Source organism: Corythoichthys intestinalis, chromosome 13, assembly GCF_030265065.1.
Source record: "Corythoichthys intestinalis isolate RoL2023-P3 chromosome 13, ASM3026506v1, whole genome shotgun sequence".
Lineage (NCBI taxonomy): Eukaryota > Metazoa > Chordata > Actinopteri > Syngnathiformes > Syngnathidae > Corythoichthys > Corythoichthys intestinalis.
In genome coordinates, this window is record NC_080407.1 from 22823985 (window position 1) to 22968163 (window position 144179).

The 144179-nt window shown below is 40.0% G+C and overlaps 4 protein-coding genes and 2 long non-coding RNA genes across 11 annotated transcripts; 3 read left to right on the plus strand and 3 right to left on the minus strand.

The window, feature by feature from the left end:
- The first annotated feature begins 24684 nt into the window (after positions 1-24684).
- Positions 24685-70726, plus strand: LOC130928033 (oocyte zinc finger protein XlCOF6-like). 2 transcript variants are annotated; one of them, XM_057854224.1, is made up of 4 exons: positions 24685-24972; positions 27539-27946; positions 30103-30243; positions 69530-70726. In XM_057854224.1, exons 1-4 carry the CDS (start codon positions 24966-24968, stop codon positions 69559-69561), a joined length of 588 nt encoding a protein of 195 aa, XP_057710207.1. In that variant the 5' UTR covers positions 24685-24965; the 3' UTR covers positions 69562-70726. The 2 variants fall into 2 exon arrangements, with proteins under 2 accessions (XP_057710207.1, XP_057710206.1); XM_057854223.1 differs by lacking the exon at positions 69530-70726 and having other exon boundaries at positions 30103-35211.
- Positions 34330-86965, minus strand: LOC130928038 (gastrula zinc finger protein XlCGF57.1-like). Of its 4 annotated transcripts, XM_057854233.1 has the most exons (4): positions 86279-86965; positions 85416-85439; positions 74651-74761; positions 63245-69564 (listed from the first exon to the last, which is right to left on the minus strand). In XM_057854233.1, exons 1-4 carry the CDS (start codon positions 86412-86414, stop codon positions 67991-67993), a joined length of 1845 nt encoding a protein of 614 aa, XP_057710216.1. In that variant the 5' UTR covers positions 86415-86965; the 3' UTR covers positions 63245-67990. The 4 variants fall into 4 exon arrangements, with proteins under 4 accessions (XP_057710218.1, XP_057710216.1, XP_057710217.1 ...); XM_057854235.1 differs by lacking the exons at positions 63245-69564; positions 85416-85439; positions 86279-86965 and adding exons at positions 34330-35277; positions 84534-85385; XM_057854234.1 differs by lacking the exon at positions 85416-85439.
- On the minus strand, positions 45528-57748 carry LOC130928112 (uncharacterized). The gene is made up of 3 exons (XR_009066636.1): positions 57605-57748; positions 57209-57316; positions 45528-45746 (listed from the first exon to the last, which is right to left on the minus strand). It is a non-coding gene; the product is annotated as an uncharacterized LOC130928112 (long non-coding RNA).
- Positions 86966-91175: 4210 nt separating the features above from the next.
- LOC130928058 (gastrula zinc finger protein XlCGF57.1-like) lies at positions 91176-107067 on the plus strand. 2 transcript variants are annotated; one of them, XM_057854268.1, is made up of 3 exons: positions 91178-94773; positions 95273-95380; positions 104637-107067. In XM_057854268.1, the coding sequence occupies exons 1-3, from the start codon at positions 94662-94664 to the stop codon at positions 106121-106123; spliced, it is 1707 nt and encodes a 568-aa protein (XP_057710251.1). In that variant the 5' UTR covers positions 91178-94661; the 3' UTR covers positions 106124-107067. The 2 variants fall into 2 exon arrangements, with proteins under 2 accessions (XP_057710252.1, XP_057710251.1); XM_057854269.1 differs by lacking the exon at positions 95273-95380 and having other exon boundaries at positions 91176-92415.
- A 17602-nt stretch (positions 107068-124669) lies between these two features.
- Positions 124670-138845, minus strand: LOC130928084 (oocyte zinc finger protein XlCOF6.1-like). Its single transcript, XM_057854311.1, has 2 exons — positions 138685-138845; positions 124670-127429 (listed from the first exon to the last, which is right to left on the minus strand). The coding sequence occupies exons 1-2, from the start codon at positions 138794-138796 to the stop codon at positions 126348-126350; spliced, it is 1194 nt and encodes a 397-aa protein (XP_057710294.1). The 5' UTR covers positions 138797-138845; the 3' UTR covers positions 124670-126347.
- On the plus strand, positions 129278-131746 carry LOC130928106 (uncharacterized). Its single transcript, XR_009066630.1, has 3 exons — positions 129278-129429; positions 130816-130867; positions 131190-131746. It is a non-coding gene; the product is annotated as an uncharacterized LOC130928106 (long non-coding RNA).
- Positions 138846-144179: the final 5334 nt, after the last annotated feature.

Below are 144179 nucleotides of genomic sequence, written 5' to 3' on the forward strand. Positions count from 1 at the left end.
CGCATATGGATTTAGCTCTGGAGACCGACTAGGCCGGGGGTCAGCCTAGTCGTATGTCGCTGCCCTAATGGCTCCCTGGAGCATTTTCAAAAATGTTAGAAAATGGAAAAACATGGTTGAGGGAAATATATTTTTTGTTTTGATATGGTTTTTGTAGGAGGACAAAACACAAACGTTCTTAATGTTTTCCAATGCTGTAAAAATGTGCAGAATAAATATTAAATTTAAAAGTTTCTGTCAATGAAGATTTGCGTCATGCCCTGCGACATACGTTTCTATCAGCAGGGCGGGATGCCAGGCAGGTGGCTATTTTAAACAAATCGGCCGCAGAGTATCCAGTTTGGAGTGAGAGAAAAAGTGTGATTCCATTACTTCTGAAGAACTTAGAGGAGTGCAAAAATAGATTTAAGAAGTGGATTGCATCGCCAAACCCGACTACTACTGCTGCATGCTTTGTTGCAACCCGGGAGATAGTAAAGCGTTGAAAACCGTTCACAGATGGTGAGACATGAAGGAGTCATTCATCAACATATCAGAACACCTACTTGCAGACTTCAAAAACCGAACTGAGATAATACAGAAAATCAAAGACATAACCAGATAAGGGGCATGTTATGCATGTTCTATTTTGTATTTCTATAATTTTATAAAAGCAATGAAACAATTCATTAATATTGTAATTAAGTTTTTTTTTTTTTTTTTTTTTTTTTTAAACCTGTCCTGTTTAGCTGTTTGACACCGAGTATGGAAGTCTAAGTGTCCGGTTGGTCTGAACAGTTTTAATGTTTCACATTGTGAGTATGACTTAATCCCATTGTGATCATTCAACATATCTCGTTTATTATGACAAAACAGCGAACAGGAAAGGGTTATGGGGGAACAAAATATATAATAATATTGTAATTAAGTGAAACTTGAGGTAGTATCATACAACACAGTAGTCATGTGGTGCGTTGGACGCACTGCAGGGAAAATAAACATTAAATCATGAAGGCTCATTATGTATTTTTAGCCGACTTTGTCATTTTGATAGTAGCCTAATATAGCAAATACAGATACATACAGCTTGTGCTGCCTTTATTATTAGGAGGCTTATTTAAGGCTTTTTTGCGGCTCCAGACATATTTGTTTTTTTGATCCAATATGACTCAACATTTTGGGTTGCCGACCCCTGGACTATGCTCGAACCTTGTTGTGCTTCTTATGGAGCCACTCCTTGGTTTTCCTGACTGTGTGCTTCGGGTCATTGACATGTGTGAATACTCAGGTACGACCCATCTTTAAAGGGTATGAAAACGCGAAGGGGGTGTGAGACATCAATAAAACCGTTATGTGCCAAGATAACAAATATTGATAAAGTTAACAAAAAAATCAATCACATTAATGAGCAATTATCGAAAATAGATCGATAATGACGAACATTTCCGAAAGTGTTCCGGAAGCAGCCGAATGGGGCGGAGACGTCATAACAAGGAAACAAAAGGTTGAGGCAGGTGCCATCGTTGTTTATCGACGAGAGAGTTGGGTTCCTGTTCTATCAAAAAATCGCTAAAATGGTTCAAACCTGTCATGCTATGTGGTTTACAAATAGCCATTTGTCGCAATGTAGTACCCATGAGTTCCCGAACGCGAGAAAAAGAGCTGGACTACGCAGACAATGAGTAAAGTTCGTCAGTGTTAAGAGGGCTAATTTTGCAATTTTACAGGGAAACGGGAACCTGACGAGCCAGAAGATGTGCCTACAACGTCAAAGAAAACAAAATTTATGCTACTTCCCAATCACTAAAGACCCACGAACTGTGAAGGAGTGAATTCGTGACCCGTATGTGAATAAATCAAGTGATTCGAGCATGTCTGTGGAACAGGAATATCAGCTTGTACAGATCGCAAATCACGGCGACTTAAACGTACATTTGAGACAACAACTCTACCGAAGTTCTGGATTAAAGTCATTTCGGAATATCCCGACATCGCTTGGTGCGCGCTGAAAACTGTGCTACAATTTCCATCGCTAGCTTAATGTTAGCTTATCTCACTCTCCCATCTCAACGAAACAAACTCAGCCCTCCCACTGATTCAGCGGGTGAGTTGTATTTTTTTCCTGCTCTTAACACGACGGGGCTAAAAAAAAAAGCTATTTTATATTTGCTGTATTTTTCTGCTGCACATTGCCGGTGTTCTGACAAAGTTGGCATGCGCGTAACGTTAAAAAGGGCTGCGAATGCAGCGATTCTAAAGTACACACTACAAACTTTCTTTAAAGAAAGGCATATTAACTTACGTTTGCCATGTTTGGCGCACACAACAACTGCATGTAGCCCTCTCACTTAACGACTTCGCCATGTCGTTAAGCATTAATTTACGCCATTTCCGTGTTGCACATGTATGTTTGTGATGTAAATAGTTTTTTAGCACCATTGGATAACATTGAGAGTCCAACTGAATGTAAAAGAGGGACACCGGTCCGTGAAAAAAAAGACCCAAATCACATCGGTCAGTGGTGCAAAAAAGGTCCCATTCATATTTGTGTCGGTTGGCAGAGCGAAACCGATGATAGCATATTAAATGATAATTATTCATACATTACTTTATTTTGCGGTCGCGGTGTATCAGCTTCACAAAAAGAAATGCAAAACATACCAGTTGGTGTTTCCCACACGAACTGTTGTCGGGGTTTCATCAGTGTGATTGCTCCACTCAATGATCCTTTCATTAGGCTGCATTGGCTTTCGTTTGGGCTCAAATTGATAACCCAAAACACCAAAGAAAGGTTCATAACTCTCCTCTTCACCATTAGAAGAATGTTCGTTACGTCGGATTCGTCGCTGCAACTAGAAACGTAATTGTCCGCCATCATCGCCGCCATTCAGTACTAAAGCACGGAGCCGGTTGTTTCCTTGTTTTGATGTCACGCACACAATCTGCCAGATTTCCGGGATCTTGGGGGCGGGTCTTTTTAGCTTGAAATTGACCCAAATTTCTCTCATTTTCTTGGTGTTGCGATGTGTGTAATTACACGAAGTGACATGATATGAATCCAAAAGGCATTCGTTTATGGATAAATGATGGAATATTAGAATTTCCCCAGGTGTTGACATACACTTTAATGCTCTGACTGAAAGAAGGAGGTTGTTTCCCAAAGTCTCACAATACAGGGCCTCAGTCATCCCCTCTTTAATACAATGCACTCGTCCTGTCCCATCCGCAGAAAAACACCCCCAAAGGGTGATACTCCTACCCCCATGCTTCACAGTCGGGATGGTGTTCTTGAGATAGTACTCATCATTGTTCTTCCTCCAAACAGGGTTAGTCGAATTATGACAAAAAAGTTGTATTTTACTCTCATCTGGCCACAAAACTTGCTCCCATGACTCCTCTGCATCATGCAAATGGTCATAGGCAAACTTAAAAAGGGCCTTGACATGTGCTGTTTTAAGCACGGGAACCTTCCATGCCATGCATGATTTCAAGCCATGACGTCTTAGTGTATTACCAACAGTAACTTTGGAAATTGTGGTCCGAGCTCTTTTCAGGTCATTGACCAACTCCTGTTGTGTAGTCCTGGGCTTTTTTAGGATCATTGACACCCCACAAGGTGATACCTTACATGGAGCTACACTCTAATTGAGATTGACCGTCATGTTTAGCTTCTTTCATTTTCTAATGATTCTTCCAACAGTAGACCTTTTTATACCAAGCTGCTTGGCAATTGCTGCAATTTCCAGCCTTGTGGAGGTGAACAATTTTGTCTCTGGTGTCTTTGGACAGCTCTTTGGTCTTGACCATGTTACAAGTTTGAGTCTTATTGACTGTATGGGGTGGACAGGTGTCTTTATGCTGCCATCGACCACAAACGAGTGCATTTCATTCAGGATAATACATGGAGTGGAGGCTGACTTTTAATAGGCAGACTAACAAGTCTTTCAGGGTCAGAATTCTAGCAAATAGACAGGTACAAATACTTTGCAGCTGTATCACACTCATAAATTGGGGGGGGGGGGGGGGGCATTGGGATTTGTGGATTTTTCTTTTTTACATTACATCTCTCACAGTGGAAATGCACCTACGATGAACATTTCAGACTCCTCCATGATTTCTAAGTGGGAGAACTTGCAAAATAGAAGGGTGTTCAAATACTTATTTTCTTCACTGTATAATATTTATTAAATATAATAGAGTAGCGTAGTATAGGTAAATACTAGTAAATAATAAATAATATCAAAAACCATCTGTTCATATTGCCGTTAGGCCCAAACAGGTTTTTTAAATTGTGATCTTCATATCAAAAAGGAATAATAACTTGTAAAAAAAAAGGAATAATAACTTGTAAAAAAAAAAATGTATATATATATATATAAATAAATAAATATATATATATATATATATTAGGGCTGTCAAACTATTAAAATTTTTAATCGAGTTAATTACAGCTTAAAAATTAATTAATCGTAATTAATCGCAATTAATCGCAATTCAAACCATCTATAAAATATGCCATATTTTTCTGTAAATTATTGTTGGAATGGATGGATGGATATATACATTCAACATACGGTACATAAGGACTGTATTTGTTTATTATAACAATAAATCAACAAGATGGCATTAACATTATTAACGTTCTGTTAAAGTGATTCATGGATAGAAAGACTTGTAGTTCTTAAAAGATGAATATTAGTACAAGTTATATAAATGTTATATTAAAACGCCTCTTAATGTTTTCGTTTTAATAAAATTTGTAAAATTTTCAATCAAAAAATAAACTAGTAGCCCTATTCTGTCCTCAATGTGTGTGAGTACACAAATTGACAGATAGCAAACCTAAGTTCCAAAAAGAAATCAGACGGTGTGGCAAAGTTGCATGGGCTTTACTGAAGTCATCTCTTTTTGACAGGAGCACGTTTCTTGTATTTTTGTAAAACTGAAAATAACAAGGCAATGTGTCAATAACTTGCATAAATCACAAAATAACATAAAATGTACACACACGTGTCCATTTGAGCAGTAGCACTAGCCAATTAGCTCACAAGCATCTAACAATGTAACTGCATTTCACCATATATGTGAACAAATTCAAATACACATCATCAATAACTATCTAATGCTCATGAATATAAACAAAGGAGGACTATAACTCACAAGCGATGCATGTATTAGACACAAACAGTGTGATGGGGCTATGAGAACTGCCACTGAATACTGGATGCGGACGTTAGCTGGTCTGAAGAGCACTGTCTATTAGTGTGAGCTCGCGTCGACATATAATCACGTCAGAAAAGCGCGCCGAAACCCAAATAATCAGCTGCACTGAATCGCCAGCAGAGGGCAACATTACACCACATAACATACGCAAGTCACACCCAAGCGCCAGCAGAGGGCAGAAAAACTCCATAAAACACAATTAACAAGTTGGCCTTTCACTGTACTGACATTTAAATCTGTCTGAGCGGGCCTAGTGCATTAATTGCGTCAAATATTTTAACGTGATTAATTAAAAAAATTAATTAACGCCCGTTAACGCGATAATTTTGACAGCCCTAATATATATATATATATATATATATATATATATATATATATATATATATATATATATATATATATATATATATATATATATATATATATTAGTTTTACTTGTTGTTATTGAGATACGACAATAGCAACAATAGAAGAAAAAAAAACAGTAAGAAATGTATTTGACATACATTTAAAAAGTACACTAAATTTATTCACTCATTCATCTTCTGAGCCTATCCCAGCCAACTATGGGCAGTAGGCAGGGTACACCCTGAATTGGTTGCCAGCCAATTACAGGGCGCGAGGAGACAAACAACCTGTCACACACACACTCATAACTATGGACAAACTAGAGTGTCCAATCAGCCTGGTGTGCATGTTTTTGCGATGGGATGTGGGAGGAAAGCGAAGTACCTGAAGAAAACCTCCACAGGCACAGTTACAAAATGCAAACTACACACTGGAAGGCCTGGGACTGAACCCTTAAAGTCAGAACTGAAAGGCATATATGCTAATTATTCTTCCACCATGCCGGAGCCAGGGCATAAAAGCCAGCCTACGCAGGGGAAGAAGGGAAAAGAAAGAGGGGGAAGACAAGGGGGGGGGGGGGGGATTGTGCAGATGTCTACAGAGGTGGGCTGCGACTCAAGCTGGAATTGAAGCACCGCCAGACAGAACAGCAGTGACTTGCACTCATGTATTTTTTTCTTTTTTTCCCCCAATCAAATTAATCCTTGACACAACACGTCACGACTGTTTTTGTGTGTTTGTTTGGGGCCTAAATATATGTAGTAAGGAAGAATTTGAACTGCAGTTAAACTAAAAACAAAACAAAAAAAGTATAATTGTAAAAGAATTTTTTGGGAAATTGCCATTTTGCAGCTTCAAAAATGTTTACAATGTAACGTTAACATTAAAATGACATTTTTGTACCTCCAGCATTATATCACTTCAAACAAAAAGCAATTATGCATGACCACAAATAAAACAATAATAAAACCTGGAAATTATTCAACAACAAAAAATATTAACATCATGTATATCCAAAAATATTTATAATACAAGTAAAAAGTAGGAATTATTCACATCCAAAACTATTTACAATATGCAATTTCATGCAAATATTTAAAATATATAAGAAAAAAAGTGGCAATTATTCACAAGCAAAATTAACAATATTTAGTTCTGAAAAAAACAGCAAGAATGTTTCTAGATTATATTTACAATAGTAAGCACTTTAGAGCTTGTTTTTCCACTCCTGTATGGTTTGGCCAGAGTCAGGACAATACTATTTCTATTTTACTTGGCTATGAGCAGTGGAGCAGTTTTTTGCCTTTCCACATTTTTGGCACTGGTATTGATAATTTTCTTTTTACCGCCTTTTCTTTGGGGCTTCCCCTCTTGCTTCACACTCCTGGTTTTCAAGAGTGGAAGAGTCTGTGAATAGGCAAGATTGTAGTCAGTATATTGCTGTCAGATGAGACATGCACAAATAGACACAAACACTCAGACACAAACATTTCAGCTGCTTGCTGGCCAGGACAGAACCAGCAGACTAGGAAGAAGTCTCCAGGGCCCAGGCAACGTTTTCTGTTTATAATTTTTGTACTGCTCATTGATTTCAAAGGAGGCTTCAGTTCCATTCACTGATGTTTATTGCTCTTCAGACCACCAAACAACGTAGAACTAAATAAAAACAAACATATATTCAATTTGAACAACGCTAGCATAGCAGCAAAGACGCTAATGGCAAAATACAATAGGGAATGGGACGTACTACGTCACTGTTTGGACGCGCCTCCATGCTGGCAATATGATTTACTTCCGGTTCGGCAGAGTCAATGCGGATTGTAACGTGTGGTAGTGCTAAGCTAACTCCTTCGGTGTTTTAGAAAGAAAATATGGGCGTTTATTGTTGCGTTACCGGGTGCAGCAGCGTCTCCCACAGACAAAAAGGGGTTAGGAAAAATGGACTCACTTTTCACCGTTTTCCTGCATGGAGGACCAAATATCAGATCACGAAGGTACTACGGATGGCTGGATTGCAGCGGTTCGTCGGAAAAGCATTTCTTATGATCATATTTCTGCTGGAATGAGAGTATTCCCCTCATCTCTACTCTTGTAAGTTGAACGATTTATCCGTTTTGGTTTCAATACGGGTTATTTTTTTTTGTTTTTTTACTGTTGTGTAAATCTGCCTCGGTAGCAATGCTAACCTACTCCTCCTCCTCACCTACCTGTTGTGTTACTAGGAAAACCTGCATATGAAATGCTGACAACACATCCCGATTGGTCACCATATCTCTTCTTGGGTTATTCTGAGGTCAAGCGCACCACATCGGAGCGTTATGAGAGGTTGGAAAGGCGAAGAGTGCACGCTGAAACTTCAGTTTGCTCTGCTCTTACAAACACGATCCCAAGTGTTGTTGTGAAAAGTCAATAAAATATGAATACCAAAACATGACTTGAACAACTTCTTGACAAACTGTAACTGCTTGTTGTTTACTTCAGGTCTTCATAATAAACAGGTGTAATAATTACAAAGTCAGGTGACTTAATTTTGTTATTCTATTTGGAATATGCATTGACAATGTGTAGACAGTGTTGTAGACAAGAACTGGGACTGATAAGTTGCAATAGATTTATTTCAAGTAATGCAACTTCTCCAATACAGTATTTGAGCTGACAGTTTAAAATCTTTAAATTAGTGCAAACAAGGCCCACCCTCTGACGGGGTCAGCAAATATTATATAATTATAAGTAATATATACAAGTTTAACATAAATGTGTCTTTGTCAAAGCAGTTTAAAAACTATTTACTGGCCTTGGGTAAATTGCCAGACATAATAAATATGTGGTTTAAAGTTCTTGCATTTCCATTTTAAGTATTGCAAGTACTAGTCTCCAACACAGTATTTGAACTGACAGTTTAAAATCCTTTTAGTACAAAATGGCCCACACTCTGGCAGGGGGCAGCAAATATTATAATACATAATACATTATAATAAGCTATATACTATATAAATACAAGATCACAACAAAACCTGTATTTTTCAAAGCAGTTAAAAAACATCCAGTGGCCTTAGGTAAATAAACGTGTATAAATATGTACTTTACAGTTCTTGCATTTCTATTTTAGGTATTGCAACTTTTCCAACACTATTTGAATTGACAGTCTAAAGTCTACATTAGTGCAAATAAGAATATTATAAATTAAAAATAATAATAGAATATATAAATTCAACATTACAATGAAACGTGTCTTTGTCAAAGTGATTAAAAAAAACAACGTCACTGGCCATAGTTAAATAGCCAGGCAGAATAAATATGTGCATTACAGTTCTTGCATTTTCACAAGTTAAAAGCCCGCAGTTCATCGACGAGAAGGGCAGACCCAGATGGCGTCTGCAGCAGGGGCTTGTTTGAGTCCGACACAGGACAAATGGAACCACTCCATTGAACAAATTTTCTTTGTCAAATGATCCAAGAAGAGAGATGGTGACCAATCGGGATGTGTTGTCAGCAGGTTTACCTAGGAACACAACAGGTAGGCGAGTCGTAGTAGGCGAGCATTGCTACCGAGGCAGATTTACACAACGATGTAAAAAAAGAAAAACGTATTGAAACCAAAAGTGGATAAATCGTTCAACTTACAAGAGTAGAGATGACAGGAACACACTCTCATTCCAGCAGAAATATGATCATAAGAAATGCTTTTCCGACGAACCGCTGCAATCCAGCCATCCGTCGTACCTTCGTGATCTGATATTTGGTCCTCCATGCAGGAAAACGGTGAAAAGTGAGTCCATTTTTCCTAACCCCTTTTTGTCTGTGGGAGACGCTGCTGCACCCGGTAACGCAACAATAAACGCCCATATTTTCTTTCTAAAACACCGAAGGAGTTAGCTTAGCACTACCACACGTTACAATCCGCATTGACTCTGCCGAACCGGAAGTAAATCATATTGCCAGCATGGAGGCGCGTCCAAACAGTGACGTAGTACGTCCCATTCCCTATACAAAGTTGCACTGACCACTTTAGCCTGCATTCAACCAATGGCAGTCTTCTCAAACGCACTCTTCTCAGTCAAAGGTGATGCTTCAACATGAAACTTGCATGAAACTGTTACATTTACAACATTGTTAACGATGAGAAAATTATAAAGATATATACAATATGCATCACATGCGTGAGAAACCCGAACGCACCTGCTCTCTTTCGCTCCAAAAATGTAAAGCTTCCGGCTAGCGTCGTAGCGTGCGCACTTCCGGTTAGCGTGTCAAAATAAAAGCACGACGTATTCAAAAATGAATGCAGATGCCTGCAGCTACACTCCCACCATCACACAACTGTGTGATTAACTTGAACATTTACAGTGTATTATCAACAGACATTGAAAACTTTAACATAGGTGCATAGAGCCACTTTCAAAAACTGTCCAATAAACTGTGGATCTACTTAATCAGCCTCAAGTAATAGAACTGTCTTGTGGATGGGCCTTTCAATGTAAATTGGCTTTGTTTTGAGATTACATTGACTGTCATGTATTGCATCTTTAAGTAGTAGTTTGAGTTTTGTGACCTTTCCATCAGTTCCTTGGAGAACTTCAACTACTCTTGCCAACCTCCACTGATTTCTTGGGCCATCATCTTGCAACAAGACAATGTCATTTACTTTGGTATTTCTCCTGGTTTTGTTCCATTTGCTTCTTCGTTGCAGATTCAGCAAATACTCTTTCCGCCACCTGGTCCAAAATACATTAGACAGGAATTGAACTCGTCTCCATCATTTTTGAAGATAAAGATCGTCTCTTGTGAAATCTCCAGGTGGTGGAGCTATGATTGACGATTTCATTGTCAAGATATGGTTGGGCGTCAGGGGTTCTGGTCCTGACATTAAGATGTTCTGTGGATAACGGTCGACTATTCACTATAGCCATGACTTCATATAGGAAAGTCCTCAATGAAGAACTGTCTAATCTTCCAGCAGATTGGTCTAGGACGGATGTGAGAACACTTCTTACAGTGCGGATTTGTCTCTCCCAAACGCCGCCCATATGACTGGAAGCAGGTGGGTTCATGACGAAATCGCATCCTAGCTTTTTCAACTGTTCTTGTTCTAATCCTTTCATTAGTTCTTGGAATTCGTTGCGTGCTCCTACGAAGTTCGTGCCTTGGTCACTCCGCAGTTGACTTACACTGCCCCTTATGGCAATAAAGCAGCGCAGTGCGTTGAGGAATGCATCAGAGGAAAGATCATCTAATACCTCAATATGAACCGCTCTTGAGCACATGCAAGTGAATAAAAGCCCATATTTCTTCAGTTCTTTCCTTCCATCCTTGACAGAAAATGGTCCAAAGCAGTCCATTCCACTGTAGGTGAATGGAGGGGTTGCTTCCATCCTCTCTAGTGGAAGGTCTGCCATTTTTTGTCTTTGATTGCACTTTCTGAATTTTCTGCATTTGATGCACTTGAAGATGGATGATGACACTTCACGACTACACCCTATGATCCAAATACCATTGGAGCGTAGTGCATTAATTGTCATCCCACGACCCTGATGTTGAATCTTCTCATGATGGTACTTTATCAACAATCGACTTACGTGATGTCCTCTTGGGAGAATGGCTGGGTGTTTGACGTGTGGATGGAGTGTGGACTGTGTCAATCTTCCTCCCACCCTGAGGATACCTTGGTTATCCATAAATGGATTCAACTTGTGCAGCTCAAAGGACTTATTCCTTTGTAGGTCTTTAGCTCGTTTTAGAGATTTGATTTCATCCCTAAACACTTCTTCTTGAACCATCTTGATTATGAATTGTTCAGCATCTTTTCTTTCTTCTACTGTTGTAGTGTCGTTGGATCTTGTTTTAAGACCTGTCAGTTCTTTAGCCAAACGTTTAAGTCTTGCAATGGCCTGTACAGTTCTATTCCAATCTGAAAAAATTTGAAGTCGATCTAACAGAGATCTTTGTTCCTTTGTCTTTGTTGTATGTACATGTGCTCTTTTAATTTCTGGATCATCTTGGTCTAGCTCTCCCACCTTCATGTCTTCGCTTGTAGGAAGGTTCTTGTGCCACAAAAAACTAGGTCCTGTGAACCAGTTAGATTTCACAAGCTCCTTTGTGGTACGTCCGCGAGAGGCATGATCTGCAGGGTTATCTTCTGAGGCAACGTATTGCCATTGCCTTGGTGTGGTGCTTGTTTTGATCTGTTGTATTCGATTGGCTACAAATAAATGAAATAGTTTTTCGTCGTTATTAATGTATCCAAGAACAACCTTGGAATCAGTCCAAAAGTAATTGTGTAGATCTTCAATCTCCATTTCACTTTTTAGCAGATCACTTATCCCTGTGGCCAACAGTGTAGCTGAAAGTTCCAATCTTGGAATTGTCGTTATCTTTGTTGGCGCAACCCGTGCCTTTGCCATGACAAGCACACAATGAACTTTTCCAGACTCTGACACAGCTCTGAGATAAGAACACATGCCATAGCCTGAGGTGCTGGCGTCGGAAAAATGATGAAGTTCATACTTGTGAACCTCCTTGGCATTCAGTGGTATGTAATGTCGTGGTATCTCCACGAAAGACAAATCCTGGATGTTTTGCAACAATGCTTCCCACTGCAGCCTGAGTTCTTCAGAAATGGGCTCATCCCATCCTAACTTCTCTTGGCACATTCTTTGTAGAATTTGTTTGCCTTTCAAAATGACGGGCGCTACGAATCCAAGGGGATCAAAAATTGAAGCCACTGTTGACAGTACTCCTCTTCTTGTAAAGGGATGGGTTTTTATTCTCACTTTAAATTGAAATTTATCTGAACTGATGCACCATTGGACCCCAAGAGCTCGTTCCATCTTGTGTTCTCCCAAGGCCAAGTCTAGGTCAGCTACACCTTCAGCGCGTTCCTGCTTAGGGATTGTGGCAAGCACACTCTTGTTATTGGTGATGAATTTGTGTAGGTGGAGCTTACCAGCATTGCAGAGCTCTCTTGCCTCTCTAACAAGTTGTATAGCTTCTTCTTCACTGTCCAAACTTATCAATCCATCATCAACATAAAAATTGCGCTGAATGAACTTTACGGTAGCTTCGCTAAACTTGCCTGTTCCTTCTGCAGCTAGGTGCTTGAGCCCAAAGTTCGCGCATCCTGGTGACGAAGCAGCGCCAAATAAGTGAACCTTCATTCGGAACATTGAAGGTGGAATTTCCATATTTCCTTTTTCCCACCACAGAAATCGGAGATAGTCTTGGTCCTTTGGTGCAACATGGAACTGATGGAACATTCGCTCCACATCACACATGATTGCTACTTGTCCTTTGCGAAAGCGGAGCAAGACACCTACAAGGGTGTTCGTTAGGTCAGGCCCAGTAAGTAGATGCTCGTTTAAGGATGTATTCTGGAATTTAGCTGAACAGTCAAATACCACTCGAACCTTTCCTGGTTTATGAGGGTGATAAACACCATGGTGAGGGACATACCATGAGGACTGGTTGTTTATCTCAGACTCTGGAACCTTTTCAGCATCTCCTCTAGCAATTATGTCATCCATAAAGGCAACATAATCACTGCGATATTGATCATCTTTATTTAGACGTTTCTCAAGACATCTGAGTCGATGTTCAGCACACACTTTGTTGTTCGGCAGTGATGGTCTATCTTCTTTAAAAGGCAATGGCATTTCGTAATGTCCATTCCGCTTTTGCTTGATGCCATCATTCAGCTTCTTCAAGAATGTAATGTCTTCTTGTGATGTGCAAATTTCTTCACTGAACTTCTCAGTAAAATCTGACTCAACAACCTTGAGTATATCTGCCGGTGTGATCACTTCTTTGACTTGGGTTCGACAAACAAACTGGACCTCTGTCTTGATCTCTGATGAGGACTTGGTAGCCGGTAGCACCTTTCTCCTGATGATATGATGACTCACGCCGATTCCATCTTCGTGGTGGTAATCAATGTCGGTGTTGCTGTTGCCAATAATGCTCCAACCCAACACAGACCTTTGGGCGTATGGCTGGTTTTCGTTGCTCATTACAACCTTTCTGGGAAGTAAGGCTTGCGGACAGTCATAGCCAATTAACAATCCCACTTCACAGTCAAGCTCAGGAGACATTTCATCTGCTAAATGCTTTAAGTGAGGCCATGATTTTGCAGTTGAGCTTGTGGGTATATGGGACCTGTTTGCTGGTATGTAGTCTCTTGTATATGTTTTTGGAAGTTTAATTTTAGTTTCACTGTTGAGGCCTCTTACTTGTAGTCCTTGCACTCTTTGACTTTTCACAAACTTTGTTTTTGATGTTATGGTTGACACTTTAAGTTCGACTGGTGTTTTGTTGGCGCACAATGTTTCTGCTGCATCTTCAAGAATGAAAGTTGTGTCGCTTTGACTATCAAGTAAGGCATACATCAGAAGTTCTCTTTCAGGTTCTGCTAACGTGGAAACATAGACAGGAACAATAGATGAGGTTCGAGTACTGTTTATTTCTTGAATAACTCTGTTAGAAGTTACTTGCCCTGTTTCTTCGTTTCCCAACTGTTGGTAATTGTCTGCGTGGCTCTCAGTTTTGTTTTCTTGTTTGTTACTTAAACTTTGCTCTTGGTCTTTCTTTGCACGATCTCGATGCAGACATGTGGGATGTCCTTTTCCACATAATTCGCACACACTCCTGGATTTGCAAGCCTTGGAGTTATGTCCAGATTTTAGGCACCCGAAACATAATTTTTCCAGTTGAACAAACTTTACTCTTTTTTCAACAGTGTTTTCCATAATTTTGTGACACCTATGAAGACTGTGACCCTTTTTCTTGCAAAATAGACATGCAAGGCTGGTCTTTTCACTTGTATTTGTGGTAAACGTCTTGACGCTGACCTTCTGACTTCGTTGAAACTTGGACTGTTCCCGTTCTGTAGGCTTTGATCTTTCTTGTTCAGCTGGCTTCAGTGCATGTAACGATGTGATCGGGTTACACGCTATTCGGGTTTCTGTGTTGAGAAATCTTACGAAGAATTTGAAATCAGGGAACATGCTGTTCTGATCTTGATATATTGTTACTTCTCTGTTCCAACGTGAGCTCAACCAATCTGGGAGTTTGACAGTAATCTTTTGATTTTCCACACAGTCGTTCAGTATTTGTAGACCTTGAATGTATGGCATTGCAGACTCCACACTGCTCAGGAAATCGACGAAGTCACGCAGGTTGTCAAAGTCTTTATGGCCAATTTTATGCCATGCATATAGCTTGTCACGATATGATTTGGCAACTACAAATGGGTTACCGAATCTTTCTTCAAGTACATTCCGAGCAGCACAATAAGCACTTTCTGTTCCTACTATAAAATGGCCTTCTATTGCTCTTTTGGCTGTGCCACCAACATATTTCCGTAAATAGAACAGCTTTTCTTGAGTTGGAAGATTCTTGCGATCGATCAAAGTGCAAAAGGACAACTTCCAGTCATTATACTTAAGAGGATCACCTGTAAAGATCTCAGGTTCTGGAATCGGAACTCGATTTGCTGTAATTGCTTCAGCAATAGTTCTTGCGAGATCATTAGAAGCATTGAGAGGGACCGGTGCTTGAGTAGTAGGAACTTGGCTGCTTACTGGTGAAACAGAAGGAGAGGTTTGGATAAATACATTTGGAACAGCAGTTCTGATGGGTTTTACATCATGTTGATGCTGTACTTGTATAGACTTGGATTGTTCAACAGAAGCTATGGAGACCTGTGCTTGGTGAGATGGGAAAAATGGTTCACTTAAAGGGTTAAGTGTAGTTGGTTGATTGAGAGCTTCTGAATAAACTTGGAACCTTGCTTGTGCTGCAACATGTCCTTTGAGTTCTTCTAGACGTTCTATTTCTCTTCATTTCTGTTCCAGCTTAAATTTTCTACTTGCACTCTCTGCTATGAATTTGGCTTTTTTCTTAGCATTTTCTGCTTCAATTTCAGCTGCCACAATTTGGTCCTCTAGCTCAAAAGTCTTTCAATTTCTTCTCTTTGTTGATGTTGAGCATTAATTATTTTTAGTACCTCTTGAGTTGCCACAACTTCAGCTTCTGCTTGTTTTACATTAAGGGGCAAGATTGACGAGTGGGGAGATGATTTGGAAGAAGTCTTTGACTTACTGGTTGTGGCTGAGTAAATGCTGGACACTGTGCTGTCAAACACTGACTTAGAATCAGGCCACAATATGTCTTTATCATCACCACTTCGATATTGTTGAGCATTTAAGTTTGCAGTTTTCGTCAATGCCTGGCATGTGTCATTTATTCTTCGAATGTCAGGCTCGGGAATTGCAATGTCTCTTATTTGGAGGTAGGTTTCATCAATGTCAACCTGTATGGCGTTGATTTCATTTATAACCTCTTCGATCAGATCTTCACCATATTTATCTTTAATTGACCGCTTTAAACCATTCATATGATATTTCCATCTTTTGTACATTTTCACAATTCTTCCATTTAAATTGCTCAATTTGTCATTTAACAGACTCATTCCCTTTTCAGTGAGCTTACGTGTGCGTCCAGTTTTCTTAATTTCAGGAGGCATTTCTTCATCATCTGTACCAACCTGAGATTGATCAACTTCTCTTCTTGTTTCAACTTTGACATCCACTTGATGTGAGAAGACAGTCTGCATTGAACAATTACCTTGAGTGGTCTCTTCAGCTGGCGGGATAACATTTTCCTTTGTGTGTGGCATATTAAATGAAGTATGCTTAACTGGTTGAAATGTTATTAATTGGTTTCTATGAGTGAAATTTAAATGAAACTCTTATTGTGTACTTTAACTTGACTTTTGTGTGCACATTAAAAGTACATCACACTGACAGTTCTATAATGAGTGCGCAAATGGTTAATAATGTGTAAACAATTCTCAATAATAAAAACAATTATTATGAGAACTCACTTAAATCAAAATACTTAGATATGCACTTGGAACATTTGGACGTCAAATAGAATGGAGAATTACTTATTTGCTTAGACGTGCAGAAAATACGCTTATAGAAGAACACTTATGAAAGTTCGTATGACACACTTAATGGCAATTAACAAGTACTTGCGCTACTTTAAAGACACAATATTCATGTGCTCGCTTGTGTAGCCTTGTCCACTTGCCGCTTGGATTCACACGAACCGCTCACACGTGATGCTTCCCCTTTCGTAGGTCTGCAGCCGATCCTTCTTCACCTCCAACTCTTTCTTCACGACGCAAAAGTGTTCTACTGTACTGCTCATTGATTTCAAAGGAGGCTTCAGTTCCATTCACTTATGTTTATTGCTCTTCAGAACACCAAACAACGTAGAACTAAATAAAAACAAACATATATTCAATTTGAACAACACTAGCATAGCAGCAAAGACGCTAATGGCAAAATACAATACAAAGTTGCACTGACCACTTTAGCCTGCATTCAACCAATGGCAGTCTTCTCAAACGCACTCTTCTCAGTCAAAGGTGATGCTTCAACATGAAACTTGCATGAAACTGTTACATTTACAACATTGTTAACGATGAGAAAATTATAAAGATATATACAATATGCATCACATGCGTGAGAAACCCGAACGCACTAGTGTTGTATCGGTCGCGAACGATTCGTTCTTTTTGAACGAATTGTTTTGGTGAACGAGACCGAACTAATCATCATCTGCACTGATTCGTTCTATGAAGGTGGTGCTTGTTCGCTGCGTGGGAGGGCGTTGAGCAAGCGGCAGCGTCTTCTGACATTGCACACGACCAATCAGACGCCAGCCTCATCGCGGGCAGGGGAGGGAGCGGAAACAGAATCAGGGCGTTTGTCACTCACGTCCACGTGTGGCCAATAAGCAGCCAGCGTGCAGGCAGGGGGGCAAGACTGAGTTTTGTCACTTCCCGTTCAGTGACTCGGTCCTCCGGTTCCTGACCTAGCTTGCTGCTAACTTGATTTTCCAGTAATGACTATGCGGTGAACGAATCAGAAAATGAAAGGAAATGACTTTGTCACATATTTGTTAACGTGGAGCCTATCAAATGCTGCTCAAACAGACAAAAACACCACACAAATCTAGCGAGCATTGTTTAGAGTAGTACTTTTCTCAACAAACTCGTGACTGCCTATGACGACATACTATCAAATTTACAGTAATTTAAAACACGGGTAGCTACGAGGCAAGCAAAAGCTGAGCTGCGGTCGCGTGACGGCAGTGAAGCGGGCAGAGAACTGTCACTATATGGAGGCTTCATGGCAGCGATATTTACCTCATATGTGCACAGAAAAAAATATTTAGTATGATCACCATGATACTGATTTGCAATGAAACTGTATATACATGTCAATTTTTTCCCGAGTGTTTTATTTTTTTTTTGTGTGTCAGCGTGTCAGGTGTTGGTTGGTTTGACAAATTATGTCAATCCGTCCATCATGTGCTACTCAAGCGCCCAAAACAACGCACGCAGACACGGGAGATGTCGCAATATGTCTACATTTTTCTTAACAGACTAATGAGAGTAGAAAGGCGACATCGTAAAGAGCTAACAATTATTTCTCGTCAGCATTTAACGATCTGAGATGCGGGGACGACAGGGGAGCTGACCGGATTATTTTATTTATTAATACCAGTGCAAAAAAACAATATGATCACCATAATACTGATTTGGAATGAAACTGTATATACATGTAATTTTTTCCGAGTGTTTTTTTTTTTTTTCGTGTCAGGTGTTGGTTGGTTTGACAAATTATGTCAATCCGTCCATCATGTGCTACTCAAGCGCTCAAAAACAAAGCACGCGGACACGGGAGATGTCGCAATATGTCTACATTTTTCTTAACAGACTAATGAGAGTAGAAAGGCGACATCGTAAAAAGCAAACAATTATTTCTCGTCAGCATTTGACGATCTGAGATGCGGGGACGACAGGGGAGCTGACCGGATTATTTTATTTATTAATACCAGTGCAAAAATTCAACACGATCATCTTAATACTAAAAAACAAAAATACAACAGAGCAAGATGTAAATATGATGTGTTGGTCGTTCCATATTCAGAAATTAAACTTTCGATGTATTTTTATTTTCGTGACAGCAAACATGCTGTATATGTGATTGTATGTGTGATCAAGAACCTGCTAAAGAAAGTCCGTGCGCCCCCGCCCCCTACTCCCCTCACAAAAGGAAAATGTTTAACCGTGTCCTAAATCGAAATGCAAGCACGAGCCATGACTTTGAGCCCATAGAACTAGGACAGACGACGCGGAAGTTCTCCCTCGCTTTTGCAGCAGCAGGAGGGAGACGAGGCTGTCTGTGAAAGCAGAATGATACCGCCTGTCACTCATTTCTGAAACTACAACGAGTGGTCAATGTGGAAGAGAGGGAGGGACCAAGCAATGTCACTTCCCGTTCAGTTATACTGCGAAGCAGTCTTTGGTGATTCGTTCGGCAACGTCACTTCCCGTTCAGTAACCGAACGATTCGTTTGGGCGGGGAGGGAGATGAGGGGGGCGAACGATTCGTTGAACGATTTGTTTGAACGAATCTTTTTACTGAACTAACCGGAATGGATTCATTTACTCAAGTGAACGACAAATCTCGTCACTAGAACGCACCTGCTCTCTTTCGCTCCAAAAATGTAAAGCTTCCGGCTAGCGTCGTAGCGTGCGCACTTCCGGTTAGCGTGTCAAAATAAAAGCACGACGTATTCAAAAATGAATGCAGATGCCTGCAGCTACAATTTTAATGAATATTTTGAAGAAGCCTTGTCAGATGGATGCAGGCGGGAGTACAGCTTCAATATGTGGGAGATTTCATGTGTTGACAATGCTGTGACAGTTCAATTCAGGCCAACAAACGACACTACGTCATCCACTGCCTCCCAATTAGTGATTATGCTGGAAAAAAAGCACAGAAAAACATCCTTACAAAAAGTAGAGATTAATTCACCATTGCGTCTGTGATCCAATTAATGCAAGTTTACCGGGGTTGATGTCCGAAGCCCACTTGAGTCCATGTTATCCAATGATCTATTAACAGTGCTGCGAACAGAGCTGTGAGACACCGCTTTCAGATGTGGCCTCCTGGAGGAAGAAATGGAGGGCTATGGTTTTAAATAAGACCGTGAAAGGTGACAACATGAGAAAGTTTAGATTGTAATTACACATACACAAAAATGTTAATCATGAACAACAAATATAGATGGATTAATAATCTTAATAAAAACCCAGTTCACGTAAATTAATTAACTGATCAATCCAACATTATAAACTAGGTTTAACTATTTGTCAACCTACTCCAGGTTTTCATAGAGCTCAATGATACTTTAAAAGAAGAATGGAAACACATTCACAAAAATACCAATAAAATATAAAAATAGAACAAGCATAGAATCAGCAGATGAATTTGTGTATACGAATCACATTTATAAAAGAAGACAGAGGCAATAGTGAGAATAATATTGTACAAAATACATTTAAAGCAGATCAGAACAGATGAGATAAAGGGCGAGTTCCTTTTTAAACAGGAATCATTCACTCTTACCTACGGACAATTTAGAGTGTTCAATCAGCCTACCATGCATGTTTTTGGGGTTGCGGGAGGAAACCGGAGTTCCCGGGGAAAATCCACGCAGGCACGGGGAGAACATTCAAACTCCACAGAGGAAGGCCGAAGCCCGGGATTGAACCCCTGATCTCAGAACTGTGAGGCGGACGTGCTAACCACTCCTGCTGCACTCTGATGTTAGAGCAAAATAAGGCCAAAGTTAGGCCAAAATAAGCCAAACGGCGCTGAGCTCGCGGAAAGTTACGCTAGAAATAAGCCAATCACCGCAGAGCTCGCAGAAAGTTAGGTTAAGTGAGGCCGAAAAGTAAACCAATCAGCGCAGACCTCTTGCGCACGCGCAAATCGCGACATGGGCTGCTGGGAATATTCCTTACTGCCGTCGTGACGTCGCTTCATTCTTCATTGCAAGTTATCGGGACGACTCCTTTTCTTCATTGCAAGTTAACAGGACGACTGCTTTAGTGAAAGGTAAGTTTGAAAATATCTTTCTCTGTTAACAAATAAATGTGTAATGCTTGCTGTTTTACTCATTAATGAACTCGTTCAGTCTCGTAGCTCGTGAGTAGAGTTCGTGCTTCGTATTCTGCCGCTCTTGTCTCTTCTAACTCTCTAGTGTCCTTGTAGTTATATCAAATAAGGACTGTTTAAATACGCAACGTGACTAATGTGTAGCGGATGATGTTGGATCAGTCTCGTAGCTCGTGAGAAGAGTTCGTGTCTCGTGTTCGCCCGCTCCTGTCTCTTCTAACTCTCGAGTTTACCCCCGGAACACAACATTCCTCACATATGTTCTATAGATGAATTCTGTTATGAGGTAGTGGTCACTACAGTCTCATAATATCTATAATGTACATCTCTGCGCCAAACGGTTTAGCTAACATAAGCAATCATAATGAGTTTATTCAAACCCTTGCTTTACGGAGAGTCTGTCCCGCTAAATACAGTAGAAGAGTACAGTAGAAATACAGTTATTTTATTAATTATCATCAATGCTATCCCGCTGAATACAGTACATTGATCGCAGTACTGTCATTTTATTATCATCAGTGCTATATTGTGTGCATCCCATAACTCTATGAGATCATATATTCCACCCAAAATAAAGAAAAAATGTACCCGATATTATAAAAGCAAGTGGCATTTTTATTAATAACTTGACGTTATTACTTAATGAATCCATAATCTAAATGTTACGATATGTGTGATACAGTGCCTTGCAAAAGTATTCGGCCCCCTTGAACCTTGCAACCTTTCGCCACATTTCAGGCTTCAAACATAAAGATATAAAATTTTAATTTTTTGTCAAGAATCAACAACAAGTGGGACACAATCGTGAAGTGGAACAAAATTTATTGGATAATTTAAACTTTTTTAACAAATAAAAAACAGAAAAGTGGGCGTGCAATATTATTCGGCCCCCTTGCGTTAATACTTTGTAGCGCCACCTTTTGCTCCAATTACAGCCGCAAGTCGCTTGGGGTATGTTTCTATCAGTTTTGCACATCGAGAGACTGACATTCTTGCCCATTCTTCCTTGCAAAACAGCTCGGGCTCAGTGAGGTTGGATGGAGAGTGTTTGTGAACAGCAGTCTTCAGCTCTTTCCACAGATTCTCGATTGGATTCAGGTCTGGACTTTGACTTGGCCATTCTAACACCTGGATACGTTTATTTTTGAACCATTCCATTGTAGATTTGGCTTTATGTTTTGGATCATTGTCCTGTTGGAAGATAAATCTCCGTCCCAGTCTCAGGTCTTGTGCAGATACCAACAGGTTTTCTTCCAGAATGTTCCTGTATTTGGCTGCATCCATCTTCCCGTCAATTTTAACCATCTTCCCTGTCCCTGCTGAAGAAAAGCAGGCCCAAACCATGATGCTGCCACCACCATGTTTGACAATGGGGATGGTGTGTTCAGGGTGATGAGCTGTGTTGCTTTTACGCCAAACATATCGTTTTGCATTGTGGCCAAAAAGTTCAATTTTGGTTTCATCTGACCAGAGCACCTTCTTCCACATGTTTGCTGTGTCTCCCAGGTGGCTTGTGGCAAACTTTAAATGAGACTTTTTATGGATATCTTTGAGAAATGGCTTTCTTCTTGCCACTCTTCCATAAAGGCCAGATTTGTGCAGTGTACGACTGATTGGTTTCAATTGATCGAGGAATTTAAAATGCATTTCATGGAAGACCCGGTGCTTTCTGATGCCGTAAACTCACTGGATGTGTTGCATAAAAGGCGTTATGTGGAAAAGCTTCGTTCTATACAGTCGCCAGATCCATATTTGATGCCCAAATCGATGTTTTTCGACCCACTGTCTTCGCCCTGTCTGCCTGACATCTGCTACGCTGATATTTACAATTATCTTGTCCACACAAAATCAGCCTATTCTCACGAAAATTTGAAAAACTTCAAGAGCTTGGAGGCTTATAAATACTTCGTTGCTGGTTGGGTGAAACAGGTCCTCGTCCACGAAAATTCGGCAGGAATCTATCTTGTGCTTGGAAAGGTGAGTTACGAAATTTTCAATTCAAAATCTTTTGTTATTGCTAACATCCACTGTCAAGTCTAATGTATTTCATGTCGTTTGTCAATGGAGTTAAAGTGCTTGTGACACGAAAAAGCATGTTTATTTCATAATACACGCGGTATTTTATGCTCCTGAATGATATGGACCGCTTGGATGTGTGTGGAAGCGATCGCTATATTTATTTAGTTTTTTTAATCCCGCGCCAGGAAAATGAGTGACTTCCGGCTTCGGTCTCGCATTGAGGAGGAGGGCGCTGTGACGTGTACGGTAGAAGACGTCCTCTTCACGCTACAGTGTACTGTTGTGTATGAGGACGAAGGATTCAGCTGATTTTGCGGATTAATACTTTTATTTTTTGCATCAAGCCAGCCAAACGGCTGCAGAAAAATCATTCTGTATGCGGGTTAGGCGTATGCGCCTTTTTGGAGTTTCAAAAGGTTCCCATTCACCGTGGATATTTACTGTGGGACCATTGGACTTACAAGGAAGTGAGTAAACATCTTGTTTTGTATTATGTCAAATACGAATACAGTGATTACAAAGTAAACACTATAAAATTCCTTTAAATAAAGGACTACTTACGTTTGATCATTGATAGGCATGTAAAAAGCTATCCTCACGCTCATTAGCAGTTAGCTATTAGCACGTTAGCTACACAACAATTCCAGCCACCCTCCTCCAGGGAACGAACTGTAAATTGCTCTCCGCCGGGCGGTTTGCCGATCCGCAAAGAAACTCGACAACCGGGTCGTCATGTCAAATAATCCAGGCTAGTTATGTGTGATTTTCCACTTTGAAGACTTTGAAACATCTCTCGGTTCGGGTTAGCATGTCGGCTAGCTGTCACTCCTTCTGGTCTGTTTACATTCTCCGAAGCCGGGGAAGGGAAATGACATATGTCCGATTTAGGTGTCATAAAATATCGTTCGGCAGGTGTGACAGTAAAGGTAAAGTTGACTGTTTTGACCATTATGGAGTAATTTTGCCATGTCGTCTTGAATAAATGGATTTTTATTATTTTATATTCCATTTAGCACAAGTTATTTGTCATGACCATGCCATTTATTTAGCAATTGGGGAAAGTACTTGGGTAAAAAGAATATCCTGTAAAAATATTGAAGTAAAGAGACAGAAACAATGACATTTTGCCGCTCTCTTCGTCGCGTTTTCCTCATTGTGAATAGTTCCCCCTCGACGGGCTGACTGGTCCTTCTCAAGCCATTTATATAGCTATTGGGGAAAATACTTGGATAAAAAGAATATCCTGTAAAAATATTGGGAGTAGAGAGACTGAAACAATGACATTTTGCAGCTCTCTTTGTCTCGTTTTCCTCGTTCTGAACAATTCCCCATCAATGGGCTGAATAGTAAAACCAATGAGCCTAGTCTACCGCTGACGTCATCCACCTGTTGGGGACGCTAAAGCCCTATAATTGTAGGCGTGGCTAACCGGCAGATTAAAAGACTAATTTCTCGTCATCTGTGCTTTGCTAAATTGTTGTATATGGTCGAATCGTCTCAAAATATGATTCTAATTCACATAATAATGCCATTTAAGACTTTTTTTCTGGTGTCGTATGCTCTTTAAGGCTTTTAATGTTTATATGGTTTAGCAATAGCACTCTCACTACATACATACGTGTATGTTGTCGGCGATTAGCCTAGCAATGATCTTAATTGTGGTTATTTGTCAGCCCAAAACCCTCTAAGTATATCTTAAATGCATCTTACCGGATATAAAATGACTACTACATAGTCTGTGGTGATTTTTTGGTGCCCAGTTTTCACGTCGAATTGCAGCCGTCCATTTCGCTCTCCTCTTTGGATCCCTCGGAATACGGTAAAACTTCAAGTCTCTCCTTCCATCTTCTCTGTTAGTGCAACCAACAGCCACACACGCCTTCACCATTTTGATTATTAATGTTAAGGAGCAGAAAAACACGCCGTAAATAGGAGGAATGTACGTAGCCGTAACAGGGAAACATGATGTGTTGACGGACAAGTGGGCGGCACCAGTCAGGAGGAAGGAGTTGTGACGTCACGTGGGTGGGGTCTATACGGCGCCCCTGGGTGTCGTATACGTGCGCGTCATGCGTCACGACGTAGAGGATCTGCTGGAGTTGCTGCTCGATTGCTTTGGAAAAGTCGTGCTTTGAAAACAATCCACCTACCCCCACGACGTAATTTAATTGTAAATGGACTGAAAGGTGTCAGATATTTTTGGACAAGAATCCGTTCAGTCTCGCTTCTGCTTCGAGTCGTTCGGATGCACTTTGAAACTTTGAGGCCTGCTAAGGTTAGCCTAGCCTAGTTTAGCAGCTAACAAAGAGAAACAACGCGCCTGGGATAAACACGTCGCCGAGCAAGCAATCGTCAAGTCCCAAAATGTCAGGTGAGTAAATTGACTTATGACTCAATTGTCTCGCAAATACTATACTTTACCATTCGAATGTTTATCCGGTTTTTTTTTTTTGATCGTCTCTTAGTAATTTGAATGTGATGTAAATCACTTAAAATATTCTCATGTTACAATTCAACACATTTACCAATCGAAAAATGGAGTAACGACTTTTCAGTAACACTCGCTAACATCCATTAATAGTTGCTGGGACACGTCTGTAACAATACATCTACAATGACTACGAACAGCAATTTGCACTTTATCCAATTTAAAATACTGCATAGATAGCATAAAACTCAATTTGATGCGTACAAAATGGGCTTTTGCCAATCCAATAAGTGTCCAAACCAAAGGCATCGGTTTGGTTTCATCACTGGTAGGGACGGTATAAACATATAACCTGCATGTACACTTTTTGCTGAAAAGTTGGAAGTGTTACGTCCCTACCGTCCCTATGCAAACCTACGGCCTTAGTTCAAACTGTCAGGAGAATACTTCAGATACACATTTGCATGCTATTTGGCAGTGTGAAACTGTACAACAGGTCTGGCTGCAGGTAATGAAGGAACTCTCATCCTTTTCGAACTGCGGGATTCCATTGTCTCCTAATCTTGCTCTGCTCGGTGATCTGAATATTTCATGTAATCAGGCCCGTCTGCTACTGGCGACTTTAACAATCGCTAATAAACAAAACAAAGTTGCTCAATTGGAAAAATAAACAAAATATTAACACAAACTAATGGCTGAATTTATAACACTGGAGCAAATATCTGCAAAACCGAACAAACAAATTGTACAACGATGAAAAACAATTTCTGGAGAAATTACTTCTGGTCTTTGCCGTGTGGAGATACAGATCTTAGCCCCGCCCAGGGCTATCAATAAAATTGACAAACATGCCCGTCAGTGGCATTAAACAAGGTAAATGCCATTAGAAATGAATGGGAAATTTGGACGTCCATGGCCGTCAATGGCAGCACCCTCCATAAGCGTCAAAAGTATCGAGGAAGTTCGGGGGAGACGTCCTATTGATATCTTGTTGTTTCCCGTTGATTTTGGGACCTTTTTTTTTTTTTTTCTGCCATTGAAAATGAATGGGAAAATTTTTGGATGTCCATGGCAGTCAATGGCATCAACTTACATAGCCGTCAATGGAATCCAAGTACATTGGGGCCAGTAGAATGGAATAACATGTCCGTCAGTGGCAATAAACACAGTAAATCCCATTAGAAATGAATGGGAAATTTGGACGTCCATGGCCGTCAATGGCAGCACCCTTCATAAGCGTCCTGGAATTTTTGATGCCCAAATTGTGTGATTCGGTCAAAAATTGAAGGATTAGATACATTTTGAAACTTTCCTTTTTTTCCCATTAAAAATGAATGGGGAAGTTTTTGTCAAATATCCGGGAAACCGTACATTTAAAAAAAAAAAAAATTCTCAGTCACTTTTATTCCCCTCGCCGTCCCGGAATTTTTGATGCCCAAATTGTGTGATTTGGTCAAAAATTGAAGCAGTACATACACTTTGAAACTTCTCTTTTTTTCCCTTTAAAAATGAATGGGCAAGTTTTTGGCAAATTTCCGGGGAACCGTAAATGTATTCCAAATTCTGTGAGTGACTTTTATGCCCCTCACCGTCCTGGAATTTTTGATGCCCAAATTTTGTGATTTGGTCAAAAATTGTAGGACTAGATACATTTTGAAACTTTTTCTTTCTCATTAAAAATGAATGGGCAAGTTTTTGTCAAATTTCCGGGGAACCGTAAATTTTTTCCAAATTCTGTATACAACTTTTATGCTCCTCGCCGTCCCGGAATTTTTGATACCTAAATTATGTAATTTGGTCAAAAATTGTAGGACTAGATACATTTTGAAAAATTGCTTTTTCTTCCGGAAAATTGCCATGTACAGCGCAACGAAAATTCTTTCAGGTCCGTTTGAAAAAAAGCCATCGTCGTGCGAAAAGTCCGGACGTGTCGATACTTGAACGGTCCCGATCGGTCAAGCGGTTCGGGCTGCGTGGCGCGCCGAAGGATTCCCATTGCCAAAAAGGCAAAGACCAGATAATAATGGTCAAAATTCACTAGAAGGCTGAAGCTAGAATCATGATTCTTTTTTGCATGTGAAGTAGGGGTGTGACAAAATAGCGAAATGGTGACCCTGGTAACCCTGCACACGACAGTGACACCCTCCTTTTGTCCATTGAATAAAGTCCATACTTTGGCCACTGTGGTCGGCTTTTTTGGCTTTGTGCCGCTTTCTCTGCTTGCATCCCGAGCATCCGCCTTTCTCAACTTTCCACACATGTATTCTTTTTTTTTTTTTAACTCGCCTTTAACCGTCGACGGGATATGATGCTTGTCATTGTCATTTACTTCATCGACTATGTCAACAACTTCAACTAGTCTATTACATTGTGTCGTAGTGGATGACAACAAGATAAGAATAAATACAAAATCGTCACAGAGGTTTATAGTTAATTTTTGGGGGGACAGATTATGGCTAATGAAGACATAAAATTTGGCCCATGTCTGATTATGGTCTTGGTCTTGCAGATGTCAGTCAAGCGCATTGTCCTGAACGCCTGGAGTCTGTTCGCATGAAACAAGCGGAAGAGTCACCATACATCAAGAAGGTGGAGGAAGAATTTGTCCACATTAAAGAGGAGCAGGAGGAGTACTTCATTAGACTACAGAACCCCCACATTAAGGAAGAGCAGCAACCTCATCCCCTCAAAAAGGAGGAGGTGGACCCCCCATATGTTAAAGTGGAGGTGGTGAACATCCCCAAGTGGACTAGTGAGCCCTTAAAGGGTGGAGATGGAGGTCCGAGTGAAGCCAGCAGTTGGACGGAGCCTCCAAATGGCAGCAGCAGCAGCAGCAGTTCAAAAGAAGGGTCCCAAGCAGACAACCTCATTGCTCGACCATCAGAGAGTGACGACTTCACATCACACTCGCTGCTCTGTGAGTATTACGTTACTCACCTTGAGGGGAATGTGGAGCTCTGTGTGAAGAAGAAACCACAACTGTCATTTGGAGACATTCATTCAATCCGTTTAGTCATTATGCAACAGTGTGTCCAATCCTTGTTGTTTGACGAATTATGACATCGGCACATCAACGCGAGTTTAAGGTGCATTACATCTACTGGACTGTCTCAGGAAATTAGAATACACAATATTCTAATTTTTTGAGACAGTCCTGTGTATATATACAGGACTGTCTCAGGAAATTAGAATACACAATATTCTAATTTCCTGAGGCTTTGTTAGTAAAGTTCTGAATGGTCACCAGTTATTTTTGAAAACGAGTTATCTAAGGCCCCTCTCCTCTCCGATAATTACAGAAAGGGAAGAGTTTTGCCTTGTTGTGGAGGACATTTAATTTGTTTAGCCATCGAGAGTTAATCAAACCGGAGAGCTCCGCTACAGGTCGCATTTGAAAGTACCCCCATTCCCGCGCTGTTCATACACAACCCCGTTCATCAAACAGCCTACAGGTGTACTTCTGATTATTCAGTAAGATGCCCTATCAATTTAAGTTAAGGACAATGGGACTAATTGCTTTGGCTGCAATGTAAATAAAGTTATGATCATTACAGTTAATGCTTTTGAAGACTTGTAATTTTTTAAAATTATTTCTTTATCTATCTATCTATCTATCTATTACATAATAGTTAAGTGAATAGAATTTATACTGTACCTGTAAATTCATATTTTATGCTGTACAGCTGTTCTCTGCTTAATGCAAATGGGACATGCTGTATATTTTATAATTTAGATTTTGTATAATTTGCTACTTAATGCGTCTTATATGTTCTGATTTCAGGATGAGAGATTTAGACTTGTATATGTTAAATTATTATGTACTGTGTTTAATTCGAGAGGTCTCTGGTTGCACTATGAAATGCACTTTTCCGCGCATGCTGTGTGTCCATGTTACTTTGTCACCTTTTTCACCCCTAGCCAATTTGCATGCCTGCATTGGTTAACAGTTCTGGGGGTCTTTTGTGACTTCCCCTTATTGGATTATCAAAGACTTGAGTAGACTAAGGGGGATCATCTTACACCTTTGTGTTCTTCAAAGGACTATGATAACTTGGCTTACTTTTATGACACCAAATGGTATATGTTAAAACTTACCAGAAAAGGCTACATAATTGCACGCATGTAAACATACGAGTACATAACACTCAGAAAAATTATTTGCGCTCGACAGGGAGTGGAGAAGAAGAAAAACTAATTTAATCCCACCCCTGATCTCATCGTCCAGCAGTCTTATTTCGTGGGATACTCCTGTCCTTTGACTTTAAATCCACACAATGAAGAGACAGGAAAGAAATTAAAAACAAGAAGACAAAAACAACTAAACCAATAGACAACCAACTAGACGAACAGAAAACCAATTCCCCAAGAACAGCGTCAAAAATTGTCAGTAAATGTCATTACATTGTGACCAGACCATTATACAACAATTTTAATTTTTGGATATTTTGACAGTGCGCGAAGTGTTTGTCAATTTTTTCTTTTATAGTATTGGTCAGGGTTCTGGTCCAGAATTCCTGCAGCCAATATACACAGAAAAAAACACTATAGACAAGTTTCCTGAATGAAATATGGGCAACGCCATCTTGGACAGTGTCTGCCTCGAACTTCCGGTTTAGAAAAAAAAACATCAGTTGCGGTTGAAGTTAGCAAAGTGTTGATGAAGTTAAAACTGCGAAATGAAGTCAGGGTAACCAACGGAATCTCCAAAAATGGATTCTGCACGACATAGATGGGACGTAGATGAGATTGGATGATTGTTCTTATCACATCATTGATCATTCGTGGACAAAATTATGACAACAATTATAACATTGGACGCCGAATTTTCGGTCGCATCTCTATGCGAAACAATGTCTCTTGTGTCTCAAAATGAAGTGACGTGTATTTTTTCACTTTTATTTTTTGATGAATATTTTTTTAAACCCTGCAATGCACTGAATCCGCGCAAGGTGAACCGCGAAGTCGTGCGGGATCACTGTTCTCATCCTTTCCATGTTTTGCACGAAGAAAAGATTGGCCGATGAAACGGTGGTGGTCCATCAAATATAAGATTGGTTTTCTTGTGTCTTGCAGGTTTCAGAAAATATCTTGGTGCTGAGCCAGAATCTCCTGGTGTAAAAGAGGATGCTGAGCTCCCCCACATCAAAGAGGAGCCAAAGCCCTGTCAACAAAAGCAACTTCCAATCAAAAAGGAAGAGGAGGAGCTGCCATATGGTAAAGAGGAGGAGGAGCATATCACCAGGTGGACTGGTGATCCCTTGAAGAGTGAAGATGGTCTGAGTGAGGCCGGCAGAGGGGCGGAGCCTCCAAGCGGCAGCAGCTCAACAGAAGGATTGCAAGCAGACATTTTCATCGCTCCATCAGACAGAGATGGCGCCACGTCACACTCACCTTACGATGATGATGGTCATAAGACATCTCACGGTGATGACAAACTCAGCAAATGCTCTCAGTGTGGGAAAACCTTTGCTAATAAGTATAATTGTCGGATGCATATGAGGAGCCACACTGGTGAAAAGCCTTTTTCCTGCTCGGTTTGTGGAAAAGGTTTTGTTTCGGTGGGAAACCTAAAACAACACACAAGAACCCACACTGGCGAAAAACCTTTTTTCTGCTTGGTTTGTGATCAAAGATTTGCTTGGAAGCAACATTTAAAAGATCACACAAGAACCCACACTTGCGAAAAACCTTTTGCATGCTCAATTTGTGGTCAAAGATTCATTCTAAAGCAACACTTAAAAACACATGCAAGAACCCACACTGGTGAAAAGCTTTTTTCCTGCTCAGTTTGTGGAAAATGTTTTGTTCAGTCGGGAGACTTAGCAACACACACAAAAACCCACTCTGGTGAAAAAGCTTTTTCCTGCTCAGTTTGTGGAAAATGTTTTGTTCAGTCGGGAGACTTAACAAGACACACAAAAACCCACACTGGTGAAAAAGCTTTTTCCTGCACAGTTTGTGATCAAAGATTCGCTCAGAAGCAACACTTAAAACGACACATAAGAACCCACACTGGTGAAAAGCCTTTTTCCTGCTCAGTTTGTGGAAAAGGTTTTGTCCAAGCGGGAGACTTAACAAAACACACAAGAACCCACACTGGCGAAAAACCTTTTTCCTGCTCAGTTTGTGGAAAATGTTTCGCTCAAAAGGAACACTTAAACGAACACACAAGAACCCACACTGGCGAAAAACCTTTTTCCTGCTCAGTTTGTGGAAAATGTTTTGTTAAGTCGGGAGACTTATCAAAACACACAAAAACCCACACTGGTGAAAAAGCTTTTTCCTGCTCAGTTTGTGAACGAAGATTCGCTCAGAAGCAACACTTACAACAACACATAAGAACACACACTGGCGAAAAACCTTTTTCCTGCCCAGTTTGTGCTCGTCAATTCACTCAGAAGCAACAGTTAAAAACGCACACAAGAACCCACACTGGCGAAAAACCTTTTTCCTGCTCAGTTTGCGGTCAAGGTTTCGCTCAAAAGGAACACTTAAACGAACACACGAGAACCCACACTGGCGAAAAACCTTTTTCCTGCCCAGTTTGTGATAAAAGATTCAGTGACAAGACCACCTTAAAAAAACACTCAAGAACCCACACTGGCGAAAAACCTTTTCCATGCTCGGTTTGTGGTCAAAGATTCAGTCGAAAGTACACCTTAAAACGACACACAAGAACCCACACTGGCGAAAAACCTTTTTCCTGCTCAGTTTGTGGTCGAGGTTTTGCTGCAAAGATAAGCATACAAAAACACATAAGAACCCACACTGGCGAAAAACCTTTAGGTTAGGTTAGGGTTGGGGGGTTACGTTCGTTGCGTTACGTGTTTTACCTTTTCTGGCCATCAACGTCTTTGCTTTGGTTCTCTCGCCGACTGGCATCATTTATATCATAATCTCCAATTAAAACTACAATTTTCACATTTAATATTTGAAACCGCAGACCCCAAATTCCAAAAACTCAGTCATTCATAGATATTGTCATTAAATAGATATGGACATTTAGAATAAATTGTTCAATATTGCAAAAAAAAAAAAAAAAAAAAAACCCTGGCTCACAAATGAGTTTTGTGTGGGGGTTAATGTAAATATATATATGTATATATATATATATACATATATATATATATATACACAGGGGTCGCGTTAACCGAATATTTTCCGTCGTTGACCGATTTTTTAAAACGGTGACGGAAAAAACAAGTCCATCCGTCATTTTGACAGGTTGCAATTCACACCCCAGACCACAAGGTGACGAGTGGGCATATTAATTAGCTATTGTCTCTCTTGATGCATGACGTCGTTGGCTTTACTCTGAAAAATGTCAAGGCAACTGAGTGTCCGAAGTTTCTTCAAAAAGCCCCAAAACGACAATGGTGTTGATAAAAGAGGTGAAAAAACAGGAACTGCACAAGCGGGCACGCAATTCAAGTCCATGCGCACCAGGAGGAAGACTGCGTTCAGGCCACAGCAGGTGAACCATTAATTTTATTGTTCCGTACCTACCTGGGCCACAGTCAGCTGTTTTTGTCACTGCGGAGAAAAAGTTACATATTCATCTGCTTGATGTGTGATGGCACGGTGTGGATTCTCTGTTAAGCTTGTTGGGACAGAATATTAATTTGAATGAAAACTAAATACTAGGGATGGGACGAAATGGGCCGAGGTTCCGAAGCTTGTGTCGAGTAATGGGAGGGGTGTTTCCACGAAGCTTGTAGCGAGGCGCGCGTCATTTCGGCAGAACCCGGAAATGATGTCGTGAGAAGCCTCGCCGGCCGGCTGAATCTAATTAACGCTTCAGAAGTGATCCGACGTTCGGCGCGCATTGCAAACACAGTAGGCTACAGACTGCGGTATACATTGGTTGCAAAATGCAATGGCGATCGCCTGTTATCTCACATTTTGTGCATTTCGGGCTCCTGTACTTGTTACATGATCTGTGCGCAACAGTGCAATCTTTTTTCGAGCCTTGTCCTTTGCTTGTGATGGAAACTGCGCAAAAAAAGCGACCCTCCGCTGTATGGGAACATTTTCATTTGCTCGCTTTCAATAAGGTAAGGGAAAAGAACTACATTAATATAAATGTGAGTGTGTGTACCTATCTGAACCAAACATCAACAGAATGAACAATCCATTAGTGTACTGGGAGGCACAAAAGAATACCTACCCAAATTTATATAAACTGGCACTCACATTTATCTGCACCCCAGCTTCATCTGTGCCTTGTGAAAGAATATTTTCTCAAGCTGGTGAAATATTGTCCAAAAAAAGAAACCGTTTAAAGCCAGCCACTGTGGGAAAGCTATTATTTCTCAACAAAAATGAATAACAAATTATCCTTAGCACTTGTTGTATTTTGTTCACATACTAAATTTCTAACATAAGCACATTCATATCTTTGTCATAATGAAATAACCATTGAATTCTTAACAATTGCCACGTTTACATGGAGCCAAATATTCCAATCGGTCTTTGTCAGTCACGTGCCCAAACTAGCGGACACGCCCCCATGCGCCATTTTGAGTGTATCACGGATGTAAACAAACCAGAACAGGAGTCGCTCCGACGCCACATTACTGTCTCCAACTTCATGGCTGGATATAAAAAAGTCCCTCGTTTACAGAATCAGTGCTTACATTTTAAAAACTATAAATCTCTCGAAGCTCACGGACATTTAACGAATGGCTCGGTGCAGCATCTTCGCATTTCGACTGCAGGACTGCGACAACACAGTCGTCACTCGTTGCTACTCTCAGAAACATGATACAGCTCTTATTTGAACATCCTTGAACTTGAATTGTACCTTGAATATCATCTTAAACATCACATGACTAAAACAGGTGAAGGAACTGTCATAATGACATGCAAATTCATGTATATTGCACAATATATTGTTTCAGTGTTGACATTGCCATGCAAAGATGTGCAATTCTCTCAATGCAGGACTTATCATGTGAAGTGGGACAAATTTACTTGAACACGTTATTCTACAACTAGTGTTATTTTACTTCATATGCACATTTTATATTTCCTTGTATAGCTATTTTCTGTTTACCATTGTGCTGCTGCTGTGTTTTGAGAATTTTAGTAAAAATTATAAATCCAAAAAAAGTAAACCTGTCAAACATCTCGTTTTGTTAGCAAACATTGTATTTCCTGTTCAGTGTTTATCTCCACAAAATTGTTTGAATGTAATTAGTAAAAAAAAAAAAAAAAGTTCTTTTCATTATCAAAACCAACACTAGTGTTTTACGTACCTAAGAGAGGCAAGGAGTCAAGACTTCAAAATTGTCACTGACATACTTTATTAAACAGGTTTAAGTCCTCTGCAAACGTATAAAAAAAAACTTTGTACAAACACGACGAAAAGAAAATTGTACTATACTACTGTTGGGCAATGGCTTATCAGGGCACAGCAGAAAGTGACCTTATCCAACATTGTGGCTTCTTCACCTTCACATGGAAGAATCATGTTTATGGGTATGGTTCCTGTTAAGGTCTTAAACTTCTGACAAACATTTCCGATGACCCTTTCAACATGGATTCTCAAATGTGCTGACAGCGGCCTTTTGTAAATGCTGGGAGTTTGACATCTGAACACTACATGCCCACACATTCTTGTATGTCAAAACCTCTGTCAGCCAAGACAATGTCCCCAGGTAACAAATTATCCAAAAAAAAAATCACTGTTCAGGGTTATATGTCACTTGTACGCCCTCCCCAGCCTTTTGATAAGAAACAAATGGCTCCCTTGGGTGTAATACATATTAAATACTTCATAGTGTGGTGGTGCTTGTAGCTGGAGAACATTTGGGCACGTGCTTCCAGATTTGATGGGTTTTCTGTGAAAATTTCAAAACGGTCAATAATCACAGTCTGTGTCACATCCTGATTGGTGTTGTGCGTCTCATCCTCTGTGATTAGCTGATCACCTTCTTCTCCAGCTTCATGTGTCCCCTCTTCAGTCTGTAGCTGACCAATTTCTTCTCCAGCGTCAGGTGTCTCTTCCTCATTCTGTTGGTGACTGTTTATTTCACCAGGCTCAGATGGTCCCTCCTTGGTCTGCAGCTCTTCAATGTTTGCATCCTGCTGGACCCCCATCTCTGGTGCTTGCAGTGTCTCTTTCCGTAGCTGCTCACGTTCGTCTAGCAGAGCGTGCAGTGTTTGTCGGTGTAACAGATGTGTGTCCCAGATGTAGGGATGGTGTCCAGTCTGTGTCAGTCTCCATCATTTCATAAGCTGGTTCACCTGCAATCACAGGTTTTATTTAGAAAGCTAGGTAAGATTGGATATTTCCATGGCATTTCACTTTCGTAAACACTTAATCAGACATGCTACCATCCCATCAGATCTCTCAGATCACAAAAGGAAATCTCGCGCATTGATAAATATTTCTGTGCATTTTTGCTGTTTACCTTTATCTTTTAAATCATTCACTCTATAGACCCTACCCACGTGACGTCACAACTCCTTCCTCCTGACTGGTGCCGCCCAATTGTCCGTCAACACATCATGTTTACCTGTTACGGCTACGTACATTCCTCCTATTTACGACGTGTTTTTCTGCTCGTTAACATTAATAATCAAAATGGTGAAGGCGTGTGTGGCGGTCGGTTGCAATAACAGAGAAGATAGACGGAGAAGACGGAGAGACTTGAAGTTCTACCGGATTCCGAGAGAAGAGAGCGAGATGGGCTGCTGCAATTCGACGAGAAAACTGGGCTCCAAACGATTACCACAGATTATGTAGTAGTCATTTTATATCTGGTAAGATGCATTTAATATATATTTAGAGGGTTTTGGGCTGACAACCACAATTAAGATCATTGCTAGGCTAATCGCCGACAACATACACGTATGTATGTAGTGAGAGTGCTATCGCTAAACCATATAAACATTAAAAACCCTAACTCCATTGACAAACGACATGAAATACATTAGACTTGACAGTGGATGTTAGCAATAACAAAAGATTTTGAATTGAAAATTTCGTAACTCACCTTTCCAAGCACAAGATAGATTCCTGCCGAATTTTCGTGGACGAGGACCTGTTTCACCCAACCAGCAACGAAGTATTTATAAGCCTCCAAGCTCTTAAAGTTTTTCAAACTTTCGTGAGAATAGGCTGATTTTGTGTGTAGCTAGCAGATGTCAGGCAAATACGGCGGAGACAGCGGGTCGAAAAACATCGATTTAGGCATCAAATAGGCTTTTCCACATAACGCCTTTTATGCAACGCATCAAGTGTGTTTACGGCATCCGAAAGCACCGGGTCTTCCATGAAATGCATTATAAATTGCTCGATCAATTGAGACCATTGATAATACAGACACAAAATGACGGACAAGGGGCCGGAACCAAACCCACCGACGTCACAAAATCACGTGCTCGCTGTATGTCGTTTGTCAATGGAGTTAGGGCTTTTAATGTTTATATGGTTTAGCGATAGCACTCTCACTACATACATACGTGTATGTTGTCGGCGATTAGCCTAGCAATGATCTTAATTGTGGTTGTCAGCCCAAAACCCTCTAAATATATATTAAATGCATCTTACCAGATATAAAATGACTACTACATAATCTGTGGTAATCGTTTGGAGCCCAGTTTTCTCGTCGAATTGCAGCAGCCCATCTCGCTCTCTTCTCTCCGGGTCTCTCGGAATCCGGTAGAACTTCAAGTCTCTCAGTCTTCTCCGTCTATCTTCTCTGTTATTGCAACCGACCGCCACACACGCCTTCACCATTTTGATTATTAATGTTAACGAGCAGAAAAACACGTCGTAAATAGGAGGAATGTACGTAGCCGTAACAGGTAAACATGATGTGTTGACGGACAATTGGGCGGCACCAGTCAGGAGGAAGGAGTTGTGACGTCACGTGGGTAGGGTCTATAGACCCTACCCACCGACGTCACAAAACCACGTGCTCGCTCGCTGTATGGTTCCGCCCACTTGTCCGTCATTTTGTCTCTGTATTAGCATTGGTTTCAATTGATCGAGGAATTTAAAATGCATTTCATGGAAGACCCGGTGCTTTCTGATGACGTAAACTCACTGGATGTGTTGCATAAAAGGCGTTATGTGGAAAAGCTTCGTTCTATACAGTCGCCAGATCCATATTTGATGCCCAAATCGATGTTTTTCAACCCACTGTCTTCGCCCTGTCTGCCTGACATCTGCTACGCTGATATTTACAATTATCTTGTCCACACAAAATCAGCCTATTCTCACGAAAATTTGAAAAACTTCAAGAGCTTGGAGGCTTATAAATACTTCGTTGCTGGTTGGGTGAAACAGGTCCTCGTCCACGAAAATTCGGCAGGAATCTATCTTGTGCTTGGAAATGTGAGTTACGAAATTTTCAATTCAAAATCTTTTGTTATTGCTAACATCCACTGTCAAGTCTAATGTATTTCATGTCGTTTGTCAATGGAGTTAAGGCTTTTAATGTTTATATGGTTTAGCGATAGCACTCTCACTACATACATACGTGTATGTTGTCGGCGATTAGCCTAGCAATGATCTTAATTGTGGTTATTTGTCAGCCCAAAACCCTCTAAGTATATCTTAAATGCATCTTACCGGATATAAAATGACTACTACATAGTCTGTGGTGATTTTTTGGTGCCCAGTTTTCACGTCGAATTGCAGCCGTCCATTTCGCTCTCCTCTTTGGATCCCTCGGAATACGGTAAAACTTCAAGTCTCTCCTTCCATCTTCTCTGTTAGTGCAACCAACAGCCACACACGCCTTCACCATTTTGATTATTAATGTTAAGGAGAAGAAAAACACGCCGTAAATAGGAGGAATGTACGTAGCCGTAACAGGTTAACACTGTTTTGACGGACAATTGGGCGGTACCATTCAGGACAGCGGAGTTGTGACGTCACGTGGGTAGGGTCTATCATGTTTTTATAAACGATGACTGAATAAATTAAACACTGATTTATCACGTACAGATTAACCCATTTCAACTGCCCTCCCTCTTTGCCTGTAGTTTACAAGTGAGGCTAGCTAGCTAAGGTTAGCCATTGAGAAAATAGCGACTTTAGAAAGAAAAAAACCCCAGCATATTCAGTATCAATACTTTGAAAAAAAATGACTTGCCTTTATGAAAATGTCGAGAGCAAACACGCCGGAAGGGAGATATGGTGTAGAAAGTCGTTTCACCGCTGAGACCCAGGCCATCCGACGCCGCTTCGTTAGTTCCTCAACCTGCTGTTTATAACCTCTTTTCCAAGAGGGAAAACGAAAAAATCTTACGTCGTGGTCAACTTTGCTGCCATTTTTGTCGTGTGATTTAGTATGGCAGCCTTTCAAACAACACGAGTGTCCCATTTATCAAAGACAATGATGAAAGCAAAGACGATTCTCACTGCTCAGTTGTTTACAATAAGTGTACACTCAAAATGGCGATTCAACCCACAATGCACTGCGGCTTTTGACAGCGTTACGTCACCTGACAAAGACCGATTACAATCGGAATATTTGTTCAAACCGAATAAATGTGTTCCATATAAACACCTCATTCGGAATGAACAGGCCCAAACCGAATGGAATTTCATTCCGATTCACAGGGGTGGAATATTCCTTTTCCCAAACCGATTAGAAGTAAAATTATATCATGTAAACAGGGAAGCGTAATGGTGTCTGGTTGCGTTCTTTTTGCGCATGCTCCGTACTGACATGTTGATGTCACTTGGTGACGTAAGAACGTCACTTGCAACATGGCTTCCAAGCACACGCACAGCGCACCCACACAACTAATTAAATGAACGGCGTATCATTCTGAAGTTTTGTTTCCACTCGAAAAGTTAAAACAGCAGCTGATCTGACAATCGATCTCCATGTTTTGCAACGTGACGCTTTGTTTTGATTAATCTGCGCATGTCAGACGGCAGTAGGGAATGGGACGTACTACGTCATTGTTTGGACGCGCCTCCATGCTGGCAATATGATTCACTTCCGGTTCAGCAGACTCAATGCGGATTGTAACGTGTGGTCGTGCTAAGCTAACTCTTTCGGTGTTTTAGAAAGAAAATATGGGTGCTTATTGTTGCGTTACCGGGTGCAACAGCGTCTCCTACGACAAAAAAGGGGTTAGGAAAAATGGACTCACTTTTCACCGTTTTCCTGCATGGAGGACCAAATATCAGATCACGAAGGTACGACAGATGGCTGGATTGCAGCGGTTCGTCGGAAAAGCATTTCTTATGATCATATTTCTGCTGGAATGAGAGTGTGTTCCCGTCATCTCTACTCTTGTAAGTTGAACGATTTATCCGTTTTGGTTTCAATACGTTTTTTTTTTTTTTTTTTTTTTTCACCATTTTGTAAATCTGCCTCGGTAGCAATGCTACTGCTCCTCCTCACCTACCTGTTATGTTCCTAGGAAAACCTGCATATGAAATGCTGACAACACATCCCGATTGGTCACCATATCTCGTCTTGGGTTATTCTGAGGTCAAGCGCACCACATCGGAGCGTTATGAGAGGTTGGAAAGGCGAAGAGTGCACGCTGAAACTTCAGTTTGCTCTGCTCTTATAAACACGAGCCCAAGTGTTGTTGTGAAAAGTCAATAAAATATGAATACCAAAACATGACTTGAACAACTTCTTGACAAACTGTAACTGCTTGTTGTGTACTTCAGGTCTTCATAATAAACAGGTGTAATAATTACAAAGTCAGGTGACTTAATTTTGTTATTCTATTTGGAGTATGCATTGACAATTTTTGGACTGTGTTGTAGACAAAAACTGGGACTGATAAATTGCAATAGATTTATTTCAAGTAATGCAATTTCTCCAATACGATATTTGAATTGACAGTTTAATATCTTTAAATTAGTGCAAACAAGGCCCACCCTCTGACGGTGGCAGCAAATATTATATAATAAATTATAAGTAATACACAAATACAAGATCACAATAAACGTGTCTTTGTCAAAGTAGTTTAAAACACTATTTACTGGCCTTGGGTAAATTGCCAGACAGGATAAATATGTGCTTTAAAGTTCTTGCATTTCCATTTTAAGTATTGCAAGTACTAGTCTCCAACACAGTATTTGAACTGACAGTTTAAAACCATTTTAGTACAAAATGGCCCACACTCTGGCAGGGGGCAGCAAATATTATAATACATAATACATTATAAAAAGCTATATACTATATAAATACAAGATCACAACAAAACCTGTATTTTTCAAAGCAGTTAAAAAACATCCAGTGGCCTTAGGTAAATAAAGGTGTATAAATATGTACTTTACAGTTATTGCATTTCTATTTTAGGTATTGCAACTTTTCCAACACTATTTGAATTGACAGTCTAAAGTCTACATAAGTGCAAATAAGAATATTCATTCATTCATTCATTTTCCATGCCGCTTTTTATATTATAATTTAAAAATAATAATAGAATATATAAATTCAACATTACAATGAAAGGTGTCTTTGTCAAAGTGGTTAAAAAAAAAAAAACGTCACTGGCCATAGTTAAATAGCCAGGCAGAATAAATATGTGCATTAAAGTTCTTGCATTTTCACAAGTTAAAAGCCCGCAGTTCATCGACGAGAAGGGCAGACCCAGATGGCGTCTGCTGCAGGGGCTTGTTTGAGTCCAACACAGGACAAATGGAACCACTCCATTGAACAAATTTTCTTTGTCAAATGATCCAAGAAGAGAGATGGTGACCAATCGGGATGTGTTGTCAGCAGGTTTACCTAGGAACACAACAGGTAGGGGAGTCGTAGTAGGCGAGCATTGCTACCGAGGCAGATTTACACAACGGTGTAAAAAAACAAACAAACAAAAAACGTATTGAAACCAAAAGTGGATAAATCGTTCAACTTACAGAGTAGAGATGACAGGAACACACTCTCATTCCAGCAGAAATATGATCATAAGAAATGCTTTTCCGACGAACCGCTGCAATCCAGCCATCTGTCGTACCTTCGTGATCTGATATTTGGTCCTCGATGCAGGAAAACGGTGAAAAGTGAGTCCATTTTTCCTAGCCCCTTTTTTTTGTCGTAGGAGACGCTGTTGCACCCGGTAACGCAACAGTAAGCACCCATATTTTCTTTCTAAAACACCGAAAGAGTTAGCTTAGCACGACCACACGTTACAATCCGCATTGAGTCTGCTGAACCGGAAGTGAATCATATTGCCAGCATGGAGGCGCGTCCAAACAATGACGTAGTACGTCCCATTCCCTGTTGTCAAACGTCCTTTCGGAATAAAGGCAGTCACATGTAAACGCTGGATCGGAATAGATGAAGTGACATGTAAACAGCTGGTGTGAAATTTCCATTCGGAATTATTTGAATTGGTATGAATAAAAGTCAGCATGTAAACGTGGCTAATGTTGGATAAGGTCACTTTCTGCTGTGCCCTGATAAGCCATTGCCCAACAGTAGTATAGTACAATTTTCTTTTCGTAGTTTTTGGCCAAGCAATTTTTTTTAATACGTTTGTAGATGACTTAAACCTGTTTAATAAAGTATGTCAGTGACAATTTTGAAGTGTTGACTCACTGCCTCTCGTAGGTACGTAAAACACTAGTGTTGATTTTGATAATGAAAAGTACTTTTTTTTTTTTTTTTTTTTTTTTTTTTTTTACTAATTACATTCAAACAATTTTGTGGATATAAACACTGAATAGGAAATACAATGTTTGCTAACAAAACGAGATGTTTGACAGGTTTACTTTTTTTGGATTTATAATTTTTACTGAAACTCTCAAAACAGCAGCAGCACAATGGTAAACAGAAAATAGCAATACAAGGAAATATAAAACGTGCATATGAAGTAAAATAACACTAATTGTAGAATAACGTGTTCAAGTAAATTTGTCCCACTTCACATGATAAGTCCTGCATTGAGAGAATTGCACATCTTTGCATGGCAATGTCAACACTGAAACAATATATTGTGCAATATACATGAATTTGCACGTCATTATGACAGTTCCTTCATCTGTTTTAGTCATGTGATGTTTAAGATATTCAAGGTACAATTCAAGTTCAAGGATGTTCAAATAAGAGCTGTATCATGTTTCTGAGAGTAGCAACGAGTGACGACTGTGTTGTCGCAGTCCTGCGGTCGAAATGCGAAGATCCTGCACCGAGCCATTCGTTAAATGTCCGTGAGCTTCGAGAGATTTATAGTTTTTTAAATGTAAGCACTGATACCGTAAACAAGGGACTTTTTTATATCCAGCGATGAAGTTGGAGGCAGTAATGTGGCGTCGGAGCTACTCCTGTTCTGGTTTGTTTACATCCGTGATACACTCAAAATGGCGCATGGGGGCGTGTCCGCTAGTTTGGGCAGGTGACTGACAAAGACCGATAGGGCAATACTGTAAAATATAAGCGCGTACTCATCTTCACAAATGTTCTTTATTTGTAAATTCACACAATTAAACGGTGTTTAAATGAAACAACTAAATAACAGCGTATTTGTAAGTACAGTGTACTAGTAAAGCACAGCATAGCAAAATTTCTCCATGTTCTTGTGACTGTTTCTTCACTCCCCTGATTCCATAGACGGCGTATCTGACAGTTTGTCTGGGCATGTGTATACCTATTTGCCAGTAGCTCTTGTAAAATAGCTGATTGATGGAGAATTTAAACTTTGCCATGCTTTTGTAAAGAAGTCAGAATCTGGAAATATTCTTTGTAAGAAATAATCTAATTCAGACCAGCCGGCTTTGCATGTGCAATGGCCACACAAAACGGTTCCATTCATTTTATTGACAACCAGAGCTTTAGAGTACTGTACTTGGAGATCAAGGCACACCTCATAGTTTTCCAATGTATTGATTCATAATTTTAAATGATTTTTTAAATTCATTGACTTGCTTCAAACTTCAACAGCTCTCAGGCCATTTCACCCCAAACCAGTGCAGGTTCAAAGTACTGCACTTGGAGATCAAGGCACACCTCTCTGTCTTCCAATGTATCTCTCCATTTCTTAATTGATTGACTAGCTTCAAACTTCAATAGCTCTGCATCTGAGGTCATTTGACCTTTTGACCCCAAACCAGTGCAGTATCAAAGTACTGTACTTGGAGATCAAGGCACACCTCATAGTTTTCCAGTTTATCTATTCATAATTTTGTTTTAGAAAAAATAATTATTAGCTTTGAACTTCGATAGCTCTGAGGTCATTTGGGTTTTTGACCCAACCCAGTGCAGGATAGTAATGCTCTCTTTTTAGGTTGGGGCACATCTCTTAGGCTACGTTGATACAACAGGTCTTATTGCACAAATCCGATTTTTTGTCATATCTTTTTTTTTGGCGTGCCCGTTCAGACTGCCTTTATCCATTGAGACCGTTCAAGTATTATGCATGAGCACTAATCCGACAGTCCGAAACACGCTGAGCAAGAAGACCTGCATGCGCAGAAGCATCAAAACAAATGACTACACATGCTGGCTGGCATCCATCATTCCAGGGCGATCATATATTGATTTCCAAAAAGAGGACAAAAATAACAGATATGAATAATCCCAGTTTAGCCTTATATTCAAAGTTTCTGTGGATCAATAGCATGCACGCCCTGTCCGTGCATGTCACACACACACATACAGGCAGTTTGCCCCAACGCTCGGCCGTGTAAGCAATCTTGAAATATTGCTCATATAGAGCAGAGAAAAAAAACGATCATTCTGAGGCTTATCCTCAACCCATTTTTATTTTTTTATGACTGTTGCCAAGCCCAACCCTTCCCCAAAAGCCGTGTTCAAGGCAAGCTAGGCGCTAATGGACAGCTGCACCGCTACCGTAGCGCGCAGTCTCTCTCGCTCTTTGATGACGTCATTGCTGCATGAATTCCGATTTGGGAGACTTGCCAATTCAGACCGCCGCGACGTTCTGGAAAAATGTAGCCCAGATCGGATTTAAACCACATACGAAAGTGACCCAGATCGGATTTGAAACGGTCCACTTCTATGTGACTTGTCCCGTTCAGGCCGTCAAGTTAATGCCTCACTTGAGTCGGAAAAACACGAAAAAAATGGATTCGTGCATTAAGACCTGCAGTATGAACGTAGCCTTTGTTTACCAATTTATCGTCGTTTGACAGTCGCTTGACAGTCATTTGACAGTTTGTGAAAGATGACGTATGCAGTTGGAATCGAAAATTCCTTGTGACTTTTTAAAGCCCTGGTAGGAATTTCAGGAGTTTGATGTCACGTTTTCGCCCGCTTTGTTCGGGTTTTTTTGCTTGGAACTAAAAGAGAGCCGGCGGCTACGCGGAAGCTAATCAGCGTCACCGGGCAAAATGGCCCAAAGAAAGCATTGACTGTTGAAGAGGGCGGCGATATCAAGGAATCTCTTGACTTCCTATCAGAGATTTCTGTGATTAAGCTACAGCAGAATTACATCCTGAACCTGGTGGAGGAGGTGAAGGCTCTCCGAACCCAGAATGCCGAGAAAGACCGGCATCTGGCGCAGTTGGAGAGTCGAATGGCAGAATTGGAGGAGCACACAAGGATCAACGATGTGATCGTAACTGGGCTCCGGATCAAGCTGTGGTCATACGCCCGGGCTGTGACCGGTAACGCCGGTGAGCCCAGCGAGCAGGATGTCGGCTCTGTTGAGCAACAGGTGGCTGTATTTTTCCAGTCCAAAGGGATTGAGGCAGATTGGAATAACATCGAGGCCTGCCACCCTCTACCCCGGAGAGATGACAACGACAAATGAGGTGTTATCATCAGGTTTGTCAACAAGCCCCAGCAGCAGACGCCATCTGGGTCTGCCCTTCTTGTGGCAGACTGCGGGCTTTTAACTTGTGAAAATGCAAGACCTTTAATGCACATACAGTGGGGAGAACAAGTATTTGATACACTGCAATGGGAAAACCCATTGTATTTATTCCGCCTGGCTATTTAACTAAGGCCAGTGAAGTGTTTTTCTTTCTTTCTTTTTTTTAACCACTTTGACAAAGACATGTTTCATTGTAATTTTGAATATATATATTCTATTATTATAATTTATAATATATTCTTGTTTGCACTAATGTAGACTTTAGACTGCCAATTCAAATAGTGTTGGAAAAGTTGCAATACCTAAAATAGAAATGCAAGAACTGTAATTTACATATTTATACACCTTTATTTACCTCAGGCCACTGAATGTTTTTTTTTAACTGCTTTGAAAAATACTTGTTTTGTTGTGATCTTGTATTTATATTGTATATACTTTTAATAATGTATTTATGTATTATATTTGCTGCCCCCTATCAGTGTGGGCCATTTTGCACTAAAAGGATTTTAAACTGTCAGTTCAAATATTGTATTGGAGAAGTTGCATTACTTGAAATAAATCTATTGCAACTTATCAGTCCCAGTTCTTGTCTACAACACTGTCCAAACATTGTCAGTGCATATTCCAAATAGAATAACAAAATTAAATCACCTGACTTTGTAATTATTACACCTGTTTATTATGAAGACCTGAAGTAAACAACAAGCAGTTACAGTTTGTCAAGAAGTTGTTCAAGTCATGTTTTGGTATTCACATTTTATTGACTTTCACAACAACACTTGGGCTCATGTTTGTAAGAGAACAGCAAACAGAAGTTTCAGCGTGCACTCTTCGCCTTTCCAACCTCTCATAACGCTCCGATGTGGTGCACTTGACCTCAGAATAACCCAAGAAGAGAGACGGTGACCAATCGGGATGTGTTGTCAGCATTTCATATGCAGGTTTACCTAGGAACACAACAGGTAGGTGAGTAGTTGTGAGCATAGCTACCGAGGCAGATTTACACAACGGTAAAAAAAAAAAAAAAAAAAACGTATTGAAACCAAAACAGTGGATAAATCGTTCAACTTAACATATATATATGGGGTGCACATAAGTGGTCCGCATGCGCGCATGCGTACTGTACGTAGACAAACGCGCTGGCCCTCAACGGTTTCCATACGCTTTTGCGTACCGATGGCTGACCACTGTATTTGCGGCGGACACGAGAAAATAACTTCTCAAAATGTCGAAGAGGCAGGCCCCACTGAGTAACTATTTCCGTGTTCCCCCACCCCCGTCAAAAGGCAGACAGACGACAGAGACGTAATCGGAGCTACCAAAAAAAAAAAGGACTTTTGCTGAAAAGTGGCTGCAGGAGGTACCATGGCTAGAAGTAAATGATGCTCGCACGGAAATGCGGCACAAAATGTGCCGTGAGAATCCCAATGTCGCTGATACGAGCAGCGCATTTTATGTAGGGTCAAAGAATTTCAGCCATCCATACTCTGAAAAGCACGAAAAAAACAGAGCATGTGGCAATTAAGCAAACTATCGATTTGAGACAGGACCCCACTCGCCCTATGGACAAGTGACGGAATAAAGGTAATTAGGAACAGCGCCATGCACTGACAAACGTGTTTTTGCTCGCATTTTACAAAGCTAAACATGCACGTTCAATGAGGTCTTATGAGGAGGACATCCCCCTTTTACAAAGGCTTGGAGTTAATGTGGGAGCCGCATAATGCCCTTTATTTTGAATTGGTGCTTTTATGTTTATTTCTTTACATTTCACTTCAAAGTAATGGCAATTTTGTTGTGCCAGTTGATGTTAATCAAGCAATAATTGTTGATATAATTAATTAAAGTTAACTGGCTCTAAGTAAAGCTTGTCATAATTTTACCGCATCAGGCGGGTCGGCTCTCAAGCTCAATGAGGATCTCCAGGTCCTCCTCTGAGAACCTGGGCAAAAATAATATGTGCACCCCTGTGTGTGTGTATATATATATATATATATATTTATACAGTGCCTTGCAAAAGTATTCGGCCCTATCAGGAAAAGCGGGCAGGCAGGTTGTGTGTGGACCCAAATGCAGGGAAGGGAGACGAGGCAGATTGACGGTGCAAAATGATTTAATTATAGCAAGCGAAAAACAAAGTACCAACAAATAATGACGAGGTTCTAAAAAAACACAGCGGAAAACAAAACTCAGGTTACTAACAAAAGCTGGGTATCAAAAACTTACTGAGGGGAACACGAGGGCTTGGAGAGACGCAAGAATGTTGACCAGAGCATGGACATGGACGTAGACAGACTTGGACATAGACAATGACGCAACAACGGAGTGAACAGAAAATGGGAGCTTATATACACACAAGCAGACAAGCGGTAACGAGACAACAAAGAACAGGTGAGCACAGGAGGATAGTCTAGGAGAAGGCACATCAGGTGAAATCAATGGGCAATCACAGGGACAAGTCACACAAGGAGAAACCAAACACAAAACCTAACAGTACCCCCCCCTCAAGGGACGGATCCCAGACGTCCCGAGGAAACAAAAAGTCAGAAGGTTGCTCGGAGGAGGGAGCAACACCAGCCAGTCACGGCCAGTCAGGCGGGCGTCCAGGACGCCAGACGTGGGCCGATCGCACGGGTTGATCGGGAGGGCGCCCGGGGCGCCAGACATTGGGTGACTGCACGGGCAGATCAGGCGGGCGTCCCAGACGAGGTAGTGCTCGGTCGTCCATACCGCCACGTTGTGGCAGGAAACGAGGAGCAGCATCGTCGGGGCGAGGGTCAGGAACTTCGGAGTCTGCTGGCGGGACAGCAGCAGTGTCGTCTGCTGGCGGGACAGCAGCGGTGTCGTCTGCTGGCGGGACAGCAGCGGTGTCGTCTGCTGGCGGGACAGCAGCGTGGTCGTCTGCTGGCGGGACAGCAGCGTGGTCGTCTGCTGGCGGGACAGCAGCGTGGTCGTCTGCTGGCGGGACAGCAGCTTGGTCGCAGGAATCTGCTGGCGGGACAGCAGCTTGGTCGCAGGAATCTGCTGGCGGGACAGCAGCTTGGTCGCAGGAATCTGCTGGCGGGACAGCAGCTTGGTCGCAGGAATCTGCTGGCGGGACAGCAGCTTGGTCGCAGGAATCTCCTGGCGGGACAGCAGCTTGGTCGCAGGAGTCTGTTGGTGCAGTCGGCCCGGGCACAGGACTGCGTGGAGCCGGCGCGGGAGGAACTTGACTGCGTGGAGCCGGCGCGGGAGGAACTTGACTGCGTGGAGCCGGCGCGGGAGGAACTTGACTGCGTGGAGCCGGCGCGGGAGGAACTTGACTGCGTGGAGCCGGCGCGGGAGGAACTTGACTGCGTGGAGCCGGCGCGGGAGGAACTTGACTGCGTGGAGCCGGCGCGGGAGGACGAGCCGTCAAGACGTGCCCACGACGTCGGCGTGGACGAGATCGCCGAGGCTTTTGGACAGGGTTCATTGACAGACTGGGTGGTATGGAATGAGGGAGGCCTGAAAAAAACCAAGAGGGTGAAGAAAAGGGCATGGAGAAAAAATCTGGGTCGGAGTCAGAGTCAGAATAGAGGAGGTCATATAAATTGTGATCCTCCTCAAAATCTGAAAAATCAGAGTCCAAAAAAATGCGTTGTGGTCTGTGGGTGGGTTGAGGGTGTCGACGTGCCGGCCGAAAATGAATCTTTCCCGCTGGGTCCACTAGAGGTTGTGTCATTCTATCAGGAAAAGCGGGCAGGCAGGTTGTGTGTGGACCCAAATGCAGGGAAGGGAGACGAGGCAGATTGACGGTGCAAAATGATTTAATTATAGCAAGCGAAAAACAAAGTACCAACAAATAATGACGAGGTTCTAAAAAAACACAGCGGAAAACAAAACTCAGGTTACTAACAAAAGCTGGGTATCAAAAACTTACTGAGGGGAACACGAGGGCTTGGAGAGACGCAAGAATGTTGACCAGAGCATGGACATGGACGTAGACAGACTTGGACATAGACAATGACGCAACAACGGAGTGAACAGAAAATGGGAGCTTATATACACACAAGCAGACAAGCGGTAACGAGACAACAAGGAACCGGTGAGCACAGGAGATAGTCTAGGAGAAGGCACATCAGGTGAAATCAATGGGCAATCACAGGGACAAGTCACACAAGGAGAAACCAAACACAAAACCTAACAGGCCCCCTTGAATCTTGCAACCTTTCGCCACATTTCAGGCTTCAAACATAAAGATATGAAATTTAATTTTTTTGTCAAGAATCAACAACAAGTGGGACACAATCGTGAAGTGGAACAACATTTATTGGATAATTTAAACTTTTTTAACAAATAAAAAACTGAAAAGTGGGGCGTGCAATATTATTCGGCCCCTTTACTTTCAGTGCAGCAAACTCACTCCAGAAGTTCAGTGAGGATCTCTGAATGATCCAATGTTGTCCTAAATGACTGATGATGATAAATAGAATCCACCTGTGTGTAATCAAGTCGCCGTATAAATGCACCTGCTCTGTGATAGTCTCAGGGTTCTGTTTAACGTGCAGAGAGCATTATGAAAACCAAGGAACACACCAGGCAGGTCCGAGGTACTGTTGTGGAGAAGTTTAAAGCCGGATTTGGATACAAAAAGATTTCCCAAGCTTTAAACATCTCAAGGAGCACTGTGCAAGCCATTATATTGAAATGGAAGGAGCATCAGACCACTGCAAATCTACCAAGACCCGGCCGTCCTTCCAACCATTCTTCTCAAACAAGGAGAAAACTGATCAGAGATGCAGCCAAGAGGCCCATGATCACTCTGGATGAACTGCAGAGATCTACAGCTGAGGTGGGAGAATCTGTCCATAGGACAACAATCAGTCGTACAATGCACAAATCTGGCCTTTATGGAAGAGTGGCAAGAAGAAAGCCATTTCTCAAATATATCCAGAAATAGTCTCGTTTAAAGTTTGCCACAAGCCACCTGGGAGACACAGCAAACATGTGGAAGAAGGTGCTCTGGTCAGATGAAACCAAAATTGAACTTTTTGGACACAATGCAAAACAATATGTTTGGCGTAAAAGCAACACAGCTCATCACCCTGAACACACCATCCCCACTGTCAAACATGGTGGTGGCAGCATCATGGTTTGGGCCTGCTTTTCTTCAGCAGGGACAGGGAAGATGGTTAAAATTGACGGGAAGATGGATGCAGCCAAATACAGGAACATTCTGGAGGAAAACCTGTTGGTATCTGCACAAGTCCTGAGACTGGGACGGAGATTTATCTTCCAACAGGACAATGATCCAAAACATAAAGCCAAATCGACAATGGAATGGTTAAAAAATAAACGTATCCAGGTGTTAGAATGGCCAAGTCAAAGTCCAGACCTGAATCCAATCGAGAATCTGCTGAAAGAGCTGAAGACTGCTGTTCACAAACACACTCCATCCAACCTCACTGAGCTCAAGCTGTTTTGCGAGGAAGAATGGGCAAGAATGTCAGTCTCTCGATGTGCAAAACTGATAGAAACATACCCCAAGCGACTTGCAGCTGTAATTGGAGCAAAAGGTGGCGCTACAAAGTATTAACGCAAGGGGGCCGAATAATACTGCACGCCCCACTTTTCAGTTTTTTATTTGTTAAAAAAGTTTAAATTATCCAATAAATTTTGTTCCACTTCACGACTGTGTCCCACTTGTTGTTGATTCTTGACAAAAAATTAAAAATTTTTGCAATATTATTCGGCCCCTTTACTTTCAGTGCAGCAAACTCACTCCAGAAGTTCAGTGAGGATCTCTGAATGATCCAATGTTGTCCTAAATGACCGATGATGATATATAGAATCCACCTGTGTGTAATCAAGTCTCCGTATAAATGCACCTGCTCTGTGATAGTCTCAGGGTTCTGTTTAAAGTGCAGAGAGCATTATGAAAACCAAGGAACACACCAGGCAGGTCCGAGATACTGTTGTGGAGAAGTTTAAAGCCAGATTTGGATACAAAAAGATTTCCCAAGCTTTAAACATCTCAAGGAGCACTGTGCAAGCCATCATATTGAAATGAAAGGAGCATCAGACCACTGCAAATCTACTAAGACCCGGCCGTCCTTCCAAACTTTCTTCTCAAACAAGGAGAAAACTGATCAGAGATGCAGCCAAGAGGCCCATGATCACTCTGGATGAACTGCAGAGATCTACAGCTGAGGTGGGAGAGTCTGTCCATAGGACAACAATCAGTCGTACACTGCACAAATCTGGCCTTTATGGAAGAGTGGCAAGAAGAAAGCCATTTCTCAAAGATATCCATAAAAAGTCTCGTTTAAAGTTTGCCACAAGCCACCTGGGAGACACACCAAACATGTGGAAGAAGGTGCTCTGGTCAGATGAAACCAAAATTGAACTTTTTGGCCACAATGCAAAACGATATGTTTGGCGTAAAAGCAACACAGCTCATCACCCTGAACACACCATCCCCACTGTCAAACATGTTGGTGGCAGCATCATGGTTTGGGCCTGCTTTTCTTCAGCAGGGACAGGGAAGATGGTTAAAATTGACGGGAAAATGGATGCAGCCAAATACAGGAACATTCTGGAAGAAAACCTGTTGGTATCTGCACAAGACCTGAGACTGGGACGGAGATTTATCTTCCAACAGGACAATGATCCAAAACATAAAGTCAAATCTACAATGAACTGGTTCAAAAATAAACGTATCCAGGTGTTAGAATGGCCAAGTCAAAGTCCAGACCTGAATCCAATGGAGAATCTGTGGAAAGAGCTGAAGACTGCTGTTCACAAACACTCTCCATCCAACCTCACTGAGCTCGAGCTGTTTTGCACGGAAGAATGGGCAAGAATGTCAGTCTCTCGATGTGCAAAACTGATAGAAACATACCCCAAGTGACTTGCAGCTGTAACTGGAGCAAAAGGTGGCGCTACAAAGTATTAACGCAAGGGGGCCGAATAATATTGCACGGCCCACTTTTCAGTTTTTTATTTGTTAAAAAAGTTTAAATTATCCAATAAATTTTGTTCCACTTCACGATTGTGTCCCACTTGTTGTTGATTCTTGACAAAAAATTCAAATTTTATATCTTTATGTTTGAAGCCTGAAATGTGGCGAAAGGCTGCAAGGTTCAAGGGGGCCGAATACTTTTGCAAGGCACTGTATATATATATATATATATATTAGAATAGGTGAATAATCGTTAAAGAAAATTTGAAAAGAAAAGAAAAAAATTGTCGTTTGGGACAGACCTACTACTAAATCAATAAATCAACAAATAAGCCGTATTTGACTATGAGCCGTGAGATTCCCAATGAGGGATAAATGTAGCACCTTATAGTCCGAAAATTACGGTACCTAAATTGTGATACCTACCTACCGCCGTTACCCTAACACTGCTTATTCAACCCTACAATTGTTGTCATATGAGAGTACTAATGTGGTTTAATGCCAGAAATTCTTGATGAAAAATGCCTTGGGCAGGAATAGAAGTCAGGTGGTCAAAATTAAGACCTAATGAGTAAAATTGAAAAATTTTTTGCACTTTTGACTTTCTTGAGGAAATTAATTAAATTATACTCAGTGGTTCTTCGCTGATTTTATTTAAAGAAAAACAAAACAAAAAAAACTGATTTAAATGCAGTTAATTAATCATTCAAAATTTGGTGAATTTAGCTCAGTTGCAATAGTTAAACGAATACTATGAGGGAAGCTTGTTAACGAGGCAGATAACGTGGCTAGTTAAGACGGCTAGCTAGTTTCCGCTCTACCATTAGCCTACTTTAGTGAAGTCTTCCACCATTGTAATCATCTGTTCAAAATAACATTTTCATCATACAGCCTGATGTGTTTTTTCTCTCTTGCAACTTTCTGTGTTGAGAGAGGGTGTGTGTTTGTGTGTGTATAATGTGTAAATAATGATACGAGTCCTACACAAGCACTCTGTTTCTCACGCTCGCTCTCCATTAATATTCAACTAGTTAATATTAAAAGTAGAAGTGGAATGTGTTTTTTTGCTTTTAACCAAGAATCAAGACTGTTTTACGTCCATATCTATAAAGAATTCACAGATTTAAGCATTTATTCACAATAATTTTCAACCAAAAAAGCTCTTGTTTTCATAAGGCAGCCGCTACATTTGCTTACTGACCAGCATCATAGTTCGCAATCCATCCATCCATCCATCCATCCATCCATCCATCCATCCATCCATCCATCCATCCATCCATCCATCCATTTTCTCCCGCTTGTCCGAGGTCGGGTCGCGGGGGCAACAGCTTCAGAAGGGAAGCCCAAACTTCCCTCTCCCTAGCAACTTCAGCCAGCTCTTCTTGGGGGATCCCAAGGCGTTCCCAGACCAGCCGGGAGACATAGCCTCCCCAGCGTGTCCTGGGTCGGCCACGTGGCCTCCTCCCTGATGGACGTGCGCGGAATACCTAACAAGGGAGGCACCCCGGAGGCATCCTAATCAGATGCCCGAGCCACCTCATCTGGCTCGTCTCGATGTGGAGTAGCAGCGGCTCTACTCTGAGCTCCTCCCGGATGACCGAGCTTCTCACCTATCTCTAAGGGAGAGCCCGGACACCCTATGGAGGAAACTCATTTCGGCAATTTGTATCCGGGATCTTGTTCTTTCGGTCACGACCCACAGCTCGTGACCATAGGTAAGGGGAGGAACGTAAATCTGCCAGTAAATAGAGAGCCTCGCCTTTCAGCTCAGCTTCCTCTTCACTACAACGGACCGATGCAGAGTCCGCACCACTGCAGACGCGGCACCGATCCGCCTGTCGATCTCCCGTTCCATTTTCCCGTCACTCGTGAACAAGACCCTGAGATACTTGAACTCCTCCACTTGGGGAAGCACCTGATCCCTGACCTGGAGAGGGCATTCCACCTTTTCCCGACTAAGGATCATAGTCTCGCATTTAGAGGTGCTGATTCTCATCCCGACCGTTTTACACTCGGCTGCAAACCGCTCCAGTGAGAGCTGAAGGTCACGGCCTGATGAAGCCAACAACACCACATCGTCCGCAAAAAGTAGAGATGCAATATTGAGGCCACCAAACTGGACCCCCTCAGTGCCTAGTCTGTGCCTAGATATTCTGTCCATAAAGGTACTTAACAGAACCGGTGACATAGGGCAGCCTTGGCAGAGTCCACATCTCACTGGAAATGGAGCCGACTTACAACTGGCCACACGGACCAAACTCTGACACCGGTCATACGGGGACCGGATCCCCCGTATCAGGAATTCCGATACCCCATACTCGCGGAGCACACCTCACAGGACTCTCTGGGGTACACGGTCGAACGCCTTCTCCAAGACCACAAAACACATGTAGACTGCTTGGGCGGAGTCCCATGACCCCCCGAGAACCCTGCTGAGGGTATAGCGCTGATCCACTGTTCCGCGGCCCGGACGAAACCCCATTGCTCCTCTTGAATCCGAGATTCGACTTCCCGACGGACCCTCCTCTCCAGTACCCCTGAGTAGACCTTCCCAGGGAGGCTGAGGAGTGTGATCCTCCTATAGTCCCACCATCGGAGCAAACTCACCACCAGGTGGTGATTGGTCGACAGCTCCACCCCTCTCTACACCTGAGTGTCCAAGACATGCGGCCTACGGTGTCCTGATGCCAAGTGCACATATGGACACCCTTATGCTTGAACATGGTGTTCATTATCAAAAATCCGCGACGGGCGCAGAAGTCCAACAATAGAATGCCGCTCGGGTTCTGATCGGGAGGGCCTTTCTTCCCAATCACGACCCTCCAGGTCTCACTGTCATTGTCCACGTGAACATTGAAGTCCCCCAGCAGAACGAGGGAGTGCCCAGAAGGAGCACTCTCCAGCACCCCCTTCAAGGACTCCAAAAAGGGTGAGTACTCTGAACTGCTGTTTGGTGCATAAGCACAAACAGCAGTTAGGACCCGTCCCCCCACCCGAAGGCGGAGGGAGGCTACCCTCTCGTCCACCGTGTTTAACTCCCATGTACAGGCGGCGAGTCGGGAGGCAAAAAGTATGCCCACACCTGCACGTCGCCTCTCACTATGGGCAACTCCAGAGTGGAATAGTCTCCAACCCCCCTCGAGAGGACTGGTACCAGAGCCTAAGCCCAAGGAGGTGAGCCCGACTACATCGAGTTGGAATTTCTCAACCTCACGCACAAGTTTGGGCTTCTTCGCAACCAGAGAGGTGACATTCCAAGCCCCAAAAGCCAGCTTCTGCAGCCGGGGATCGGATCGCCAAGGACCTCACCTTTGGCTGCCACCCAACATTCTATGCACCCGACCTCCTTGGACCCTCCCACAAGTGATGAACCCATGGGAAGGAATGTAGTATAGTACAGGAATATAGTTCGCAATATTCACGCAAAATAAATGCTACTGCACTTTTTTTTTCTTTTAACCAAGAATCGAGACTGTTTTACGTCCATATCTATAAAGAATGACTTTACTTGACAGTGGCGCCATAAGACTGTCATAACACTGCTATGAGCATCAATCAATGCTTATGACAGATATCATTTTATGTAGTCCGGCAAATGATCTGACTTTTGAATGGATGTAAAAGTTACAGTGGTTACATAAATTTCCGGATAACACTTAATGAAATCTGTCATATGTATTCATTAACGCCCATGATAGTGTCGTGTCATCTTTTATGACGGTCTTACGACAGTCTTATGACGCCGCTGTCCAATAAAATGTTACCCATTAACCCAACAAATTAACAAATAACTGGACGATAAGCAGTAGGATTCAAATTAAGAGAAAAAAGTAGCAGCTTATAGTTCGAAAATTACGGTACCTAAATTTTGATATCTACCTACCATCGTTACCCTTACACTATTGATTCACACTCTATTATTGTGCTAAAAATCTTAAAATATGACCCAGACCAATGAGATTAGTAAACGTTGTTTAATGCCAAGTTTACAAAATTCTTGATGAAAAATGCCTTGGGCGACAATGTAGGTCAGGTGGTTAAAACTAAGACCTCCTAATGAGTAAAATTCGTCAATTTTCTGCACTTTTGACTTTTTTGATTTAAAAAAAATATATATATATATATATATATTTTATTTTTTTTAACTGATTTGAATGCAGTTTATATATTATTCAATTTTGGTGGAATCAGTTCACTTTGGTTCCGTTTTTATATATAGTATACTCATGTTTATTTTGTAAATATTACTTAACCCTGATCACAGTTTCTACAGTGGATTGCGCTTAAGATATAGATGGCGGAAAAGACAAAGCTGAAAAAGCAGCTTCTGATTTCGTACCCCTCTTTAAAATAAACAGCTGTATTTTAAGCCAAAAGAACGGTTGTGTTTTATAGAACAATATGTCTATATGCTGCCATAGCAGATTCATGGTGCAAAAAGCCCCTGAACTATTATTAAATTGTCCGTTTTACCCTGGAAACCCCGTTTACAGACGTCATGCAACCACTTTTGTTTCAACCTAGCCATAAAAAGAAGGTAATTGTATTTATTATTCGAGATATCTGTCATTTTTAGCTTGGAATCATCAATTGATGTCTAATATTTAGTTTAAAAAAAAAAAAAAAAACGGCTTTAAAAAATGATTCACCCGCATATTTCAAACTTTTAAGCAAATTACGTCACAATGAAAAAATTGGCGTCTGTAAAAAAGTCACTGATATCTACCTTATAACTATCGCTAAATTGTATTTTTCGTTACTGTCGCATTTTCCCCAATATTTTAGATGATAAATAATCGATCCGAACAAAGAAAAAATGAAAGAAAAACTTTTAAAAGGTTGAATATATGAAAAATAAAATCTCGACCACTCCTGCGATATCTGCATCGCGACCCTTGTTATATGACCATGTTTCACCCATAAAATCCCCCAAAATTCCAGCTGTGGCTATTCACAGCTGTGTCCTGACACCCGGTGATACATGCTACATGGAGTTTTTGGATCGAAACAAGGTGAGTATGCGATAATATTATCTTAAAATCATGGCGTCTTTAATTATGTTCTCTCATGCTCTCACCTCGAGTTAGGGTTTCGCTGTTTAATTTTTTTTTTCTTTTTTAAATGCCCTCCTGTTCAAAATTTTCTTCCCCCAGAAAATTGAGATTTTAAGCTTTCCAGTGATGACACATGCATATAGGACAATTTTGAAATTTGGCCAAATTGGGGGTCTCAGAGCGGAACTTCAAGTCACCTGAGTGTTTTCCACCATATATATGTATGCATAATGTAATGACTTCAAAGAAAACATATCATTTACATAGAAGGAAATCTTTCAATCGATGCAGTATGGTGCAACCTGATGTTGGCTAACGAGTCCATTGCATGGCTACTAAGTAAGCAACACCACGATGTAAAAGGAATGAAAAATACTATATTATACTGAAAAACATTTCTGTATTCATGAGGAAAAGCAATGCTTGGGATGACCTTTAATGTGTATTAACTCTTCCTTAATGGATGGTGCCTCTTCCTCCTCGTCCTTGATGCATGTAGACTCCGGGTGCTATGGATAGTGGGCTTGGCTGACATATAGATCTACAAGACCACAAACAAATCTTATTTCTTCATTTGCAAACTTTTGTCCCCAAAGTTGATTTCTGTTGGAGAAAATTCATGCTTGCCATTTATTGCTTATTTGTGTTTTGTTGTCTTCTAATCCAGCACAAATGTCATTTAAAGTACTTGACATCACTATAACTGAGATTAAAAATTGGAATCCCTTGACAGCACTACTGTTAACATTAAAAATGAATTCTCATCACAGCAATCTGTCATGTACTTATCATCGAAAGTGACCCAACCTTCTAGTCTGTGAATAACAACCTTAGCGTGAATTAGTTTGCACACAGTCACGCATCAGTGACGTGGGGGCTCCTCTTTCACTCCACAAAGTTCCTCTGGTCTCGCGGACATTTTCCCACTTGATTTCTGAATGCTGATTAGCTAATGACTTTTTTAGACCATAATGCTGGACACGTCGTCCAGAAAAGAGGAAAAACTGGCGAGTCTTTAACTTTTATCTTCTTTATGTCTTTATTCCTTTGATCTTGATTGAAAAAACCCAATCGGGAGTGCGGCTGTGGCAAGCGAGTCAGCATCGCATAGCCAATCACGAGATTAGCGCCAAGCAAGTCAAAATCTGCGAAGCCAATCACAAGCGTGGTCCGATTGCGGAAGAGAAGGGCTGTTCATTGTTATCGAAGCACTTTACATTCAGACACTTTTATGGAAGATTTACGTTTGTGAATTGGTTATCATATTAGCATCGGTCGTTATCGCTAACGGTCGCTAATGGAGTTGTATATGCAGGGGTGAAAGTGGGCCAGAACGGTCAGGAACGCAGTTCCGGTATAAGATTCAAGGCCGGATTTCTGTTCCGGTACACAGTGCTTTGATTCCGAAAATATGACGGCAACTGTCAAAAAGCTATGTATAAAAGAAAAAAAATAATAAGCTAAGCTGCCACACATGCATTTCATCTCCAAGAAGAAAACAATCTACCAACATCAGATTTACATACACAAGTGTTAACAACAAGCATAATAAAGTGCTCGTGTAGCGTAATCCATTTCCACCAGTATTCATTATTTATTTGATTCCACGGACGCATGGAGGTTTCCCCAGCTGCTGCAATTATCCGAGTGTGACGATGATGAGTCACATCAATGTGCGAATGCAAAGCAATACGGCTAGACTCATTTATCCGTTCAATTGGCTGACATACTGACATGTAATCAGCAGAGATAGTTAGCTCTGATTGGTTCAAATGTGCATGTTTTCTGGAACAGCAAAAAAAAAAAAAAAAGCTTGTTGAATTGATGCGACAAAAAAGGGCCATGCAACACAAAAGGAATCAAATCTTTAAGAGCAATGAAAGGGTTGAGGAAGTTTACTTATCATACTGTATCTAGTTTTATTTGCTCTGATGGGGAGGTTCAGAACGTCTTAGCTGTCGTGTAGACTTTGGACTTATATTTCTTCATTTATGTTAGGCTACTTATTCATTTCCTTAAAATTTAAAAAAGTCAATATTTGCGCAATCTTCAAAATATATTTCATTTCACTCTGCATAAAATAAGTCATTTCTACTTATTTTTTTGAATGTATGTTACTTATATCGTATCCAAAAAACAACTAAATGTTTACATTAACTTCAATTTTAATATACGTTCTATGTTCTTAATTGAGATTTGGTATTTAGTATGTGAGGAAATGAGGGGAAAATAAAAATTAAGAGATGGAGGTTGGGGTTATTGCTGTTTTTGTTAACTTTTATTTTGCAAATCATTGAAAAAAGTACAATTTTGAATGAAAATTACTTTTTGTATGTGTTATAGACATAACTGTGCCAAAACAGTTTTCTTTGCATTTCAGTAGTCTTAGGAGGTTTGAACACAACCCCCCCAAATTGAAAGGAATATATATATATATATATATATATATATATATATATATATATATATATATATATATATATATATATATAAATTCATAAAATTTCTGGCTTGACTTCCGGCAAGAAATTCTAGCCACTTTCACCCCTGTGTATATGTGCATTGTCTGTATTTTTTTATGCCTTCGCGATGCATATACAATATTGATGTTGCATGATCTGTATTATTTGACGTGTACGGTAGTTTCCCATTACGGCCGCTAGATAACAGCATTTGTCCGTTTGTTGTAAGCGAATTCAGTCATAATACAGTATATGCTTGTTAGCGAATGTGTGCACTTGACTGTCCATCCATCCATTATCTTCCGCTTAGTCCGGGGTCGGGTCACGGGGGCAGCAGCTTTAGCAGGGAAGCCCAGACTTCCCTCTCCCCAGCCACTTCAGCCAGCTCCTCCGGCGGGATTCCAAGGCGTTCCCAGGCCAGCCGAGCGACATAGTCTCTCCAGCGTGTCCTGGGTCGACTGGGGCACTTGACTGTATTTTCCTGATTAAAAAATTTATGATAGTAGTTTAGCTTATTCCTTTTTTGTTGTATTGTTTACAGACTGAATTCATACCTTATGCCCTGTGGAGTTATGATTCCTCATTTTTTGTACATCAAGGAAGATTTGGATGAATATAAGGAAAATTACCGGTGCTCTGATTGGCACACCATCCTGTTTACACTCTCACTATTGTGTCTCAGTCTTCTTCTCTTATAACTGTGATTCTTATACACAAATTTACCTTCTAATTCTATGCTTGTTTTATTTTAATATTTTATTGTTATTTTATTTTTATGATTGCGTTTTTATCTTCTTCTAAAGCATCACTGATCTTCATGAAAACCGTTAAATAAAATGATTATTATTAAATACATAACTGCTTATGAATAGGTTGACAAATAGTTAAACCCACTTTATAATGTTGGATTGATCAATTCATTCATTTACACGAATTGCATTTTTATTAATAATCTATCCATATTTGTTGTTTATGGTTAACCTTTTTGTGTATGTGTAATTACAATCAAACCTTTCTCATGTTGTAACCTTTCACGGTCTTATTTAAAACCATAGCCCTCCATTTCTTCCTCCAGGAGGCCACATCTGACAGCGGTGTCTCTCACAACTCTGTTCGCAGCACTGTTAAGAGATCATTGGATCACATGGACTAAAGTGGGCTTCGAACATCGACCTTGGTAAACTTGCATTTGATCACAGACACACTGATGAATTCATCTCTACTTTTACACAAGTTTTGTTAGGATTTTTTAGTACGCTTTTTTGCCAGCATAATCGATGTGACCATAGAGGAGTACCTGGTTGGGAGGCAGAGGATGATCTAGCGGTGTTTGTTAGCCTGAATTGAACTGTCACAGCATTGTCAACACATGAAATCTCCCAGATATTGAAGGTGTACTCCCGCCTGCAACCATCTGACAAGGCTTCTCCAAAATATTCATTAAAATCAAAAAAGAAAATCTTGCCCGGGCCTTGGAGAACTACTCGCAAGTCTGCTGTTTCTGTGCCTGGCCAGCAAGCAGCTGAAAGGTTTGTGTCCGTTTGTATATGTCTCATCTGATAGCAGTATAGACAAGTTTCCTGAGCGAAACATGGGCGGTGCCATCTTTGACATTTTCTGCTACAGACTTCCAGTTTATATAGAACAACATGAAGTGTGGCTGAAGTAAGCGGTGTTAGACACATTTAAACTGCAAAATCAAAGCAAAGCAACCCAGAGAATCCTCAAAAATGAATTCAGCACGACGTAGATGAGGCTACTGCGCTTTCTGTGCTGTGCTTGGTTGTGTTAACTCCTGGAAGCGCCTACATACAGTACATGGATGGAAGCTGAATGTTTTGATCAGCGACCAGCTGTTAGAAAAGGGCCAGTGTGGATCTAACTCGCCATATGCCTTAAATCTAATGCAGCAGTAGATAATAAGTTAAGGATGTGGTTCGCTTAAAACTTAAAGGATCCAACTAAAATGTTGTTCTTATTACTTCGTTGATCTTTCGTGGACAAAATTCTGACAGTCTGTTTAGCCTGTGTTAACATGAGGTGGAGATATATACGCCTGCCACCTGAGTGACCAAAATGAGACGAAATTACAAATAATATGACAGATAGATTATAGTAATGCTATTATGAATTTATCACCCATATGGATCCATATAAACACAAGCAATATGTCATTCTTTTATTTATTGCAGATTTGGTCACAATAAAACTTTTGGACAACATGATTCTATTTCTTATTTTGTTTTTAAACAATTTATGCATGTGCAAAACAGGTCAATAATCCACAATTTATAAAATTATTAGAAAAATATTAACGTAGGTGGAGCATGACTCGAACCTTCCACCATCAGTCATCTACAACTTTAGGCAGGACGTGTAAAAAGTTGAATGCACGTAGTCTCGATATATGTCCATCAACATACAGTAAATTGCTGTGGCACATCAAATAGTCTTCCTTTGCCTAACAGTGTTTCCACCTGTAAACAATAAACTTGGAACACTTGCATATTGTGTGACTTGGAGTAGATGAGTGTTTCCCATTTCTTTATCGTTGTATAACTACCGTTTAGCAAAGCTAATGATATCTCAGCTGTGACGCCAAACAGAATTGTAGTCAAATCGAACATAATTGTTCAATCTTACTCAGACATTACACGTACTGATTAGCAGCAGTTGCGAATATAGCTTAGTAGTTAGAATGTGTCGACTTTTGCTTGTGGACAAAAGCAGTCGTGTTTTTTTACCTGAAGGAAGGCTTCATCTTTATCATGTTATTCCCTGACTAAGACAATTTTTTTGTTGTATTTAATTAATTTAGTCCGACAATTTTGAGTGGTATTAAGACAAATGTTTACTTTTTTGCATTCCTGGATACTCAAGAGATGAAAACAAGTTTGTATTTCTTGTGTATGTTGATATAATTTTTGCTCAAATAATGCTATATAAATTTACTAATATAATCCAGACATTCATTCTTGAAGTTTTCAAAATGTTTCTTAGGTAGTTTTTGAAAACGAAGGTTTGAATCGAACGGTGTGTCACCTGAACCAATACATATGCACACCAGGGTGCTGGAGCCTATCCCAGTTAACTGCGGGCAGTAGGTAGGGTTCACTCGCAATTGGTTGCCAGCCAATCACAGGGCACAATGCAACATATCCATGCAATAATTTCTTTTTTAATCCCAACATCAACTGCTGCTATTACATTGAGGAACAGTACAACTCTACCATTAAAATGAACAATAAATTATCAGTAATACAGCAGAAGTATCTATGCTAACTTCAGTAATATGAGAGGATATCTGAATCAATTTATAAAACCATTCAAAATAATTGCCATATCCGAAACATGGCTCAAAGCAGATAAAGGTATGGATTTTGAACTGGATGGTTATGAGTTTAAACCGAAAGAATAAGAATGGAGGAGGTGTCGCCTTGTATGTAGATAAAAATTTGAACTACAAAGTTATAGAAAGTATCACAACAGTGGTTGATAACCTCTTGGAATATATAACAATTGAATTAGATGATGAAAAAGCAGTAATGTCATAATCAGCTGTATATAAAGAGCACCAGGCTCTTGTATTCAAGCATTCAGGGACTGGATAGGAGAAATGTTTTCAAAAGCCATTCAAAAAGTTGTGTTCATTTGTGGGGATTTCAAATAACATTGATTTTCTCAATCCAAACAAGTACCAATCGGTTGATGAATTTATCAATACCATGTACAGTATGAGTATGTATCCAAAAATCCCTAGACTGAGTCGAATCACAACCCAGAGTGCTACTTTGATAATGTATTCTCCAATGACATCGAAAGTAATCCCGTAAGCGGACTGTTAATTAACAATATGAGTGATCACCAGTTTTTACAGTTTATAACGGCACCCAGCTAAGAAAGTTGCCAGAGCAGAATGTCAAGTACAGGCAAGTGAGGAACTCATTTAAAAAGAATTTATTGGCACAAAATTGAGAAAATGTATGTAATGGAATTGACAGTGACTGTGTAAATGAAACATTTTTGAATATATTCACATCATTATATGATAAAAAAAAACAAAAAAAAAACTGGCCAATACAATGGCAGAGCAGACAACAAAAAATACACTGTATAAAGAATTCATAAAACAAAGAAATACAGAGGCAGAAAAAAACTATACTGACCAATATCATAAGGGTATGTAGGAAAGAATACAATAGTAAACTAGGCCTGCAAGCAGGACTGAACGGGCCCTCGCAATCTAGCGCAACTCGGACGTCATGCAACTCGGACAGTGTGCAGGTCAGGGTGGTGGCAGATCGTCCTCTCTAATCATCTCATTAGAACCTAACATGCGCGAAAGTTGCCTCTTTACATTCACACACCTAAGAGATAAAAACCCCTATTGGACAGAGGACTACAAAAAAGGAGCGAATAAAGGGTCATCACAGCAACAGACAGAGACATGTGGACATGGGCCGTAAAATAAGTATTTTAAAAGGTCTTGAAACTACAATGACCAACCTGAAAAGAACTGGACATATATTTTAAAAAATGAGTGACTTTCTATTGCCACTAGTTGGCGCTGTAGGGTTGATGCAAATGACCCCTACAGGACCCTTCAGACTACGACTCAACAAGCACGATATGTTTGGCGCAGATATGTTGTACAAGTTATGACTGTTCAAAACTTGTGGTAAGACGAAATGGCTTCAGTCATTTTTACTTCTCCTGTTGGACCCTTGTGCTTCAACCAAACCTCAGTATTTTTCATCAGGCACCTGAACACATGTCTTAAGGCTCCCCTGATGCAGGTTTGAGGTGAATAGATTTTTTTTCCTTGGAGGAGGAGCCTGTTTCGTAAAAAAGGCATTTCCTGTTCCCACTAGGGGGCGCTAGGCCTAATGAGTAATATTTCAATGCACTTGTGTTAAGGGTGGGATGCCGCATATACATGCCAGATATGAAAAAGATTGAACGTTGTTTCAAGGAGCTATTAGTCCTTTACTGAATTTGTCATTTTGCCGAAAAAATGGCCGACTTTGGCACCACGCCCAGGTCAGACCCATGAATGAAAACGCACCATTTTGAAAAGTTTAGATTTCATATGTCTCCTGAATTGTCTAACCAATTTTGAAGATGATCCAACTGATTCCCTCTGTGACAAGGTCTCAAATGTGCACCCTGTTAATTGATAAAAATTTCACATTCGATCCAAAATACCCGATTTCCTGTTGGGTTTGGAATATGGGTGCAAGAGACTTTTTGGAGCAGTTTTGCACAAGGTATCGACTCCCCAAATTTCATTGCTCTACGTTAAAAAAACCCAATAGGAAAGGCCTTTTTTAAAACTGAAAACTTGAAAAATTCAAGGGGGCGCCACTGAGCCATTTTGTTACATTTTTTTGTAACGTTTCAAGATTATCAAAATCCACACAAAGCCGCATGTATGTGCAAAATTTGGTGAGTTTTCGTGCATGTCCAGGCCTCCAAATGTAAACTGTACTAGAAATGGACAAAAATTTCACATTCGATCCAAAATACCCGATTTTCTGTTGGATTTGGAATATGGGTGCAAGAGGCTTTTTTGAGCAGTTAGGCATAAGGTATCTACTCCCCAAATTTCATTGCTCTACGTTGAAAAAACCCAATAGGAAAGGCCTTTTTTAAAACTCCTTTCTGTCGCCACTAGTTGGCACTGTAGAGTTGATGCAAATGACCCCTACAGGACCCTTCAGGGTATGACTCTCAACAAGCATGGGAAGTTTGGCGCGGATATGTTGTATATCTGCTGAGTTATGACTGTTCAAAGTATTTTGCGAGACAAATTGTTGACGATCATTTTCACTTTCATGTTTGGACCCCTCCGCTTCAACGAAACCTCAATATTTTTCATCAGGCACCTGAACACAGGTCTTAAGGCTCCCCTGATGCAGGTTTGAGGTCAACAGATTTTTTTCCCTTGGAGGAGGAACCTGTCTCGTAAAAAAAGGCATTTCCTGTTCTCACTAGGGGGCGCTAGGCCTAATGGGTAATATTTCAATGCAGTCGTGTTTAGGCTGGGATACCGCATATACATGGCAGATATGAAAAAGATTGAAAGTTGTGTCAAGGAATTATTAGCCATTTACTGAATTCGGTGTTTTGCCGAAAAAATGGCCGACTTTGGCACCACGCCCAGGTCAGACCCGTAAATGAAAACACACCATTTTAGAAACTTAAGATCTCATATGTCTCCTGAACAGTCTCACCAATTTTGAAGATGATCCAACTAACTCCCTCGGCGAAAAGGTCTCAAATGTGCACCCTGTAAATCGATAAAAATTTCATATTCGATCCAAAATAACCGATTTCCTGTTGGGTTTGGAATATGGGTGCCAATGCTTTTTTGAAGCGGTTTTAGACAAGGTATAGACTCCCCAAATTTCATTGCTAAACGCTGACAAACCCTAATGTTATAGGCCAATTTTAAAATTTCAAGGGGGCGCCACTGAGCCATTTTGTTACATTTTTTTGCAACGTTGTTAAATTATTAAAATTTACAATTTTCCGCACGTATGTGCAAATTTTGGTGACTTTTCGCGCATGTTCAGGCCTCCAAATTGGCCGTTTTCATTTGCCCTGAAAATAAATAAATAAATAAATAATAATAATAATCCTTTGCAAAACAATAGGGCCTTCGCACGTCTAGTGCTCGGGCCCTAACTATAAATACATGTAAATGTAAAACATCCACTGATTCAAATGACATTGACATGGCAGTTGTGAAAAAGGTCATTGAGGGGATTTCAAAACCACTAACATATATCTGTAACTTATCATTTTCAACGGGTAAATTTCCAAACAAAATGAAAATAGCTAAAGTAGTGCCATTATACAAGACTGGAGATAGACACCACCTCACAAATTACAGGCCTGTTTCTCTACTTCCACAATTTTCCAAAATTCTTTAAAAAAAATTATTCAACAACAGATTAAACAAATTCATAAGTAAAAATAACTTTTTGACAGTCAGGGTGGATTTATGGCAAACAGTTCAACATCACTAGCTTTCATTGAATATTTTAAGGAGATCAGTAATGCTATTGATCACAAATTACACTCAGTTGGAATATTCTTAGATCTTAAAGCATTTGACACTGTTAATCATGACATTTTGATCAATAAACTTGAAGAGTATGGGATCAGGGGGCTGGCACTACACTGGTTGAAGAGGGTAACTATTCATCATCATGCTTGGACATTGCTTGTGGCGTCCCCCAGGGTTCAGTGTTAGGTCCAAAACTGTTTATTCTTTATATAAATGATATACGTAAAGTTTCAAGAATACTAAAATTTGTTTTATTTGCAGATGACACAAGGATCTTTTGCTCGGGATGGTTGAAGAAAAAAACAGTTTGGAAAAGAAGGTAATGGTGTCCTAAAAAAAGGGACCTTATTTGGCAAAAAAAAAAAAAAAAAGGTAAATTCTACTCTCGTTCTTTAGCACAGCCTGGATTGCCACATAACTGCTCATTTACAACCCCCATTTTAGCGGTGTAATTGACCGCTTGTCCGGCAACTTGTTTCTCCTCGTATGCCACACAAAAGCAGCAGCCAGATCTGTCGTGTCGGTACCGGCGATCCTTCGGGTATTGCAGTAAAGGCAGTACCGTCACATTTTCTGAATCTTAGAATCAACTTTGTAACAAAGTATCGGTTTTAGTTACAACCCTAGTTTTGAGTTATAATATTATAATCATAATTAGGCTTGTTCTGAACAAAGGGAAGAGGAGGTTAGGCCTGAATAAAAAGTTGTTTATAATGAATAAATTTAATCACAGTGAAGTACAAGCACTTTACATTCGAAGCAGAGTCGAGAGATTTTCATCGACGTGGGTGGGCCTGAATGATTAAAAGCACTAACAATTTTTATCATTATTGTCCAATTTGTCGGAAAAAGTATCAGGCCAAAATAAAGAAAAGAGGACTACGAGATTATAGTCGCACTGTTAGTAGGAGGAAAAAAAGTCGTCCTGTTACGTAGGGGTAATGTAGCTGAATAAGCAGCAACGTACTTTCTGTAGCACTTTGCCGCCTCCACTAAAGTCATCAATAATGAAAGCATCTTGTGAGGCTGTGTTTTAGAATCAGTTTCCAAAATAAGAAAATCAGTTATCTTTTAGCTCATCTACATCAAATTATAATCAATGGAATGATTTTACTGATGCTTTGTCGGAGAGACCAGCTAAGGAACATGAACATAAAGTGCGTAGCCCCTTATTCAGCTACAGTACCCCTACGTAATAATACTTTTTTTCTTGTAGTAAGAGTACAAACTTTAATCTCGTAGTCCTTTTTTCCCCTCCCTTTATTTGGCCCTAATACTCTGCCATAATATGTCACTGTCAATCAAGAGCAGTAATAGTAACTTTTTGAATTATATACTGTATAATCACCCCTCCGCAAATAACAAATATTTGTGAGCCAATCATAATTTTCCATATTTATGTAATTATATTATTGATGAAGGGTTTAGAATTTTTGTAATTTGGTGTCTACTGTTTCAAATATTAGCTGTGAAAAGTAGTATTGCCACTCAACTTGAGAGTTGCATGAGGTGAGCCAATACTTTTGGCAACAGTGTGGATCCATAACATACAAGGATTGGACAAAGCACATGTAAGGCACCAATACTGCCAATCCTCAATAGGATTTCAGGAAACTCTAAAGACTACAATTGACCTCCGTGCACAATCTGATGAAGGCAGCGTGAATGACAGGCAAAACAGTCATTTGCCACTGCTTCTCACACCAACACACACGTGTCTCTTAATCCAATCCTTGCGAGCGAATTTTTCACCACAAACTGAGCAGGAAAAAGGTTTTTCGCCAGTGTGGGTTCTTGTGTGTACTCTTAAGGCACTCTTATAACTGAATGCTTGACCACAATCTAAGCAGGAAAAAGGTTTTTCACCAGTGTGGGTTCTTGTGTGTATTTTTAAGTGTTGAATTTGAGTGAATCCTTGACCACAAACTGAGCAGGAAAAAGGTTTTTCACCAGTGTGGGTTCTTGTGTGTATTTTTAAGTTTTGAATTTGAGTGAATCCTTGACCACAAACTGAGCAGGAAAAAGGTTTTTCACCAGTATGGGTTCTTGTGTGTATTTGTAACTTTGCCTTTTCACTGAAACTGTGACCACAAACTGAGCAGGAAAAAGGTTTTTCACCAGTGTGGGTTCTTGCGTGTAGTTTTAAGGTACTCTTACGACTGAATTCTTGACCACAATCTAAGCAGGAAAAAGGTTTTTCACCAGTGTGGGTCCTTGTGTGTATTTGTAACTTTGTATTTGTACTGAAACTGTGACCACAAACTAAGCAGGAAAAAGGTTTTTCACCAGTGTGGGTTCTTGTGTGTACTTTTAAGATGTTTTTGTAACTGAATGTTTTACCACAAGCTAAGCAGGAAAAAGGTTTTTCGCCAGTGTGGGTTCTTTTGTGTTGATTTAAGTGGCTCTTATGAGTGTATTTTTTACCACAAACTGAGCAGGAAAAAGGTTTTTCACCAGTGTGGGTTCTTGTGTGTACTTTTAAGGCATTCTTATGACTGAATCCTTTACCACAAACTGAGCAGGAAAAAGGTTTTTCACCAGTGTGGGTTCTTGTGTGTACTTTTAAGATGTTTTTGGAACTGAATGTTTTACCACAAGCTAAGCAGGAAAAAGGTTTTTCACCGGTGTGGATTCTTGTGTGTTGATTTAAGTGGCTCTTCTGAGTGAATTTTTGACCACAAACTGAGCATGAAAAAGGTTTTTCACCAGTGTGGGTTCTTGTGTGTTTGTTTAAGTCGCTCTTCTGAGTGAATCTTTTTCCACAAACTGAGCAGGAAAAAGGTTTTTCACCAGTGTGGGTTCTTGTGTGTATTTTCAAGTTTTGCTTTCTATTGAATCCTTGACCACAAATTGAGCAGGAAAAAGTTTTTTTTCCAGTGTGGCTCCTCATATGCATACGACAACTATAATTATTAACAAAGGTTTTCCCACACTGAGAGCATTTGCAGAGTTTGTCGTCACGGTGAGATTTCTTCTGACCATCATCTTTGTAAGGTGAGAGTGACGTGGCGCCATTTCTATCTGATGGTGTGATGAAAATGTGTGCTTGCGATCCTTCTGTTGAGCTGCTGCTTGGAGGCTCCATCGCTCCGCTGGCCTCACTCGGACTATCCTCGCTATTCAAGGGCTCACCAGTCGACATGGTGATATCGTCCTCCTCTTTAATATATGTCAGCTCTACCTCCTTCTTTTTGATTGGAATTTGTACTTCTCTCTTTAGCTGTTGAGCGTCAGGACAAAGATATTTGCTGAAACCTGCAAGACACAAGAAGACAAATGATATATTTTATGGACCGTCTATCCAGCTATTACGCCGTGACGTTAGACTCGCTGAGAGAGCGAGTGAGAGAGTGTATGTGCGCGCGTGTACAAGATGCATTCTGGGCTATCATTCCCATGACATCGATGCACCTATAGACCCTACCCACGTGACGTCACAACTCCGCCCTCCTGACTGGTGCCGCCCAATTGTCCGTCAACATATCGTGTTTACCTGTTACGGCTACGTACATTCCTCCTATTTACGGCGTGTTTTTCTGCTCGTTAACATTAATAATCAAAATGGTGAAGGCGTGTGTGGCGGTCGGTTGCAATAACAGAGAAGATAGACGGAGAGACTTGAAGTTCTACCGGATTCCGAGAGACCCGGAGAGGAGAGAGCGAGATGGGCTGCTGCAATTTGACGAGAAAACTGGGCTCCAAACGATTACCACAGATTATGTAGTAGTCATTTTATATCTGGTAAGATGCATTTAATATATATTTAGAGGGTTTTGGGCTGACAACCACAATTAAGATCATTGCTAGGCTAATCGCCGACAACATACACGTATGTATGTAGTGAGAGTGCTATCGCTAAACCATATAAACATTAAAAGCCCTAGCTCCATTGACAAATGACATGAAATACATTCGACTTGACAGTGGATGTTAGCAAGAACAAAAGATTTTGAATTGAAAATTTCGTCACTCACCTTTCCAAGCACAAGATAGATTCCTGCCGAATTTTCATGGACGAGGACCTGTTTCACCCAACCAGCAACGAAGTATTTATAAGCCTCCAAGCTCTTAAAGTTTTTCAAACTTTCGTAAGAATAGGCTGATTTTGTGTGGACAAGATAGTTGTACATATCAGGGTAGCTAGCAGATGTCAGGCAAATACGGCGGAAACAGCGGGTCGAAAAACATCGATTTAGGCATCAAATATGGATCTAGCGAATGGATAAACTGAAGCTTTTCCACATAACGCCTTTTATGCAACGCATCAAGTGAGTTTACGGCATCGGAAAGCACCGGGTCTGCCATGAAATGCATTATAAAATGCTCGATCAATTGAGACCATTGATAATACAGACACAAAATGACGGACAAGGGGGCGGAACAATACAGCGATCACGTGATTTTGTGACGTCGGTGGGTAGGGTCTATTGGCTGTTAGTCATTGTGCATTGACACGCCCTCATCCTTCAGGTGCAAGCAGTGGCAATTTTAATTTTTATAATTTATTGATTAAAAAAAAAGCAAACAAAAATTTAAGCAGTTACAATTTTAATCATTACTTGAGTATTTTTCACACCAAATATTTTTTTACTTGTACTTCAGGACATTTTTTTGGGGATTATTAATTTTATTTGAGTAATATTATTTTGAAGTAATGCTAGTCTTACTTGAGTCAAATTTTTGTCTACGCTACCCACCTCTGCTGAAAAGGAAGTGACTCAAGAATGTCCCCCAAATGAAGTATTGAAAAGAAAAGAAGACCCTACTGGAGGCCTTTGCCCATGAGGAATGGGCAAAGATACCTGTGGATCACTGCAAGATACGTGCGTCAAGCTATGCTTCACGTCTAAAGGATGTTATTGTTGCAAAGGATGTTGTACTAAGTGCTAAAGTTATACATACCTAAGGGGTAGAATAATTTTGTCAATGAAGTAATCACAGAAAGGCCATAAATTGGAATATTTCCAAAAATATTTTGGTTATTTCAGATCTATTTGTGTCTTCGTCATGTCATTATTTGATGTGATTATAAACAAGATGAAAAATGAATGTCAAACTTGCAAAAACACCATCTACTTTGGGGGTTCAATAATTAGTTACACAACTGTACATGTTGTATACGATAATATTAAAGCTACATATTTAAAATATGTATTTTTTTAAAAGAATTGTTTATAATCATGTTGGAAAGGTGAAGTCACAGTGTGTTGCCTATATGCACCAGTATGGGACATCAGTTGACCATTCGCAATGTGTTGGTGCCACCTACCGGTCAGAATAATTCGTTGCATCTTTTTTTGTCACAGTTTGGCTCATTCACTTCCACAGTCTGGTGTCTAGCGGCGGCATTGACACTCGTGAATGCTTTCTGTTACGTTTCTGCCCCGGAAATATATGTCTAAGTAATTTATATTTATAATAACATGAATAGAGGGTATATAAACATCTCTGTGCTGAAAGGTTGTATGTACAAAATGGTCCTAAGTTGTTGTTGTGTAATAGAAGCCAGCCTATGCTAAAGCTAGTAGCTTAAGCAATTTGTGTAACCCATATAACAGTTGTGTATATAAGTGTGTCGTGTAGTTTATTGAATATTGAGTATTGAATATGTGTATGTTTCTGTTATAGTTTCACAATATTATAACGAGATTCTGGCCATTATATAATATAATATTACTTAAATGCCAAGAATTTAAGTCTCCTAAAACGTTTTTGTGATAACCACCATTGACTCACGCTAGCTGAGCCACTCCGCAGCCCTCAAACTAACAAATAACTAACTGACAAACTGCACAGAATTTGTTCAAATCAACTCCAAAGACTAATTAAACCCTGGCTAACTCAAAGATTAAGCCTAAAGTAAAAAATTCTGAACTTCCCCTTTAAAATAAAGACTATTAAATATAGCCATTAAAATGTTGTCTATAAAAGTTTTAAAGCAATAAAACAAACAAAAATGAACGAAATGAACAATAATCCTTCAAAGTATTTCATAATGGGTCCAAATTATTTTTTGAACAGATCATGTGTCAAAAGCACCTTAGATACTGTCGTTTGCTTTGCTTAGCCAAAAGTACAGCTGAGGAGGCAAGACGGATATTTAGAATTTCTTTAAACCTAAGCTTTGACAACCTTCAACAAGTGAGCTTGAACCGAGGATTGAGCACGAGCAGTATCAAAAAGTACTGGCTGTCTCGTACATGTAGCCTTTGTTTCGAGTTTTGTCGCATTGTGCTGTAATTCCAAGTAGTGCTTGAATTGGATGCTTTTAGCGGTCGACAGTCTTTTTTAACCAGCGCAAACTTCGCAACACACGGAGATATTTTTGTCATCTTTACTAGACAAAAATGTGAAGTAATGGCTGTGTTTCCAGTGAGCAAATGCAGTCGTTTGTAGTATATTTCCTGCCTCTTTCATTGCATCCTGGCGAGGTAGCAAGGCTATGTTGTTTTGGCCGCAAACTCCCAGCGCTCACGGCTCATGCAGCACGGTAATACACGTGACCCGTTTTTTCCCCCCATCTCTGATTAGAAAATATGACATGTGATGTCACTCCCATGACTACACTATTCTTCATTCTACATACATTATGAGGCAATAACAAAATAGTAATGCACAGGCATCAAGGAAAGTAACTTTAATCAGATTACTGATTTAGAAAAATGAATGCGTTAGATTGCTCTTTACTGAAAGAAAGTGATCAGATGACAGTTCTGCTTTTATATTACTGTTAAATACACGAGCTTCACGCTAACTTAACAGGAGCTATTTTTTCACCGGAGATTTGGCTAGCTCTGGCAGTGTTTAATGCAAGCTGCAACAAACGGCAGTAACTTTGTTATACCGCAAAATATGAAAATGATTGAAACCATTACTCACCAAATTCAATATGCTGGCAAATGCATTCATTTAAAAAATAACATTGGGTTTGAGACCTCTCCCAGTCCAGTGAACGTGAATTTGTGCTTAGGGCAAGATCATCTGTCGCAATTAGCGATCTTTGACGCTATCCTTTTTCCACTTCAAACTTGTTTTTTCGCTGTGATTATAACCTCAACAAAGTTGCTCTGCCAGCTAAGCCAAGGCTAACATTCGACTGTGTATTAAAAAGACTCTGCAAAGCCCTTTGAGACAAACCTGTTGTGATATTGGGCTATACAAATAAAATTGAATTGAATTGTAAGTTTTTAGTTAGTTTGTATATTGAATTTGAAAGGAAAATGTGTGTTTTGTTTTTGGCGAACATTTTCATGAAGCTAACCTGTTGAAGCTACTCACACATGGAAAAATACTATTGTACAACGTTTTAAATGTATTCATTTGGAATATTTCAGTTACCACGATTTGAGAGCTCAGTAAATTGATGAAAAGTACGCCTAGTGTCTGGAGTGTTTGTTTTTGGGTTCGCTGGAATAGCGTCACTGACACACGCAGCATCAAACAGCGGAAGGGGTAAGCGCTGCCACGCCAAGCCACTTTTGGCTGCATTTTTGACACATGAAAAATAGCCAATATGCACTACTGTATGACGGAATTTTTTTGTGGTTTTGTGACCGCGACGTTTTCATAATGGTAAACAGTGAAGGTAACCGGCACATGCCTTCATCTGCTCCCCTCCCCCCTAAATATTTTCTCCTTTGATCTACACGATTCACGTAGGTCATCCTTTTTTACTTCAAAACGGCAAATTTCACCGAAAGGTAAGAGATTTTCATGCCTGAACCGGGCGTTGTTTGTAGCGGCTGTCAGCGATTTATCTAGCGGCATGAGTTGTGGTGGATATTTACTATGGTTCATTCCTTATTGCGTCCCGAAGACCGCGCTGACTGTTTTTTAGTTCTGCTTTACTTAGCATATTTAAATAATTGGAATATGGATGTTTGTAAATCGTTCTCGAATCTTCAGCGGCCAAATCACGAATATTCTAAGAATCGGAAATTTCCCACACCTTTGTCACACCCCTATGAGTAAATGTTCCACTTGATTTGGTGTGGTTGGAGTGACCAGATGTTTGCCATCAGTGTGTTTGACATTGCGTTACGCACTTGTTTGCGCTACTCAGTGTGTCTGTTACACACTTGTAACTGCGCATAATATATCTACCTCATGTAATAACTTCAAACAAAGCAAATTTGTTTACATAGAAATAAATCTTTCTATCTGCAAACAATAGTCAAGTCGATGCCGTGGCGCAAACCTTACGTCAGTTCACGAGTCCATTGCACAGCTACTAAGAAAGCAAATCCACTATATTAGACTGGAAGACATTTTCGTACTAATGAGAAGGTACCATATTTGATTTCTGCCTCATCTAAAGGAAAAAAACAATGCTTGGGATGACCTTTATTGTGAATGGACTCTTCCTCCTTGATGTATGGCGACTCTTCCTCCTCCCCCTTGACGAATGAAGACTCCTGGTGCTCAAGACAATGGGCTTGGCTGACACATAGATCTGCAAGACCACAAACAATTCTTATTTCTTCATTTGCAAACTTGTGTCCCCAAAATTGTTTTCTAATAATAATAATAATAATACATTTTATTTGTAGAGCGCTTTTACCAATGCTCAAAGACGCTTTACAGTAGGAACAGAAACAGCAAACAACGTGGACAGAACAAAACAAGAAAATAATTATAAGTTAAAAGCTAGTTTAAAAAGGTGAGTTTTTAACAGTTTTTTGAATGTGGGAAGGTCTGAACATGAACGCATGGGTTTTGGGAGTGAGTTCCAAAGGGAGGGGGCGGCAGCGGAGAAGGCTCTGTCCCCCCTAGTTCGGTGTGTTCTTTGTTTGGGCGGTGCGAGGATGTTTCCATTAGAAGAGCGGAGGTGACGGGAAGGGGTGTGGGGACAGAGAAGGTCTGTGAGGTAGGGCGGGGCCAAGTTATTGAGTGCTTTGTAAGTGAGAAGGATGATTTTGAACTGAATTCTGTATGAAATAGGAAGCCAGTGCAGTTTGTGGAGGACGGGGGTAATGTGGTTCCTATAGGGGGTCCGGGTGAGAAGGCGTGCAGCAGAGTTTTGGATATATTGTAGTTTATTGATGAGTTTGGATGGAGAACCAAAGAGAATGCTGTTGCAGTAGTCAAGTCTGGAGGTTATGAAGGCATGGATGAGGGTTTCAGCAGTAGAGAAGGTGAGGGAGGGGCGAAGACGGGCTATGTTCTTGAGGTGGAAGAAGGCAGTTCTGGTGATATGGTTGACGTGGTGGTCGAATCTGAGTTTATTGTCAAAAATGATACCAAGGTTGCGGGAATGTGTTGAGAAAGGCAGGGTGCAGTTGTTGAGGGTGAGGGAAAAATGACTGTCTATGGTGTGGGCTGCTGGGTCGAAGATGATTATGTCTGATTTGTTACTGTTGAGTTGAAGATAGTTTTCTTGCATCCAGGAATTAATTTCACTGAGGCAGTTTTGAAGTGTGGATTGGGTGCTGTGCGAGATTTGTTGTGTGGTTATGTAAATTTGGATGTCGTCGGCGTAGCAGTGAAATTGGAGTCCATGTTTGCGGATGATCTGACCAAGGGGGAGGATGTAGGGAATGAAGAGGAGGGGACCTAGAACTGAACCTTGGGGGACACCTTGTGGTAGGGGAGCAGGAGGGCATGTGCAATGATTGATGGCGATGAATTGCTGTCGGTCAGTGAGGTAGGAGCGAAACCAGGAAAGTGCGGTACCAGTGATGTGTAAAGATTCTAATCTGGAGAGCAGGATGGTGTGGTTGATTGTATCGAAGGCAGCAGTGTTGGAGAAAATTCTGTTGAAAATTCAGGTGAAATTTTCTGTTGGAGAAAATTCCTCCTTGCCCATTTTTTGTTTAATCATGTTTTGTTGTCATCCAATCCAACACAAATGAATTCAAAGTGATTGACACCACATTAAAATCAGGAAGACATCAACAAAAACATTCTCATAAAATACATTAAAAAGGAATAAAAGCATAAAAGAGGCCAAGCCATATATTGCGTATGTGCGTAGGGCAGCAAATGAATGGCTTTTACGTTCTGAAATGAATGCCTAAAACATTGGAAAACTTCAGGCTCGACACCGTTTCCATTTTGAATGTAATCGACAGAGAGTGAAAATAAATCTCAACAGGATTCTCAACTCTTAATCTATTGACGGCATGAAAATATAATTGAAGACCAAAACATGCCGCAACAATTTGTGATAAAGAAAATAACTCATTTTATTTCAATGTAAACAGAGAGGTGCTGGTGTTTTTTTCCCTCTCATGAGCGACTCGACGGCTTTGTATGGTGGTCCAGATGTGCAAAAATTGAATGATAATATGTGTCGTTAAAATGCTTTTATTTCAAAATGTATTTTTTAATTTCAATATTTATGTATTTATTTCAATTTTTATTCATGTTTCACGTTTTATTTATTTATTAATTTATTTTTATTTCATCATTTATTCCAACATATATATGTATTTATTTCAACATTTATTTATTTCACTTTCTGTTTATTTCATTCTTGCTACCCCTGTACTGCATGAAATCATTTTATCTTTTATTTCACCTTCACCACATGGCAGCGATTGCTGAGGTTCTGCACGAGATCTCTCGGGATTTATTAGACTCAGCAGAATATGTTGACGCAGAAAATTCGGACCCTGAGCAATGAGCATGTGGCTTACAAAAAAGGAATTTAGTTTATGACTGCGATCAGGCCAGCCTCCACAATGCTACCCATGTTGGGAAAGAAGGAGAAATAGCTCGACTCGATCAACTCAAACCTCGCCCATCGAGTTTGATGAGCCAATGACAGATAAAACTATTTCATGCAGTTACAATAGGAAAGAGAATGAAAGAATGAAATAAATATTGAAATAAATGAAAAAATACTGTGTACAAATTGAAATAAATGTTGAAACAAATGATTAATCCAACTAGTGATTTGTGTATGTCGCCCTCTCGTTGTTGGCCGCCATTACAGGGGTGTTTTCACGCCTCTACCAGCCCAGCGTCAGTCAATGAAGGGTGTGGCGCACTACCATACCATAAAATAAGCTGCCACGTCTTGCAAATGAGATGGGTTTTTTTTCTGTATTTAAAAGATACATTCTAATTAATCAATTTTAATTTGTATAATTTAACATGACATCTATATGATTATATTTAGCTCATTATTTACGCACTAATTTGCCAGATGTCGTCTGAAAGCACATCAAATACGACTTGTTCCCTTACACTCTTTATTTTGAAAATCACATCAGTTCTTCTTTGGCAAGCTTGTGCCTGACGACGTCGTCGCAGAGTTGGAAATCGGGAGAAAGATCCACAGAGGGGTATTTCAAGTTATGAATGTAATTCTGTTTGAAGCCTGTGAAAACGACCTTAATATTGACATTCAAGTAACAATTAAGTTCTTCCATCTTCTATCTGGAAAGACAAAAGTTGTCAACGTACGAGGGTCCGTTAACAGAAGGACCTTTATTGTTGTGGTGATACAGTACCACAGACTATTAGGGTCAAAAAACAAAAAAAAAAAAAAAGATTAAAGTCGTACTATTGCTGCCAGAAAAAAAGTTGTGTTATTATGTAAGGGTAATGTAGCTGTAAGCCGCTACGCACTTTGCATACATTCTAAACCAGTCGTCCCCAACCATTTTTGCACCACGCACCGGTAGAAAAATACAGTAAATATAAAATAACACGACAGGACTAAAAACCGAACGTTAAGTGGAGGGAAAATGTAACTTACTACACACTGAATCAAACTTTTTTTTTATAACAGCGGCTTCTCGTAAAACTTGACGTCAAATATCTAGGTCACAGGCATAATCAATTCCTCTCTAATCATGAAAGGTTTCTTTGCATTAGCTTTTGGTTCACCATGAGGTATGATGCTCCCAGTGTATTTGCTTTTGTGGATTGGAGGCCCACATTAATTGTTTCTGTCCTCCATGCTTGTGCTTTTTTGTTTCAAAAATTCTAAAGGCTTATCCATTATTTCAGGGTGCTTCGTCTCTATGTGCTGAAGCAGCTTTGAAGGCTTCATTGCCTTTTTTTGCTAACTTTGGCCACATATTATGCAGAGTGGACTTCTCGTCAGGTGGCCTTTTCCCTGTAAACAGCTGTCCAAAGACGTCAGTATTTTTAAATGGTAAATGGTGTTATACTTGTATAGCGCCTTTCCACCTTTCAAGGCCCTCAAAGCACTTTACACTATCTCGCCATCCACCTACTGTTGACACACGAAGGTGGGGTTCAGTATCTTGCTCAAGGACACTTAGACGAGTTCATCAGGGCGGAGAGGTTGGGGGACAACAACTCTACCCTGAGCTACGCCACCCCATTTTAGTCATCTTCGCTAGCATGTGGGCTTATCATTTCCAGTAACAAATCTGATGCGCCTACGCCTAAGGGCGCATAGATATATTAAAAACATAGATGCTAGCTCCAATTGATTTCTATGACGACATCCTATCCAGTTTTATTATTATCTTGATATTTTGATTTTCTTTCCTTTTGGATGAGCGTCCAAGAAAAACGACCGGAAATACCCCGTCTGCCATTGCAGCTTGCGTTAATGTTTACATTGACTGACGCTGGGTTGAGGTGTGTAAACACCACAGTAATTGGGGCCACCAATAGAGCGCGACGTCCACATATCTCTACTCGGACTAGTCAATAGAGTGGGCAGGCAGAATGGTGTGTCAAGAGGCACAGCCCAGAATGCGGTCGTTAATAAATAATTATTTCTGTGCGGCCCGGTAGCATATGTGCCACAGACCGGTACTAGTCCCCGGCCCGTTGGTTGGGGACCACTGTTCTAAACCACAAGATGCTTTCGACTTTTATTCTCGTACTATTAGTTTGTCATTTATTCTCGTAGTAATAGACATTTGTCATGAAATGAAACAATTTTGCTGCGGCACGACTTGTTGGGGCTGACCGCCTCTGACGCAGCCCACCACTCGCACCACAGCTTCAAAAAATCTTAAGGGAAACCCTGCAATGTAAACAGTAACGTTAACTGTTCTTAGCTGTGTGCTGCGGGCGACGACGTCTTTGGACAGCTTTATTACGAGGGAAGCCAGAAGAGGAGCCTACAACAGAGTCCGTTTTGCATAATATGTGGCTAAAAGCTAACAAACGAGGCAACAAAACCGAATGAAAGGAGAGCATCATGCCTGCAACCAAGTCAAGTTTTTAACTGGATGGTTGTTTAAAAAAAATAATAATAATAATAATTCCGCGTATGGAGAGCGAGATTTTCCCTGCACTTAAGGTGGAAATCTGACGAAAGGCCAACCATGTTTTCGAATATTATCAATGGCTAAACAATTATAAGCATATTTTCCTTTTTTTTTTTTTTTTAACGCAACCCTTCCAGATTCTTTGTTTAACCCATAGCAACGTCCTTGACAACGAAAATGCTTTTCTTCGGCAATCTTCGGAAATTATGTCACACAGAGATATGCGAGGGAAGTGTGCCATAGAACAGTATTGTTGCATAGCTTCTCGGTAAGATGCCACGGCGGTGTGTGGAGATGTATTGTTCTCAATCTAAAGAAAACTTGTATGACTGGCCGAAGGATAGCAGGGCACGTAAATGGACATCTTTCGTTCGCATGAAGCCAATGAATTTCACGCTATCATCGAGTAGTGTTCTCTGCTGCAAACACTTCGAAGATGCCTGCTTCCTCAACCGGTCTGCTTATGATCAAGGATTAGCCAAAAAGTAAGTGTGATTTTTGGATAGATGACTGACGACTTTGTCAAAGCAGAGCTACCAACTGTTGTGAAATGAACAGTAGAAGCTAGCGACGTTAGCCGAAAGCTAACTCGTGGCAATCCCCAATCACAGTTGTTGTTGCGTTCGCTAGGTTAAGCGTGTTAAAATTGTGCATCATCTACGATCTTGTCCGAAAGGGTTAATCCACTGTCATTCGGGAAATGGGTGTGGATGTGCATATAAGGCGGTCGGCGTCGCGATAATTCACGGTCACGTTGCCGTAAGAGACACACTTTGCCGGTGAGTTTGTGCACATTTATTTGTATTTGTATTATGTATTTCCACCTTCATGCTTCAAGCATTGCATTGCTTTTGGACGGTTCGGCGTTTCTTTCACGGTGATCGCTTGATAGCCTTCTAGTTTGTGTTTTACGAGAGCCACTGACAGGTGACAGTTGACAACTAGCGTGTCTCGCAGCGAATCACCGAGCTGCGCAGGTCACGCAGTGAATCATGGGAAATGTAGTCTCGGGACAACACTGGAGTGGTGCTTTGTAATCTGTTCGCTTGTGTGAAAAAAACTACATTTCCTCACGCCATTAGACGCCACTCCTGCTAGTAATTTAAAGCATTGGTTGGCGTTCGTAACTTGTTGAAATGGTTTAATGCTTCGACTACTGCCTTAAGGAAACAATGGAAAAAATGTGACTTTAAAATAATGCGCAATGTTTGGTTATTGCAATCTTGATTGTGAATGAATTATACTTGTATTAAGCACAGTACATTATTTATTTATATATTTGTATTAATGTATGTACATAAAACTTGGATCTCCTCACTTGCTCTCGATCTATCCCTTATATCGCTGTTTGAATCCTTGTTTGAAGTGCTAACTGCTTGAACATGAAGTCTGATTTTTTTTTTTCAACAATGTAATCAGACAACAAAATATAATTATGTGCAAATGCCTGCATCTTCAAATCATAAAAGTAATAACAGCCTCTATCTTACCAATCTTGTAATCTTGATGGGCCTTGTCCATGTCAGGTCGAGTGGGCACATTGTTTGCATCCTGATTAGCGTCTGGTTTGTCAAATATGGACAATCCTTTTGGTATATGATTCCAAATGCGATTTTTCAGAAATTGGGGGGAATAGGATTTTTGTTACGCTGTGACTTTAATGACCGCTCTCTGCCGATAGAATTGTCAGATTTTCATCAACAAGTGCTCCTCTACTGGAAGATGATTTTCAAACATAATTTTTCTCCGCATAATACACCTATATGGAACAACCAGTATATTCAGTTGAAAAGGAAATCAATTTATTTAGAAGAATGTAATTCAAAAGGAGTTTGGGCAATTGCTCATCTTCTGGATGTAAATGGGAATACACTACAGTATGAGGAGTTTTGCACAAAATTTAATGTTAACTGTTCGACTAGGCAATTTAATAGGATAACAAAAACCGTTCCTTCACCTTTGATTTTGATGGTCAGGGAAGGTATTTTGCACTCTGATGTCTCCCCTGGGTTGAGACAGCTCCGCATACAAGGTGTTGATTTAATTGATATTAAATGCAATAAGTTTATAAGGATGCTTTTGTGTCAGGAATTGTTTCCAGGTCCAACAAAAAGACATGTTTTTCTGAAGGACTTCAACAAGGCGGAGATTAAGGACTTCAGGACAAAATATCTTTATCTTTATCTATACCTAATGACTTTTTGAGACTTAAATTTAATTTTCGGACAAATTGTTGTGTGTTTTATGAAAATGACATTGAGGATATGGACCATTTGTTTTTTCATTGTGACCTAGTGCAATTGTTGTGGAAGGATATGCGGAGCTGGCTTCAGTCCAAACAAATTGATCTTTCAATGTGGACGGTAGAGTCTATTAAGTATGGTGTGTCTGGCAAAAATAAGGATTTGGTTTTCGTTGTTAATGTGATTTTACTACTAAACATTGGATGAATGAGTTTCATATATGGTATAGATCTCTGAAATTGATCAAGCAGCCAAAAGCTCTCAATTTGGTTTCATTGTTTGAGAAAGTTAACATTTCTTTGTAAAGCCCTGTGTTCGAGTATGTGTGTGTGTGAGTGGGGGGGGGGGTGTTGTGTAGTGTCGCATGTGCATGAATACAAACATGGCAAACAAGTAGAAAGATGTATGTTATGATGGAGAGTGTTAGTTGTGGTTTCTTGTTAGAATGTTGAAAATGTGTGAGCCCGTTTTTGTTTGTAAATGTGTATAAATATGTGAATAAATAAAAAAAATAAAAAAAGATTAGCGTCTGGCTAATACATGTAAGGTCCAACATAAAATTCCAACCTCCTCCTCTTCCTCCAACTCTTTAAAAACTTGAATTTCCTCACTTGCGCTCGATCTATCCCTTATATTGCTGTTTGAATCCTTGTTTGAAGGGCTTTGTACGGCGGCCGTATGAACGCTGCCATCGCTGTTTTCTCTGTGTGACGTAAAGCTTCGTCCCCTTTCAGGCTCGAACTTCGGAAACGCGATTATTTTGTCAAATATACAACATATAAATTATTTTTTCATGCTTATTTGTTGAACAATGTTTATTTACTTTAATTGTGAACCTATTTGGTATTTTATGAAATTACTTCACATTTCGTGTTTATTTTATTTTTACTGTCATTTTCTGCCACACGTTGCCGGTCCAGGAAAATAAGGCCCACATCACACTGGTCCGTAGAGCAAAAAGCTTGGGTGTTGTACCGAAATCTGCGATCCGTCAGAATCTGTGATAAAGGAGGGCAATGTTGCCAACAGCAAGGCCGACAGCAACGACGAAGAGGAAACGAAGAAGAACACTTACGCTAACGACGTGAACTGCTACGTAAACGAGGCTCGCTACAAGTTGCGAGGCTTATTTTCCCTTTCACGGTATTAACGTCGTGACATTCGATCATGACATCGTTACTAAGAAAATGCTTTAAAAGTTTTGGATATATCATGTGAATTTTTGACATTGTGAAATAGTCCGCTGTAATAAATTGCTATTATTCTTCATCATGATGAGCTTATTATGTAAATATCCCATTAAATAAATTACATAAAATGTATGGCTTTTGATGTTGTGAAAATGTGCGCTTTTCTAAATTAGGTACTGTATTTGTGAAATTATGGAATTGTCCGCTCTTATAAATTACTTTCATTCTTTTAACTTATGACTCTTCCACACATGCACTCACAATTTTAAATGCATAAGGATAATGATATAAATGTATGCCGTAGTCTGTGATTGATCTCGCTGTATTTTCCTTATGCTGTTGCCCAGCCCATCAAAGACAAATCCTTACTAATCTGACATTATTTTACCGTCATCTGAATATATAATATCTCAAAACGACCTCCAGAAACTATATTTTTATTGTCACAACCTCTGGTAGGTGCAGACGTGGCTGTCAGAAATTGGGATCCTCCCTATTGTGTCTAAAATGAAGTCACCACTAAGGCTCTCTGCTGATTTTCTGACACCCCCCCTCCCCCGCCCCCCATACTACATCTCCTCTCAATTGGACCCCCAGAGTTTGTACATTTTGTCATCACTCAACATCACAGGAGGATCACAATTTCTGATAGGTGCAGATGTGGCTTACAGAAATTGTCAGTATCAGAAAATGTGATCCTCCTGTATTGTGTCTAAAATCAGTCAAGTCACCCTTAAGGCTCTTTGCTGATCTAATGATAGTGATGTTTAGTGATGACAAAATGTACAAACTCTGGGGGTCCAATTGAGAGGAGATGTAGTATGGGGGGCGTCAGAAAATCAGCAAAGAGCCTTAGTGGTGACTTCATTTTAGACAATAGGGAGGATCACAATTTCTGATAGGTGCAGATGTGGCTTACAGAAATTGTCAGCATCAGAAAATGTGATCCTCCTGTATTGTGTCTAAAATCAGTCAAGTCACCCTTAACACTGTTTGCTGATCTAATGACAGACCCCACTTCCCCTAGTACATATTTTTTCAATAGACCCTACTCACGTGACGTCACAGCCACGCCCCCGCGCCATGTTGTCCGTATACTCGTCATGTTAATGCATTAGCGCTTCGTAAATTCCTTCTATTATGGCGTGTTTTTCTGCTCGTTAACATTAATAATCAAAATGGTGAAGTCGTTTGTGGCGGTCGGTTGCAAAAACAGAGATGATAGATGGAGAGACTTGAAGTTTTACCGTATTCCGAGAGACCCGAAGAGGAGACAGAAATCGACTGTTGCAATTCGACGAGAAAACTGGGCTCCAAACGACTACCACAGATTATGCAGTAGTCATTTTATATCTGGTAAGACGCATTTAATATATATTTAGAGGGTTTTGGGCTGACAACCACAATTAAGATCATTGCTAGGCTAATCGCCGACAACATACACGTATGTATGTAGTGAGAGTGCTATCGCTAAACCATATAAACATTAAAAGCCCTAGCTCCATTGACAAATGACATGAAATACATTACACTTGACAGTGGATGTTAGCAAGAACAAAAGATTTTTAATTGAAAATTTCGTAACTCACCTTCCAAGCACAAGATTCCTGCCGAATTTTCGTGTACGAGGACCTGTTTCACCCAACCAGCAACGTAGCATTTATAAGCCTCCAAGCTCTTAAAGTTTTTCAAACTTTCGTGAGAATAGGCTGATTTTGTGTGGACAAGATAGTTGTAAATATCAGGATAGCAGATGTCAGGCAAAGACGGGGAAGCCAGCGGGTCGAAAAACATCGATTTAGGCATCAAATACGGATCTGGCGAATGGATAAACTGAAGCTTTTCCACGTAACGCCTTTTATGCAACGCATCCAATGAGTTTACAGCGTCAGATAACACCGGGGCTTCCATGAATTGCTCTATAACTTGCTCGACTAATTGAAAACAATGAGAATAGGTCTAAAAAAATAGGTACAATATGGCGGCCGGAAACAGCGACACGCCCATTTTGTGATGTAGGTGAGTAGGGTCTATTGGACCCCCAGAGCTGAAAAGTGGGTTAATCGGCTATCGCAAAAGTGCAAGTGTCAATGTTACAGCCCCACCTAAAGTTGGGGAGGATCACAATTTCTGACAGCCACATTTGACCCTATCAGAAAATGTCATGATAAAGTGTACAGACTTTGGGGGTCAAATTGAGACAAGATGTGGTAGGTGGGAGTAGGAATAGTGTCAGGGGATCAGGAAAGAGCTTTAAGAGTGTTTTGATTGTTCTTAGACACAGTAGAGGAGTATCACTATTTCCGACAGCCACATTTGCACCTATCGGAAAACGTAATAATTAAATATACACCCTCTGGGGGTCCAGTTGAGAGGATATATAGTAGGGGGCAGTTGGGATGGTGTCAAAAGATCAGCAAAGAGCTTTAAGAGTGACTTGATTGTTCTCAGACACAGTAGAGGAGTATCACCATTTCCGACAGCCACATCTGCACCTATGAGAAAACGTGACACTATAAATATAGTATCTGGTGGTCGTTTTGAGGAAACTTGCATTCAAATGACAGTAAGGGAATGTCAAATAAGTAAGGAATTGCCTTCGATGGGCTGGGAAATAGCATAAGTAAAATACAGCGAAATCACACTAACTACCGCATTTACATTTATATCATTCATTGTCCTTATACATCGAAAATTGTGTATGCGTGAGTGTGTGAGTAATAGTAATAAATTCATAATGTAATTTATAGGTGCGGATAATTTCATAATCTCAGAAATATAATACAGCAATGTAATTTATTAGAACACACATTTTCACAACGTCAAAAGTCATACAATAAATGTAATTCATTGAAGAGGATATTTACACAATAACCTCGTCAGGAAGAATAAGAAGAAAAATCGCAATTTATTGCAGCTTACTATTTCACAATATCAAAAGTAATGTATTCAAGCAGAAATTTTCGAAACATCAAAAATTCATAATATACTGTATGATATAACTACTGTATGGAATAAGCGGCATGGAAAATGAATGAATGAATGTGATTTTTTGAAGCAGACATTTTCCAAATGTCAGCGTCATGATTAAATATCATGACGTTTATTCGGTGAAAGGGAAAATAAGCCTCGGCCACTTCGAATGAATAGCCTCATTTACGTAGCAAATGGCTGTTTACGCCGTTAGCGTAAGTGGCCTTCTTCGATTCCTCATCTTCGTTGCTGTCGGCCTTGCTTTTGGCAACATCGCCCTCCTTCGTCACAGATTCCGACGGATCGCAGATTTCGGTACAACACCGGTTTACAGTATACGTATCATCGAAAGTGAACCAACCTTCGAGTCTGCGAAGAACAACCTTTGCGTGCATCATTTTGCACATAGTCGAGTCATGGTGACGTGGGGGCTCCTCTTTTAATCCACAAAGTTCCTCCTGGAACTTTTCTGCAGCCGGTGTAGTTCTCGCGAACATATTTTGATATCTGAACGCTTGACGGCGTGCCTTGCAGCAGTGTTAGCAGTTGGCCAGCTAAGCTAGGCTAGGTTAAAGTAGGAGACAAAACTTAAACGAATGCCCTGACTTGAAATCTGATGTTTGAGTCCGTAATGTGGCTAATACTGGACACGTCGTCGAGAATTCGATTTAGTTAAGTGACTGAAATAGCGGAAAAACAATACGTGCACAGATAAAAACTGCTCCACCTTTGCGAGTCTTTTTATTTTCTGACCAGCATTGCATGATGGGAAAGACAACAGACAGTCTCCAGCCCAATCACAACGTAAATCCGCCGATTTCAATAATAAAACAAAACAGCCCAAATTACAACTTCCCTTTCAAAATAAAAATATTCATGTTATACAACTTAATCTATATTTTGACATGATAGGGAAAACATTATCGGTTGTTGTCACCTACGTCATCACGACCACCTGAGCCGCCATCTTTCGTGTATCTCAGTGACCTGGACTACATCTATGGGGAGAGATTTGTCTCAAAAATATTCTCACAAACACATCCGCGATTCACACATATTTTTTGTACATGCACAAATATATCCAAGATTTTCACATGTATTTTCGAGATCCACAAATATATTCGTGAGTTTCACATGTGTTTTTGTAATCCTCAAATATATCCGTGAGTTTTACGTGTTTTTTAATCTTGTGTGTGCACTCATCATGAATTATTGTTTGCAAACATTCGAATTGTATTTGTGAATCGGCGGCCGCGTGCATTTATTTTTGAGACAAACATAACAAGAAACGGTCAAATTTTCACACACAAGCGCATTCGCGATTCACACATGTGTTTTTCAAATTCACAAATACGTCCGCGATTCTCACAAAAACATTAGTCATTTTCACATGTGTTTTTCAGATCCACAAATACATCCGCATTTTCCACATGTAATTTTCAAATCCACAAATACTTCCGCAAATTTCACGTGTTTTTTAAATGATGTGCGTGCAATTATCATGACTTGACATTTTTTAAGTATTCAATTTTGCTTGTGAATCGTTGGAGCTATGTTTTTTAACAGCGAACACGCGCATTTATTTTTGAGACAAACGTCACTCGATGTCTGACCAAGATTTTCTCACAACAAGCCGACAATTTTCACATGTGTCTCAAAACACCTCCGCTTCCACCCGATAGGTGGCAGTATGGAGCGCATAGAAAGGTCAAAAGTACCCATCAAAAGAGATCACATACTGACACCTAGCGGGTGACATTACACCAGGCAACAGATAAACAGGTGTCTTGGGTCCGTTGGCCATTCGTTTTTCCTTCTAATGTTGGAAAACAAGCCCAATTTTTATGTGTGTTAATAAAAAAAAAAAAAAAAAAAAAAAAAAAAGAGAGAGAGAAATCTCCCGTTTCCCAACTAAAAACTACTAATTCAATAACGGAAACGAGCCTTAATCCATCTTTCAAAAAAAAAAAAAAAAAAAAAAAAAAAAAAAAGATGAAGAATCAACAATACAAACCAAAAACAAAACAACACAAACATGGCAGGGGGCATAAACATTTCAAACATTACAAATCAGAAAGAAAAAAAAATGAATAATGCTGTAATCAATTATTCACAAAGTTTTTCACAAATATTGTTTTTTCCGCTTTTAGATTTTTTTTTTTGTAAACAGATTTTTGTAGCACACTCTCATTATGAAAGTGAATGATTTGATTTTTTTTTAAAAACAGATTTATGTAGCACACACTCTCGTTATGAAAGTGAGATAAAAAAAAAAAAAAACTTGATAAATATAAATTTGTGGAGGTAGAATTTCAATAGCAAAATTAATAAAAACACTCATTCTTGCGATTCTTATAGAAACAAATAATGACATTTTCCCATTTGAGTTTGAAGTCCACATGTAGGTTCCTGATGATGAACTTGCAAAGTTCTTTCCAAAATTTATTGGAAAAACAGCAGGTAAAAAAAAGGTGCTTAACGGTCTCTGGATGATTTCCACAGAAAAAAAAAAGTTTGTCTCAATGTCCCGCTTGATAGTATCTATGGATAATTTTGAAAGCGACTTCTTTGACCTTACTTGTCAACGGAAACATATTGGGGATAGTCCATACCTTAGACCAAATGATATCTCCAACAAATTGATTCCAAAAAGACTTAAGATATGGTGTGGATCTAATCTCATTCTGAAATAGAGATCGAGTGTATCTATTCGAATTTTTGTAATGTAGTTAACATAATTTACCCACACTTGAATTTAGTATTTTTGGAGGAGATAAGTTTGAAATTGCAGGCTTACATTTCTGCACAGCATAATATATCCTGAAGGAATCGCATCATAAACAGTAGCATATTGCTGAGGTCTAACTGGTAACTGAAAATAATAAAAAAAAAACTTCGCGTAAGATATCAGGTGCCCGTTGCAATTAAAAAGTTGTGACACAAAAATGATTTTCTTCTGCATCTAATTGTCCAAGAATAAAGATTTGTTTTTGTAAAGAATTCAATAAGCCATGACCCGGAAGACGATGCCTTGTTGAAGAAGAACTTTTTTCCGGGTCAAGGCTTATCGTAAAAGCGAACTCGTAGGAAAACAAATATTGAAGGATATAGATATAGAAGGAAAAACAAACGGCCAAAAGGTACACGGACCGTCTTGATAGTTCTCGAAGTTTGGGAATCAGTCTATGCGCTCCATACTGCCACCTATCGGGTGGAAGCGGAGGTGTTTTGAGACACGTGAAAATTGTCGGCTTGCTGTGTGTGAGAAAATCTTGGTCAGACATCGAGTGACGTTTGTCTCAAAAATAAATGCGCGTGTTCGCTGTTAAAAAAACACAGCTCCAACGATTCATAAGCAAAACTGAATACTTAAAAAATGTCAAGTCATGATAATTGCACGCACATCATTTAAAAAACACGTGAAATTTGCGGAAGTATTTGTGCATTTGAAAATTACATGTGGAAAATGCGGATGTATTTGTGGATCTGAAAAACGTGAAAATGACTAATGTATTTGTGAGAATCGCGGACGTATTTGTGAATTTGAAAAACACATGTGTGAATCGTGAATGCGCTTGTGTATGAAAATTTGACCGTTTCTTGTTATGTTTGTCTCAAAAATAAATGCACGCGGCCGCCGATTCACAAATACAATTCGAATGTTTGCAAACAATAATTCATGATGAGTGCACACACAAGATTAAAAAACACACGTAAAACTCACGGATATATTTGAGGATTACAAAAACACATGTGAAACTCACGAATATATTTGTGGATCTCGAAAATACATGTGAAAATCTTGGATATATTTGTGCATGTACAAAAAATATGTGTGAATCGCGGATGTGTTTGTGAGAATATTTTTGAGACAAATCTCTCCCCATATACATCCGCCCCGGTCACGTTTGTTTTGTTGACAATTTTGCGGGTAAGCAGCCACGCGAATCCACATCAAAATGGGAAAAAGCCAGAAGAACGACAAGACTCCTTATGTGGAGAAGCTTGAAAAGGAAGCGAGAGATCGGTATTTGTCAGTTATGACGTCAGTTATGGTGCCTCTGCTGTGGTCTGGAGACAAGTGTTGTTAATCTTACTGAAAAAAAGTAATTAATTATAGTTACAAATTACTTCTCCCAAAGAGTAATTGCGTTAGTAACTCAATTACCTGAATGTAGGAGTAATTAGTTACTTGGCAAAGTCATTGGTGATAATTACTTTTTTTTTCCCCTCAAAAAAAAAACAAAACAAAAAAAACATTGGCCACACTATGTGATTTTTTTTTGGTACAATTGGCCCGAGCCCAATTCTTTACCCTAATTTACTCTTTACCCTGAATCAACTGTTAAAAGTTGTTAGAATTGCTCCCATTATTGCATTAGTTCCCTTCTCTACTTGCGACATATGAAAGTTTTAAAACTGTTTCATCATTTAAAGATAGATTCAAGTCAAGATTTTGCCGATTTAGAAGTATTTTATATAAAAAGTTACTTAGGTTCGCTAGGAAGGTTCTCTACGACAGAGCCGTCCTAAAAAGTCTACTGCTTCAAGATGGCGGCTGTCTACTAACGCATTTAGTGCCATGTCTGTCATTTTGCATCTAGTTATATCTATATACAGTACATGTGATATCTACCATGTCTACCATATCTACCATAACATGCGGGCGTAGTTTGTAGGATATCGGCTACAACATGTATTATAGACCCTACCCACGTGACGTCACGACTCCTTCCTCCTGACTGGTGCCGCCCAATTGTTCGTCAACACATCATGTTTACCTGTTACGGCTACTTACATTCCTCCTATCGGTCTTTGTCAGGTGACGTAACGCTGTCAAAAGCCGCAGTGCATTGTGGGTTGAATCGCCATTTTGAGTGTACACTTATTGTAAACAACTGAGCAGTGAGAATCGTCTTTGCTTTCATCATTGTCTTTGATAAATGGGACACTCGTGTTGTTTGAAAGGCTGCCATACTAAATCACACGACAAAAATGGCAGCAAAGTTGACCACGACGTAAGATTTTTTCGTTTTCCCTCTTGGAAAAGAGGTTATAGACAGCAGGTTGAGGAACTAACGAAGCGGCGTCGGATGGCCTGGGTCGCAGTGGTGAAACGACTTTCTACACCATATCTCCCTTCCGGCGTGTTTGCTCTCGGCATTTTCATAAAGGCAAGTCAGTTTTTTTCAAAGTATTGATACTGAATATGATGTTTTTTTTCTTTCTAAAGTCGCTATTTTCTCATTGGCTAACCTTAGCTAGCTAGCCTCACTTGTAAACTACAGGCAAAGAGGGAGGGCAGTTGAAATGGGTTAATCTGTACGTGATAAATCAGTGTTTAATTTATTCAGTCATCGTTTATAAAAACATTATAGAGTGAATGATTTAAAAGATAAAGGTAAACAGCAAAAATGCACAGAAATGTTTATCAATGCGCGAGATTTCCTTTTGTGATCTGAGAGATCTGATGGGATGGTAGCATGTCTGATTAAGTGTTTACGAAAGTGAAATGCCATGGAAATATCCAATCTTACCTAGCTTTCTAAATAAAACCTGTGATTGCAGGTGAACCAGCTTATGAAATGATGGAGACTGACCCAGACTGGGCACCATCCCTACATCTGGGACACACATCTGTTACACCGACAAACTCTGCACGCTCTGCAAGACGAACGTGAGCAGCTACGGAAAGAGACACTGCAAGCACCAGAGATGGGGGTCCAGCAGGATGCAAACATTGAAGAGCTGCAGACCAAGGAGGGACCATCTGAGCCTGGTGAAATAAACAGTCACCAACAGAATGAGGAAGGGACACCTGACGCTGGAGAAGAAAGTGGTCAGCTACAGACTGAAGAGGGGACACATGAAGCTGGAGAAGAAGGTGATCAGCTAATCACAGAGGATGAGACGCACAACACCAATCAGGATGTGACACAGACTGTGATTATTGACCGTTTTGAAATTTTCACAGAAAACCCATCAAATCTGAAAGCACGTGCCCAAATGTTTTCCAGCTACAGTGGGGAGAACAAGTATTTGATACACTGCCAATGAGTTTTCCCATTGGCAGTGTATCAAATACTTGTTCTCCCCACTGTACAAGCACCACCACACTATGAAGTATTTAATATGTATTACACCCAAGGGAGCCATTTGTTTCTTATCAAAAGGCTGGGGAGGGCGTACAAGTGACAAACATAAAACCCTGAACAGTGATTTTTTTTTTTGGATAATTTGTTACCTGGGGACATTGTTTTGGCTGACAGAGGTTTTGACATACAAGAATGTGTGGGCATGTAGTGTTCAGATGTCAAACTCCCAGCATTTACAAAAGGCCGCTGTCAGCACATTTGAGAATCCATGTTGAAAGGGTCATCGGAAATGTTTGTCAGAAGTATAAGATCTTAACAGGAACCATACCCATAAACATGATTCTTCCATGTGAAGGTGAAGAAGCTACATTGTTGGATAAGGTTGACTCCTTGCCTCTCTCAGGTACGTAAAACACTAGTGTTGGTTTTGATAACGAAAAGTACTTTTTTTTTTTTTTTTTTTTACTAATTACATTCAAACAATTTTGTGGAGATAAACACTGAATAGGAAATACAATGTTTGCTAACAAAACGAGATGTTTGACAGGTTTACTTTTTTTGGATTTATAATTTTTACTAAAATTCTCAACACAGCAGCAGTACAATGGTAAACAGAAAATAGCAATACAAGGAAATATAAAACGTGCATATGAAGTAAAATAACACTAGTTGTAGAATAACGTGTTCAAGTAAATTTGTCCCACTTCACATGATAAGTCCTGCATTGAGAGAATTGCACATCTTTGCATGCCAATGTCAACACTGAAACAATATATTGTGCAATATACATAAATTTGCATGTCATTATGACAGTTCCTTCACCTGTTTTAGTCATGTGATGTTTAAGATGATATTCAAGGTACAATTCAAGTTCAAGGATGTTCAAGTAAGAGCTGTATCATGTTTCTGAGAGTAGCAACGAGTGACGACTGTGTTGTCGCAGTCCTGCGGTCGAAATGCGAAGATCCTGCACCGAGCCATTCGTTAAATGTCCGTGAGCTTCGAGAGATTTATAGTTTTTAAAATGTAAGCGCTGATACCGTAAACGAGGGACTTTTTTGTATCCGAGGGACTTTTTTATATCCAGCGATGAAGTTGGAGGCAGTAATGTGGCGTCGGAGCTACTCCTGTTCTGGTTTGTTTACATCCGTGATACACTCAAAATGGCGCATGGGGGCGTGTCCGCTAGTTTGGGCACGTGACTGACAAAGACCGATTTACGACGTGTTTTTCTGCTCGTTAACATTAATAATCAAAATGGTGAAGGCGTGTGTGCCGGTCGGTTGCAATAACAGAGAAGATAGACGGAGAAGACGGAGAGACTTGAAGTTCTACCGGATTCCGAGAGACCCGGAGAGAAGAGAGCGAGATGGGCTGCTGCAATTCGACGAGAAAACTGGGCTCCAAACGATTACCACAGATTATGTAGTAGTCATTTTATATCTGGTAAGATGCATTTAATATATATTTAGAGGGTTTTGGGCTGACAACCACAATTAAGATCATTGCTAGGCTAATCGCCGACAACATACACGTATGTATGTAGTGAGAGTGCTATCGCTAAACCATATAAACATTAAAAGACCTAACTCCATTGACAAACGACATGAAATACATTAGACTTGACAGTGGATGTTAGCAATAACAAAAGATTTTGAATTGAAAATTTCGTAACTCACCTTTCCAAGCACAAGATAGATTCCTGCCGAATTTTCGTGGACGAGGACCTGTTTCACCCAACCAGCAACGAAGTATTTATAAGCCTCCAAGCTCTTAAAGTTTTTCAAACTTTCGTGAGAATAGGCTGATTTTGTGTGGACAAGATAGTTGTCCATATCAGGCTAGCTAGCAGATGTCAGGCAAATACGGCGGAGACAGCGGGTCGAAAAACATCGATTTAGGCATCAAATATGGATCTGGCGAATGGATAAACTGAAGCTTTTCCACATAACGCCTTTTATGCAACGCATCAAGTGAGTTTACGGCATCCGAAAGCACCGGGTCTTCCATAAAATGCATTATAAATTGCTCGATCAATTGAGACCATTGATAATACAGACACAAAATGACGGACAAGGGGGCGGAACCATACAGCGAGCACGTGATTTTGTGACGTCGGTGGGTAGGGTCTATACCGTATTATGACTGAATTCGCTTACAACAAATGGACGAATGCTGTTATCTAGTGGCCGTAATGGGAAATTACCGTACACAACAAATAATACAGATCACACGACATCAACATTGTATATGCATCGGGAAGGCATAAAAAATACATACAATGCACATATACAACTCCATTAGCGACCTTTAGCGATAGCGACCGATGCTAATATGCTAACGAATTCACAAACGTAAATCTTCCATGAAAGTGTTTGAATGTAAAGTGCTTCGACAACGATGAACAGCCCTCCTCTTCCGCAATCGGACCACGCTCGTGATTGGCTGTGCGATGTTGAGTCCCTCGCAACAGCCGCTCTCCCGATTGGCTTTTTATAAAAGAGATTAAAAAAAAAAAAAAACACATAAAGGAGATAAAAGCTAAAGACTCGCCATTTTTTCCGCTTTTCTCGACGGTGGTTCCAGCATTATGGTCTAAAAAAATCCTTATCTAATCTTCGTCTCAGCATTCAGAAATCAAGTGGGAAAATGTCCGCGAGACCGGAGGAACTTTGCGGAGTGAAAGAGGAGCCCCAACGTCACCGACACTTGACTGTGTGCAAACTAATGCACGCTAAGGTTGTTCTTCACAGACTAGAAGGTTGGTTCACTTTCGATGATAACTACTGTATTACGGTACGTGACAGATTGCGGTGATGAGAATTCATTTTTAATGTTAACAGTAGTGCTGTCAAGGAATTCCAATTTTTAATCGCAGTTATAGTGATGTCAAGCACTTTGAATGACTTTTGTGCTGGATTAGAAGACAACAAAACACGAATAAACAAAGAATGGCAAGGATGAATTTTCTCCAACAGAAATCAACTTTGGGGATACAAGTTTGCAAATGAAGAAATTGTGGTGACCCTTTGTTGTGACATAATTCACCCACCGAACTTGTTTGTGCATTTGGCTGAGCGCGTTACCAGCCACGTCACAGTCACGTGACAGATATTTAACAGCCGTGCGCGTTCCGGCTGAGTTCAGAGTTCACAGAGAGTTTCAAGCGGCCGGACACAGCAACTCGTCTGCTCAACGGGCCAACAAGACTCCCCGCATCGCATACCGCCACAAAATAAGATTTATTTTTGGTCTTGCAGATCTATACGTCAGCCAAGCCCATTATCCTGAGCACCCGGAGTCTGCATGCATCAAGGACGAGGAGGAAGAGTCGCCATCCATTAAGGAAGAGTTCATACACATTAAAGGTCATCCCAAGCATTGGTTTTTCCTCATTAGTACAGAAATGTTTTTCAGTCTAATATAGTATTTTTCATTCCTTTTACATCGTGGTGTTGCTTACTTAGTAGCCGTGCAATGGACTCGTTAGCCAACATCAGGTTGCACCACTGCATCGATTGAAAGATTTCCTTCTATGTAAATGCTTTGCTTTGTTTGAAGTAGGGCTGTCTAAATTATCCCGTTAACGGGCAGTAATTAATTTTTTAAAATAATCACGTTAAAATATTTAACGCAATATACCTTACCCACCGACGTCACAGAACCACGTGCTCGCTGTATGGTTCCGCCCACTTGTCCGTCATTTTGTCTCTGTATTAGCATTGGTTTCAATTGATCGAGGAATTTAAAATGCATTTCATGGAAGACCCGGTGCTTTTTGATGCCGTAAACTCACTGGATGTGTTGCATAAAAGGCGTTATGTGGAAAAGCTTCGTTCTATACAGTCGCCAGATCCATATTTGATGCCTAAATCGATGATTTTTGACCGGCTGCCTTCGCCGTCTCTGCCTGACCCTGATATTTACAACTATCTTGTCCACACAAAATCAGCCTATTCTCACGAAAGTTTGAAAAACTTTTAAGAGCTTGGAGGCTTATAATTGCTACGTTGCTGGTTGGGTGAAACAGGTCCTCGTACACGAAAATTCGGCAGGAATCTTGTGCTCGGAAGATGAGTTACGAAATTTTCAATTCAAAATCTTTTGTTCTTGCTAACATCCACTGTCAAGTCTAATGTATTTCATGTCATTTGTCAATGGAGCTAGGGCTTTTAATGTTTATATGGATTAGCGATAGCACTCTCACTACATACATACGTGTATGTTGTCGGCGATTAGCCTAGCAATGATCTTAATTGTGGTTGTCAGCCCAAAACCCTCTAAATATATATTAAATGCATCTTACCAGATATAAAATGACTACTACATAATCTGTGGTAATCGTTTGGAGCCCAGTTTTCTCGTCGAATTGCAGCAGCCCATCTCGCTCTCTCCTCTTCGTGTCTCTCGGAATCCGGTAGAACTTCAAGTCTCTCAGTCTATCTTCTCTGTTATTGCAACCGACCGCCACACACGCCTTCACCATTTTGATTATTAATGTTAATGAGCAGAAAAACACGCCGTAAATAGGAGGAATGTACGTAGCCGTAACAGGTCAACACGATGTGTTGACGGACAAGTGGGCGGCACCAGTCAGGAGAGCGGAGTTGTGACGTCACGTGGGTAGGGTCTATTAACGCATGCACGGGACGACATACTCATGCATTGCCGCAAACAGACTAAATTTGCGCCGTTTTATGTATATTGAGAGCTAAGAGGCAGAGACAAGTGAGTGGAGTGAACACTTCAAAGAGCCGGCTCTTTGAAGTGAACGATGAGTGCCGGCACCATCTCTCCAGAGCCGGTGTTCTGCCAAAATATCCTACATCGGCGAAACGTCCTACATTAGTCGAATTTGACACCTAAAGTACTACCGTGCGCTCTAAACTTGTTTTGTTTCGATGCATACAGGAATAAGGTACTAAAAAAATGCCTGCAGAAAATACTTAAATGTAGTTATATCAAATAAGGACGGTTTAAACACGCTACGTGACTAATGTGGTCAACTGCTTCAAAGCTGGTTAAAAGTATGAGAGGGTAATACATGCCAAAAGTATCTTTGAGGCTGTGAAATGGTTCTAAATAACTAAATAAAAACAGAAATAGTGAGTAATCGCCACCTCTAACCGATGTGCGCATGCGTGTGAATGCATGCGCAAGCGCCCTGAGCATGGTGTAGGACGTTTCGCCGCGTAGTAAGGAATGACCGAACACCGGCTCTGTCATTTTCCCTCTCTCTCGCGCTCTCTCCCTCTCTCTCTATGCCGCTATCTTGCTGAGCACATGCTCCGTCGCGTCTGCACAGCCACAGACAGACACAGGAGGAGGAAAGGACGACACACGAACGAGGTTTGTATGCCTTCAAGACGAGGCACTCATTGAGGCCGCGCTACTTATTATGCTTTGGCAACTCTTCCACAACAATTATAACTATTGTGGTGAGTTACGTGGGGAGGAATGACAGGAGATAAACGTTTTCTTAACACCCTGTATTCAACATAAAGCAGAGAAAATATACAATTTGCAGCCACCACTGAGCAGAGGTTGCGCTAGACTTTTTCGTTGTCTGTCATTTTGACTGACAGGGTCATAAAAATCCGGTCATAATCTATTTTTACCCGTCACTTAAATTTTTAAAATGATAATAATGACATATTCACTAGAATTTAGTTTTCATTCATTTTTAATTAATATTCTGTCTGAACAAGCTCCTCCCTAGTTTTTGGTTCCGGAAAAGTATGAAGAAAACATCCTTCATGTGTCGTAATGTCTAGAGTCGTTTCTACAAGTTCCAAAAAGCAATGCGTGATGCGTGATTTTTGAAAGATTACCGGAGAAAAGTAGCACTTTTTACGTTGGGTCTATGCGAGGGTGGGTCTATAATGTCCCACTTCGGCTTTACTTCCGCTTTACGATGCAACGTCACGGTCTAAAAATAGCCTGCGTGCGGTACGCCATTGCGTGCCCACTTGTGCATAATCAAATGTCTCAAGTGGGATTGCTGCAGAGGCTGTCCTTCATCCTCCACTGCATCAGTCCCTCTTTTTTCACCTCTTTTATCAACACCATCGTCGTTTTGGGGCTTTATGAAGAAACTTCGGATACTCAGTTGCCTTGACATTTTTCCGAGTAAGGCCAGCGACGTCATGCATCAAGAGAGACAATAGCTAATTAATATGCTCACTCGCCGCCCTGTGGTCTGGAGTGTGAATTGCAACCTGTCAAAATGACGGATAGACTTCAGTTTTTTCCGTCACCGTTTTAAAAAAACGGTCAATGACGGAAAATATTCGGTTAACGCGACCCCTGCCACTGAGTCATGTTGCAGAAAGTTTTACTTTTAATATAAAATTACTATAACTTGTACTCACATCTATCTTTTAAGAATTACAAGTCTTTCTATCCGTGGATCCCTAACACAGAAAGAATGGTATAATGTTAATGCCGTCTTGTGGATTTATTGTTATAATAAACAAATACAGTACTTAGGTACAGTATGTTGAATGTATATACTGTATCCGTCTTATCTTTCCATTCTAACTATAATTTACAGAAAAATATGGCATATTTTAGAGATAGTTTGAATTGCGATTAATTGCGATTAATTTTTAAGCTGTGATTAACTCGATTAAAAATTTTAATCGTTTGACAGCCCTAGTTTGAAGTAATTACATTATGTATACATAGATATATGTATGGCGGAAAACACTCAGGTGATTTGAAGTTCCGCTCTGAGACCCCCAATTTGGCCAAATTTCAAAATTGTCCTATATGCATGTGTGACACATCATTGGAAAGTTTAAAATCTTAATTTTCTGGGGGAAGAAAAATTTTGAACTGGAGGGCATTTAAAAAGAAAAAAATTAAACACCAAAACCCTAACTGGAGATGAGAGCATGAGAAAGCATAATTAAAGACGCCATGATGTTAACGTGATATTATCGCATACTCACCTTGTTTCGATCCAAAAACTCCATGTAGCATGTATCACACAGCTGTGATTGGCCACAGCTGGATTTTTTGGGGATTTTATGGGTGAAACACGGTAATATAACAAGGGTCGTTATGCAGAAATCGCAGACATCAAAGAGTGGTCGAGATTTTCATTTTCATAAATTTACTGTTTTAAGCATTTTTTTTTTTTCTTTCTTTCTTTGGATCGATTATTTATCATCTAAAATATTGGGGAAAATGCGACAGTACAAAAAAAAAATACAATTAAGCGAGAGTTATGTGGTAGATATCCGTGACTTTTTTACAGACTCCAATTTTTTCATTGTAATGTAATTTTTTTAAAAAGTTTGAAATATGTGACTGAATAATTTTTTAAAGTCGTTTGTTTTTTAAAACTAAATATTAGACATCAATTAATGATTCTAAGCTAAATATGATAGACATTTCAAGTAATAAATATGATTACCTACCTTCTTTTTATGGCTGGGTTGAAACAAAGGCAGTTGCGCTATGTCTGTAAACGGGGGTTTCCAGGGTAAACACAAACACAGCAGTTCTTTTGGCTTAAAATACAGCAGTTTATTTTAAAGGGAGGTGCAAGAGCAGAAACTGCTTTTTCAGCCTTGTCTGTGTTTTCCGCCATATAGCCGTGCAATGCACTGTAGAAACTGTGAACAGGGTTAAGTAATATTTGCAAAATAAATATGAGTATACTATACATAAAAACGGAACCGAACTGAACTGATTTCTCCAAAATTGAATAATTTATGAAATGCATTCAAATCATTTTTTAAAAAATGAAATAGGCTAAGAACCACTGAGTAGAATTTAATTAATTTTGTCAAAAAAGTCAAAAGTGCAGAAAATTGATCAATTTTACTCATTAGGAGGTCTTAGTTTTAACCACCTGGCCTACATTGCCCCCCAAGGCATTTTTAATCAAGAATTTTGGAAACTTGGCATTAAACAACATTTAGTGCTGTCATTGTCCTGGGTTATATTTTAAGATTTTTAGTACAATAATAGAGTGTGAATCAACAGTGTGTGGGTAACGATGGTAGGTAGATATCAAAATATAGATATTTTAATTTTCGAACTATAAGCCCCTCCTTTTTTTCCTCAATTTGAATCCTGCGACTTATAGTCCAGTTGTTTGTTGATTTATTGGGTTAAAAGTTAACATTTTATTTGACAGCGGCGTCATAAGAATGCCGTAAGACCGTCACAATTATGACATGACACTATCATGGGCGGTAATGAATACATATGACAGGTATCAGTAAATATTAGCCGACAATATATGTAACTACTGAAACTTTTACATCCATTCAAAATTGAGATAATTTGTCAGATGACACAAAATAATATTTGCCATAAAAGCAAAAAAAATGTACAGTTAGCATATATTTTCCGTAAATATTGCGTACTATGATGCTAGTCAGTCAGCAAATGTAGCGGCGGGGACAAAGAGCTTTTTCCGTTGAAAATTCTTGTGAATAAATGCTTAAATCCTGAATTTTTTATAGATATGGACGTGAAACAGTCTCGATTCTTGGTTTAAAGCAAAAAAACCAAAACCGTGCAGTTAGTATTTATTTTACGTAAATATTGCGAACTATGACGCCAATGCTGTAGCGGCTAATTTCTCCCATTGATTTTTTTTCACATTTCAAAATGCATGCATGGTACGAAAAATATAATAATTACCTTGAATGCTCGAACAAATCACCACTGAGACAATCTTTCCTGTTTGTATGCGGAACAGCTTTCGTACTTTTTCAGCCTAAATCCGGCGTCGGATGGCTTAATGTGTTTTGAGAATAACTGCGACCGACTTCGACTGAAGTGGAGTGTAAGACGGCCCCCTACTCGAAGAAGTGTCTGGGGAATGTGACCCGTCAATATAATTATGAAGTCTATGATATGATCAAATTGATTTTATGTAAAAAATATTCCACTACTACTATTAATATTAATTTGTTGAATATTAATGGAGAGCGAGAGTGAGAAACAGAGCACGTGTGTATGACTCGAACCATTATTTACACATTATACACACACCCACACGCACCCCTTCTCTCAACACACAAAGTGGCCAGAGAAAAAAAACACATCAGGATGTATTATGAAATTGTTATTTTTAACAGATGATTACAACGGCAGAAGACTTTACAAAAGTAGGCTAATGGTAGAGCGGAAACTAGTTAGCCGTCTTAACTAGCCACGTTATCTGCCCTTTAACAAGCTTATGTAATCGTATTTGTTAAACCATCACAACTGAGCTAAATACACTAAATTTGAATAATGAATTAACTGCATTTAAATCAGTTTTTTAAAAATAAAATCAGCTAAGAACCACCAAGTATAATTTAATTAATTTTATCAAGAAAGTCAAAAGTGCAGAAAATTAATCAGTTCTACTCATTAGGTCTTAATTTTGACCACCTGACAGTGGTGTTACCTGGATGCCAGGGGTGGGTGGGCATTAGTCTTACCTGGGGGTGGGGTGGAGGGAGGGTTCAGGCAAAAAAAAAAAAAAAAAGGCTAAATGCTCAAGTAGGTCGTAATCCAGCGTGGGGCTACTGCAACTTAAAACATGTTTTGTTTTCTACTTGTGATAACTGTTGTTGTGATTTGGTCTAAACCAGGGGTGTCCAAACCTTTTGCGAAGGGGGCCAGATTTGGTGTGGTAAAAATTTGGGGGGCAGACCTTGGCTGACACCCTTTACGGAGAACGATATATTTAAGCAAATTTTAGCAAGCCATTCTGTGTGTCACATTTGCTTTATTATTATTTTAAATAATTTCAACAATCTCGCAACTAGCCTTTGTGGCGTTCTCCTTCGACTCTCGGGCTTTCTCTTGCTGCTGTAAAATTAAACTAGCTTCAAGTTGCTTCAATTTCTCGCTATGCATCTTCCCTGTAATCTGTCAGTGTGTCTTATTTGGTAATATCGCCTCACGTTGAACTCTTTAAAAACAGCGACTGTCTCTTTGCAAATGAGGCAGACACAGTTGTTGTGTATTTTAGTGAAGAAATAGTCCAATTTTCACCTATCCTTGAAGGGTCGGCCGTCGCAGTCAACTTTGGTTTTTTTTTTTGTTGATTGTCGCATTTTAGAAAATTGGGAGTAAAGGGTCACACGGGGTAATGTTGCTTAGAGTGCTGCTGCCTTTAAGTGGGTAAATGAGGAGCTGCATTTAGTGTGTAAGCTACTTCATATGCTGGTAGCAGTACTGCTGACCAATTTATTAAGTCTGTGTGCGGGCCAGACGTTATTGATTTTATGACAGAGGCTGGGGGCCGGATGAAATTGGACCACAGGCCGCATTTGGCCCCCGGGCGGGACTTTGGACATGTCTGGACTAAACAAATAAAAGTTGATTTGATTTTATTTGACCTAGAACACATCCAGAACTGAACAGTATGGACATGCAGGTGACAATGTTTTTTTAGGTAACCTATTGGGGTTCCTCAGTTTTATTATTATCATTATAGTTATTCTTTGTTCCGCAGACTCTTTGAGTTCAATTTGACCCCCTTAGAATGCTTCAAAATGCACCAAAATCGGCAGGCAGGTCAAGACAGGTGCAATCTTTGATACTGTGTAAAGACACATTCCAAATACACTATGGAGCGCCCTCTAGCAGTCATTCTTTGTCCGGCCAACGCTTTGAGCCCTACTCTGACCCCCTCAGAATGCTTCAAAACTCACCAAACTCAACAGCCAGGTGAACACTGGTGAAAACTTTGATAAAATTTATTTAAAAAAAAAAAAAATCTAAATATGAGTAAAAGTAAGTAGCGCCCCCTCGGAACAAAACCAACACTCTTTTTTTTTTTTTTTTTTTATGGTGAGAGAGGAGGTAACAACGCAAAGGTTAAAACTTAGAACACATCAGTACTATATGAATGGGATTATTCTGTCCTCAGTGTGTGTGAGTACAAAAATTGACAGATTGCGCACATAAGAAGCTCCAAAGAGAAATCCGACGTTGTGGCAAAGTTGCATGGGCTTTACTGAAGTCATCATTTCTCTTGACAGGAGCACGTTTCTGATTATATTTGTAAAACTGAAAATAATAAAACATTGTGTCCATAACTTGCACAAATCACAAAATAACACAAAGTACACTCACACACGTGTCCACTTGAGTAGTAGCACTAGACAATTAGCTCACAAGCAACAAACAATATAACTACATTTGCCATATATGTAAACAAATTTAAATACACATCACTTATAACGATGCAATGCTGATGAATATATCCAAAGAAGAAATATAACTCACAAGCGATGCATGTATTAGACAAAAACAGTGTGATGAGACTGAATACTGCCACTGTGTACTGGAAGTAGATGTTAGCTGGTCTGTATAGCACTGTTTATTAGTATGAGTTCGCGTCAACATATAATCACGTCAGCAGAGAGCGCAGAAACCCATAAAATCAATTGCAACCAAGCGCCAGCAGAGGGCAACAAAACCCCCAAAAACACATGCAAGTAACAAGTGGACATGACAGGAATTCCATACGCGGTGCCCAGACTACTACATCCAGTTTTCTTTGGGTGGGCAGAACGTGTCCGTGGGTGAGCACTGCCCACCCCTGCCCCACCCTCTGGTAACGCCCCTGCCACCTGACCTATATTCCCGCCCAAGGCATTTTTCATCAAGAATTTCTGGCATTAAGCAACATTTAGTACTCTCATAAGACAACAAAAATAGGGCGTGAATTAGCAGTGTTAGGGTAACGGCGGTACAGAGATATCACAATTTCGGTACCATAATTTTCGGACTATATAGTGCTGCATTTTCCCCTCATTTTGAATCCTTCGGCTCATAGTCCAATGCGGCTTATTTGTGGATTTATTGGGTTAGTAGTAGGTCTGTCCCAAACGACAATTATTTTAACAACTAGTCACCGATTCTAATGTTTATATATTTTATTTATTTATTTATTTTGCTAATCTATCAGTTTAATTTTTGTTGACACTTAGTTATTCACAAAAACATTTTGGAACACTTAAATTCTTTATTAAAGTACAAATAAACACAAATAACAATAATAAATCGCAAATAAACAATATGGTCGAATGCTTAAAGCATTAACTAGTGCAAAAGAATGAAATGTAAAAAGATTCAGAACACTGACTTCACCTTTCCAACATGACACGTCTTCCTCTGTCTGTCATCGTCTTTTTCAGGCAAATTATTCCATAGTCTGTGTCAGTGTTTCTCCTTTCTGGCCAAACTATCCCACACCCTGTAACTGTCAATGATTCTGATGGTGATGACAATGACAATAAATAAATAAATGATTCAAAACACTTCTTTAAAAAAATCTACGTACAAAAAATACATAGCATTAATATAATAGTATACTACTACATGTACATACATAATACATTATAATATAAAGTAAGATTAGTGCAGTCATGGACTATAACAGGCCAGTGTTTCCTTTTTTTTTTTTTTTTTTTAATCACACAAGGTGGATACGTCATTCAAGAAATGTTTTGCCTCAAAATTAAACCGGATATTTTTTTGATAAATACTTTTTAAAACCGCACCATGCACTGAATTTAAGAAACCGCTAGGGATCACTGTACGTGTTTCAGACGCGGTGGTAGTCCATAAAATATATCAGTGGTTTTCCTGTGCTGGCAGGTTTCAGAAGATATCATGCTGAGTGGCAGGAGCTGGAATCTCCTGGCATTAAAGAGGATGTTGAGCTCCCCCAAATCAAAGAGGAGGAGGAGACAGAGCCCTGTCAACAGAAGCAACTTCCAATCAAAAAGGAGGAGGAAGAGCTGCCATCTGTTAAAGAGGAGGAAGGGGAGGAGCATATCACTAGGTCAAATGGTGAGCCCTTGAAGAGTGAAGATGGTCCGAGTGAGGCTGGGAGAGGGGCAGAGCCTCCAAGCAGCTGCAGCAGCAGCTCAACAGAAGGATTGCAGGCAGACAGTTTCATCGCTCCATCAAACAGAAGTGGCACCACATCACACTCACCTTACAATGAAGATGGTCATAAGAAATCTCAAAGTGACGACAAACTCTGCAAATGCTGTCAGTGTGGGAAAACCTTTCCTACCAGGCAAACTTGTCATGCGCGTATGAGGAGGCACACTGTCGAAAAACCTTTTTCCTGCTCAGTTTGTGATCAAAGATTCGCTCGGAAGCAACACTTAAAACAACACACAAGAACCCACACTGGCGAAAAACCTTTTTCCTGCTCAGTTTGTGATCAAAGATTCACTCAGAAGGAACCCTTGAAAATACACACAAGAACCCACACTGGCGAAAAACCTTTTTCCTGCTCAGTTTGTGGTCAAGGATTCAGTCACAAGAGCAACTTAAAACGACACACAAAAACCCACACTAGCGAAAAACCTTTTCCCTACTCAGTTTGTGGTCAAGGATTCTCTCTAAAGCAACACTTACAACGTCACGAAAGAACCCACACTGGCAAAAACCCTTTTTCCTGCTCGGTTTGTGGTAAAAAATTCTCTCAAAAGCAACAGCGACAAAGTCACGAAAGAACCCACACTGGCGAAAAACATTTTTCTTGCTCAGTTTGTGGTCAAGGATTCTCTCAAAAGCAATTACGACAAAGTCACGAAAGAACCCACACTGGCGAAAAACCTTTTTCCTGCTCAGTTTGTGGTCAAGGATTTGCTCAAAAGCAAAACTTAAAAGTCCACATAAGAACCCACACTGGCGAAAGACCTTTTACCTGTTCAGTTTGTGGTCAAAGATTTGCTCAAAAGCCAAACTTGAAAGTCCACCTAAGAACCCACACTGGGGAAAAACCTTTTTCCTGCTCAGTTTGTGGTCAAGGATTTGCTCAAAAGCAAAACTTGAAAGTCCACATAAGAACCCACACTGGCGAAAAACCTTTTACCTGTTCAGTTTGTGGTCAAAGATTTGCTCAAAAGCCAAACTTGAAAGTCCACATAAGCACCCACACTGGCGAAAAACCTTTTTCCTGCTCAGTTTGTGGTCGAAGATTCACTTTAAAAAATGGCTTGAAAATACACACAAGAACCCACACTGGCGAAAAACCTTTTTCCTGCTCATTTTGTGGTCAAAGATTTGCTCAGAAGAATCGGATGAAGAGACACGTGTGTGTTGGTGTGAGAAGCAGTGGCCAATGACTGTTTTGCCTGTCATCCATGCTAGCTTCATCGGATTTTGCATAAAGATTAGGTTAGGGTTGGGGGTTACGTTCGTATTTGTGGTACACTTGTGATTGCATTTTTGTTTGGACTTTGCCATTTTGTGTTTTACCTTTTCTGGCCCATAACGTCTTTCCCTTGGTTCTCTCGCCGACTGGTATTATTTATATCATAATCTCCCATTCAAACTACACTTGTCACACTTAATATTTGAAACCGCAGACCCCAAATTCTAAAAATTCTAAATCATTCATAAATATTGTCATTAGATAAATATGGAAATTTAGAATATATTATTCAATATTGCAACCAAAAAAAAAAAAAAAAAAAATTATGGCTCACAAATGAGTTTTTTTGTGTGGACGTTAATGTAAATATATATATTTTTTAAAATTACTATTACGACTGGTGATCGACAGAATATGAGGGCCAAATAAAGAAAATGAAGAAAAAAGGACTAACAGTAAAGTAGCGTTCTTACGACAAGAAATGTTTTATTTTTCTTGTAGCAAGTCAAGTTTTGGTACATCATTTTTGTTAAAAATAAATATCTAAAGAAACAAAACACACGGACTCGTTTCTGTATTTAACTTTGCAGATTATATATGTTTTGTGTTGAGAATGTTTTTGTTTGTTAATAACATGGTCACCACCTGACACCTACAGGGGTCGCATTGAATAAGGCGCTATTCACTGTTGCCATGGTTTTTTTGTAATAAATTCTACACAAACTTCCTCGTCTGTGTTCGATCCATGTAATACGGCTCGCCGTTTCATTACAAAATGGCATTATTTATGTCATACTCTCCCTTTCAAGCTACACTTTTAATATTTGAAACAGCAGACCCCAAATTCCAAAAATTCAAAATACTGTCTTTAGATAAATAAGGAAAATTAGAATATATTGATCAATATTGCAAAAATACGAATTATAAAAAAAAAAATCAGTTCATCTTTACAGTAGTTATTATTGAGGCAAATATGATGTATTTACTTAAATTTTCTGTTTGCAGGTTGATATGGCAGTAATTTCCATCATGACTGATGAGGAAATTGGCAAATATATCACTTCATATGGTGATCGAGTAGCTACCCTTTCCTTCTGCCAACAAAAAAAATGTCCAGCACCAATAAAGAAACTCTTTTACAAAATCAAGAAAAAAAGGTGTACCTGGTGGATCCTCCCCTGTGCCCAAAAATGGAGATCAGGGAATAGCAATCGCACGGCAAAAACAAGTTTCATGCAGAAAAGACAGCAGAAAGATTGAAATTGGATGGCTCCATTTTAATACTAATGATTACTTTCAAGTGAAGACAAAAGATGTCAGAGGAACGAGAAATGCTACTACAAAAAAAGCAACAACGGTTGCTCAGATTTTGGAATTGGGTAAGGAGTTGTTTTTCCCAGATGGAATTTCATCCAAAGGAGAAGTTGGTGACTTTTATGTTTGAGTGATTTTAAAAGAAAGGAGATTTCTCTTGATGAAATGGTTGGCAGACTGTATGAAAAGACCAAACTGAGGCTGCTTAGATTTTACATCTGCACAAAAGAACGGTTTTCAATTCTCAAGTGGATTGTGAAGATCCATTATCTGGTGATTCATCTGTTAGCATGTCTGAGGGAGCACTTTCATAGTGGTTTGGAGAAGAAAGTCATGCTTATACATATGTACGGAATTATGAAAACTCATCCGACAGTGATCAAAATGAGGAGGTTCGTGTCAGTTGGTACAATATTTTGTATGTGAAAAAAAACATGTGGGCAATCACAACAACAAATTTAAGGTAATATACTGGCAGGTGTTATTGCTCAAATTGTACTGTAACATTTCTTTTAGGGCAGGGGTCATGAATTGAAAAGCCTCTGTATCCGAAATTTAAAAATTACAACAATCTCAGGTCCGGAAATATTTTTAATGCTTCTTTTTTTCCCAAAAATACAAATGTATCTTTACGTGGCCATGCTGATAATTACAACATTAAAAAATGTAAATAAAATATAAAAGATGCATAAAACTAAAAAAAATGCTTTAATTGAATCATTAAATAGAAACCTGAGAGCATGTTCAAGAACAATTAGAACATTTAACATTATTCACATTTTTATGTGTTTCAACTTTAGTAAACTAACCTACTTTTATTCAAGTAGGCCTATAAAACCAACATGTCCTATTGGCAATGCAGAAAAAAAATACAAATGACGAAATAACTGAAATGCTTGTTTGTTCAAGTTGGTGAGAAAAATGTGCATGTGGCTGGCCTGCAAGGATTTAAAACCTAGGTTCGAAGGGGGGTAAAGCCATTCTCAAGCACACGTCAAGGTGCTCATTGGTGGGTCTGTTGCGATGTGTACTTTTTTATTATGTTCGTAGTGGATAGGTAGATCCAAACATAACCAAAATGTGCAAAGCAACATTTCTTAAAGTTGGGAAAGTAGTCTCTGAAACCATTTGGATCCAAAATGATGCAGTGTCATCGTTTCCAACTTGCCCTTTAAAGTGCCTGTGACACGAAAAAGCATGTTTGTTTCATAATACACGCTGTATTTTATGCTCCTGAATGATATGGACCGCTTGGATGTGTGTGGAAGCGATCGCTATATTTGTTTAGTTTTTTGAATCCCGCGCCATGAAAATGAGTGACTTCCGGCTTCAGTCTTGCATTGAGGAGGAGGGTGTACGGTAGAAGGAGTCCTCTTCACTATATAGCCGTACTGTTGTGTATGAGGACTAAGGATTCAGCTGATTTTGCGGATTAATACGATATTTTTCGCATCACGCCAGCCAAACGGCTGCAGAAAAATCTTGCTGAATGAGGGAGAGTTTGCGCCTTTTTGGAGTTTGAAAAGGTTCCCATTCACCGTGGATATTGGCCAAAACAAGCCCTACTACTGTGGGACCATTGGACTTACGAGGAAGTGAGTAAACATTGTGTTTTGTATTATGTCAAATACTGGGATCATTTTAATATGTAGGTGGCTTGCATTTTGTGGCTGACATGCATGAGGGGCGGCTATTTTTCGGCACAACACCGGCGGCTTGTCGCACATCCACCTGCCGGGAGTACAATATATTCGGCTTATTGTGCTCATGTGCCCGGTGTTCTGTCAAATTTTCCAACCGATCAGAAATTGCAACTTTGAGTTAAAAATAGCCGCGAATACAGCGATTACAAAGTAAACACTACAAACTTTCTTTAAATTAAGGACTACTTACGTTTGATCATTGATAGGCATGTAAAAAGCTCTCCTCATGCACATTAGCTGCACGTTAGCTGCACAACAACTGCAGCCGCCCTCCTCCGGGGAACGATCTGTAAATTACTCTCCGGCGAAGACAATTGACAACCCAGTTGTAATGTCAAAACATCCGGGCTAGTTATGTGTGATTTTCCGCTTCAAAGACTTTCAAACATCACTCGGTTCGGGTTAGCATGTCGGCTCGCTGTCACGCCTCTTGGCTTGTTTACATTCTCCGAAGCCGGGGAAGGAAAATGACATAAGCCCGATTTAGGTGTCATAAAACATCGTTCGGGAGGTGCGACAGTAAAGGTGAAGTCGACAGTTTTGACCATTATGGAGTTATTTTGCCATGTCGTCCTGAATAAGTGCATTTTATTTATTATTTCATATTCCATTTAGCACAAGACTGTTATTTGTCATGACCATGCCATCTATTTATGGGAAACTGGGGAAAATACTTGGATAAAAAGAATATCCTGTAAAAATATTGAAGTAGAGAGACAGAAACAATGACATTTTGCAGCTCTCTTCGTCACGTTTTCCTCATTGTGAATAATTCCTCCTGACCAGCTGACTGGTCCTTCTCAAGCCATTTATTTAGCTATTGGGGAAAATACTTGGATAAAAAGACTATCCTGTAAAAATATTGGAGTAGAGAGACTGAAACAATGACATTTTGCGGCTCTCTTCGTCGCGTTTTCCTCATCCTGCATAATTCCCCTTCAATGGGCTGAATAGTAAAACCAATGAGCCCATTCTCCAGCTGACGTCATCCAACTGTTTGGGACGCTAGAGCCCTATAACGGTAGGCGTGGCTAACCGGCAGATTAAAAGACTAATTTCTCGTCATCTGCGCTTTGCAAAATTGTTGTATATAGTCGAATCGTCTCAAAATATGATTCTAATTCACATAATAATGCTATTTAAGACTTTTTTTTCTCTTGTCGTATGCTCTTTAAGAACACCATTGGCCTGAAGATCTGCAAGTTCGAGCTGAAGAGATCCCTCCTTTGCTCATTGAAAGATGCTCCTTGGAAAAACCCCTGATGTTGGTGATAAGGAATGGGTTTTGAATGAATAGCTGAAGCTGCTCTCCAAGTTTAAAACTGTCAAATCGGTTGCTAAAATTGGTGATCAGCTTGTTTATAAATCTCACAAAACAAGATTTGTCACCCTTCACTTGTTCTTTTATAGCTGTGAAGAAGGTGCAGTCCTGCTGTATGTCATCTTTGAATATTTCCAGTTTTCTTTGGAAAGTCTGCACATCCCTCATCAGGTCACAAACCGAATTGTCCTTGCCTTGTAGCTTTAATTTCAGCTGATTTAAGGGAGATGTTATGTCAACCAGGAATGCAAGATGTTCCATCTTATCTGTGTCATTTAGAAATGAAAGAAATGTTGCTGCTTTTTCTTTCTTCATTTGACCCAGAAATGCTGCTATTTCATTCCGTATAGACCAAAAGCGCTTCAACACTTTCCCTTTACTAAGCCACCTAACATTGTTGTGGAGCAGGAGATCATCTGCATCTGCTTCAACTTCTTTGAGGAATTCTCTGAGCTGGCGATGCTGCAGGGAAAAAGACACCTGAAGGAAGTTGATCATTCTCATCATTGTGTTCATCACATCAGCATCCTTGTCAGACAGTATGGCACACAGGACTGATTGGTGAATTATACAGTGGTAAGACATAAGGTCAGGTTGGTCCTCTTTCAATTTTGCCACAGCTCCCCTTTCTCTTCCCAACATAGCTGGGGCTCCATCTGTGGTTACAGACACCACTTTTCTCAAATCAATCCCTCTCTCAGTTAACATATTTTTTATTGCTCTGTAGATGTCTTCTCCTGTTGTATTGCTTTCCAATGATGATACGCCCAGAATGTCTTCACACATTTTGTTTTCTTCTTTGTTAAAAAATCTTACAAAAATCACAAGTTGCGCCATGTCAGTTATGTCTGTAGACTCGTCGACAGCCAGACTTATGAATCCTGTTTTTTGAATGGCATCATCAAGCTGTAACCGCACATCACGTGTCACCAGTTCACTTTTCACAGTTATTGTGGATGCTGACAGGGGGATTTGCTTTATTTTTTGACAGACCTCTTCTTTTTGTTTTCCATCAAGCAAAGTTTCACCAACTGCACTCATACAATCTTTGACAATCGGTGCGTCGCTGAAAGACTTTTTGTTTTAACCCAATATCCACGCTATTCTGAAGGAGCATTCATTTGCGCGTTGCTGTGCAGTGAATGAATGAACCATGAGCCTTGAGGTGCAATCATATTGAGCCCTTAATTCCGCTATTTTTTGAGAACGGATGGCAGTGTTCATAGGGAAACTTTGCGAAAAAAGCTGCGTGCTTCGTATCATAGTGCCTTTTCAAATTGCTGCTTTTTACAAGCGCTAGCGTCCCTGAATAGATGAGGCATAGCGGTCTTGTGCTGCCGCCAGGTAAAATGAACAAAAATGTGTTGGTCCACTCCTCCTTAAACACTCTGTTTTCTGCATCAATCTTGCGTAGTTTTGAGCACGCCATTTGCCGTACCTTTTCGCCTCTTCCTCCAACTTCATTCAGCTCAGTTTTTGGCTGTCACTCCGCGGAGTCTGGAAAGCGAGTGTGAGACATGCTGTTCTAAAAATAACTTTCAAATGCTTCACTCCCATTTGCTGGCTCACGCGCGTCACCGCTAAGGTTTTTGTCGCTCTGCAAATCCGCAGAAAAAAAGGATTTTTGTTGTTGCAACGTGTATTAGTCCGGTTCAGACGGATTGGGGGGTCTGGAACCAGACCGAGGTCCGCAGTTCCTTGACCTCTGGTCTATATATTCATTATTAAACATCTAAATTACATGTTTGTCAATACAAATCCCCGCAGAAGTAAAACTTTGACCATATTTTCCAGAGCCAATTCAAAGTGTATTTTGAAAACATTTTTTCCAAAGATTGGTCTCAAAAGCTGAAGCAAATCTACCAGTCACGAGTCAATGCTTCAAAAAACAAATCACAAATAGGCCTACGCAAAAATAAATAAAACCAAACAAAAAACACTGCATCTAACACTAATGTAATGTCAGTTTTAGAATTATTTTGTTGAATTTGACTTTTTACCTAAAAATCAAAAATGACATGCAATATCTAAAATGGAAGTTTAGCTCATTTGAGGGAAAATGCTGCTGGAAACAATCCACGTAGCTGAACTTCAAGATGTGGACATACAAGAACGGGTATGGGGGGGGGTCACTGGACTTTGCCAGGACTCTAACCAAGGTACTCTCATATATATCCGATGAAGCACTAAAAAAGTACTCTGATGTGGCTAATATGACTGTTATTTAGCCTATTTTCAAGTATTATTAAAAACATGTGAGATACACAATTTATCTCTATCTTTATTTGCGAGTATAGGCAGCTGACCGGTGTTTTGACTTGTGAGCTCGACTTTGCAAGCTGTGACTGTATCACCCTGATCAAGGAGTAAGTAGATGAGTGTTTGGAGCATGATGGAAGTTCAAAGCGAAATGAGAAACTTGCCAACTCTAATGACTTTGATAAAAAATAAAACAGTTGATGGTGCAAAGGAGACAACATAATCAGACAGGATGTCAGATCTGGTAAGCTACAGCAAGAATTCATTTCTCGTGTTCTTTTTTCCTGATATTGGCATCCGTCCTCTGCTGCTTATCCATGATCAACAATGTCCGGTTGGTTGGCCACGACCAGCTTATCAGTCTGTCCCACAGGATCTTAGCTCTCTTTTCCCCACCACCTTGGAAGAGTGGATAATATACACGCATATTACATTTTTGCATCAGGAGAAAATACTTTTACTTCTTACTTGTATACTTTAAAGCAGGTACTTTTGTAATTTTACATGGTCCATGTCACGTGGATAATTATATATCGTACTCGTTACTTAAGTACTCCAGTAATTGTTACTTAAGTACTCGAGTACTCAATACTTAAGTACTCGAGTAATTATTACATCATTACTCGAGTACTCATTACTTAAGTACTCAAGTTCTCATTACTTAAGTACTTGAGTACTCATTACTTAAGTACTCGAGTACTCATTGCTTCATTACTCAAGTACGTATTACTTAAGTACTCAAGTACTCATTACTTTATTACTCAAGAACTCAAGTACTCATTATTTAAGTACTCGATCACTCATTACTTCATTACTTGAGTACTCAAGTACTCGTTACTTAAGTACTCAAGTACTCATCACTTCATAATTTAAGTACTCGAGTACTCATTACTAATATACTCGAGTACTCAGTACTGAAGTACTCAAGTACTTGTTACTTAAGTACTCAGTACTTATTACTTCATTACTTAAGTACTCGAGACAGTTTGGAGCCACAGATCAGCTTCTCCAGCTCATTGGTCAACTTGGGCTACGTCTACACTAGGACGGATAATGGCCTTAAACGTGTAATTAGTTGGACTATAGACCCCATTCACGTGACGTCACAACACCGCCCCCCTGACTTGTGCCGCCATATTGTCCGTCAGCTAATCCTGTTTACGTATTACCGCTATGTACATTCCTCCTATTACTGCGTGTTTTTCTGCTTGTCTAAGGAATCACCGCCTAGTTAACGGACCCAAACACCTTCCTGACAATTGTTAACATTGATTAATCAAAATGGTGAAGGCATGTGTGGCGGTTAGTTGCAGTAACAGAGAAGATAAACGGTCATTTTAGTAGTTACTGTTGCCCATTGTTAAAAGGGCAAATCTCTAAAGCAGCACGGTTTGTTTATCTCGGTCCATGATGTCTTTGTGTCGACAGCCGTCAGACAAAACATCAATAGTCGTGATGCCAACATGATCGCAGACATCATCAGACGGAGACTACGAAGCTCGTCGCCACGGTCCCGCAGCAAGGTGAGCCCAACAACAGGTGTTGTGCCGAAAAATAGCCGCCCGCGTGAAATTTCCCCACTGATGGGAGCGCCCACACGGAAACGACTTTCTTGTACCGTGAATATGTATTACCGTAATTTCCCGAATATAACGCACACTTTTTTCCCCAAAATCAACTTGTAAAATCATGGGTGCGCATTATGCACCGATACATGGATGGAGACGGAAATATATATATATTATATAAATCTAAAGACAAATTTTCTTTATTGACACGGCCATGTTGTGTTGAAGAAAACGTATGCGGCGATCCGTTGCCGACCATTACGGTACGTGATGTCACCATTTTGTTTCGGTAATACCACTCTGATTGGTCGAATGATTTCGTCTGTGTTAAATTCTGCTTTTTTCACTCTTCATAAATCACAGAATTTAGTTTCTTGAACTCATTTGAGTCAACGTGTATTGCTAACTCGGCAACTAGGACTATAACAAACGTAACACAGCACAGACTTCCTGTGTCCGTCAACTATATCTGTCCCTCGGGAAACTCAAACCCAAATAACAGTTCCTCTTGTAACAGTCCACAGCGATGTGCTCTCTCTGTTTTCCGACTTCAGTCCCCACTTTTATTTTACGGTATCAATCCATGGAAGAAACATTTATTCATCATGATGAAACGAGCAAGATATACAGCAGCCTTTAAAAGAAAAGTCACATCTGTTTTGTTTTCTCCTGGATTCTGGTAAATTGGAGAATTTGTCAAATCATATTATTACCGTACATATTGTCAGTTTACGGTCATGTTTTGAACTACCAATGTGCTATGCTTGTGCTGTGCTTCACCAGTCAGTAAAATGACATTTTTGTATCTGTACACGAGCTCTGTTTTCTTGTATTCTTCTATTTATTGGTGCTAAAATTAGGGTGCGCGTTATAAACGGGTCCAATAATTTTCCCTAGATTTTACAAGTAAATTTGGGGTGCGTGTTATACACGGGTGCACTTTATATTCGGGAAATTACGGTATTTTACTCTGCGTGAACTAATAAATCTTGTCCTGTTAATATGTAATATTTTACTCTGCTTGAACTAATAAATGTCATACCTGTGTGACAGTCATTGGGATATGGTCGTGAAAACCTGTAGACTAATACATTTCTTTTCAAAGATGGTTATGTGGTCCAGTCCATGATATCTTACTAAAATACAGTCCTAATATTTTGTGTAATTTAATTGTTTATTTAAAACTGATTTTACAGTCGTAAATCCATTACTGTAATGCGTCCATGAAAACATTTGATGTTTTCACTTCAATAAAGCATTATAAATAAGCGCTCCCGTCAGGGTGGACATTTCATGCAGGGCGGCTGTTTTTCGGCACACACCGGCCCGTTGTCGAACCGCTGATCAAGTTTCATTTTACAGTCGTAACAACGGTGACGCTCAGCTGCCCAAATGTCGGTTTACATTCTTGCTGGTGCCGATTTTGGGTACCTGACTCCTCATCGTCACATAAACTGGAGTATGACTGGAAATTTTGTGTTCTCAGGACAGGCTATGACGCACGGGATGGGACCGGATGGGAGGAAACATTGATTTGGGCATCAAATATGGATCTGGCGACTGGATCGACCGAAGCTTTTCTAAATAACTGCTTTTATACAACTCATCCAATGAATTTACAGCGTTTAAAGCACCGGGGCTTCCATAATTTGCAAGTGAAACCACCCTAAGAAACTACGATCATTGTCAATAAAGACACACAATGACGGACAATATGGCGGCACAATACAGCGATCATGTGATTGTGTGACGTTGGTGATTGGGGTCTATACGGCATGTCGGCTACACTCGTATGCCCATCATCATGAGTTGTTAGACGGATAATGTAGGCGGGTAATGTTACCTGCGGCCTACACGCCGCCTAATATGGACTGCTGTCTCCGTACAACATTTGGATAATCAGGAAGGGACATCATGCCGTCGCTATTTTTAGTGCGGCATGACAGCATCGTAAACAATGGAGGCGGACGATCAATGGACGACGTGGCATTCCTGCTCCTCTTTTCTTTGGAGATGTTTTTTTACAGAGCTCGTCTCCCGAGTTGTCTCCGATCAGCCAGCTGTGGGGCTGGCCTCTCCCAACTCAATACCGGCCAAACATGAGTACTGTATATAAAAATGCGTAGAGGAAAATTAAACCCCGAAAAGTGACCTGCGTGCTACCCCCAGTCAAAAAGGCGCGCGATCAGTTTTTTTTCCCAAGACATTTCTGCCTGTCAAAACTGTTACCACTTCCCGGATCGCCACTGTTATGCACAAGCAGTCCTGGTTGCGGCTTCCAGGAAATATACGCAGCGCCACACCATATGCTTATTTTTGTAATTTTCTAAGTGGTGAGAGCGCAACTGAGCATCGATTGTAACATCCCAAGTAATGATGTCAGGCTTTTGTTGTTTTATAAAGATTTATTTCAATCACAAGCAACTCGGCGTCTGCTCGTAACAGCCGAACAGCTCACCCTTCACTCTCGCTCCTGCGTGATGCGTTCAATTGCAGTTCAAAAACAGTGATCACTCAACAATGACAGTCTAGAACCGGCGTCCTCAATTACCGGACCGCGGTCCACGACCAGACCATGACACACCTCACTGCGGACCTAGAGCAAATGGCACTTTAACAAAAAAAAAAATAGAAAAAAAAGTGTGAAACACGAGTCGCACCCATTCATTGTCAAAAAAATCCCCCAAAAATGCTGACATATTCACACGAAGTTGCCAGAATATTAGTTTAAATCAACAATCATATAACCTGTCATTATTAACTTAAATATGATCATAAATCCGTCAGTTTCCCCTCACTTCAGCGTAAGGTATAGAGCCCCTTCAGTGTGTCTTTATCCAATCCATTCCACTAATTCATATTGAAAACGACCACATCACTGAAAATCCCAGTCTACGTTTTTACTGACCCAAATATTACTTAAATTCAAGTAGCTAGTAGTATTTTTCAGGGTCTGAATTTACAGCCATTTTTAAGTTATGTGCCCAAAATGTAATCTGTGTGATTTACGAATATTTTGGAACAAACAATTAGCTTATACGCTACGTTCACTTACATCCTGTGTAACTCCTGGGGGCTAAGCCCCAATGTTTTTAAAACCTAGTTGACGCCTCTGCGTGAGTCTATATTTTAGAATCTGCTTCATAAATAAGGAAATCTTTTATCTTTTGGCTCATCTACATCAATAATCGATAAATAGCTTTATATTGATGCATCGTCGTAGCTCCCAGGTACATGTACATCGTGGGTCAGCAACCCTGGTCCTCGAGTGCCACTATCCAGCTTGTTTTCCTTGTCTCCGTCCTTTAACACACCTGAATATAATAGTCATGATCGTTATCAGGCTCCTGCAGAGCTTGCTGATGAGCTGATGATTTGATTCAGGTGTGTCAAAGGAGGGAGACATGAAAAACAAGCTGGAGAGTGGCACTTGAGGACCTGAGTTGCAGACCCCTGATGTACATATAGCTAAATAATAGTTTTACGACGTCATAGCAAACTGGAATAATATTTTGCATTTCCCGAGTCTATGTTAGGGCTCCTTCATTGCAGGCTGAAAGCCAGATGTGGGAACGACCACAGCTGCGAGCAATCACAATGATCTCTACCGTCGCCAGCTACAACAGCGTGCTCGTGCGCTGCTGCAACCCTCGCACACACGCGATGTAGAATATATTTATTATCATTTTTTTAATATATTATAAATTATTATTAATAAATCAATATTATTATTTAATATTGATTTTTCATCGTAGCGCCCAGCTAGGATACATGTACATAAAGTGCGCAGCAGTTTACCCTCTGTAGTAATTTTATTGTCGTCGTACCAGTGCAGCTTAAGTCTTTTCGTCCTTGTTTTTTCTCTCCCTGATTTCGTCCTAATCCTCCGCCGTATTTTTTGCTTCGATGTAAAAAAAAATTTTTCTGCATCGATGTAATTATTTTGCTCCGACCTCTATTTTTTTTCTTTTACTTTCATTTTTTTTGTTGACATTTTTCACATTGAAAGGCGCAGTAGTAGTAGTAGTTGAGGTTGCGTTATACATCCACTAGATGGTACTGCTCTAAAGGGAATGTCATGCCGTGATTAACCAATATTGTTCCATATACCGTATATACCCTACCCACGTGACGTCACAGCTCCGCTCTCCTGAATGGTACCGCCCACTTGTCCGTCAAAACATAGTGTTAACCTGTTACGGCTACGTACATTTCTCCTATTTACGGCGTGTTTTTCTGCTCCTTAACATTAATAATCAAAATGGTGAAGGCGTGTGTGGCTGTTGGTTGCACTAACAGAGAAGATGGAAGGAGAGACTTGAAGTTTTACCGTATTCCGAGGGATCCAAAGAGGAGAGCGAAATGGACGGCTGCAATTCGACGTGAAAACTGGACACCAAAAAATCACCACAGACTATGTAGTAGTCATTTTATATCCGGTAAGATGCATTTAAGATATACTTAGGGGGTTTTGGGCTGACAAATAACCACAATTAAGATCATTGCGAGGCTAATCGCCGACAACATACGACATAGTTTCAAATTCAAGATGTTTGTGACTTCCCTTTCTTCCACCATCGTTATTTTTTGAATAATATTTAGCTGGTACCAAGTGAAAGAAACTGGCCTCGTCTACGGAGCTGACAAATAACCACAATTAAGATCATTGCGAGGCTAATCGCCGACAACATACGACGTAGTACGACATAGTTTCAAATTCAAGATGTTTGTGACTTCCCTTTCTTCCACCATCGTTATTTTTTTGAATAATATTTAGCTGGTATCAAGTGAAAGAAACTGGCCTCGTCTACGGGGCTGACAAATAACCACAATTAAGATCATTGCTAGGCTAATCGCCGACAACATACATGTATGTATGTCGTGAGAGTGCTATCGCTAAACCATATAAACATTAAAAGCCTTAACTCCATTAACAAACGACATGAAATACATTAGACTTGACAGTGGATGTTAGCAATAACAAAAGATTTTGAATTGAAAATTTCGTAACTCACCTTTCCAAGCACAAGATAGATTCCTGCCGAACGAGGACCTGTTTCACCCAACCAGCAACGAAGTATTTATAAGCCTCCAAGCTCTTCAAGTTTTTCAAATTTTCGTGGGAATAGGCTGATTTTGTGTGGACACGATAATTGTAAATATCAGCGTAGCAGATGTCAGGCAGACAGGGCGAAGACAGTGGGTCGAAAAACATCGATTTGGGCATCAAATATGGATCTGGCGACTGTATAGAACGAAGCTTTTCCACATAACGCCTTTTATGCAACACATCCAGTGAGTTTACGGCATCAGAAAGCACTGGGTCTTCCATGAAATGCATTTTAAATTCCTCGATCAATTGAAACCAATGCTAATACAGAGACAAAATGACGGACAAGTGGGCGGAACCATACAGCAAGCACGTGGTTTTATGACGTAGGTGGGTAGGGTCTATAGACCAGACGTATCCAAAGTCCTGCCCGGGGGCCAAATGCGGCCCCTGGTCAAATTTCATCCGGCCCCCAGCCTGTGTCATAAAATCAATAACATCTGGCCTGCACACAGACTATTAATAAATTGGTCAGAATTACTGCTACCATCATATGAAGTAGCTTACACACTAAATGCTGCTCCTCATTTACCCACTAAAAGGCAGCAACATTACCCCATGTGAGCCTGAACTCCCAATTTTCTAAAATGGTGACAACACAAAAAAGAAAGTTGACTGTGACGGCCGACGCTTCAGGCATAGGTGGAAATTGGACTATTTCGTCACTAAAATACGTAACAACTGTGTCTGCCTCATTTGCAAAGAGACAGTCGCTGTTTTTAAAGAGTTCAATTTGAGGCGATATTACCAAACGAGAGACGCTGACATGTACGACAAGATTACAGGGAAGATACGTAGTGAGAAATTAAAGCAACTTGAAGCTAGTTCAATTTCACAGCAGCAGTATTTCACAAGAACCCGAGAATCAAAAGAGAACGCCACAAAGGCTAGTTGCGAGATTGTTGATATTATTAATTTAAAAAAATAATAAAGCAAATGTGACACACAAAATGGCTTGCTAAAATCTGCTTAAATATATTGTTCTACATAAAGGACGTCAAACTATGTCGGCCCCCCACATTTTTACCACACCAAATCTGGCCCCCTTTGCAAAAAGTTTGGACACCCCTGGTATAGACGCATCTGATTATGAAGCGATGCTTTTGAGAAACTTGAAGGCTTTTAAAGCAGTAATGTGAAGTAATTTCTTCACATGCCATATAGGGTCACATGCAAAGTAATTAAACATTGTCTAACAAATAAAGCATGAAAAAATAATTTATATGTTGTATATTTGACAAAATAATCGCGTTTCTGAAGTACGAGGATGAAAGGGGACGAACCCGGAAGTGATACGTCACACCGGGAACGCGATGGCACCTCCATACATACGGCTGCCATACAAAGCCCTTCAAACAATGATTCAAACAGCGATATAAGAGATAGATCAAGCGCAAGGGAGGAGATCCAAGTTTTTGAAGAGTTGGAGGAAGAAGAGGAGATTGGAATTTTATGTTATTAGCCAGACGCTAATCAGGATGCAAACAATGTGCCTAGACTACCTGACATGGAATGGATACAAGACCCATCGAGATTACAACATTGGTAAGATATAGGCTGTTATTATTTTCATGATTTGAAGATGCAGGCATTTGCACATAATTTTATGTTTTTGTCTATCTGATGACATTGTTAAAAAAAATAATAATCAGACCTCATGTTCATTTTGTCAGATCCGGCAGCTCCCGTGCATATAAAATAATAATATAAAAAGGTTGGGGGGAAAGAAGGAGATGAGTCGTTGTTATATCTTGACCGAGTGACCCACACGACACCTTTATTGGCTTTTACAACTTTACTCAACGTCTTGCCAAGTGACTCTGAACAACAACTTTTCTCTCTTAGTGAAGGAGTAAGGCACAAACAATAACACATCTAAATGACATGCGTACACTCTACTGGTGAACTCCCGTATTACAACTAAATAATATCCACTATATCACAGTCGCTGATGGCTTGCTCCACTATATTGTGGCAACAATAAGAAAACAAAGTGGCGTCTAATGGCGTGAGGAAATGTAGTTTTTTCACACAAGCGAACAGATTACAAAGCACCACTTCAGTGTTGTCCCGAGACTACATTTCCCATGATTCACTGCGTGGCCTGCGCGCTCGCTGATTCGCTGCCAGACATTAAAAGCAACACTTGTCACCTGTCAGCAGCTCTCGCGAAGCGGCGAAACACAAACTAGAAGGCTATCTGCAACGTGACCGTGAATTACCGCGACGCCGACCCGCTTATGTGCACATCCACACCCCTTTCCCGATTGACAGTGGATTAACCCTTTCGGACAAGATCGTAGATGACACACAATTTAAACACGCTTAACCTAGCGAACGCAACAACAACTATGATCGGGGATAGCCTCGGCTAACGTCGCTAGCTTATACTGTTCATTCCACAACAGTTGGCAGCTCTGCTTTGACAAAGTCATCAGTCATCTATCCAAAAATCACACTTACTTTTTGACAAATCCTTGATCATAAGCAGACCGGTTAAGGAAGCAGGCATCTTTGAAGTGTTTGCAGCAGAGAACATTACTCGATGATGGCATGAAATTCATTCGCTTCGTGCGAACGAAAGATGTCCATTTACGTGCCCTGCTATCCTTTGGCCACTCATACAACTTTTCGTTTGAGTGAGAACAAAACATCGCCACACACCGCCGTGGCATCTTACCGAGAAGCAATGCAACAAACAATACTGTTCTATGGCGGACTTCCCTCGCACTTCCCGGTGTGACGTAATTTCCGAAGATTGCCGAAGAAAAGCATTTTCGTTGTCAAGTGCGTTGCTATGGGTTAAACAAAGACTCTGGAAGGGTTGCGTTAAAAAAAATAATGAAAATATGCTTATAATTGTTTAGCCATTGATATTATTCAAAAACATGGTTGGCCAACCTTAGTTCACATTTCCCCTTTAAGTGCGATGTATAGTGCGGAAAATACAGTAGGTAGGTGTTAATTTGACAAAAAACATTTGCAGTGACAGTACCCCAACCCCCCCCCCCCCCCCCAAAAATGTAACAGTACAATTCGAGCAATTACAGCTGCCATTATATTACCTTAAATTTGTTGTGATTTCCCACACTGTTTTTAGTCCACATACAAAGTATTGTACCAACTGACACGAACCTCCTCATTTCGGTCACTGTCGGATGAGTTTTCATGATTCTGTACATATGTAGAACCATGACCTTCTCCAAACCACTATGAAAGTGCTCCCTCAGACATGCTAACAGATGAATCATGAGATAATGGATCTTCACAATCCACTGGAGATGTTGAAAACCGTTTTTTTGTGCAGATGTAAAATCTAAGCAGCCTCAGTTTGGTATTTTCATACAATCTGCCAACCGTTTCATCCAGAGAAATCTCCTTTCTTTTAAAATCACAGACCTCAAACGTAAAGTCACCAACTTCTGCTTTAGATGAAATTCCATCTGGGAAACACAACTCCTTTCCCAATTCCAAAATCTGAGCAACTGTTGTTGTTTTTTCTGTGGTAGCATGTCTCGTTCCTCCACCACCTTTTGTCTTCACTTGATAGTATTCATTAGTTTTAAAATGGAGCCATCAAATTTCAATTTCTCTGCAAGTCTTTTCTGCAGAGACTTGTTTTTGCCGTGCGATTGCCATTCCCTGAGCTCCATTTTTGGGCACAGTGGAGGATCCACCGGGTACACTTTTTTTTCTTGAACTTGTTTCGTCTCTTCATTTTGTAAAAGAGTTTCTTTATTGGTGCTGGACATTTTTATGTTGGCAGAAGGAAAGGTTAGCAACTGGATCAACATATGAAGTGATATATTTGCCAATTTGCTCATCAGTCATGCTGGAAATTACAGCCATATCAACCCGCAAACATAAAATTTGAGTAAATACATCATATTTACCTAAATAATAACTACTGTAAAGATAAATTCACAGAGTAGTGGCACAAAACTACAACAGCTTTAAATACCATATTACACATAATTGAAAGTGTCAGCACATATTAGGTATTTTTGTATGAAGTGTTAATGATTTTAATAGTAGCCTACTGCTAGAATAAACGACGGTCTCACGTTTTATAACCTCATTGTATTAGTATTCCATGATATACACTTGACAGTGTGAATACAAACCTTGTCTGTTTTCATGCGCTTAATATCCATGTGAGGGATATCTCTAGACCGCAAGAACCGTTCCAAGTCGTCCTGCTTCAACTTATAATTACAACAGTTCATGCAGATGAAGTTGTGCTGAAAAAAAATGTTTACCAAATACCATAATTAAATCTATAAATACCATTATTTTAAAAATCTGACATGGTAAGCAGTTACTCACAATGTTACCAATTACTTGAGTATTCTTTTCAACGGATACTTTTTTGCTTATTACTTATTTATTTACTATTTATTATTTATTTATTATTTACTTATTTTTGGATGACTATTTTTACTTAAAGTAATATTATTTAGAAGAAATGCTACTCTTACTTGATTAAAAATTTCGGCTACTCTACCCACCTCTGAATATTAGGATAATATATGAAAATTACATTGAAATGTAGTGGACTGAATAAAAACAAGGTATTAATTGTGAATAAAAATAAACAAGTGCTGAGGTACAAGCACTTTGAAGCAGAGTCGAGAGATTTTCATCAGCGGGGGCAGGTAGGGGGGGTTGGAAGTCACTCACAGCAGGTGGTGCTGAGGATCTGTTTTAGTTTTTTACATCCAAAAACAGCTGTTTCAGTCCAAATTTGTCATGCTGGCTCGTTTTCTCCATACAAGGTGTGCATGATGGCAGTACACACGTATGCCGGATAGTTTACGTGATACTACTAGGCTAATATAAAGACAGCGTTCTAATTCACCTAGGGTTCTGGTATTAGAAATAAAAGTGACTGTGTATTATTATGCAAATCCCTGCAGCTATCATCATCTTCATTTTCGACCTCCAATTGAATTTTAGAAAATTTCAGGTTTTGTGCAGTAAAAAAAAAATATATATTTTTGCACCATGGTAACTTTAATCTCCCCACAAAAAAACTCATTTGTGAGCCAGAATTGATTTTTTATATAATTAGTACTTTTGCAATATTGAACAATATATTCTAATTTTCCATATTTATCTAAAGACAGTATTTTGAATGATTTCGAATTTTTGGAATTTGGGGTCTGTTGTTTCAAATATTAAAAGTGAAAAGTGTAGTTTGAAAGGGAGAGTATGATATAAATAATGTCACTTTGTAATTAAACGGCGAGCCGTATAACATGGATCGAAGACAGACGGGGAAGTTTGTGTAGAATTTATTACAAAAAAACCATGGCAACAGTGAACGTTTCCGTTCCAATAGCGCCTTGTTCAATGCGACCCCTGTACCAAGCAAGTTGTCAAAAACATTTTCAACACATATTTCATCAACCAAATACAGATATGATTCCATGTCTTCTATTTATTTAGATATTTACTTTTAACAAAAATGATATACCAAAACTTGACTTGCTACAAGAAAAATAAAAAAAACTCTTGTCGTAAGAACACTACTTTACTGTCATAGTCCTTTTTTCTTCTTCTTCGTTTTTCTTTATTTGGCCTTCATACTCTGTCAATCACCAGTAGTAATGGTAATTTAAAAAATATATTTATTTACATTAACCCCACACAAAAAACTCATTTGTTAGCCATTTTTTTTTTTTTTTTAATTTTTTTTTTTTTTGCAATATTGAACAATATATTCTAAATTTCCATATTTATTTAATGACAATATTTATGAATGATTTTGAATTTTTGGAATTTGGGGACTGCGGTTTCAAATATCAAATGTGACAAGTGTACTTTGAATGGGAGATTATGATATAAATAATGCCAGTCAGCGAGAGAACCAAGGGAAAGACGTTGATGGCCAGAAAAGGTAAAACACAAAAAGGCAGAGTCCAAACAAAAATTCAATCACAAAAATAAAGTGTACCACGAATACGAACGTAACCCCCAACCTAACCTGCATGCAAAATCTGATGAAGCCAGCATGGATGACAGGCAAAACAGTCATTGGCCACTGCTTCTCACACCAACACACACCTGTCTCTTCATCCGATTCGTCTGAGCGAATCTTTGACCACAAATTGAGCAGGAAAAGCGTTTTCGCCAGTGTGGGTTCTTTCGTGATGTTGTAAGTTTTGCTTTCGAGCGAATCTTTGACCACAAACTGAGCAGGAAAAAGGGTTTTCGCCAGTGTGGGTTCTTGAGTGTTTTTTTTTTTTTTACGTGCTCTTGTGACTGAATCTTTTATCACAAACTGAGCAGGAAAAAAGGTTTTTCGCCAGTGTGGGTTCTTGTGTGTCCTTTTAAGTGTTCCTTTTGAGAGAATCGTTGACCACAAACTGAGCAGGAAAAAGGTTTTTCGCCAGTGTGGGTTCTTGTGTGTTGTTTTAAGTTGCTCTTGTGACTGAATCTTTGACCACTAACTGAGCAGGAAAAAGCGTTTTCCCAAGTGTGGGTTCTCATGTGGACTTTCAAGTTTTGCTTTTGAGAGAATCCTTGACCACAAACTGAGCAGGAAAAAGGTTTTTCGCCAGTGTGGGTTCTTTGGTGACTTTGTAGGTGTTGCTTTTGAGAGAATCCTTGACCACAAACTGAGCAGGAAAAGGGTTTTTCGCCAGTGTGGGTTCTTGTGTGTTGTTTTAAGTTGCTCTTGTGACTGAATGTTTGACCACAAACTGAGCAGGAAAAAGGTTTTTCGCCAGTGTGGGTTCTTATGTGGACTTTCAAGTTATGCTTTCGAGTGAATCCTTGACCACAAACTGAGCAGGAGAAAGGTTTTTCGCCAGTGTGGGTTCTTTTGTGACTTTGTAAGTTTTGCTTATGAGAGAATCTTTACCACAAACTGAGCAGGAAAAAGGTTTTTCGCCAGTGTGGGTTCTTAGGTGGACTTTCTAGTTTGGCTTTTGAGCGAATCTTTGACCACAAACTGAACAGGAAAAAGGTTTTTCGCCAGTGTGGGTTCTTATGTGGACTTTTAGGTATTGCTTTTGAGCGAATCCTTGACCACAAACTGAGCAGGAAAAAGGTTTTTCACCAGTGTGGGTTCTTTCGTGACTTTGTCGGTCTTGCTTTTGAGAGAATCCTTGACCACAAACTGAGCAGGAAAAAGGTTTTTCGCCAGTGTGGGTTCTTTGGTGACTTTGTAGGTGTTGCTTTAGAGAGAATCCTTGACCACAAACTGAGCAGGAAAAGGGTTTTTCGCCAGTGTGGGTTCTTGTGTGTTGTTTTAAGTTGCTCTTGTGACTGAATCTTTGACCACAAACTGAGCAGGAAAAAGGGTTTTCCCAAGTGTGGGTTCTCATGTGGACTTTCAAGTTTTGCTTTTGAGCGAATGCTTGACCACAAACTGAGCAGGAAAAAGGGTTTTCGCCAGTGTGGGTTCTTTTGTGACTTTGTCGGTGTTGCTTTTGAGAGAATCTTTGACCACAAACTGAGCAGGAAAAAGGTTTTTCACCAGTGTGGGTTCCTATGTGTACTTTCAAATATTGCTTTTGAGCAAATCTTTGATCACAAACTGAGCAGGAAAAAGGTTTTTCGCCAGTGTACCTCCTCATATGTGCATCACAAGTTTGCTTGGTACCAAAGGTTTTCCCACACTGAGAGCATTTGCAGAGTTTGTTGTCATTGTGAGATTTCTTATGACCATCATCATTGTAAGGTGAGTGTGATGTAGTGCCACTTCTGTTTGATGGAGCGATGAAAATGTCTGTGTGCAATCCTTCTGTTGAGCTGCTGCTGCAGCCGCTTGGAGGCACCGCCTCTCTGCCAGCCTCACTCGGACCATCTTCACTCTTCAAGGGCTCACCATTTGACCTAGTGATATGCTCGTCCTCTTCCTCCTCCTTTTTGATTGGAAGTTGCTTCTGTTGACAGGGCTCTGGCTCCTCCTCTTCTTTGATTTGGGGGAGCTCAACATCCTCTTTAACGCCAGGAGATTCTAGCTCCGGCCGCTCAGCAAGATATCCTTTGAAACCTGCCAGCACAGGAAAACCATTGATATATTTTATTGACTACCACCGCGTCTGAAACAAGTACAGTGATCCCTTGCGGTTTCTTGGATTCAGTGCATGGTGCGGTTTTAAAAAGTATTTATCAAAAAAATATGCGGTTTAATTTTGAGGTGCCAGAGACATTGTTTCTCATAGATATGTGTCCGAAAATTCGGCGCCGAAAACTATCGGCCATAACTAGCTATAAGTGCAATTTCGGTTTAAATGTTTTGAAGACGAATCGTGTGAAGAACCAAAGTCCTCTTGTGATAACATCATTAAAAGAGCATATTGCAAGCATTATTGAAGCAAAAAGATTCATACTTGCATTCGTGTTCGTATATAGGCCTTTGTATCTGTAACCACCAAATTGTGACATTAGATTTTTTTATGGGTGCGAGAATACAACTCTCTTTTTGACAACAAGGAATATTTTCTGTGGTCTAATTCAAGTCATAAATAAAGAAAATAAATAAACATTAGAATAGGTGACTAGTCTAGGTGACTAAAATCTGCTGACTAATCGGGAAAAAAAATTGTTGTTTGGGACAGACCTACTACTAACCCAATAAATCACCATTGAATTATGAGCCGCAGGATTCAAAATCAGGGAAAAGTGTAGCACCTTATAGTCCGAAAATTACGGTACCTAAATTGTGATATCTACCTACCGCCGTTACCCAAACACTGCTGATTCACACCCTATTTCAAGTGTTCATTATTATCAAGTGTTTATTATTTCTCTCATCTTTCCTAACAAAAATAGACAACATTTACAGTAACCTAAACACCTCCAGGATCCAGTCTACTGCTCCACCTTCCCCTCCATCTTTTTTACCATCTGCCTCTACGCCCACAACTATCCAGGAACTCACTGAGCTTTCTCCAATAACATCCACTCAACTTGCTACCATTATGTCTGGAATGAAAACTGCCACCTGCACACTAGATCCCATTCCCTCTGTTCTAATAAAAGACTGTCTCCCCGTCATCTCCTCACTTATCACTGATATCATTAACACCTCCCTCCGCTCTGGCTCTGTCCCCCAACTTCTCAAACTGGCTGCCATCACGCCGATCATAAAGAAAACTGGTTTGGACCCCGATATCCTGACCAACTACCGACCCATTTCAAATCTGCCTTTTCTATGAAAAATTCTGGAAAGGGCAGTTGCGTCACAACTCCGAACCCACTTTACCGACAATGAGCTATTTGAACTTTTCCAATCTGGCTTCCGCTCACAACACAGCACCGAAACAGCACTTCTCAAAGTAACCAACGACATCCTCCTCTCCTCGGACTCCGGACAACTCACCATCCTCATCCTCCTGGACCTCACTGCTGCTTTTGACAAAATCAACCACACCATCCTGCTCTCCCGACTAGAGTCTCTACACATCACTGGTACAGCACTTTCCTGGTTCCACTCCTACCTCATCGGCCGACAACAATTCATCAGCATTAACAACTGCACGTCCCCTGCTGTTTCCCTACCACAAGGTGTCCCCCAAGGTTCAGTTCTTGGCCCCCTCCTCTTCATTCTTTACATCCTCCCCCTTGGTCAGATCAACCGTAAATTTGGACTGAAATTTGACTGCTATGCCGATGACATCCAAATATACTGGACTGTCTCAGAAAATTAGAATACACAATATTCTAATTTTTTGAGACAGTCCTGTGTACACTGTAAATGCTAACATTCAAATTAATTAAATGTGATAAGTGAACTAAACTCAATTTTCATCAACCTGTTGTGAACACTACTTTTAAATAAGTAAGTAGTAATTTGGGGTTGGAGAACTTGCTTAACCTGATATATCCGAGTTAAGTCAAATTAGAAAAAATAATTTATTGTACCCAGTGTCCTTTGGGCGTTCTATCAGACATGCGCAGATCTGCCCTGCCCACTTTCGCGCTCTTTCCAACACCTTTCTCAGTTATTTTCGCCATTGTGGGTTTACTTGTCCTCAGCACACTGATTTGGTAAGTAAATATTTTACTCTTTTGTAAACCGTCGATTTGTCTTGTTGTATCGTAGTAGCCTGTGTGCTGCCAGGGAGGAGAAGTGTCAATTACATCAAATATCACCGCTAGCAAGCATGCTATATGACCGTGACAGTAACCTCGTCATTTTCAGAAACAAATGTAGACTACATTTTATGGTAGACTACCATTTTATGCCGGCGTTTTGAATTCTTGGCAATTAAGTTGACAGACGGGGCTCGTTAACGTTTTTAGGCGATGGGAGAGGTTTTTAAAACAGTTACCGAGCGGCTTTAAGTTAGCTAGACCGAGGGGGGGTTCGCTTCCTGTGTTACCGAGCGGTTTTAAGTTAGCTAGACCGAGGGGAGGTTCGCTTCCTGTTTTAAAAATAAAAACACTAATTCTATCGTTAGCGGGTGTTTTATTTTGTGAAACTAACAGGAAGTGTCTTAGTCACTACGGCTAGCTTGAGTAGCGCCGAATTTGCACGTTGTGGAGCTAAACGGCTACTTTCTCACGTAAAAATGTTAGAAATGTCGATAAAGTGATTTATTTACAGAGTTAGTGCTAGAATTAAGTCAGCTTCAGCCTGTATATTTCGGCTCAGGTAAGAGCTAAATGCACAGTCAGACTTTATGTGCGCCAACGTAATCAGTTCTTGCGTTGGAGCAGGGGTCCCCAAACTACGGCCCGCGGGCCGGATACGGCCCGCCTCCACATTTGGTCCGGCCCCCTGAACCCCCCCCCCCAATAGTGTTATTATTTCCTGGCTTTTTTCTGTGAAGAACCCAGACAGGGTTATTTGGTTATTATCTGTTTAATTAATTGTGTTATTATTATTCATTATTATATGATATTATGTTATTATTATTTTTATTTTATTTTGTTCCGTGAAGAATCCAGAAAGGGTTATTTAATTGTGGCTTTCTGAAAAACAATACATTTTTACATTTAGGCACTGCTGCAATCGTCACACTTTTTCTGTTACAAACTGACCCGGCCCCTCATCAGAGAAGGGAAAAGTCATGTGGCCTTCACAGGAAAAGGTTTGGGGACCCCTGCTTTAGAGTGTTTGTCATCTGCCCTTCCATTTGCTTTTCTTCATGTGCAGTGCTCCCCCTCCATGTTTGATCAAACTGCACTGATAATTTGAAATTTGTTTTAAAATGCATTAATCGCAAAAATCAGAGGACTAGATCACATTTCTCCCTGTTATTTCACCACTTTAACATTGGTCTAACCTAATATAGGAATACAGATAGAAAGAGTGCAGAGATCACACTCGATGCTATAACAACCTGGTGTGTTGAAGGTTGGTCATTTATGTGCCTATATTTTGAAATTGTTGCCTTAATTTTGTGTTCTTTTTCACCATCCCCCAATCAGGCTGAAGCAAATGGTCAAAAGTCCACACATACCTCAGTCTCAGCAATTACAGGTATGTTTCATACACTGATCAATGAATCATTTAATATTTGTATTTGTTTCATGGGTTGGGATAACAAACATGCATTAATGTTTTTACAGATGGATTAAGAAATTAATTGTACATCTCAATTTGAATGTTCAAAAATAATCAATTACGTTAATTTAAAAACTCATTATTACACATTTTAGTTTGTGCATATTAAAATAATTCATTGCAGATTTTAATTTGTGATTAAAAATAATTGGACATTTTAATTTGTGACTGTTAAGAAAAAATGTAACTTTTTTTTTTCTAACAAGTTCTCAATGCTGAAATTATCGTGTCTTTTCAGGTCAACCAGAGCAGTATTCTCTAATGCAGTGGACTTGCAAGTACTGCACATTTTCTGCTGAAAAGAGGCTACTTGCTTAAGCATTACCGCTTAAAACATGGATACCACACTCGGACATCCCTACTCCCATGTCTTCATAAGGACTGCCTCTGCACATTTAAATCTTTTAATGCACTCAAAGTACACCTGTCGACATGGCACTCTCAAAAAGATGCAGGCAAAAGTGGAGAAACTGCATTTGACCGTCAGTTGTGCAACTTTGTGGAGCCTTGCTCAGAAGCAGACTTCTTCACCCATTTGCAAAGACATCTTAAGCTGAGGCAAATGGTTACTTGCCCATATCAAGACTAACTTTCAGAGCAGTGTTTATTCTACTTTCACTGCACACAAAAGCAAAGAAATGTGAAATGTGTTTGAGCCATAGTATGGGTAGGACATTTGTGTCTAAATCATTCAATCCCAATAAAAGTTGCTTTAATTAAAAAAAAAAACTCATTTTTAATCAAAGAAAAAGAACCTTTTGCAAAAATATATTTTTTGAAAATATATATATTTTTAAATATATATTTTTTTATTGACGTGTCACTTTTTTTTAAAGGAAAAAGTTTAAACTTTTTTTTTTTAAAGTGGAAAAAATTTTGAACGCTTTTTTTTTTTTTTTTTTTTTGAAGTGGAAAAAGTTTTGAAGGCACTTTTTTTCGATTGAATCATTTTGATACAACTTCAACGCTACTTCCGACATGTTTGAGTGGCAGGTGACTACACCAATGGCATAAAAGAATGACTAATGGCCACCAGGGCTCCATCGAGCCATCGGACTCTGCTCGAGTCCAAGCCGGAAATAGGGCACAGGTACGGCGGGGTGACATCGGCATCTCACCGGAGTGCCCGCGATGGTATGGTGCGCTGCTGCTTAATTTGATTCAAGAGGGGAACTTCACCCGCTGCCCTGACGTGACGGTTGGCAATCGGGGTCCAACCGCAGTGTCGCGACGCGCCGGTATGGGAGTAGCCCGACACTAGCCTGCCCAGTAAGCGAGTCCGCGCCGGGAGCCCCGTCGGGAGCCCCGTCGCTTCAGCTTTGAATGAGTGTCGTGTCACTCGCGGGCCGTCCACTCAACAGCCGGCCTCCGCGCCGGGGGGGGGTGATAATGGGGTGCGCCGCGACAGGGCACCGTACCATCGCCGGCACTCCGGTGAGATGCCGATGTCACACCCCCGCACCGATGCCCTATTTTTGGCTTGGACTCGAGCAGAGTCCGATGGCTGGATGGAGCCCTGGTGGCCATTATTCTTGCTTCCTGCTTTTATGCCATTGGCGTAATCACCTGCCACTCAAACATGTCGGAAGTAGCGTTGAATTTGGATCTTCGTGTCTAAATGATTCAACCAAAAAAAAGTGCCTTCAAAACTTTTTCCACCTTAGAAAAAAAAAAAAAATGTTTAAAACGTTTTGCTTTTCAAAAAAAAAGTGACGAGTCAATTTTAAAAAATATTTAAAATTTAAAAAATATTTTCAAAAAAATGTTTTTGCAAAAGTTTTTTTTTCTTTTATTAAAAATAGTTTTTTTGATTGAAGCAACTTTTATTGGGATTGATTAATTTGGACACAAATGTCCTACCCATAATATGGCTTGAAAACAAAAAGGATTGCTTTGATCAAAGAAAACAGTTTCAATGAAAAGTGTAAATTTCTGAGTCTCAAATATTTTTTCACATTCAAACCTTTTTTTCTACGTTTTTTTTTTTTTTTTTTTTTTTTTTGATTGAAGTGATTTTCTTTTGAAAATATAAATTTTTTGTTTGAAGCAACTTATTTTTTGATTGAATAATAAAGACACAAATGTCCTAGCCAAAATGTGGTCCAAACGCAGAATTACATCAATCAAAAAAGTTGTTTCAATTAAAAAAAAAAAAAAACTTTAAAAAAAAAAAAAAATTCAAAGAAAAAGTTTTCAAATAAATTTTTTTGACTTACAAATTTATTTTTGCATTCAATTTTTTTTGATTGACATGACTTTTTTTTTTAATTGAAAAAAAATATATATACATACTAATAACATATTTTTGACTAGAAATTAGACTTTTTTAGAGGAAAAAGCTTAATATGAAATTAGAATTTGAATAAAAATAAGACACATATTCTTGGTAAGATTTTAGGTTTCTCAAGTGTATAACTCCAGTACACGTTTTGCATTTACTCTTTTAGTGATGTGGAAAAAAACAAGGTATCTTGTTTACTGTATCAGGTGTTAAAGTGAAATTTGAATTTGAACTGAGTTGTGTGTTTTAAAAAGAGTTCTGTATTTTTATGTTTATTTTATCACTGCTGCGCAGTTTAAACCACAGCACAATGTTGATTGTAGTTCCAGTTTTGATCACTAATATTGTTGGAGAAATCAGAACTGTTAGCTTTACCAGAGCTCAAGCTCATGTTGTAATGGGAAACTAGTTTGACGCCATGTCTTCAATGCTCGAGTTAATGTCCTGAAATTATGAGAATAGGATCTCGCCTGTTAGTCTTTGGAAATCACAGGATAGGAGTGGACATTGATGCAGTTCAGGTATTATTCAGTAATTTCTGTAGCAAAAGGTTATTTTCGGTACTTTGTATGAGGTGCAAAATGTTTGCAAAAGTTGGTTTATAATAATCCACTTCATTGATACTGAGCATTAACCAAACACTGTTCAGCCTGCCAGGAGCCAGTGTCTCCCATTAAATGCACTTTTGAGCATTTTAAAGTAAATTTTAATTCCACTGAATTAATCCATTGAGTCTTCTCCTTTTATTGTGTTTTGGGGGTCATTACTGTTAGAAAATGTGTTTTTAATGAAATTAGTATGTGCAGTTGTAATTTCTATTGTGGAATTCTTTTAGGTCAAGAAAATTAATTTGACGTGAATATGATGGATGAAATGGAAAACTAAAGATAATTAATACACAATTATCACTTGAATACTGCAAAATCAAACAAGTTACTACAATCCAATTATTTGAGTTAATTTGAGTACTGTACACTCAAAATAAACAAGTTACTGGAATCCAGTTATTTAAGTTAGTTTGAGTACTGCCAACTCAAAATAAGTGACTATAATCCAATTTTTTTAAGTTAATTTGAGTACTGCCAACTCACAATAAACAAGTGACTATAATTCATTTTTTTTTTTAGGTTAATTTGAGTACTGCCAACTCACAATAATTAAGTTAATCAAATCTAATTCATCTAAGTAAACATAAATTAAATTTTTTAAGGCAGCAAGTTTGCATATTTTTTTTTAGTAAAGTCAACTTATAATATTTTACAGTGTATATATACAGGACTGTCTCAGGAAATTAGAATACACAATATTCTAATTTCCTGACTGTCTCAGGAAATTAGAATATTGTGTATTCACTGACTGTCTCAGGAAATTAGAATATTGTGTATTCTAATTTCCTGAGACAGTCCTGTATATATACACAGGACTGTCTCAAAAAATTAGAATATTGTGTATTCTAATTTTCTGAGACAGTCCAGTACAGTGCATCTCCACAAACACCATCTCACACAGCGCCAAATCTACACTTCACAACTGCCTCAGCGAAATTAAATCCTGGATGCAACTTAACTAACTTCAACTCAACAGCAACAAATCGGACATAATCATCACAGACCCTACAGCTCACATCAAAAACAGTCAATTCACCCTTACCCTCGACAACTGCACCCTCCCTCTCTCAAAACACTCCCACAACCTAGGTATCATTTTCGACAATAAACTAAGATTTGACCAGCACATCAACCACATCACCAGAACTGCCTTCTTCCACCTAAAGAACATAGTCCGCTTCCGCCCCTCCCTCACTTACTCTGCTGCAGAAACCCTCATACATGCATTCGTCACCTCCAGACTCGATTATTGTAACAGCATTCTTTTCGGATCTCCAACCAAACTCCTCAATAAACTACAATATATCCAGAACTCCGCTGCACGCCTTCTCACCCGTACCCCCTACAGGAATCACATTACCCCCATCCTTCACAAACTGCACTGGCTTCCCATCTCACACAGGATACATTTCAAAATCATCCTTCTCTGTCAGGCCCAGGGCCAGGCAAGTGTCTGTCAATCAATTAGGATCAGCACCTGACGGGTGGAGCGACGGCAGCTGCCTGCAATCATCATCAACAGCCTACATAAGCCAGCCAGAGCTCCACCACGTCGCTGGATCGTCTCTTTCAGTTTACTGTTAGTGCCCTCTCGCGTTTTTGCATCTCTCTGTGTGGACTCAACTGATCATCGACTTTTTGCTTTGTTCCAGGATCTTGCCTACGCCTCTCGTTATTGGTACCGTCGCCCGGAATCTTCACGCCAGACTCCACAGCCCTGTGAACGATAACTGCTGCTACAATAAACTCATATCCTCATTATCTCTCGTGCCTGTTTTGAGGGTTCTCAGCCCACGTTCATAACATTCTCACATACAAAGCACTCAATAAATTGGCTCCTCCTTACCTCACGGACCTTCTCTGTCCCCACACCCCCTCCCGTCACCTCCGCTCATCTAATGGAAACATTCTCACACTGCCCCCACAAATAACACACCGTACTCGGAGGGACAGAGCCTTCTCCGTTGCTGCCCCTTCACTTTCAGGCATGAAAATGGGTCAGGGGTTAAAAAGGTGAGAAGGGTGTGGAGGAAATATATTCCAGTACACTGTATTGTACATCCCAACAAAATATTGAGCTCTGTCGACCCACACTGTGTTTCAGCAGGGCCATGCAGAGACCGGTGGAGGGGTGGGTGCTCGTAGATCAAAAGGGGCACATGAACAAGTATTTAATACACCTTAAAACAACATAACTTCAATTTTAACCAGCTTTAGATAATAATTGGCTGCGACTGTGACATACTTTAATTGGGAGGGGGCAACAGTGAATAGAAATCAAAACTGTCATCAACACTTTCTGGCTGTGACTCAGTCAGTCTGCCTCTTTTCTTCCTTCAACCTCTGCATCAAAACTTCCTTCCTCAACTTGTTCATCTGAGAACAAACCACATCAGATGGTCACTGAGCCACCAACAGCACAGTTTTCTTAAAACTATTATTTCATTATCATCCATACTTAACAACTCTAGCACCTAATGATTAATAAAGCAATGACATAAAAATCTTATAGAAAAATAACATTGTAATTGTGTTTATAATTGGATTTAATACCCGACTATCCTTGCAAACTTGTTCTTACCAGGTCTGCTATTCACCCAGCTGATGAGGTATCCACTGCCTTTAGCAGCCTCATCTAACTCCTTTTTTTATCCCTCAATCTCCCTTCCCTACGACGCATGTCTATGTAACGAAATATAAATATTTAAAAAAAACAAACAGACTCCCCGGTGGCTTTTAGTTTTAAAGCTTTCTTAATTTCGTTCTCACTCAATAACGATGGAGTTAGATTTGTGTTTTTATTATTCAATCAAAAAACAAAGTTACTTCTATCAAAAACAAAGTTGCTTCAATCAAAATACAGTATATAGTTTTAATCCCAAAAAGTAGCTTCAATAAAAAAAAATGTTTTTGATTGCAATAGTAAATTTGAGACAAAAAAAGCATTTGAAAACTATTTTTCTTGATTGAAACAAATTTTTCCATTTAAGTAATGTTTTGCGTCTGGGCCACATTTTGGCTAGGACATTTGTGTCTTTATTATTCAATCAAATAAGTTGCTTCAAACAAAAAAATATATATAAAAAGAAAAACTTTGCACATGTACCAATCACAGTTTACCAAAGCCTGAGAGGGTTTGAGTAGACTCACTATAAAGCTTTTAATAAAGCCAAGCATTTTCTAGCTACTTTATTCTTGTTTAAAAATAATTCGGTGGGGCAGTAACATGTTTGAAACTTAACATAATTCTTACATTTTGAAGTGCTTGAAAACCATTTATAAATGATACTTTGGTGAAAAAAGTGAAAAACCATGTCTTATATATATGTATCTTTTTTCCAATGTAAAATCTGAATAAATGCATTGAACACGCACAAAAAAATGGGGGGGCGCTACTTCGCGGTTTTCACTTATTGCGGCGGGTTCTGGTCCCCATTAACCGCGAAAAACGAGGGATCCCTGTATTTCTGAAAAGCTTTAAGAAGCAGGACTCATTCCCACCACTCGTCGGGCCGCTGTTGTGCCGACACCGGCCGTCAGCTCAAATCCAAGCCGAAAATAACGCGTCTCCGCGGACGACGGGAGCGATGTGAGGCGCCCCCTCCATCCGAGAGAATGCCGCTTAATTTGACTCAACAGTGTGTTTCTTCGTTTATATAACCGCTAAATACACAAGCTTGACGCCAGTTTAACGGGAGCTATTTTTTTTCATGGGAGATTTGGCTAGCTCTGGCAGTGTTCAACGCAAGCTGCAACGAATGGCAGTAACTTATTTATATCGCAAAACGTGAAAACGATTGAAACCATTACTCACCAAATTCAATCTGCTGGCAAATACAGGCAAGTGTGTATGCTGCGCTCTGGTCTGCCCCGATGTGGATAAGGCCTGCTTTTTGTTTTCGCAGCTTTGCAATGCAACCGAAGGCTCTCCGAGCACTCCATGTACACGCGTAAGGAGTGCGCGCGTTTGGAATAATGGAACGCAGCTTGGGCCGATGATTGGTTCTCGTCAGCGAAGCATCTAGAAGGATTTGCTGACTGTGTTCTTAAGTGCTCAGTTTACGTACTAAGTTAATCACATGATGATAATAATAATAATTAAATAAAACCTCCCGACCCCCCCCCCCCCCCCCCCCAAAAAGAATTTCTCCTCGGATCTACGCAATTCACGTAGGTCGCCCTTTTTGACTTCAAAACGGCGAATTTCGCCGAAAGGTGAGAGATTTTCATGCCTGCACTTTGGAACGCACTCCCTAAAACCATCCGCACCTGTTCTGATCTTCCCACATTCAAAAAATTGTTAAAAACACACCTTTTTAAACTGGCTTTTAATTTTTATTTCTTTTCTCTATTGTTTTGTACTGCCCACGTTGTGTGAGCTTCATTTATTTATATATATATATATATATATATATATATTTTTTTTTCCCCCCCTCAACTGTAAAGCGCCTTTGAGCACCGGTAAAAGCGCTCTATAAATAAAATGTATTATTATTATTATTATTATTGTTGGCTTATGAGAGAAGTAAATGTTGTTTAATGCCAGAAATTCTTGACGAAAAATGCCACGAACAAAAATTCCACAAACAAATCTTATTTCTTCATTTGAAAATGTGTGTCCCCAAAGTTGATTTCTGTTGGAGAAAATTCCTCCTTGCCATTTTTTTGTTTGTTTGTTTATTCGTGTTTTGTTGTCTTCCAATCCAGCACAAAAGTCATTTCAAAGTGCTTGACATCGCATTAACTGCAATTCAAAATTGGATTCCCTTGACAGCACTACTGTTAATATTAAAAAAGAATTCTCATCACCGCGATCCGTCACGTACAATATACTCATCATGTACCTTCCAGTCTGAGAAGAAGAACCTTAGCGTGCATTAGTTTGCACATAGTCGAGGGTCGGTGACGTTGGGGCTCCTCTTTCACTCCATAAAGTTCCTCCGGTCTCGCGGACATTTTCCCCACTTGATTTCTGAATGCTGAGACGAAGATTAGCTTATGATGTTTTAGACCATAATGCTGGACACGTCGTCGAGGAAAAAAAGGAAAAATGGTGAGTATTTATCTTTTATCTTCTTTATGTCTTTATTTCTTTGATCCGCCAATCGGGACAGCGGCTCTGGCAAGCGAGTCAGCATCGCACAGCCAATCACGAGATTAGCGCCAAGCAAGTGAAAGTCTGCGCAGCCAATCGCGAGCGTGGTCCGATTGCGGAAAAGGAGGGGCTGTTCATCGTTGTCGAAGCACTTTACATTCAAACACTTTTATGGAAGATTTACGTTTGTGAATTGGTTAGCATATTAGCAGCGGTCTTTATCGTTAACGGTCGCTAATGGAGTTGTATATGTACATTGTATGTATTTTTTTATGCCTTCGTGATGCATATACAATGTTGATGTTGAATGATCTGTATTATTTGCTGTGTACGGTAGTCTCCCATTATGGCCGCTAGATGAGAGCATTCGTCCATTTGTTGTAAGCGAATTCAGTCATAATATATGCTTGTTAGTGAATGTGTGCACTTGACAGTATTTTCCTGGTTAAATTGAAATTTACGATAGTAATTTAGCTTATTCCTTTTTGTTGTATTGTTTACAGACTGAATTCATTATACCTTATGCCCTGTGGAGTTACAATTCCTCATTTTTTTGTACACTATGGCGCCACCAGGGGGTGGCCACGGCCCCCCTATAAATTTGTTGGCCACCCCACTGACCACCCCGCTTATCATCATTAGTAACATCAAATATTACACAATACACCAAAGTATATCAGTAGCAGTGTACTTAACTCTTTCTGATAGTTTTCCCCTGACCTTTTTACTGCAATAATATAATGAAAACCTGAAATTATGGCTTTTAGTTTTGGTGTGCCACCCCAACATTTTAAGTGGCCCCATCTGGCCACCCCTATGAAAAATTTCTGGAGGCGCCTCTATATGTACATCAAGCAAGATTTGGATGAATATAAGGCAAATTACCGGAACTCTGATCGGCACACCATCCTGTTTACAATTAGTCCTTACAAGGAACCAGCCCTTTAACATCACCTAAAGAACAATAACTGTTTTATTTGAATTCTCCTTCCCTTTAAATCACTCCGAAACCTCATCTGTTCCGATCTACTTTCTTATTCTCACAATTGTGTCTCTGTCTTCTTCCTTATTAATGTGATTCTTATCCACAAATTTAACTTCTAATTCTATGCTTGTTTTATCTTAATATTTTATATTTATGATTGCGTTTTAATCCTTCTTCTAAAGCATCACTGAGATTCATGAAAACCACAAAAAAAATGATTATTATTAAATGCATAACTGCTTATGAGTAGCTTGACAAATAGTTAAACCCACTTTATAATGTTGGATTGATCAATTAATTAATTTCCACGAATGGCATTTTTATTAAGATTATTAATCTATCCATATTTGTTGTTTATGGTTAACCTTTTTGTGTATGTGTAATTACTAAAGATGCACCGATACTGACACTAGTATCGGCAGGGGGCGCCGATCCGGCCCAAAATGGTGGTATCGGTATCGGCAAGTACCAACAAAGACGGCGCCAATACCATTTACCGGTCCATTATTATAAAATTTGACCGCAGCCTTTTTTTTTCTCCTGGCGCTCACTACACTTTGTCTCTGTGTTGTGTGATGACACGTGAACACCAAGCAGCTATCGCTGTTGGCCTGCTCCAGACCAATGAGAACGGGCCAATAGCCACTCCTGACCAATGACAAGGCCGCTATGTCGGCGCCACCAACATTTGAACCTGATAAAACATTTGAAGACGAAACGTGAACGAACGCAACGAGTTTGAGCCTGCAAGAGCAGGACTGCTATCCAGAGGACGGGCGCTGGACCGGTGCAACAATCTCTGGTCAGTTCACTACGTCAACTTTGTCTTTTACTTAAAGAAATGCTGCTGTAATTTGGGAACTGTTTCCAAAGTAGGGTTGCCACCTTTCAGAAGGGACCCGCCCCCCTCCCGAAAAAAGGAAGCTAATAGAGAGACGGGATGCTGTGGTCAATTATTATTACTTATAATTGTTAGCGTCCGCAAATGCGGAAACAAGGTTGGACCTCGAAGCGGACAACAAGCGGGGGATACGTACAAGGGTTTAATTGCAAACAAAAAAATTACACGCGATCGCGGGATAGTAGAAATAACAAAAGGAGTCCGTGACAGCAGGTCGACGGAGCTCAGTACTACAAACTCGAAGGTTGACTGAGACGATAGGCAGCGAGCCAAAAAGCCAAAATAAAAACACTCAAATACCTGCACAGGGTAGAGGTTACAAACGAGTGCAGCACACTAACAGAAAAAACCAAATGCAGGGGCGTAACAAGCAAATGTAGCGAGACTATAGTGCGAGATGTCAAATGGCGATCAGCAAAGCAAATGTCTCGGCTGCCTTCTCTGAGCTCACCCGTGCTTAAATGCTGCGTTGATGAGCCCGCAGTGGATTCAGGTGCGACGTCAGGAACGCCCCCACTAACAGCCCCGCAACAAAACACAATCTAACCAGCAGCAGAATGTGACAATAATTTCATGAAAGTTGCACTGTTTGGCCTTTGAGAGGTTTAAAAAAAGTTTACTCAGTTCATTCAGAGTTTATTATTATGAACTTATTTTTACTTTCTTACTGTTGGGCTAGTATTATACTTTGTACTAGTCTTTTTCCTATTTTGCAAAGGTAAGCAACAGCCTGACAAAGACTTGATAGCAATGATTTCACATCCAATTATGTAGCTCTTTGGGGGAAAAAAAAAAATTATATATACATATATATATAAACGGGGTGGTATCGGTATGGTATCGGCCGATACTGCACAGCCAGGTATCGGGGCCAAAAAATGTTATCGGTGCAACACTAGTAATTACAATAACACTTTTCTCATGTGGTAACCTTTCACTGTCTTATTTAAAACCATAGCCTTCCATTTCTTCCTCCAGGAGACCACATCTGACAGCGGTGTCTCTCACAGCTCTGTTGGCAGCACTGTTAGGAGATCATTGGATCACGTGGACTCAAGTGGGCTTCGGACATCGACCCCCGGTAAACTTGCATTTGATCACAGACACACTGATGAATTCATCTCTTGTTTTACATAAGTTTTGTAAGGATGTTTTGTGTGCTTTTTTGCCAGCATAATCGATGTGACCAAAGAGGAGCACCTGCTTGGTAGGCAGTGGATGATCTAGCTGTGTTTGTTAGCCTGAATTGAAATGTCACAGCACTGTCAACACATGAAATCTCCCAGATATTGAAGCTGTACTCCCGCCTGCATCCATCTGACAAGGCTTCTCCAAAATATTCATTAAAATAAAAAAAAGAAAATCTTGCCCGGGCCCTGGAGAACTACTCGCAAGTCTGCTTTTTCTGTGCCTAGCCAGCAAGCAGCTGAAAGGTTTGTGTCTTTTTGCATGTGTCTCATCTGATAGCAGTATAGACAAGTTTCCTGAGCGAAACATGGGCAGTGCCATCTTTGACATTTTCTGCTACAGATTTCCAACTTGGGCAGAACGACATGAAATGTGGCTGAAGTAAGCGGTGTTAGAAAAATTGTAAAATCAAACCAGAGCAACCCACAGAATCATCAAAAATGGATTCAGCACGACGTAGATGAGGCTTCTCGACTTTCTGTGCTGTGCGTGGTTGTGTCAACTCGTGGAAGCGCCTACATACAGTACATGGTTGGAAGCTGAATGTTTTCATCAGCAACCAGCTGTTAGAAAAGGACCAGTGCGGCTCTAACTTGCCATACTCCTTAAATCTAATATAGCAGTAGATAATAAGTTAAGGATGCGGCTCACTTAATAAAGATCTTATCAGCTCGTTGACTGTTCGTGGACAAAATTGTAACAGTCTCTGCAGCCTGTCTTAACATGAGGTGGAGATTGATACGACTGCCACCTGAGTGACCAAAATGAGGCGAAATTACAAATAATAGGACAGATAGATTAAATTGTAGTTATGATATTATGCGCTCATCACCAATGTAGATCCATATAAACACAAGCAATATGTCATTCTTTTATTTATTGCAGATATTGGTCACAAAACTTTTGTCAACATGATTCCATTTCTTATTTTATTTATAACAATTTGTACATGTGCAAAACAGGTCAATAAATCACAATTTATAAAATGATTACTAAAATATTAAAGTAGGTGGAGCATAACTCGAGCCTTCCATCATCAGTCATCCACAGCTTTAGGCAGCACATATAAAAAGTTGAATGCGCGTCGTCTCGATATATGTCCATCAACGTACAGTAAGTTGTTGTGGCACATCAAATTGTCTTCATTTGCCTAACAGCATTTCCACCTGTAAACACTTGCATTTTGTGTGACTTGTAATAGATGAGTGTTTCCCATTTCTTTATCGTTGTATAACTACCGTTTAGCAAAGCTAATGATGTCTCAGCTGTGACGCCAAACAGAATTGTAGTCAAATTGAACGTAATTGTTCAATCTTACTCAGACATTACACGTACTGATTAGCAGCAGTTGCGAATATAGCTTAGTAGTTAGCATGTGTTGCAGCCACAACAGTAGTTGTAGTAAATAATATTAAACATCATCATAATTACAATCATTGTCTTGGTTCCACATCTGCCTTCATGAAAACAAAATTCCCATGTTCATATATTAGGACACATTCAACTTTCTTGCTGTGCGTCCAAGATTTTCAGGTTCCTGATTGCGTTTCCTTCCACTGCCATTAGCTCAATAAATACTCAAATATTTTGGCTGTGGGGACTCTTAGCCATTTATTCATGTTGTCCTCCATGTCGTGATGATGGCAGATGGATACAGTATTTCCAAATTGTCATCTTGAGGTATTAAACGTGTAAAACGGAAGCCGCGAGCAGAAATATGGAAGTACCTCAGGAACTTGTCTATAGACCCCACTCACATGACGTCACAACCACGCCTCCGCGCCATATTGTCCGTCAGCTCGTCGGGTTTATGCATTACCGCTACGTAAATTCCTCCTATTATGGCGTGTTTTTCTGCTCGTTAACATTAATAATCGAAATGGTGAAGGCGTGTGTGGCGGTTGGTTGCAGTAACAGAGAAGCTAGACAGAGAGACTTGAAGTTCTACCATATACCGAGAGACCCGGAGAGGAGAGCGAGATGGACTGCTGCAATTCGACGAGAAAACTGGGCACCAAACGATCACTACAGATAATGCAGTAGTCATTTTATATCTGGTAAGATGCATTTAATATATTTTTATAGGGTTTTGGGCTGACAACCACAATTAAGATCATTGCGAGGCTAATCGCCGACAACATACAGTTTCAAATTCAAGATGCTTATTTCT

What these genes read in the sequence shown, in the direction of transcription:
- LOC130928033 (XM_057854223.1), top strand. An exon ending in CACATCACACTCGCTGCTCT is followed by an intron (nt 27,947 to 30,102) that starts GTGAGTATTACG and finishes TGTGTCTTGCAG; the next exon opens with GTTTCAGAAAATATCTTGGT.
- LOC130928038 (XM_057854232.1), bottom strand. Translation starts at nt 84,855, where the DNA reads ATGGAAGCCCCGGTGTTATCTGACGCTGTAAACTCATTGGATGCGTTG. An exon ending in AGGAATCTTGTGCTTGGAAG is followed by an intron (nt 74,762 to 84,533) that starts GTGAGTTACGAA and finishes GTGGTCTTGCAG; the next exon opens with ATCTATGTGTCAGCCAAGCC. An exon ending in AGAGTCCATTCACAATAAAG is followed by an intron (nt 69,565 to 74,650) that starts GTCATCCCAAGC and finishes TGTGTCTTGCAG; the next exon opens with GTTTCAGCAAATATCTTTGT.
- LOC130928058 (XM_057854268.1), top strand. Translation starts at nt 94,662, where the DNA reads ATGTCCGCGAGACCGGAGGAACTTTGCGGAGTGAAAGAGGAGCCCCAA. An exon ending in TGTTCTTCACAGACTAGAAG is followed by an intron (nt 94,774 to 95,272) that starts GTTGGTTCACTT and finishes TTGGTCTTGCAG; the next exon opens with ATCTATACGTCAGCCAAGCC. An exon ending in AGAGTTCATACACATTAAAG is followed by an intron (nt 95,381 to 104,636) that starts GTCATCCCAAGC and finishes CTGTGCTGGCAG; the next exon opens with GTTTCAGAAGATATCATGCT.
- LOC130928084 (XM_057854311.1), bottom strand. Translation starts at nt 138,796, where the DNA reads ATGTCCGCGAGACCGGAGGAACTTTATGGAGTGAAAGAGGAGCCCCAA. An exon ending in TCTTCTTCTCAGACTGGAAG is followed by an intron (nt 127,430 to 138,684) that starts GTACATGATGAG and finishes CTGTGCTGGCAG; the next exon opens with GTTTCAAAGGATATCTTGCT.